The sequence below is a fragment of the Ovis aries genome, chromosome 22 (genome assembly GCF_016772045.2).
Source record: "Ovis aries strain OAR_USU_Benz2616 breed Rambouillet chromosome 22, ARS-UI_Ramb_v3.0, whole genome shotgun sequence".
NCBI lineage: Eukaryota > Metazoa > Chordata > Mammalia > Artiodactyla > Bovidae > Ovis > Ovis aries.
The window spans coordinates 10,444,009-10,588,187 of record NC_056075.1 but is presented as its reverse complement, the minus strand read 5'-3'; the positions used below and the strand labels follow the sequence as shown (position 1 = coordinate 10,588,187).

The 144,179-nt window shown below is 41.6% G+C and overlaps 2 protein-coding genes and 1 long non-coding RNA gene across 3 annotated transcripts; 2 read left to right on the top strand and 1 right to left on the bottom strand.

The window, feature by feature from the left end:
- Window positions 1–47,788: 47,788 nt before the first annotated feature.
- Window positions 47,789–80,698, bottom strand: FAS (Fas cell surface death receptor). The gene is given in 9 exon segments (NM_001123003.1): window positions 47,789–48,349; window positions 49,076–49,100; window positions 50,262–50,323; window positions 52,045–52,125; window positions 52,298–52,353; window positions 55,169–55,277; window positions 56,562–56,699; window positions 65,315–65,477; window positions 80,662–80,698. Coding segments are annotated over 9 exon segments (984 nt in total). The 5' UTR covers window positions 80,692–80,698; the 3' UTR covers window positions 47,789–48,029.
- On the top strand, window positions 80,253–112,178 carry LOC132658442 (uncharacterized). Its single transcript, XR_009598094.1, has 2 exons — window positions 80,253–80,746; window positions 88,544–112,178. It is a non-coding gene; the product is annotated as an uncharacterized LOC132658442 (long non-coding RNA).
- Window positions 112,179–115,867: 3,689 nt separating this feature from the next.
- Window positions 115,868–133,182, top strand: ACTA2 (actin alpha 2, smooth muscle). The gene is made up of 9 exons (XM_004020019.5): window positions 115,868–115,911; window positions 119,291–119,445; window positions 120,801–120,929; window positions 123,889–123,999; window positions 126,268–126,352; window positions 126,734–126,895; window positions 128,629–128,820; window positions 130,100–130,281; window positions 132,889–133,182. Exons 2-9 carry the CDS (start codon window positions 119,317–119,319, stop codon window positions 133,030–133,032), a joined length of 1,134 nt encoding a protein of 377 aa, XP_004020068.3. The 5' UTR covers window positions 115,868–115,911; window positions 119,291–119,316; the 3' UTR covers window positions 133,033–133,182.
- The last annotated feature ends 10,997 nt before the right edge of the window (window positions 133,183–144,179 follow it).

The window sequence follows — 144,179 nt, the reverse complement described above, 5'->3', positions numbered from 1 at the left end:
GATTTCTGAGTTCCTGGTGTTGGTCTGGTTTTTTTTTTTTTTGTTGGGGGTGGGGTGCTAGTTACATGGATGTAATCAGTTTATTAAAATTTTGTCGAGCTATACTCTTAAGAAGGGCTTCCCTGGTGGCTCAGACAATAAAGCGTCTGTCTGCAATGCAGGAGACCCAGGTTCAATCCCTGGGTTGGGAAGATCCCCTGGAGAAGGCAATGGCACCCCACTCCAGTACTCTTGCCTGGAAAATCCCATGGATGGAGGAGCCTGGTAGGCTACTGTCCTTGGGGTAGCAAAGAGTCGGACATGACTTAGCAACTTCACTTTCACTTTCATACTCTTTATGATGTGTACACCTTTCTGTAAGTATGTTATATGTTAGTAGAAGATTAAAAAAAAGAGAAAGGTTATAGGCATGCAGTTTCCCCGCATAGTCTAGTGAATAGTACAGACCATCAGTGTTTCAAGACAGTGAGTGAGTCTGCTCTTCCTCAGAGAATGACTCTTGATTCTGGGAAAAAAGCCTGGCCAAATCCCATCACCCTTTAACCAAACAGAACCAAATAGGCCGAAGTGAATATTTAAAATATAATCAACCTCTTTTTCAGATTTGTAAAATGTTTGGATTAAAGAATAAATAAACAGGGTTTTCAACTAGAAAAACTGTCCCATTTTGACCTTCATATTAATTTTCTAGATAGTTTAACTTGGAATTAAACTTTTATGTGTCCATGGGGACGTGAGGGAATGTGTTTGACTTGCCGTATACTAGTATTCAGGCTTCCCAGGTGGTTCTAGTGGTAAAGAACACAGTGCAGGAGATGTAAAAAATGTGGGTTTGATCCCTAGGCCAGGAAAACCCCCTGGAGGAGGGCATGGCAACCCATTCCAGTATTCCTGCCTGGAGAATCCCATGGACAGAGGAACCTGGTGGGGCTCAGGGTCCACACGTTCTCAAAGAGTCTGACATGACAGAAGCAACTTAGTATACTTGCATGCATACTAGTATTCCTAGCAGCATAACTTGCAGCCCGAGTCTCTTCTGAAAAAATAATATGTGCTTAATTTATTAAAATTCTAGAATATTCAGGCTTTTTCTAACAAATAAAAGAGACATATATTGAGAAATAATTCAAGTTGACGATTCTACAGTTTTGTGAATAACATACAACATTGTGATTAATGTTCAAGATGCATTTCTCTTAGGAATTCAGATTCAACTTGCTTTGCCTAAGGTACCATTCTGGATATTTCATATTCTTCATCTAATTTTGACTGTAGCTATAGATAATGGTTTTGAGTCTTTATTCTCGTGATACAGATAAGAAAACTGAGGCTATTGAAATTGTCTTGTTCAGCAAGAATCCCGACTCCAAATCTAAGCATTTTCCATCATAATAGTGATCCTCAGAGATGATCTTCTAGAGACGGTCACTGCTGAGAGATCCAGGAGACAGGAAGCCTTTTGCTAAGCTAACAAAGGCACCATTCTATACCCATGAATAAGCAGATGTTAGGCTAGAAGATGGAGAAGGCAATGGCACCACTCCAGTACTCTTGCCTGGAAAATGTCATGGATGGAGAAGCCTGGTGGGCTGCGGTCCACGGAGTCACTAAGAGTCGGACACGACTGAGTGACTTCACTTTGACTTTTCACTTTCATGCATTGGAGAAGGCAATGGCAACCCACTCCAGTGTTCTTGCCTGGAGAATCCCAGGGACGGGGGAGCCTGGTGGGTTGCCATCTATGGGGTCACACAGAGTCGGACACGACTGAAGTGACTTAGCAGCAGTAGCAGGGTAGAAGAAGAGAGTACAGAGAAGGAACATGGGTGGACAGAACTTGCCAAACATTTCCATTCCTTTCTATTGAGGGTGAGGTCTAGGTAAACAAAATCCTATCCAAGTTTTTCTGGTTTGTTTTTTTTTCCTGAATCAGACATGATTTTGACTACCTCAATACAGGGGAATTTAACAATCCTTTTTCTTCTGCACCAAATGTTGATAAAAAGGAACAAACCGCAAGGCCCCTTTTGGTCTTATGGTCTTGACCTCGGAATTGCTAAAGAATGTTTTCATATTTCTTTGTCACAAGTTCTGTTGGAACTGAAGAGAGAAGAAATTAAATTCTGTAAACAAAGTTCAGAAAGACGCCCTTTGGTTCCAGGAAAGAATTCACTTCAGCTCTGCATTCAATCTGGTTTGAATTGGCAGCTGCAACATCTTTGGGAAGCCCCTGAGTAGCTTGGAGAACTGATGTTACATAAAAGAGTAATTACTGGCGTTTGAAATAATTAATGTTTGAGTCCTTGGGTGGTATTGTGAGAAGCAAAATATTTATTAAAGACTGGCCTGTATATGTAAGGAAAAACTAAACCCCAGAGATAGGAACAGTAAAAAAAAAAAAGAAAGAAAGAAAGAAAGATAAAAAAGAATAGTGACCTCAACTCTCTTCCTATTACAGAAAGGAGGAAAAAAAGGCTACTGGGATGACAGACATTGTATTCTTTGTGCCTTTTTCTTTAAATCAAAAACTAGGACATGGAATAGCAGGATGACTTAGGTATTTGTTACTTTGTCCTTGTATCTCTCCTTAGCTCTTACAATCTTAGTTCTAACTGCATGTCCACTTCGAAATGTTATTCTGCATGAATTTATTTAACTGTGTGTGTCTAGTGAACTTTTTCTCTATCTTCTGTTTCTTTATCTTGAACGTGAATTGAGCAATGGCTGGACTTTGGTTTGAAAGGTCAGCCTTCAAGAGGCTTTCATTTTCCCTCTAGCCTCCAGGACTAACCCCTAAGTAACTACCATAAAAGCTGATCCCAAAAAGCTTTCCCAAAGAGGGGTCAAAGTTTCTGAATTTTAAGTCCTGGCCTGTCATTTGGCCAAAAGTTTTCCTGGTTTGTGCACTTGCTTATATTTGGTTGTTTGCTTCAGGGTAATTAAATAATTCTAATTGTGTCAAATTGAAGCACATCTGGGGAGCAGCTACCTCAAAACTGCTCGTTGAGTGAATGAATGAATTGGCTTACTTACTTAAACCTCATTTCCATCTCTGGATCTGAGAACTAGTGCTTGAATGGACCCTTCCACGTTTGGTCCAAAACTTGTATGCTGCAGCAGCATGTCTGGTTATTGTCATCTTGGATATTCCTGTGAAATTTCTTTAATACAGGGATGAGTTTAATGAATATGCAACTAGCCCATAACAGGGGTCACAAACTAACAGTTCATTGGCCAAATCCAGACCCAGGCATTTTTTATTTGACTTTCAGAGTCTTTTAAGGTTTTTAATTAAAATGTAGGAGTTGGGGATTTTACCTAAAAAAATAGGTTCTAACTCCGCTTGCAGTAGATCTGTATTTTTCCCACAGCATCATATGGTGGATCAGAATATCAGCTACCTGTTTCAGCAAGTCATGAGCCCTATACTTTGCCCCTATTCATGTCTGCCCTAAGAGGAGCTGCCCTTAATGATTTTATTTGCTGTTACTCTTCAAATTGGAGAAAGCAATGGCACCCCATTCCAGTACTCTTGCCTGGAAAACCCCATGGACGGAGGAGCCTGGTAGGCCGCAGTCCCTGAGGTCGCTAGGAGTCGGACACGACTGAATGACTTCACTTTCACTTTTCACTTTCATGCACTGGAGAGGGAAATGGCCACCCACTCCAGTGTTCTTGCCTGGAGAATCCCAGGGACGCGGGAGCCTGGTGGTCTGCCATCTATGGGGTTGCACAGAGTCAGACACAACTGAAGTGACTTCGCAGCAGCAGCAGCAGCAACTCTTCAAATATATAGTAAATACATATTTCCCTGTACCACAGATTTAGACTATGAGCTTTATAATTTTAGAAAAAATAGAAATAAGTATGTGTTTTTCTTTTAATAGGAAAATAAATTCATTTACAGAAATTTATCATTTTTAATTTGCCTGGCCCATTTGAGTATTTGATTTTACAACTCTTGCCCTAGTGTCTTTTTTCTGTGATAAAGATTCTGTGCTTTTCATTTCTCATAGCTTTACAAAAGCTAGAACCCAGAGAGAGAACTATTGTTTTCTGTAAAATAAATCTTTACTATTTTTATTTTTCCTATCAGTGTTCATCTGAATAGTGATAAATTCAGATTAAAAGCTTATCAGAGGCTGCTGATAGAGTGGTAAAAATCAAGAAGATGGAGTCATAGATAGGACATGAATAAATCCAGTCCATGGAGTGAGGACCTGGGGGTCACATATGGGGCTGAGCGAAGCTGGAGGCAGGCAGGCAGCTGAGAACTGTATCACGAAGATCAGAGAGCAACCAAGTCGAGAATTTACTGGAAGAACGGGATCAGAGTTCAGGAAACTCAAAGAGGAAAACATGTTTGGAACTTGTGTCCCGCCTAGGTTTTAACACTTCAGCACTCATGGAAACTTGAGGCCAGGTTGGTTATCTTTAATCTTTTTCTTAAAAATCATATTCTAATATCTTCCACTATATAACTTAATTACAACATAAAAATGGTTTCTTCAGCAATTTTTCTAACAGTATACATTATATTAAAGTATAACACATACAAGTATGCAGCTTAAGGATTCTTTAAATAAGTGAACATACCAGGTAATCAGCATCCAAGTTAAAAAATAAAACATTGCCAACATCTTCATGGCCTTTCCAGGCATTAGCCTTCTAAGGCTGACCACTATCCTTATATAATACATAGGTGATTTTTCTTGTTTTCTAATTATATATATATATGGAATCATGCAGTATTTATTGGCATTTTTGATTCAGTATTATTTTTGTGAAAATCACGCATTGTTGCATGTAGCAATAATGTTTTGTTTTACTGATATTGTATGAAAACACCATAATTTATATATTCACTCTACTCAATGTATATTTGAGCTATTGTTCTCCTTGTCTTTTTCATTTTAGCCATTCATGTAATTGTGAATTAATGTTTAACTTGTTTTTAATTAGCATTTATCTAATAACCTGTAAAGGTGAGCACCTTTTCTTATGTTGATTGGCCATCTGAATATTTTACTTTGAGAAGCATTTTTTCATGCCTTTTGTCTGTTTTTTCCTGTTGCATGACTTGATTTTTTCTTCCTATAAGTTTTAAAAATATACGTATTCTGTATATAAACCTTATTGTGATACAAGTTTTGCAGATATCTTCTCCCATTCTGAAGCTCTCGTCTTTTCACTAGTGATGTCTTTTGATGAACTGATATCTTAAACTATAACATAATCCAATGTATTTGCTTCTTATGGTTAGTGCTTTCTAATGTATTTTATTTAGGAAATCTTTGCCAAGTCATAAAGATATTCTCCTGTACTTCAGGCTTGAAATTTTATGATGTCATCTGTCATAACATTTGTCTATCTGGAATTAATTTTGTTTATACTGAGAAGTAGAGGTGAAATTTTTTTTCGTATGGATATCTGTTTGATACAGCATTATTTATTAAGACCAATTTTTCCCCAGTGCACTGAGTAATCAAGTGACTGTATGTGGTTTGTTTCCGGACTCTTCTTTCTGTTCCATTGGTCTATTTGTCTGTTCTTGCACCATTCCCCCACTGAAACTGATTAACTGCTCTATAACAATCCCAAAGAAAGGCAATGCCAAAGAATGCTCAGACTACTGCACAATTGCACTCATCTCACATGCTAGCAAAGTAATGCTCAAAATTCTCCAAGCCAGGCTTCAGCAATACGTGAACCATGAACTTCCTATGTTCAAGCTGGTTTTAGAAAAGGCAGAGGAACCAGAGATCAAATTGCCAACACCCTCTGGATCATGGAAAAAGCAAGAGAGTTCCAGAAAACATCTCTTTCTGCTTTATTGACTATGCCAAAGCCTTTGACTGTGTGGATCACAAGAAACTGTGGAAAATTCTGAAAGAGATGGGAATACAGACCACCTGACCTGCCTCTTGAGAAATCTGTATGCAGGTCAGGAAGCAACAGTTAGAACTGGACATGGAACAACAGACTGGTTCCAAATAGGAAAAGGAGTATGTCAAGGCTGTATATTGTCGTCCTGCTTATTTAACTCATAAGCAGAATACATCATGAGAAACGCTGGACTGGAAGAAACACAAGCTGGAATCAAGATTGCTGGGAGAAATATCAATAACCTCGGATATGCAGATGACACCACCCTTATGGCAGAAAGTGAAGAGGAGCTAAAAGCCTCTTGATGAAAGTGAAAGAGGAGAGTGAAAAAGTTGGCTTAAAGCTCAATGTTCAGAAAACAAAGATCACGGCATCTGGTCCCATCAATTCACGGGAAATAGATGGGGAAACAGTGGAAACAGTGTCAGACTTTATTTTGGGGGGCTTCCAAATTACTGCAGATGGTGACTGCAGCCATGAAATTAAAAGATGCTTACTCCTTGGAAAGAAAAGTTATGACCAACATAGATAGCATATTCAAAAGCAGAGATATTACTTTGCTGACTAAGGTCCATCTAGTCTAGGCTGTGGTTTTACCTGTGGTCATGTATGGATGTGAGAGTTGGACTGTGAAGAAGGCTGAGCACCGAAGAATTGATGCTTTTGAACTGCGGTGTTGGAGAAGACTCTTGAGAGTCCCTTGGACTGCAAGGAGATCCAGCCAGTCCATTCTGAAGGAGATCAACCCTGGGATTTCTTTGGAAGGAATGATGCTAAAGCTGAAACTCCAGTACTTTGGCCACCTCATGCGAAGAGTTGACTCATTGGAAAAGACTTTGATGCTGGGAGGGATTGGGGGCAGGAGGAGAAGGGGATGACCGAGGATGAGATAGCTGGATGGCATCACGGACTCGATGGACGTGAATCTGAGTGAACTCTGGGAGTTGGTGATGGACAGGGAGGCCTGGGGTGCTGTGACTCATGGGGTCGCAAAGAGTCGGACACGACTGAGCAACTGAACTGAAATGAACAAGTCTTTGTATCTAATAGTTTAAGACTTTCAGATTTATGTTTCCTCTGCAAAATTAACTTAGTTATTCTTGGATCTTTTCATTTCTCACATAAATAATAGGCAGCTTCCCTGGTGGCTCAGCAGGTAAAGAATCTGCCTGCAGTGTGGGAGATCTGGGTTTGATGCCTGGGTTGGGAAGATCCCCAGAAGGGAATGGCTACGTACTCTGGTATTCTGGCCTGGAGAATTACATGGACTGTGTAGTCCATGGTGTCTCAAAGAGTTGAACCTGACTGAGTGACTTTTCACTTTCACTTAATTTCTACATGGTTGAGCAAACTCTGAGAGCTAGTGAAGGACAGGGAAGCCTGGCATGCTGCAGTCTATGGGGCTGCAAAGAGTTGGACACGACTTAGCGACTGCACAACAATACATGCGTACACACAAACTTGTTTGAATTTGATTGAATTTGTCTAAATTTATAGATCACCTTTGGAAGAAGTGATGTTTTTACAATATTAAGTTGTTTATCCATTACCATGATTTCAATACCTATTTTATTAGGCTTTCAGCTTTCTCTCAAACTTATTTAACATTTCTCAAAAAGAGCACACCATCCTTCTCAGAGATTTTGTTTTTTATTTTTTTTGTTATTAATATGTATATTTTCTGATTGCATGCATAATGATTAGTCAATGTACAAAAATAATTCAACTACAAAAAAAAAAGAGATAAAATAAATCATTAATTCATGATTTCTACCTTCTAGTAAAATCACCGTGAATATCTTTGCATAAGTATCTTTCATATATGCCATAAAATGAGGATTGTACTATATACAGTCTTTTTGGTCTTCCTTTATCTCCTTGTGGCTTCCTTTATGACTCAGCTGGTAAAGAGTCTGCATGCAATATGGGAGACCTGGGTTCAATCCCTGGGTTGAGAAGATCCCCTGGAGAAGGGAAAGGCTATCCACTCCAGTATTCTGGCCTGGGGTATTCTGGCCATGGACTGTATAGTTCATGGGGTCACAAAGAGTCGGACACAACTGAGTGACTTTCACTTTCACTTTTTCACTTATCTCCTAAAGTATTTCAAAGATATTTTCTCACTTGAATAAGTTTCTATTTAAACATGATTTAAAAAATACTTAAATAGTACTGTTCCAACATATTGGCATCAAATAAACTATGTAACAGAACGCTTATTGTTGTTAATTTCAAGTTTCTTTAGATTCTTTTTCTATTCTGAACCATACTGGAACAAAAATTCTTGTAAATAAATATTTGGTTTTGTGCTTGACTGTCAGAATTCTGTGAAATTTTGGGGGCCCTTCTTGCCAGGCATCCTCATGAGAATGAAGTCATCTTTAAACACCACATGACAATCTTTGCTGTACCACCCAATTATCCAGGGAAGACAGCATGACCTGGGATTTCAACTTCTTCCTTATGATCATCTCATTATTGGATGATTATCCAAAATGCTTCATTGTGGGAGAAGAAAATGTGGGCTCTAAGCAGACGGAGCCAAACCACATACTCCTCTATGAGAAGGCTGTGGTGCTGATGGGCAAGAACGCATGACATGGGAGGCCAGTGAGGACATCTGGCAGACAGCCCAACTCCCCCACGTCTCCCATCTTCGCTCAGTCACATGGTAAACCACATTTGGTAAATTTCCTCAGAGATCTCCAACGCATTTTCCCAATGCCTCAGAAGCTCCAGATGTGGAGAAGACAGTGCCCAGATGGAATTTAGAAGACATTCCTCTGGTGTGTTTCTCATATTATAGGCACTTTTCTCCCGACTTACTTTGCAGGAGGGAGGGCAAAGGAAGTGGGAGAACCACAGGGCTGTAGGGCTGGGGGACTTGTCTGCAATGGCAAACATCAACTGTATCGCATTTATCAACTCCTCTTGACTGGTAATGGATAACCGGAGATCTAGATGGAGAAATGGATTCATGGTTTAGAAGAAAAAATGCTAGAATAGTTTATCAGTACTAATTAGGAATGTGTCTGTTGGAGGAAGTATATTTCTGATTCTGAGTCTATATTCTCAGTGCTTAGAATGCTAGATTAGGAAGTCATTAGAAATGACCATTAGGAAACAAGTGGAGGTAAAATTAGTTGAAAAAATTACGAGTTCCTGGTTGGCACCTTGGATGGATGGGCTTAAATAATGTTCCCTTGAGCCCACCTATTGCTCATCCCCTGCGGGACCTTTCTCCCATCTGTAAATACGTGTCCTTACATTGCTCCTAATTTTTCATAGTTTCATCCTTACTTTCACCTCTACTGTTCTTCTCTATTCTCAGAAATTTTTCTTACTTTCAACAAGTGTGTTTAGTGGGAGGGATGGCAAATAATAATAACTGAATTCAATTCAATCTACTGAATCTTCAGTTCAGTTGAGGCAAAAGAATTCTTCTAATGATAATTGTTTTCTCTGTAAACTTTCACTGCATCACGTGAGGTACACATACAAGCAGAAACACCAGAACGGTCACTTTCTCCCAGTGAAACCTTCACAGTATACACTGATTATTTTAACACTGGATATGAATAATACTATGGTAAAAGCAGTTAACTGGAAGGCCACTTACGGAGAACCGTGATGGATCAGAGCTTTTACCCTCCTTGCAAGCTAACAAGTTAGCCTAACATAATTTCATGGAAGCTGAGAGAAGCCATCAGTCATACTTCTGGATCGAAGACAAAGAATTCTATTACTCATGACACAAACACGGACTTCATGTTTGTGTCACTTCTCTTGCCCAGCAATTCCCACAAAGATGATTTGAAGAGATCCATCCGGATGTTTGCGTCACAGCTGAGGTTGCCTTGAGTTTAGGGAACCTGAATCTTTGATTCTATACAGTATGAAAGCGCTACTCTTTCCTCTTCAGAGAGAGAGACACTCTGTCTATCTTCCAAGACTGCTGGCTGTTTAAACACCCTTAAAAAGACAGCCAGAAACAAATGGACACTTCATACCTCACTCATAAGACATGCAAAATCACAGGAGCCCCATGGAGAATTTGCTCTGCCTGGAAATAAAGGAGGAATTCTTAGAGGCATTGTCTAACTTTAATAATAAATATGAGGTTACCAGGCAGAGAAGTAAAACACACCCTAGAGAGTGGAAATTGAGTGAGCAAAGACGTGGATAAAGGATGAGGAAAGTACTAGGACTATTCCCAATGACTAGAGACTAAAGTATTGTTCTCAGCTTCAACGATTTAATAACATTTTGATCATTACTGAAATTTAATTTTTGCTGTACATTGATGTCATCATGATCCCAGGGATATATGTGAGACAAACCTTGGCACTGAATATAGATCAGGATACAATCTGCAGGGAGAAATATGTTTTGCCTTCTGGGGCCACACACAGTCATTGCTTCTCACCCCCAATTATGATGGCCGTGCTACAGCTATCTGAAGATAGCCCCTATCCCAATGCCTTCAGAGTCCTTGGGTCTTTTACCCGCTTAGCATATGTCATGGTTTTTAAATGTTTCCCCAATTTTCTCTTTTTCTGGACATAACCCCAGTAAAAGTGCATCCTCTGGAACTGGGCAGAATTTCTGGGTCTTGAATTCATCTTTTAAACTGCTGAGGATCTAAGTGACTAACTCCAATGATTGCTTTTGGTCCCATTAGGGTTAATGTTGCAGAGCAACCAACTGAGCCATAAAGGTATCATCCTACCAACCCAATTAGTATTATAGAGGGTGGGACTAACCTGGCCCTGCCAAGGAAGATGCTGACCAATCTGGAGAAGAGAATTATTGGTAGGGGCAGAGGACCACCTGCATCAGTATAATGGGGAGAAGGAGAGTTGAGACTAATACATGCAGATTCTTGTGCACTACCCCCTAACAAATTAGTTTACCAGCAGCATTTTTAACAAACTCCTTTGGTGATTTTTTATGCACTTAAATATTTTTATGCACTCAAATATTAGAAAACCCTGCTTAAGAAGGTCCTTTGGAAATGAGTCCTTTTGTCCTGAAGGAGTTAATAGACATTACTCAGGGGCCAATGAGCTTCCCAGCATGGGGGAGGAATTTCCCACCTATTCCTGCCAGTGTGTCTCCAACACCCCTCAGAGGAAAGGATAATTTATCCTTCTTATCTCATTATTAGGGTCTGAGTGGGAAGGAGATTGTTTCTTTTTGTCCTGAAGGTGACTCACACAAGTGACAGAGTGTCGCCTGTGCTATGTAGCTCAGACTCCATAACCCACAGAAAAAGATTCACGTGGGTTGTCAGGCTTGGTGTAAAGCACACATAGATCATGGAGGTGAACAATACACGGGGTTTATTGGATGCGTGGATGTCTAGAGAAATATACTGACCATAAGGTGATGGGCACGCCAAAAAATATACATCGTAATAAGTGCTGTGAATGAAATAAGTGGTAGTGAATGAAGGCATGAAAAGTGAACTGGGTTTATTACCCTTCAAAGGAAAAGAAAAAATGTAAAAAAAGTCTATGGAAAACTAAAAGACAGGCAAATGCCAATGATATGTCCTGAAATAAATGTTTTCTATTTAATATATGGTTACATTTAACACATTATCTCATTTAATTCTTACAATAATTCCTCCAGGTTAGATCCAGTTGCACATGTTTAATAGATGAAAAAACTGAGAGTTGGAGGGTTTGAATTATTAAAGTTATTCCACATACATTTATGGAGCATCCTCCATGCATGGCATCATATAACCTCAATGACTAAGTCCTATAACCAGTCAGTGGATGGCCTCTGACTTCAAGATGCACACTTGCTGTCATCTCTGGTCAAATTGCCCATAGCATGGTTCAGTTCAGTTCAGTTCAGTCACTCAGTCGTGTCCAGCTCTTTGCGACCCCAGGAATCGCAGCACGCCAGGCTTCTATGTCCATCACCAACTCCCGGAGTTCACTCAGTCTCACGTCCATCGAGTCCGTGATGTCATCCAGCCATCTCATCCTCTGTCGTCCCCTTCTCCTCCTGCCCCAATCCTTCCCAGCATCAGAGTCTTTTCCAAGGAGTGAACTTCGCATGAGGTGGCCAAAGTACTGGAGTTTCAGCTTTAGCATCATTCCTTCCAAAGAAATCCCAGGGCTGATCTCCTTCAGAATGGACTGGTTGGATCTCCTTGCAGTCCAAGGGATTCTCAAGAGTCTTCTCCAACACCACACTTCAAAAGCATCAATTCTTCAGTGCTCAGCCTTCTTCACAGTCTGACTCTCACATCCATACATGACCCACAGGAAAAACCATAGCCTTGACTAGATGGACCTTAGTCGGCAAAGTAATGTCTCTGCTTTTGAATATACTATCTATGTTGGTCATAACTTTCCTTCCAAGGAGTAAGCATCTTTTAATTTCATGGCTGCAGTCACCATCTGCAGTGATTTTGGAGCCCAAAAAAATAAAGTCTGACACTGTTTCCACTGTTTCCTCATCTATTTCCCATGAAGTGATGGGACCAGATGCCATGATCTTCATTTTCTGAATGTTGAACTTTAAGCCAACATTTTCATTCTCCTCTTTCACTTTTATCAAGGGGATTTTTAGTTCCTCTTCAGTTTCTGCCATAAGGGTGGTGTCATCTGCATATCCGAGGTTATTGATATTTCTCCCGGCAATCTTGAGTCCAGCTTGTGTTTCTTCCAGTCCAGGGCTTCTCATGATGTACTCTGCATAGAAGTTAAATAAGCAGGGTGACAATATACAGCCTTGATGTACTCCTTTTCCTATTTGGAACCAGTCTGTTGTTCCATGTCCAGTTCTAACTGTTGCTTCCTGACCTGCATATAGGTTTCTCAAGAGGCAGATCAGGTGGTCTGGTATTCCCATCTCTTGAAGAATTTTCCACAGTTGATTGTGATCCACACAGTCAAAGGCTTTGGCATAGTCAATAAAGCAGAAATAGATGTTTTTCTGGAACTCTCTTGCTTTTTCCGTGATCCAGCGGATGTTGGCAATTTGATCTCTGGTTCCTCTGCCTTTTCTAAAACCATCTTGAACATCTGGAAGTTCACGGTTCACATATTGCTGAAGCCTGGCTTGAAGAATTTTGAGCATTACTGTACTAGTGTGTGAGATGAGTGCAATTGTGCAGTAGTCTGAGCATTCTTTGGCATTGCTTTTCTTTGGGATTCGAATGAAAACTGACCTTTTGCTGTCCTGTGGCCACTGCTGAGTTTTCCAAATTTGCTGGCATATTGAGTGCAGCACTTTCACAGCACCATCTTTCAGGATTTGAAATAGCTCCACTGGAATTCCATCACTTCCACTAGCTTTGTTCATAGTGGTGCTTTCTAAGGCCCACTTGATTTCACATTCCAGGATGTCAGGCTGAGTGATCATACCATCATGATTATCTTGGTCATGAAGATCTTTTTTGTACAGTTCTTCTGTGTATTTTTGCCACCTCTTCTTAATATCTTCTGCTTCTGTTAGGTCCGTGCCATGTCTCTCCTTTATTGAGCCCAACTTTGCATGATATGTTCCTACCAAATATATAAAAGTAAGTTACAGCATAACTTAAATGTAAATATAGTGTATCATATAAACTAAAACATAAGAGTTATAAGCCTATAAGAACTATGTGGATTAAAAATGACATTTGGTGCACCTGAAAAGGCTTCTTGCAGAACTATGGACTTGATCTGGGCTTTTAAATGTTAACCTAATTTAGTGATGGTATCAGGAATAGAGGGCATTTACAAACATGCAAAAAACCACTAATTAAATGCAATAAAAATACTAGTTAAACCTGTGTTTATTGAAGATTTACAAGATGCACAACTCTTTGAGTCACTAAGCTCTGGGACTTCAAAATCATAGCACCAATCTTTTATGAAAGAATTTGGGGAGACAAGATATAAAATTATAAAACAATTAGTGATAAGAACTAACAGCACTATGTAATGTAATGTATTAGGTTATGTAATGTAAAATAATGTACTAGGTTGTAATGGATCACTCAACTCTCTAAGTCAAGGGCTAGAATAATAAATGATATGGCAACGGCTGTTTAGACAGTAAGAGGCAAAAAAATTAGAACTGAAATAAATTTGACCTCTAAATGACTTTGGAAGTTCCAGAAAGAAAAACCTGGAGGCAAATTAGCATGTTTGTGTGTGTGTGTGTGTGTGTGTGTGTATGTGTATAGGATTGTATTTTTCCAGGAAAGATAGACTCAAGGTTGTGTTTTAGTCTGTCTGTATCCTTTTTTCCCCTGTTCTGTATCCTTTTTGAAGTAAATTACTTACTGACACTATGGGAGGAAACACATGTGATGTTTTCTGCTTCCTCTTAAGAGTACAGATTTCTATTAATTTCCTGTTTCTCAAAGCTTTGTACTATACTTTTCATTGTTCTTTTGCCAAGGCTATCGTTCTTAACTTTCTACTAGATTCAAAGTACAATAATGAATTCTTGGAATGGAAATTCTGTGTATATTTAGTGTTTTTCCAGGACATATATTTTAATGATTTTTTTCTTTTATTAAAATATTTGAAACATTTATGACAACTGCTGATATTTGTGACACTTTTGTTGAGAGTACATGAATGTCTCACTATTGTATCAAGTACATATATATCTTATTCGATAACATTTAAATTTTTCAAAATAGAAACTTTTTACGAACTTATAATATTCCCAAATTCTTGGCACTACAAATATAGCTCACAGCTACAATCCAACATCCATCATTAACAAATGAGGCAAACCCCAGGTTTACTTATATCCGACACAGCAAGTAGGAGGAAAGTGAAAAAGATTAGCTCAGGATGACAGTTACAAAACTGTTCTATTATAAAAAGGAAGGAAAATCTCTAACTTAAGTTTAACAGAATCAAATTGTGATAGAAGTCAAATGTTCCACCCAGAAAACAAGAAGAAGAAATGGTATAATTCCTTATTTTTCATTATTCCTCTTCTCTACACATCCTTCCAAGGCTTCCAAACACATAAGGCATTTAACATCTCTAGCTCAGAAAAGTCTTTACGAACTCAAGAAATGAAATGACTGGCTTATTTCCTAATAGTTTAGGGGTATAGCCTTCCTTCCTGGGGTGTTGTTTAGTTGCTAAGTCATGTCTTGCTCTTGAGACCCCATGGACTGTAGCCTGCCAGTCACTCTCAAACCACAGCACACACGCTCTCTAGTTGGACCTGGACTTCCATCAGAATAGTTGATGCAAGTGTTTCCATTTTTGCAACTTTTGTATTTGAAAGACAATGAATTTTTTTTAACTGAACCTTGTTTTCCAGAACAAATTTAGAGATTTACAAAAAAGTGAGACGATAATATACTTGGTTTCCCCTACTCTTTATTGAGGTTACATTGGTTTATAACATAATGTACATTTGACATGTACAACATGATATTTCAACTTCTGTACAAATTTTCCACTCCTCCCCTTACAGTCAACTCCCTTTACTAATTTTGCTTTTGCCCTCCCACCCTGGTAACCACTGCTCTGTTCTCTGTGTCTATGTGTCTGTTTTTGTTTGTTAAATTATTTATTTGTCTTATAGTTCACATGTGAGTGAAGTCACATGCTTTTTGTCTTTCTCCCTCTGATTTGTTTCAGTTTGCATAATATTCTCAAGGTCTATTCGTGTTTTTGCCAATGGCAACATTTTATCTTTTTAATGAAGAGTTGACTCATTGGAGAAGACTCTGATGGTGGGAAGGATTGGAGGCAGGAGGAAAAGGGGATGACAGAGGATGAGATGGGATCACCGACTCGATGGACGTGAGTTTGAGTGAACTCCGGGAGTTGGTGATGGACAGGGAGGCCTGGCGTGCTGCGATTCATGGGGTCGCAAAGAGTCGGACACGACTGAGCTATTGAACTGAACTAAATGATATCTTTGAATGAGTGTGTGTGTGTGAGTGTGTGTGTGTGTGTGTGAGTGTGTGTGTGTGTGTGTGTGCGTGTGTGTATACCAACCACATCTTCTATATTCTTTTATCCTTGGACTCTTAGGCTGTCTCCATCTCTTGGTTATTGTTAACAGTGTTGCAATGAACATAGAGACGCCTATATTGTTTTGAGCTAGTGTTTTTGTTCATTTCAGATAAATACCCAGAGGTGGATATTAATTGGCTGGATCATAAGATAGTTCTATTCTTAATTTTTTGAGGATCTTCATACTGTTTTCCACAGTGACTTCACCAATTTACGACCCCAGCAACAGTATGTAAGTGTTCTTTTTCTCTACCTTCTCTCCAACATTTGTTATTTCTATCCTTTTTGATAATAGCTTTATAATTCCAATTATAGTTCAGATTTGCAGTTCCCTAGTACAGCAATGTTTAGCATCTTTTCATTTACCTGTTTCCCATCTGTGTGTCTTCTTTACAGAAACGTCTATTGAGATCTTCTGCCCATTTTTAGTTGGGTTGTTTGGGGGGTTTTGTTGTTAAGTTGTTTGAATTCTTTCCATATTTGAATATTAATCCCCTAATGGATATCAAATATCTTCTCCCATTCAGTAGACTGTCTTTTCAACTTTATTGATAGTTTCCTTGGCTATGCAGGAGCTTTTTAGTTTGATGTAATTCCATTTGCTTATTTTTGCTTTCATTTCCCTTGCATGAGAAGACAGCTCCCCCCAAAAAAGGATATTTCTCCTTTATATCCAATGATAACTTTGCTGGATAGAGTATTCTTGGCAGACAGTTTCAGTATTCTAAGTATGTCAAGTATTTTAGTATGTAAGATTATTTTTGGTATTATCTTTCAGTATTGTAACAATGTCGTTCCATTGTCTCCTGGCCTTGTAGAGTTTCTGCTGAGAAATCTGCTGATTGTCTATTGTGCTTTCCTTCATAGGTTGCTGCTTTTTTTCCCTGAGGGCCTTCAACATTCTTTCTCTGTCTTCAACTTTTGACAATTCTACTATAATGTGTTTTGGAGAGTCTTTTTGTGTTGAGGTAACTGGGCGTTCTCTAGCTTCATAGGCTTGTATATGTTTCTTCCCCAGATTTGGAAAGTTCTCAGTTACTGTTTCTTTAAATAAACTCTCTGCTTCCTGCTCCCTCTCTTTTCTTTCTGGGATACCCATTATCCTTATGTTTCCCTTCCTCATAGAGTCAGACAGTCTTCATAGAATTTCTTCATAGTTTAGTTTCTAATTTTTTTTAGATTTTTTTGGATGTGGATCATTTTTTAAGTCTTTATTGACTTTGTTACAATATTGCTTCTGTTGTTTATGTTCTGATTTTTTGGCCCTGAGGCATGTGGGATCTTAGCTCCCTGACCAGGAATCAAACCTGCACTCCCTGCATTAGAAGGCAAAGTCTTAACCATTGGACTGCCAGGAAAGTCCCATTGGTTTAGATCTTAGCTGTTTCTTCTCTTCTACTTGTATCACTTCTAAATTTCTATCTTCCAGCTCACTAATTCTTTCTTCCATATGGTCTGCTCTATTTCCAATACTTTCCAATATTTCTTTGTCTCGTTTATTAAATACTTTAGCTCCATAATTTCTATTTGGTTCTGTTTTAGAGTTTCAGTCTCTTTGGTAAAGTATTCTATCTGTTTATTAATTTTACTTCTGAGTTCATTGAACTGCCTCTAAGTTTTCTTATAGCTCATTAGTTTCTTCATAGGGGCCATTTTGAATCCTCTATCAGTTCTATCACAATATTCCATAACTTTAAGTATGGCTTCTGGAGAACTATTATTTTCTTTCTGTGATACTGTGTCCCATGGTTTTATATGGTACTTGATGATTTGTTCCTCTGCTGGTGCATATGAAGTGGCAAAGCTTTCATCTTTAGGTAGAGCTATTATTTCACTTGATTCTAAACATTCAGGTTTAGTAATTAGAGACCTTTCTTTTGTTTTTCAGTAGCTGGCACTAGAGCACATGTTTCTGGTTTCTCTTACCCGAGCTACCTCTGAGATACAGGCATACCTCTGAGATATAGCAGATTCAGTGCTAGACCACCATGATAAAACAGATATTGCAGTAAAGCAAGTCACATGAACTTTTTGGTTTCCCAGTGCATACAGAAGTTATGTTTATACTATACTTTAGTCAGTTAAGCTTGTAATAGCATTACGTCTAAAAATCATTGTCACATACCTTATTTTTAAAAATATTTTATTTCTAAAAAATGCTAATCATCATTTGACAATGCAGGGTTACCACAAACCTTCCATTTATGAAAACAAAAAACAAAACAAAAAAACACCCACACACAAAAAAGCAAAGCACAATAAACAAGGTATATTGTTATTTGAGAATCGGCACTTTCCACCGTCCAGGACTGTTGTAAATTTTACTTAAAAAATGGTAAAGAATTCCAACCAATTAATGGAATGAAGAATTTGGTGCCAAATTCTTCAGTATTGAGAAGAAAGTAGAAATAGAAGAGAATCTTCTTAACACTGCTAGTCTTACACTTTAGCTATTTATCCAACTTGAGAAAGTTTAATCGAGTAACGTGTGATGTTACCTTGAATCCAGTTGTAATAGTTAATTTATAAAGCCAAAATTTAGAAATTGAATTTTCTTTGTCTTTATATATCTTTTGTCAATCTTATATATTTACCAATTGAGTACATGTTATGTAAAACAAGAACTATTATTTCCAGGAGAGGCTTTGATTAATATTTGATGATCTCTTTTCAAACATATCAAATTATTTACAAGCTTAAATTAAATTATGTAGTTATTTAAATATTTAACTGCATTTATAATTTTTATATTCAATTTTCTTGTTAAATACATTAAAATTTGCAACAAGTTTCAGTCTCTGGGTTGACAACTGATAACTTTAATGCAATTGTGAACCCGTATAAAAAACTGGAAGATACATAATTCTAAGTTGAATCTTCTTGAGCCCTAGATAGAAGCACTAATACCCTCCCCCACATCCCCTACACGCACATTCTTTTTGAGTTTTTATGATGACAGTGGGAGATTCCAAGTTAATACTCATTTTATGAGATTAGATTTAAAATCTTGACCTCTGAGTTCTTTCACCTTTGTCTCATGACATGGTTAGATGACATTCTGTATCCTTTCCAGCTGCTGCTGCTGCTGCTGCTGCTGCTGCTAAGTCGCTTCAGTCATGTCCGACTCTGTGCAACCCCAGAGACAGCAGCCCACCAGGCTCCCCCGTCCCTGGGATTCTCCAGGCAAGAACACTGGAGTGGGTTGCCATTGCCTTCTCCAGTGCATGAAAGTGAAAAGTGAAAGTGAAGTCGCTCAATGGTGTCCAACTCTTAGCCATCCCATGGACTGCAGCCCACCAGGCTCCTCTGCCCATGGGATTTTCCAGGCAACAGTACTGGAGTGGGGTGCCATTGCCTTCTCTGAATCCTTTCCTAGGTTGTTTTATTAATTAGACTAAACCTATAAATCTATTTAATGTTTGAGCCTATTAACCACAACTCTAAAGTCATTTTAATGATAAATGCTTACCATCTTTTCCTTTTAACTCTCAAATCACATTTTTACCTCTACATTCTGAGAAAATTTTTCCTTTGCTATTAAATTGATTTGATTTTTTTTTTTTTTACTGGGTAATTGGAATATCTTAAGTTGAATGTACTTTCTTTACCTCCTTTGTCCCATTTGCCTTATGAAAGTGTTTTTGTAAAATAGCCACTTTTCACTAGTGTCCATGAATGGATAGTGTTACCATCGTATCACAAAGAGAACTGATTATCTCTCACGTGGTTAGAGCTATGTTTCTCCTGGGGAATTTGCAACTTCTGATTTAAATCTGAAAGAATTCTTCTCTGGACCATAGACTCAAAACTGCAATGTAGATTCCTGCCTACCTGCACTGCAGATTGCAAACCTGCCAGCCCCATGTCTGTGTGAGCCAGTCCCTTAAAACTCTCTCTCTTGCTGCTACTGCTAAGTTGCATCAGTTGTGTCCGACTCTGTACGACCCTGTAGATGGAAGCCCACCAGGCTCCTCTGTCCCTGGGATTCTCCAGGCAAGAATACTGGAGTGGGTTGCCTCACCATACAGATCACCATGTAGGCTCTGTTTCTCTGGAGAACTCTAATGCAATTTTTTTTTTGCTTTTTTTTTTTTTTTTGTTTAGGATATGGGGTGTGTAGTATAGATGTAGAAGTGATTCTGTGATTGCTAAGACTAGGTTTCAAAAATGATGGCGCTTTTGCTTCCTTCTTTTGGATTGCTTGCTGGTGAGAGCCAGCGATCACTCTGGGAGGAAGGGGAATGAAAAAACTGCATGTTGGTGTTCTGACTACAGCCCAGCTCAGATCCCAGATGGCAGCCAGCCTTAACCACCAGACACATGAAGGAGGAAAGGAGGGAGGGAGGGAGCCATCTTGTGGTCCAGCCCTCAGCCACTGAACTGCACTAGTTTATTCTGCAGGGAACAGAAAGATGCTACCTTCAGCTCTCCCCAATCCCAGCTCTGCCTAAATTGCAGGTTTGTAAGCAAACAAAATGATCATTGCCGTTTTAAGCCACTAGTTTTAGGGTGGATTGTAAACAACAATCAATACCTGAAACCCCTTGTAAGTAAACATATGGATCAGCTTAGACTAGGTTTAATTACAATAGCTATCAACCCGCCAAATCTCAGAGACTTGATAACATCAAAAGTTTTTTCCTTGCTCCTATCACTTGCCCATTGTGGGTCAGCTGCAGTTCAGATAATCTTTGTTTTGGACCCAGAGTGAAAGGGCAGCCTCAATCTGCAGCTTAGTGATGTCACAGTAAAGGGTCAAAAGGAAATGAGGTAATTACACTTTGGCCCTTAAAGCCTCTACTTGGAAGAGTCATACGTTTCTACTCACCCTTCATTAGACAAATCATATGGCCAAGATGATGACATTTCAAAAGGGGCAGGAAAGGATGGCCTCCTGCAAGAAACAGCAGAAGTTGGACTTCCCTGGTGGTTCAGTGGATAAGAATCTGCCTGCCAATGCAGAGGACAGGAGTTCAATCCCTGGTCCAGGAAGATTCCTCATGCCACGGAGCAACTAAAGCCTGCGTGCCTCAACTACTGAGCTTGTGCTCTAGAGACCATGAGCTGTAACTACTGAAGCTCATGAGCCTAGAGACTCTGTTCTGCAACAAGGGAAGCCACCACAATGAGAAGCCTGCACATCTTCACTCACCGAACTGGAGAAAGCCCCCCCAAAGCAACAGAGACCCAGCACAGCCGTAAATAAAATAAAGGAGCAGAAGCAACATGAGCAGCCACACTGGGACATGCGTGCATCACCCTCTCACGGGGAGGAGTGGGGAACTTGCTGGACAATGTTGTGATCTGCCGGAGGGGACATCCTTATGTAGGAGAAAGGACAGGAAAGAGTCAATGGTTTGGACCCTTTCTAAATCTAGTTCCTGAAAAAAAACATTGCTCAAATATCAGTGCCTCTTGTAAAACACTGCTCTCTCCTCCTGTCCCCTGTTCTCATAGTACTTAGCATTTCCCTCCTCTGTATTTGTCATACTCTTGTAACAATGGAGTGGGTTGCCATTTCCTTCTCCAGGGATCTTCCCGACCCAGGGATCCAACCCAGGTCTCCCACATTCCAGGCAGACGCTTTAACCTCTGAGCCACCAGGGAAGCCCTGTAATACGTCATGAGTGAGTTAGTGAGTGAGTGAAGTCGCTCATTCATGTCTGACTCTCTGCGACCCAGTGGACTGTAGCCCACCAGGCTCCTCCGTCCATGGGATTCTCCAGGCAAGAATACTGGAGTGGGTTGCCATTTCCTTCTAGTGGGCAAATGAATTTAACCTGAATGCTATCTCTAAAAGACAATAAGGGGTTATTGAGGATTTGTGAGTAGAACGGCAAAGCAATCTACCTTATATTTTAGAAAGACTGATCCAGTAGCAGTTTGGAAAATGGGTTCAGATAGGATGAAACTGGAGACCAGTTAACCAGCAATGCAGCATTTTGTCTAGAATTGTAGTGACTAGGGTCTGAATAAGTTCATAATGGGACGAAGGCCAAGGACATGGTTTAAAATTGTTGATAAATTTCATTGACTAGCATGAGTGATAAATAGAATATGGGAAGTGAGAGAGAAAGAGATGGGGATGCTTGAGTTTTCCAGTTTAAATAATTTCTCATTAAGATTGAACAACTGGCATGTTTCCTTTCTTATGTTATCATTTCTAACTTTCCAGAGAAGAGAGACTAATTTGAAAAAAAAAAAAAAAAAACAAACCTTCCAGGAACACAGGACTTTTGTTTAAGACAGGAGTGTTCTACTAGTTTATCAATGTTTGTGTCACAGGTCTTAGATACTTCTTACCCAAAATCTACATGAAAACTTTTCTTAGACCAAGAAAAAAATAATGGCAATAAAATTTAAACTTGAACTCTGAAATGTGTGTCTGGGATTTCTGGGCAAGGAAGGATGTGAAACCATCAGAAATGATGCTGCCTGCTGCTGCATGACAAGTCATAAAGAGACACAGCGGGTTGCTCAGCACAGCAGTTATCTATCTACTTGGAAGCTCTCCAACTGAATGGCAAAGAGAGACTATCTTTTGAGGAAAGAGGAGGGAGAGAAGATTTATCTGCCCAGATTCCTCCCAGTGGATGTTTTGCCATATTCAAAATTTTTTTCCCACAAGGAGAAAATGCTCCTGGGTTGTGTCATCCAGTCTTTTCAGTAACCTCATGGGATGCTTGACCCCAAACCCTGATACATGGTGTTCTGTCTAAATCTAGAAATGATGACCAGAACTGGAAACACCAACAGGGCCGGTAGTCAAGTTTGAGTCAACACACTCAGCGTGCATTACTGGATGGCTTAGACAGCAGAGCGACAGGGAAAAGCAGAGTTTAGGGGACTGTACTTGACAAAGTGGAGTAGTAGCTGGGGTCCTGGGAGACCTGTCGAGTTGAAGGAAGCCGAGAGGGTTTGTATAAGACGTGTGCCCCATACATAACCTCTTCTTCTTCACTATGTCACTGCTGCACACCAGATGCTCTGTTCAGATCATCTAATCATTATAACCTTGTAGACATTTTACATGTGAGGAAATTAATATCCAGAGAGGTTCATGTGTTGGCCAAGTCCTCACTGCTAGAAATGCAGAACAATTTGAAAGGGATTTCTTGGCCACAATACTAAATTGGCAGACTTGGAGGAAAGTCTCCTGCCCTTGACCATCGACATCATGAAGTTGAGACCCTGGTTGTCTTATTGCCACAGAAGGTATGCATTCCATTAGCACTGCTTGAATGAATTTAATAAACAAGACACTCCATTACTTCAAAAAAATATTTTATATGCATTCTTTCTCCTTAACCTTCCTGTTGTGTAATTTTTCAAAATCATAGGACTCTGGGTCCCTTTGGAATGCTGAAAAATATAGTTTAGAAGAAAAAAAAAAAGAGTCTCAATGATGTACAATATGAATTCTCATTGGTGGACATACTTTTCTCACTATGATATATTTATTTATGAAAAAGTGCTCCCTGAAAGCAGAATGCAATCCCCATCTCATCATTCAGAAACAAATCATTAAAATTTAACAATAAATCTGCTGTTTTTAATCTCAAATGTTAGACTTTAAGCATGTAAGCCTAACTGCTAGCTATATAATAATCAGTCATCAACAATATGAACGCCTTTGAAGCACAACACTTTGTAAATTATTAAGCTCCCATAGCTTTGAAAGACCATAATACAGATATTTTGTTTTTCCTTCTCTGACAGCCATAATTAGATTTATGTTTGATGACAGTCTGGTTAAAAATGAATATGGAAACATTATTCAATAACACAGCATATTGAATAGCATATATGTCTACCAATAACATATGCATTCTGAGTTTAACATATATCAAGAAAGAAGAGGAAGATGAAGTATAAAATGTGGCTTGCTGTTACATGGATTTTTTTTTCACAAATGTTCAAAACTGATCCTAAAATGTATATGGAAATGCAAGAGACCTCAAAAGCCAAAGCAATATTTGCTTTGGCAAAAAGAATAAAGCAAGAGCACTCATATTTTTCCTGTTTCAAAACATACTGTAATCAAGACAGTGTGGTACTGGATAAGGATAGATATATAGATTGACAGAATAGAATTAAGAGTTCGTAAATAAACGCTTACATTTATTGTCAATTGATTTTTGACAAGAGTGCCAAGGTGCCTCAATGGGGAAAGAACAACAAATGGTTCTGGGACAACTGGGCATATCCACATACCGATAAATCAAGCTGGGCTCCTATCACACACCATATAACAAAATTATCTCAAAATAGACATAAACCTAAAGGTACAAAACTATGAAATCATTAGTGGAAAACATAAGAATAAATCTTTGTAACCTTGGGTTAAACCAGGGGTTCTTAGATATAATACCAAAAGCACAAGTGACAAGAAAATAGATAAAGTGGACTGTATTAATATTAAAAAGTTTTGGACTGCAAATGATAAGAAAGCCCAAAGAATAGGAGAAATATTGCAAATCATGTATCTGATAAGTGACTGAAGTCTAGAATTTATAAAGAACATTAATAATTCAATAATAAAAAGACAAGTCAAAAGTGGATAATTGATATGAATAGTCATATCTCCATAGTTGTACAAATAACCAATAGGCTCTAAATTTTGATAGACATCATTAGTCATTATGGAGTTGAAAATCAAAAGTACAATGCAATAATATTTCACATCCTATAAGATGAATATCATCAAAAAGACAGTAACAAGTATTAGGAGAATGTGGAGAAACTGGAACCCACATTGCTTGCTACTGGAAATGTAAAGTGGTGTAGTCACTTCCCAGAAAAGTTGGACAGTTCATCAAAATGTAAACCCTAGAGTTAACATAGGATCCAGCAAGGTATATACCTATTTCTAGGTATATACCCAAGAGAAATGAAAACATATGTCCACACAAAAACTAGTACATGAATGTGCAAAACAGCATTATTTGTAACAGCCAAGAAGTGTAAGCCACCCAAATATCCATCAACTGATACATGAAATGTGATACATCTATACAATGTAATTGTACTCAGTGTTTATCCACAAAAAGGAATGAAGTACTGTACATGGTATAACATGGATCAAACTTGAAAATATTATGCTAAGCGGAAAAAAGCCAATCACAAAAGGCAACATATTGCATGACTACATTGATATCCAATGTCCAGGATATAGGGATAGAAAGTAGATTAGTGCCTACCTAGGGCTGGACATCGGAGAAGGCAATGGCACCCCACTCCAGTACTCTTGCCTGGAAAATCCCATGGACAGAGGAGCCTGGTGGGCTGCAGTCCATGGGGTCACTAAGAGTCGGGCACGACTGAGTGACCTCATTTTCACTTTTCACTTTCATGCATTGGAAAAGGAAATGGCAACCCACTCCAGTATTCTTGGCCTGGAGAATCACAGGGACGGGGAGCCTGATGGGCTGCCGTCTGTGGGGTCGCACAGAGTCGGACACGACTGAAGCAACTTAGCAGTAGCAGCAGGGTTAGACATGGGGACTCATTGCTAATGAGTATGAGTTTTTTGGTGAGGTGATGAAAATGTTATAAATTTAGATTATAGTGATGGCTTCACAATTCCTTGAATATACCAAAAACCATTGAACTGTACGCTTAATTTTTTAAATTAATTACTTTTTGGCTATGCTGGTTCTTCATTGCTGCATGGGCGTTTCTCTAGTTGCGGAGGGGAGGACTACTCTCTAGTTCAGGCGTGCAGACTTCTCACTTCCGGGGCTTCTCTTATTGCAGAGCATGGGGCTTCTCTTACTGCACGGCTTCAGTAGTTGATGTTCCCTGGATCTAGAGCACAGGCTCAGTAGTTGCGATGCATGAGCTTGGTTGCTCTGGGGCATGTGAGATCTTCCTGGCTCAGCGATGGAACCTGTGTGCCCTGCATTGGCAGGCAGATTCTTTACCATTGAGCCACCAGGGAAGTCTCCTGAACTGTACACTTTAAATAGATGAATTCATTCAGGGCTGGTGAAGCGGCAGGAGGAGGGACTATTTAACTTCTCTGAGCTTCAGTTTCATCATTTGTAAATTACATAGTTCACAGGCTTTTGTGAAAATGAAGTGTCCAATGAGCACCTAGCCCTTAAGAAGCACATGTCAATCAATACTCTTCAAGGAGGTGATTTGTAATTCATTTCCAACCTGGATTTTAGAAAAGCTGATGAGAAGGATGGGCTGTTTCCTAGAAAAATTTACATGCAAGCTCAATTTAATACATAATTCCAGAGGACTCAAGGCTCCTGGAAGCACATCTACAGGTTCTCTAGGTCTGTATCTCTCAGGGGATCATCACCAGAATTCACTCATGGAGAACCATGTTAGGAATTCAGCTGTTACCCGTGTGCATTAGAATCTGCATATGAGAACATCCTCTACGCTTTAAACTTACCCCACAAGGTGATTCATGTGCACTCACTACCACAGAGGTTAAATGGCCGCAGTCATGTCCTGCCTGAGTTCTGGGTTATTCGCAGGAGTAAGAGGATGCAGCCGAAGTATACTCAGAAAGTGCTTTTACATGCTTGGCTTGCCTTTCCCTCAAGACAGCATGGAAACTGCCCAGGAGCCTCCTTGACATACTCATCCAGCAAAGGTGCTCTGACCTGAGTGAGCACATCACAAAGGAGGTTCTCTGCCTGGTGTTACAGAAAGACTAGCCTCGTGGGATGGCTTCCATTAGGGTTCAGCAGACACTGTCATTATTTAAGTTTGTAATAGGTATTTTGCAATCCAATTCTTGGAAAAACAAAACATCTGAGAGTTCCTAAGTGCCTCTATGGATATCAAATAGCTCCTTATTTAGTAAAAATCGCAGAGTCAAGGATAAAAAATCAGCAGAGATTATCTGTTTTTCATTTGATTGTTTTTAAATCTAACTTTCAATAAATGTGTATGTACTTTACATAGGAAATGTCTTAAAATAACTTGTTTCATATATGTGTGTGTGTGTGTTGAAAATAATTATTCTATATAATTCCAATGCCCACTGTTTGAAGATAATTACATTTTAATTTTTCATGAATATCTGTTCATATCTATTAGAGATACATTTAGATAAGGAAGAATACAGTTTGATATCATGTGCTTGAGAAGCTCTTCCCTCATCCCAGTCTAGAATAGTCTTCTACCCTCATCCCAGTCTAGAATAGTCTCCCCTGTTAAACAGGTTCATATCACCTGTACTTTTTCTTGATATTCCTTATTAGAGAAGAAATTATTTAGCTAATTACTGGAGATGTTTTCTGCTATATAATTCCACTATGAAATAAGTTCTTACTAGCGAAGTAAGAACAATGTCTGTCTCATTCATTGCTATATCCCCAGCATTAAAATGAGTGCTAAGTATATAACATATGTTTCTTGAATTAATAAAGTTTAACATTAAAAGGCTGTGTGTGTGTTGTAAGGTCAGTTAGCTGCCATTTCAAACATTTTGTCAAGCGCAGTCTTGAAAGCATCCTATAGAAACAAAAATGCTACTATAGCTCTCATTAGGAACTGATACATTTTGTGGACTTGAAACAGAACAGGGTTGATGACCAAGAGAAGTAAGGGATGAGAGGGGCAGGGATGCTTAAGAAGGAGGGATATATATATATATATATATATATACACACACACACATATATATGTATATATGTATATGTTTGTTTATTTAGGGCTGATTCACTTTGTTTGTGGCAGATGCCAACATAACACTGTAAAGCAATTATCCTCCAATTAAAAAAAAACAAAACAAAACACAGAATAGGGAACCCACATACACATACGCAGAGTTTGTGAGGAGCAGTATGAGGCATGGAGGATACTGGCAAAGTCTGCGCCTGCTCTGGTCATCTTTATTGAGTGTCAACTGAGAGTCTTCTCAAGGGGAGAGCAGGCACCTCTTCATCCAACTCTAAGTCTCATGTCAGACCCATGCTGGTTTTCCATGAAAGTTCATTAGGCTTCCAGTGAGATGTAGGTATGACTAAGAGTTCCTGCAAATGACACTGCTCATTATTTTAGAACTTTCTCTAGAATGTGAAAACTCAGTCTGAGTTGTCAGCTGAAAGATGTATAAATATGTAGAAAGCTTTATCTTCTTAAAGCCTTGGTTTCTTCATCCTTAAAACGGGGATAATAATACCTACCTCAAAGTCTGGGAATAAAATGCATTGATGGAATTAAAATTTAAAAGGATTCTTGAGTGAACCAGTAATCAGTCAGTCAGTTCAGTCGCTCAGTCATGTCTGACTCTTTGGAACCCCATGGACTGGAGCACGCCAGGCCTCCCTGTCCATTGCTAACTCCAGGAGCTTGCTCAGACTCATGGCCATCAAGTCAGTGATGCCATCCAACCACCTTGTCCTCTGTCGTCCCCTTCTCCTCCTGACTTCAGTCTTTCCCAGCATCAGGGTCTTTTCCAATGAGTCAGTTCTTTGCATCAGGTGGCCAAAGTACTGGAGCCTCAGCATTAGTCCTTCCAATGAATACTCAGGACCAGAACTATTTCTCTATAATGAAAAAAGTAAGACTACCTCAAACAAATCTCTCACATCTGAGACCCTCCAGCTTCACATCTTACAGGAAACAATCTCACTAAACCTCTATTGAAATGTTTGCTTTTATTAACAATAAGGGCAGAAACTGAGGAAAGACTATGCAAGGACCTATCAAAGCTATTATTGTTGCCACGTGTATTCTGGATCTTTTTTTTTGTTTGTTTTTATTGGAGTATAGTTGATTTACAATGCTGTGTTAAGTTTCAGGTGTTATTATGTATCTTTACCCAAAGAAAACTTGCCCCAGGAAATACAAATCTGACAAGCACTGTATGTGTCACCTGAAGCTGAAGACATCAGAAAAATCTTTGATTATAACTATCAGATAAGAACTGGCAGGTATTGCATTTCCTTTTTTTCACTGCAGAATTAAAATCTGCCACTTCACTTGAATATTCTTAGACATACAGTTCCATGAGAGAAAGCAGACACAAAAGACCACATATTATGTGATTTCATTTATATGAAACGTCCAGAAGAGTTAAACCCTTAGAGACAGAAAGCAAATTGGTGGTTTCCAGGGGCTGGAGTTGGGGAGGGGGAGAAATGACCCCTACATGGATACTGGGTTTTCTTTAGGAATGATGGAAATGTTTTGGAACTGGAGAGAGATGGCGATTGCACAACTTTGTGAATATACTAAATGCCACTGAACTGTACACTTTCAAGTGGATAATCTTATGTGAATTTCATCTCAGTTGAAAACAAAAAAAGAGGGGTGCAGAAAGGGACTTTCCAAATTTGATGTTCTTAAGAAAGTCCTTTCTCAGTGAAAAGATGACTAAGGTGTGAGGCATAGGTCATCCCTAGAAAATGTAGTGGAGTCAGGAAAATGCCCAAAGGCAGAGTGTGCTTTGCACAAGAAGGACTTGGCAGAATGGGGTGCAAAAAGTGCTGCATTAATGAGTCACATTTTAGGTCAAGCAAAAAACAGTATCACATTCCTTTATTTGCTATGCTACATTTATATCAGATTTACAGTTCTTCCATGATCCTCACATTTCTGTATTCAATCTTTTTTCCTAAGCAACTGCTAAGAGCAAGAGCTGGATGAGTAAAACCACCGAAATAAAAGAAGGAAGTGCTGCATTGAGATCACCTCTCATTTACTGATTCAGGTTTCCACCAATTCAACAAATGGTCTTTACAAAGATCAACTGCAATCAAATCCATTTATCATGTAGTATGTCTCCTGCTGCTAGAATCTTAGCTCCACAAATCGTAGTCTTTGGATATTTTATTAACATTTTAGTGAAAGGTTTAAAATGGTGCCTGGCTCAAAAAGAATAGTTCAACAGGGATTTTCTCAGACTAAAAATTCTGTGATTCCACTTAAGCACCTTCCTTGCCATCTTAGTGTGAAGTCTGAACATAGTCCCAGCAAAGCAAGTTTCTGCAGCCCCTTTGGGAAGCTTTGTTGTCTCCTGTTGCCTAAGATGAGAGTAGAAATACTAACGTCCAGGTGCTGGGGTTGTCACATCGAGCTATTCTACTCCAGCCCCACTCCGCAGGGGCCAGACTGCATAACGCTTGTGCACACTTTGAACTGGACCTTCTCTGCTGGGGCAACAACGCAGTGGAGGAGCACCCTCTGAAGAGTAAGGGGGCCGAATCTTTGCTTTGATATTGTGAAAATCCTGCCAGTACTGGTCGGAAAGTCCTGGAGGTCTGTGATAGCCACAGTGACGGAGAACTTAAGGAGATTCCTGAAACTTCATTGCTAAACTTCATTGCACATCTACCTCTTTCTGCAGGGTGAAGCCATTATCAGAAGGCACTGGGTCACTTAATCGTAAGCAAAGAGCAGCCCATGGGAGTCCAGGGGCAGAGCTCAAGATGATTCTGTTGAGTCTGCCAAGCCCTGTTATCCTAATATACCCGTAAATGAGGTGAAACCTTCAAGGATGCTTTATAGATTGTCCTAGATCTGATCGCATGTGTGCTAAGTCACTTCAGTTATGTCTGACTCTTTGCGACCCTGTGAACTGTAGCCTGCCAGGCTCCTTTGTCCATGGAATTATCCAGGCAAGAATACTGGAGTGGGTTGTCATGCCCTCTTCCAGGGGATCTTCCCCCCTTCCCCAGATCTGATTACCACACAGTAAATATTTCTAAATATTTGCTGTGAACACCAAAGGATGAACAAAATACAATTCTCTGATGCTGGGAGGGATTGGGGGCAGGAGGAGAAGGGGACGACAGAGGATGAGATGGCTGGATGGCATCACTGACTCGATGGACGTGAGTCTGAGTGAACTCTGGGAGTTGGTGATGGACAGGGAGGCCTGGCGTGCTGAGACAAAGACATGACTGAGCAACTGAACTGATGAGTAAAGGAGATTTTGTAAAACTTTTATTCAAAACAGAAAATAATTAGTGTTATTACAAACGAAGTTAATAACTTCTGTGCCTTAAGCTCTCTTTCTATTGGTATATATTTGCATAACGCAGTTTCTTAAATTGTGGTCCAAGAGCCTTCAGCATTGTGACTATTTATCAAAGATGCTTGGTAATATGCACCTTTCCAGGCACAGCCCTGTACTTACTGAATATCTCTGGGAGAAAGACCTGGGGAATATGCATTTAAAGAATTTTCTCAGGTGATTCTATGCACATTAATGGTTAAGAACCTGTTCCACAGTGCATTATAATTGATTACACTTGCCCATGTATTTTCTTCTTGTTCTTCTCCATCATAAGAAGGGCAAGCCAGATGTGTCTGTCATTTCATAGGTGAGGAAACAGAAACTTGGAGATGTTAAATTCAAGATTGTAAGTTAGTTAGTGGCAGAACTAGAATCTGAACTTGGATTTATCTGATTTCAGATTGAGTCCTTGACCTACTACTCCAATCTGTGCTGTGCCTGTACACAGGGACACTAGGAAAATTTAAAAAAAAAAAAAAAAAAAAAGAATTAAAACACAAAATGACTGCTTTGTTTCAGTAGGCATGTCTTTTATACAAGCCGGGCAGTTAGTACTAGGAGAAACACTGCCATCTTCTGGCCGCCTGAAAGCAAAGTGTAACCTTGCTTTTTACTGATCATTTTCTCTTGCAGACCTTGATGCTCCTTTCAATGATGGATATGTTCTGAGCCATCCTCACTCACCATAGATGCATTTGAAGGACCAGTGCACCAGTCCTTCGATCTTTAATTTTGTAGTTGAGATTTTTTTTCCCTGGTAGCTGAAGTTAGCTTACTCGTCTAGGAGGGCAGATACCACAAGATTATTAACGCCATATACACAGTAAGGTGCACTGATGAAAATGCTTTCTGGGGCTAACATATCCTGAATCTCTAGACTCTTAGTCTTTGTTTTTAATTAAAAAATATTTTTTGTTGTGGTTACACAACTTTCCTGATGAATCCAATGTGAAAGTGAGAGAAGTGAAGGGAAAAAACACAGCAAAAGCGTGAGATGGAGGGAAAGAAGAAGGATGGGGAGGAGGGAGGGACGAGAGAGGTGCCTTCAAGTTGTTGCTAGAGAAGAAGGGGAAGAGGAGAAAGCTGAGAAAATGAGGTCAGAGGAGGGAAAGGAAAGGCTCTCCCTTCTTGGTTCGGTGCCCACTGGTGGTGCCCAGTCTCTGTGTTTCTGGGTTTGTGTTTCCAGTAGGAGCTGATGGTTGATGACTGCAGATGTCTCACAAGGCGGTTAATGTTACCACTAGATTAGTCCCCTCTCATTAAAAAAATTTTTTAAAAAAGATTACTGTTGGTGTCAGAAAGCTAACCCCTCTCTTTAAGCATTTTTTAAACACTATTTAAACACTAAACATTTATTTGACAGTGCCAGGTCTTGAGTTGTGGCATGTGGGGTCTTCAGTTTTCATTGCAGCATGCAAACTCTTCACGTGGAATGTGGGATCTAACTCCCTGACCAGGGGTTGAACCTGGGCTCCCTACATTGGGAGCACAGACTCTCAACCACTGGACCACCAGGAAAGTCCCCTTCAAACATGCTCATGGAAGAGGATAAGACAGAGCTTCTCTCTGCTCTGCTTAGTCTCTCAGACGTGTCCCACTCTTTAGCTTGATCCTATCTTTATCAGTGCAAGCGTTACCAGACAGATGCTTGCAATGGTGGCTAGAAATTAAATGTAGGACTTTTAAGCAAAACTTGCAAGTCTCCTGACATTCACTGGGTTTCATAGTAGACTGATCTCTTCTACTTAAGAAGCTTTATATTACTCCCCCCACCCCACAGTAATATAAAGCTGCCAGCAGTTTAACAGTTGGCTTACAAAATTCCTGAGTATTGAACAATTAATGCTTGTGAGCTGGTCCATAGACTTGGATAACTGTGATATTGAACGGTTTGCCTTGGAGACGAACAGAGATCATTCTGTCGTTTTTGAGATTGCATCCAAGTACTGCATTTCGAACTCTTTTGTTGACCATGATGGCTACTCCATCTCTTCTGACGGATTCCTGCCCACAGTAGTAGATATAATGGTCATCTGAGTTAAATTCACCCATTCCAGTCCATTTTAGTGCACTGATTCCTAAAATATCAACATTCACCCTTGCCATCTCTTGTTTGACCACTTCCAATTTGCCTTGATTCATGGACCTGACATTCCAGGTTCCTATGCAATATTGCTCTTTACAGCATCGGATCTTGCTTCCATCACCAGTCACATCCACAGCTGGGTATTGTTTTTGCTTTGGCTCCTTTCCTTCATTCTTTCTGGAGTTATTTCTCCACTGATCTCCAGTAGCATATTGGGCACCTAATGACCTGGGGAGTTCCTCTTTGGTATCCTATCATTTTGCCTTTTCATACTGTTCATGGGGTTCTTAAGGCAAGAATACTGAAGTGGCTTGCCATTCCCTTCTCCAGTGGGCCACATTCTGTCAGGCTTCTCCACCATGACCCGCCCGTCTTGGGTTGCCCTGCAGGCATGGCTTGGTTTCATTGAGTTAGACAAGGCTGTTGTCCTAGTGTGATAAGATTGACTAGTTTTCTGTGAGTATGGTTTCAGTGTGTCTGCCCTCTGATGCCCTCTTGCAACACCTACCATCTTACTTAGGTTTCTCTTACCTTGGCGTGGGGTATCTCTTCATGGCGGCTCCAGCAAAGCACAGCTGCTGCTCCTTACCTTGGACGAGGGGTATCTCCTCACAGCCACCGTTCCTGACCTTCAATGTGGGATAGCTCCTCTAGGCCCTCCTGTGCTGCGCAGCCACTGCTCCTCGGGTTGCTCCTCCCGGCCACTGGCCCTGGCCTCGGGTGTGGGTGGCTCCTCCCAGCTGCCGCCCCTGGCCTCGGGCTCGGGGTGGATTCTCCTGGCCGCCCCTGACCTAAGATGCGGGGTGTCTCTTCCCGGCCGCCGCCACTGACCTCGGATGCAGGGTAGCTCCTCTCGGCCGTTCCTGCACTGTCTCAGGCTGGCACTCTAGGCCGCTGCCCCTGACCTCAGACATGGGGTGGCTCCTCTCAGCAGCGCTTAGTGAGCTGGCTCGCAGCTGCTCGCACTTATTGAATGGTTTTATGAAGACCTACAAGATCTTTTAGAACTAACACCCAAAAAAGATGTCCTTTTCATTATAGGGGACTGGAATGCAAAAGTAGGAAGTCAAGAAACATCTGGAGTAACAGGCAAATTTGGCCTTGGAATGCGGAATGAAGCAGGGCAAAGACTAACAGAGTTTTGCCAAGAAAATGCACTGCTCATAGCAAACACCCTCTTCCAACAACACAAGAGAAGACTCTACACATGGACATCACCAGATGGTCAACACCGAAATCAGATTGATTATTTTCTTTGCAGCCAAAGATGGAGAAGATCTATACAGCCTTGACTAGATGGACCTTAGTCGGCAAAGTAATGTCCCTGCTTTTGAATATCCTATCTAGGTTGGTTATAACTTTTCTTCCAAGGAGTAAGCGTCTTTTAATTTCATGGCTGCAGTCACCATCTGCAGTGATTTTGGAGTCCCAAAAAATAAAGTCTGACACTGTTTCTACTGTTTCCCATCTATTTCCCATGAAGTGATGGGACCAGATGCCATGATCTTCGTTTTCTGAATGTTGAGCTTTAAGCCAACTTTTTCACTCTTCTCTTTCACTTTCATCAAGAGGCTTTTTAGCTCCTCTTCACCTTCTGCCATAAGGGTGGTGTCATCTGCATATCTGAGGTTATTGATATTTCTCCCGGCAATCTTGATTCCAGCTTGTGTTTCTTCCAGTCCAGCGTTTCTCATGATGTACTCTGCATAGAAGTTAAATAAGCAGGGTGACAATATACAGCCTTGACGTACTCCTTTTCCTATTTGGAACCAGTCTGTTGTTCCATGTCCAGATCTAACTGTTGCTTCCTGACCTGCATACAGATTTCTCAAGAGGCAGGTTAGGTGATCTGGTATTCCCATCTCTTGAAGAATTTTCCACAGTTTATTGTGATCCACACAGTCAAAGGCTTTGGTATAATCAATAAAGCAGAAATAGATGTTTTTCTGGAACTCTCTTGCTTTTTCCATGATCCAGTGGATGTTGGCAATTTGATCTCTGGTTCCTCTGCCTTTTCTAAAACCAGCTTGAACATCAGGAAATGCACGGTTCACGTATTGCTGAAGCCTGGCTTGGAGAATTTTGAGCATTACTTTACTAGCATGTGAGATGAGTGCAACTGTGTGGTAGTCTAAGCATTCTTTGGCATTGCCTTTCTTTGGGATTGGAATGAAAACTGACCTTTTCCAGTCCTGTGGCCACTGCTGAGTTTTCCAAACTTGCTGACATATTGAGTGCAGCACTTTCACAGCATCATCTTTCAGGATTTGAAACAGCTCAACTGGAATTCCATCACCTCCACTAGTTTTGTTCATAGTGATGCTTTCTAAGGCCCACTTGACTTCACATTCCAAGATGTCTGGCTCTAGATTAGTGAGCACATCATCATGATTATCTGGGTCATGAAGATCTTTTTTGTACAGTTCTTCCATGTATTCTTGCCACCTCTTCTTAATATCTTCTACTTCTGTTAGGTCCAGACCATTTCTGTCCTTTATCGAGCCCATCTTTGCATGAAAAGTTCCCTTGGTATCTCTAATTTTCTTGAAGAGATCTCTAGTCTTTCCCATTCTGTTGTTTTCCTCTACTTCTTTGCATTGATCACTGAGGAAGGCTTTCTTATCTCTTCTTACTATTCTTTGGAACTCTGCATTCAGATGCTTATATCTTTCCTTTTCACATCTCTTCTTTTCACAGCTATTTGTAAGGCCTCCCCAGACAGCCATTTTTCTTTTTTCATTTCTTTTCCATGGGATGGTCTTGATCCCTGTCTCCTGTACAATGTCACGAACCTCATTCCATAGTTCATCAGGCTCTGTCTATCAGATCTAGACCCTTAAATCTATTTCTCACTTCCACTGTATAATCATAAGGGATTTGATTTAGGTCATACCTGAATGCTCTAGTGGTTTTCCCTACTTTCTTCAATTTAAGTCTGAATTTGGCAATAAGGAGTTCATGATCTGAGCCACAGTCAGCTCCCGGTCTTGTTTTTGTTGACTGTATAGGCTATGGTTTTTCCTGTGGTCATGTATGGATGTGAGAGTTGGACTGTGAAGAAGGCTGAGCGCCGAAGAATTGATGCGTTTGAATTGTGGTGTTGGAGAAGACTGTTGAGAGTCCCTTGGATTGCAAGGAGATCCAACCAGTCCATTCTGAAGGAGATCAACCCTGGGATTTCTTTGGAAGGAATGATGCTGAAGCCGAAGCTCCAGTACTTTGGACACCTCATGCGAAGAGTTGACTTATTGGAAAGGACTCTGATGCTGGGAGGGATTGGGGGCAGGAGGAGAAGGGCACAACCGAGGATGAGATAGCTGGATGGCATCACGGACTCGATGGACATGAGTCTGAGTGAACTCCGGGAGCTGGTGATGGACAGGGAGGCCTGTTGTGCTGCGATTCATGGGCTCACAAAGAGTCGGACACGACTGAGAGACTGAACTGAACTGAGCTGGTCCAAGCAGTCTTCATGGTATCACTGAGTCATGCCTTTGGACTGTCTGTCCTGTAATGTATTGGGCTGGCCAGAAAGTTCGTAGCATTTTATGGAAAACCCAAATGAGCTTTTTGGCCAACCTGATACTGTATTTTTCTGTTTTCAGTTTGAGGTGGGTACCCAAAACATCCTAGCACTCCTACTGAGAACCCCCCTTTTACCCTCTTAGCAAGGGTCCTCCTCCCAACTACATCTTTGTCAATTCAGGGAAACCTGATCCTACCCCAGGCTCAAGATTGCACCACATGGATTTAGCCAACCAGAACGTCTTGCCCCCTTACATAACTGTTGTCCTTCCTGGATGTTGTGATACACAGATAGGTCCAAGGAGCTTGTTGCTCTCAGTCTGACAAATAGATCGATATGAAGATGGTAAAGCCAAGAGAATCGTGGGAAATCATGACTGGAGGCACTGGAATAGATTAGTGCTTAATGGGACCAGTTGCTCAGTCATGTCCGACTCTTTTCAACCCCATGGACTGTAGCCTACCAGGCTCCTCCCTCCATGGGATTCTCCAGGCAAGAGTACGGGCGTGGGTTGCCATTTCCTTCTCCAGGGGATCTTCACGACCCAGGGATCGAACCCGGGTCTCCCGCATTCCAGGCAGACGCTTTAACCGCTAAACCCACCCTATCTCTGAACTGCTAGTAAAATATGCCAGTCAATTTACATTTTGCTTATGCATCTCAGTTGGATTTTTTTTTTTTATTACTATCTGCCAAGGTATAGAGTCAGGCACCATGGCATATACTTCATACATGTTTAATTTATTCATCATAAAACTCCAAAATACTGAAACAATTTTCCCATTTTACAGATGAGGAAACTAAGTCTCAAAGACATTAAAATATGCATTTCTGCCCTTATGGAGAAAATAAACATTTAATCCCAGATCTGTAGGTCTCTAGATGTATCACAATAATAAAACTCAGGTCCACTTGGGAAATCCTATAGTCCCTGTTCTTCTATTCTTATCAAAGGACTCTATGTAACTGAAAACAACTTGAGTGTTAGTTGTAGCTTAAAAATGTAAAACAAAACATTGTTTCTGATCACCTAATGCCAAAATTGGGGCCTTAGGGTTAAACTAGAATTGTAAGCAGCTTCTGGAGGGCCACGCCCTCCCAATCTGAACAAATAGCAATGATCCACAACACACTTTAAAAGGAAAACGAAAAGGCACAGCCAGGCTAAAGAATAAGAAACCCTTCCTTGCTAGAAGAATGGAAAACAGCTGCAAGATAATTAATGACCTGGACACAAGCCAAAGCCTTGTGAGATCAATGCCTGGAAAGAAAGTAGGGTTTGTTCATGGGTTTAGTCAACAATAAATATGCCCCACTTGAGGCTGAGGACAAAAGCCAGCCTCTCTTCTTAAAATCCAGGAATGAGGCAGAGCTTTCTGACTGGTGAAAGAAAGCTAAACAGAACTTCTGCCAAACATGGCCCGGGACTATGGCTTCTATGCAGTTGTGGAGTTTGAGAGCTAGGAAGTCCTAGGTACAATAGCTACATGACATGGAACTGAGCCAAGCTGCCCCTAGACGCGTGACTGAGAACTGTTGTTGTTCAATTGCTAAGCTGTGTCCGACTCTTTGTGACCCCATGGACTGCTGCACACCAGGCTCCTCTGAAAATGTGACGCTCTAATGTCACCAAGGACTGTGAGTTGCATAACACATCTATAAATCCAGTCTCAGAACTGAGGACTCCGGAAGCCCTGATAAAAGAAGCCACGAAACTACTAGACAAACGAGACTGCCGAGAAAAGGGCGGCGGGGGGCGGGGGGCGGGGTGGGGTGGGGCGTATCCATTACGGAGCTCAAAAATACGAAAAGAAAATCCTTCCAGAAGAGCCACACTTCAAAATCAGTATGAAATTGCTTCAGTGAAAGTTAACAAAGCAATTCTAAACAAGACTTTAAAATAACTATAAGATCCTCTTCTCTAGAAGGAGATCGATGGTGGAATAAAATCTATTAAACTCTAATACATTGCCAATGAAGAACAAGCATAAATGAGATAAGTACAAGAGAAAATGCGAAAGAAGCACTTAGAAATGTTAAGAATGAAAAATGTAGAGAATAAAATACATACCTAAGTAGATAGAATACTCCAACCTGATTAGTAAGAAAAAAATAAAGAGAATGATGAGGAATTTCCCCCAACTGCAACATCTAGAGACAAATATATTAAAAATAAAAGAGTAAAAATTAGATATGCAAAAAAGTTCACCAGATAATACTAAGAGTTTCAAAAGAAACTCTTGTGAAGGAGAAAATAGCTGAGAATTTTCCAGACAGAACAAAAACTACAGCCCTATCTTTCTGATAAAAATTCTATGCTTATTACATAGGTTAAGTAAAAATAAATCTTCACTGAAGCTCATTATAGTGAAATAGCAGAATACCAAGGAAAAGGTAGGGAAAAGTTTAAAACTTATCAGAGTTAAAAAATAAATATTATCTTTGAAGGAATGATATTTAGACCAACAGTAGACATTCCTTCAGCAGCAATAAATGTAAGAAGACAATAGATTAACATTTTCAAAGAAATGAGGGAAAATTGCAAGTATCCTAACATAAAATTCTGTGCTCAGATAAAATACCTTTCAGGAGTAAGTATGGAAAAAATTTTAAACTGTATTGGTGCTATAACTTATCTAGACAGCTGTGCAGAAACTGATTCGATCGCTAAAAATTTCTGATCAAATCAGAGTTAGGAGCGCTCTGTGTGCATGCCAATGAGAAAGACCAAGCTGTTTGTGTAAGCAAGTCTCACTGCTTCTCTAAATGACCTTTTCCTTCCAGCTCACAGGTGATGCTCTTCCCCATGATGTCTGCCACCAAGACCAGATCATGCTCACCACAGTAAGGGTGATCTGGGACCAGCGGCCACCTCAGACTCTGGAACACGGTTATAACTATTAGGAACAGTCACACTCAAGTGAAACTATGAGGGAAAGAGCCATGCCACCAAGTCCAAAGATCTTCTCAACTTCCCTCGTCCTCCCAAAGGAACCTGAAATTCTTGGATTGGAGCTCGCCAGAGAGGGTACAGGGTATTCTATGACTCAAGTTCACCTTGCAAAGTACAAGGCATACCTCAGAGATATTGTGGACTCTGTTTTAGATTACTGCAATAAAGCAAATATTGCAAAAAAATAAAGGCAAGTTGCACCAATTATGGAGTCATCCGGTGCATGTAAAAGTTATGTTTATACTATACTTTAGTCTACTTTGTCTGCATTAGCCTTATGTCTAAAAAATTTACAGACACTAATTTTAAAATGTATTATTGCTAAAAAATGCTAACCATCGACAGGAAGTGGGACTGATGGAAAACAGGATGTGTTCTTTGGGGTATCAGTCTGTGAGAAGAACCACTTCAGGAAGCTGTGTTGCTGATTTTGCCCAGCACCTGAGCACCATCGGCAGGAAGGCCATGGCGAGCAGGATGACAAGCCATGCTTATGAAACCTCTGTTCATGCAAGCAACCATCATCTGAACCTTCAGCAAGTTGTATATATATATGGGCAGCAGATGGCTCAGATGGTAAAGAATCGGCTTGCAGTGCAGGAGTGGTAGCGGTTTAGTTGCTAAGTCATGTCTGACTTTTGCAAACCCATGAACTGTAGCCTGCTAGGCTCCTTTGTCCATGGGATCCTCCAGGCAAGAATGCTGGAGTGGGTTGCAATTTCCTTCTCCAGAGGATCTTCCTGACCCAGGAATCGGACCCAGGTCTCCTGCATTTCAGGCAGATTCTTTACTAACTGAGCTATCAGGGAAGACCTGCAATGCAGGAGACCCAAGTTCAATCCCTGAGTCAGGAAGATCCCCTGGAAAAGGGAATGGCAACATATTCTGTAGTATTCTTGCCTGGAAAATTCCATGGACAAAGAAGCCTGGCAGGCTTTACAGTCTATGGGGTCGTAAAGAGTTGGATATGACTGAGCAACTAACCCTTTCACTTTCACTCTTCACGACATCAGAGATCACTGATCACAGTTCAGTTCAGTTCACATGCTCAGTCGTGTCCGACTCTTTGTGACCCCATGGACTGCAGCACACCAGGCCTCCCTGTCCCTCACCAACTCCTGGAGTTTACTCAAACTCATGTCTATTGAGTCAGTGATGCCATCCAACCATCTCATCCTCTGTCGTCCCCTTCTTCTCCTGCCTTCAATCTTTCCCAGCATCAGGATCTTTTTAAATGAGTCAGTTCTTCACATGAGGTGGCCTAAGAATTCGAGTTTCAGCTTCAGCATCAGTCCTTCCAATGAATATTCAGACCTGATTTCCTTTAGGATGGACTGGTTGGATCTCCTTGCTGTCCAAGGGACTCTCAAGAGTCTTCTCCAGCACCACACTTCAAAAGCATCAATTCTTCGGTGCTCAGCTTTCTTTATAGTCCAACTCTCGCAACCATACATGACTACTGGAAAAACCATAGCTTTGACTAGACAGACCTTTGTTGGCAAAGTAATGTCTCTGCTTTTTAATAAGCTGTCTAGGTAGGTCTAACTTTTCTACCAAGGTGCAAGCATTTTTTAATTTCATGCTGTCACCATCTGTAGTGATTCTGGAGCCCCAAAGAATAAAGTTGATCACAGTTTTCCCATCTATTTGCCATGAAGTGATGGGACCAGATGCCATGATCTTCGTTTTCTGAATGCTGAGTTTTGAGCCAAATTTTTCACTCTCCTCTTTCACTTTCATCAAGAAGCTCTTTGGTTCTTCTTCGCTTCCTGCCATAAAGTGTCATCTGCATAACTGAGGTTATTGATATTCTCCTGGCAGTCTTGATTCCAGGTTGTGCTTCATCCAGTCCAGCCTTTCTCATGATGTACTCTGCATATGAGTTAAATAAGCAGGGTGACAATATACAGCCTTGACGTACTCCTTTCCCTATTTGGAACCAGTCTGTTGCTCCATGTCCAGTTCTAACTGTTGCTTCCTGACCTGCACACCGATTTCTCAAGAGGTAGGTCAGGTGGTCTGGTATTCCCATCTCTTTCAGAATTTTCCACAGTTTATTGTGATTCACACAGTCAAAGGCTTTGGCATAGTCAATAAAGCAGAAAGAGATGTTTTTCTGGAACTCTCTTGCTTTTCCGTGATCCAGCAGATGTTGGCAATTTGATCTCTGGTTCCTCTGCCTTTTCTAAAACCAGCTTGAACAACTGGAAGTTCACAGTTCAAGTACTGTTGAAGCCTGGCTTGGAGAATTTTGAGCATTTCTTTGCTAGTGTGTGAGATGAGTGCAATTGTGCGGTAGTTTGAGCATTATTTGGCATTGCCTTTCTTTGGGATTGGAATGAAAACTGTCCTTTTCCAGTCCTGTGGCCTCTGATGAGTCTTCCATATTTGCTGGCATCTTGAGTGCAGCACTTTCACAGCATCATCTTTCAGGATTTGAAATAGCTCCACTGGAATTCCATCACCTCCACTAGCTTTGTTCATTATGATGCTTCCTAAGGCCCACTTGACTTTGCATTCCAGGATGTCTGGCTCTAGGTGAGTGATCACACCATCGTGATTATCTGGGTTGTGAAGTTCTTTTTTGTACAGTTCTTCCGTGTATTCTTGCCACCTCTTCTTAATATCTTCTCCTTCTGTTAGGTCCATACCATTTCTGTCCTTTCTGTGCTCATCTTTGCATGAAAAGTTCCCTTGGTATCTCTCATTTTCTTGAAGAGATCTCTAGTCTTTCCCATTCTATTGCTTTCCTCTATTTCTTTGCATTTATCACCAAGGAAGGCTTTCTTATCTCTTCTTGCAATTCTTTGGAACTCTGCATTCAGATGCTTATATCTTTCCTTTTCTCCCTTGTCTTTGTCTTCTCTTTTTTTCATAGCTGTTTGTAAGGCCTCCTCTGACAACCATTTGCCTTTTTGCATTTCTTTTTCTTGGGGATGTTCTTGATCACTGCCTCCTATACAATGTCACAAACCTCCATCCATAGCTCTTCAGGCACTCTGTCTATCAGATCTAATCCCTTAAATCTATTTCTCACTTCCACTGTATAGTCGTAATGGATTTGATTTAGATCATACCTGAAAGGTCTATTGGTTTTCCCTACTTTCTTTAATTTAAGTCTGAATTTGGCAATAAGGAGTTCATGATCTGAGCCACAATCAGCTCCTGGTCTTGTTTTTGCTGACTGTATAGAGCTTCTCCATCTTTGGCTGCAAACAGTATAATCAATCTGATTTTGGTATTGACCATCTGGCGATCTCCATGTGTAGAGTCTTCTCTTGTGTTGTTGGAAGAGGGTGCTTGCTATGACCAGTGTGTTCTCTTGGCAAAATGCTATTCATCTTTGCCCTGCTTCATTCGGTACTCCAAGGCCAAATTTGCCTGTTACTCCATGTGTTTCTTGACTTCCTATTTTTGCATTCCAGTCCCCTATAATGAAAAGGACATCTCTTTTGGGTGTTAGTTCTAGAAGGTCTTGTAAGTCTTCATAGAACGATTCAACTTCAACTTCTTCAGCATTACTGGTCAGGGCATAGTCTTGGATTACTGTGATATTGAATGGTTTGCCTTGTAAATGAACAGAGATCATTCTGTCATTTTTGTGATTGCATCCAAGTACTGCATTTTGGACTTTTTTGTTGACTATGATGGCTACTCCATTTCTCCCAAGGGATTCTTGCCCACGGTAGTAGACATAATGGTCCTCTGAGTTAAATTCATCCATTCCAGTCCATTTTAGTTAGCTGCTTCCTAGAATATCGACTTTCACTCTTGCCATCTCCAATTTGACCACTTCCAATTTGCCTTGATTCATGGACCTAACATTCCAGGTTCCCATGTAGTATTTTTCTTTACAGCATCGGACTTTACTTGCATCACCAGTCACATCCACAACTCTGATTTTTTTGCTTTGGCTCCATCTCTTCATTCTTTCTGTGGTTAGTTCTCCACTGATCTCCAGTAGCATATTGGGTACCTACTGACCTGGGGAGTTATCTTTCAGTGTCCTATCTTTTGCCTTTTCATACTGTTCATGTGGTTCTCAAGGCAAGAATGCTGAAGTGGTTTGCCATTCCCTTCTCCAGTGGACCACGTTTTGTCAGAACTCTCCACCGTGACCCGTCCATCTTGGATGGCCCTACATGGCATTGTTCATAGTTTCATTGAGTTAGACAAGGCTGTGGTCCATGTGATCAGATTGCTTAGTATTCTTGGATTGTGGTTTTCAGTCTGTCTGCCCTCTGATGGAGAAGGATAAATGGCTTATGGGAGCTTCCTGATGGGAGAGACTGACTGAGGGGGAAAGGGTCTTGCTCCAATGGGTGGGGCCATGCTCAGTAAATCTTTAATCCAATTTTTTGTTGAAGGGTGGGGCTGTGTTCCCTCCCTGTTATTTGACCTGAGGCCAAACTATGGTGGAGGTAATGAAGATAATGGTGACCTCCTTCAAAAGATCCCATGCACACACTGCTACACTCAGTGTCCCTGACTCTGCAGTAGGCCACTGCTGACCCACACTTCTGCCAGAGACACATGGACACTCATGGGCAAGTCTGGGTCAGTCTCTCGTGGGGTCACTGCTCCTTTCTCCTGGGTCCTGATGCGCACAAGGTTCTCTTTGTGCCCTCCCAGAGTCTGTTTCCCCAGTCCGGTCTAAGTTCTCTTGGCTCTGTGGTGGGGTTAATCGTGACCTCCTCCATGAGGGCTTATGCCGTACCCAGGTCTACTGTGCCCAGAGCCCCTGCCCCTGCGGCAGGCCACTGCTGACCCGTACCTCCTCAGGAGGCACCCCAAAACAGTTCAGTCTCAGTCTCTGTGGGGTCTCTGGGTCCTGGTGCACACAAGGTTTGTTTGAGCCCTCTGAGCATCTCTGGTTGGTATGGGATTTGATTCTAATCACAGATCACCATAGTAAATATAATCATCATGAGAAAGTCCAAGATATTGATACTGCAAGAATTACCAAAATAAGCACAAAGTGAGCAAATGCTGTTAGAAAAATATGATGCCAATAGTCTTGCTCAATGCAGGGTTGCCACAAAACCTGTTGGGAAAAATCACAACATCTGTAAAATGCAATAAAGTGAAGCACAATATACTGAGATGTGGCCACAGGACTTCTGCTTCTGGCCAGGAAGATGAACTAGTTGCCCCACTGCTGTCTAGAACTAGAAAACCAGATAATAGAGAGAACAGATTGTCCCTTAGAGGATAAAAACTAATGAGGTGACCCCTATGATCATTCAGACCTTCTGCCCATAGGCTCTTTTCAGACCCTGGTACAGGAGGAACTCTAAGCAGAGAATAGTCTTCTTATCAAGTTGAAGGGCAGAGGGTAGTATTTAGGAGGCTGAGGCTGCCAGACTTTTCAGAACAGAGTACTGAAAAGAAGGAAGTTACACCGAAAAAGAGTTCCAGAAATCTGTGCAGAGACTCTTTGGAATCTTTGGCTGTTACTATGTGCAGAGATAAGACTCTGAGAGCCAGCAAAGAACAGCGATGGGTGCTGCAAGCAGAACAATTCCCAGCAGTGACATGGGGGTGGGCGATGTTGACACTCCAACCAACCAGAGTGAAGAGAACCCCCTGCAAGTACTGGACTTTAGTAGTAGCCATAGAGTTAAATTTGCAGACCTGCCCTAATAAAGATAGAGACCTGAACTATCAATACCATAGCCATTAGCCACCAGCTGTTGAATCTTTGAAATGCAGCCAGTCTAAACTGAGATGTGCTTAAAACTGTAACTAAAATACAAACCAGATTTTGAAGGCTTTACTAGGAAAAAAAGAAAGAATGCAAATGATCTCATTAATAGTTTTTACATTGCTTAGATGTTGAAATGATAACACTTGGGAAATAATGGGCTAACCAAAATGTATTATTAAAATTACATTTTAAAAAAGAGAGATAGTCCAGTGGTCATTACGGAGCCAGAAATAAAAAGTATGCAGGAAGGAATATTTCAAAATCCCCATTTAGCTTTCTTACCAATAAAACCAATCCTTTTTGAACTACTTACTTTTTTCTTTTTCTTATGTATTTCCAGTTATACATATTTTAAAGAAATTTTATTATTGAAATATGATTGTTTTACAGTGTTGCGTTAGTTTCTTCTATATAACAAAGTAAATCAGTTTAACATACACATATATCCCCTCCCTCGTGAGCCTCCTTCCCACCCATCTAGGTCATCTCAGAGCACTCAGCTGAGCTACCTGTGCCATAGAGCAGGCTCCCACCGGCTATCTGTTTTACACATGGTACTGTAATATAGGATACTCCTCAGGTAGTGCTAGTGGTAAAGAACCTGCCTGTCAGTGCAAGAGACGTAAGAGATGCAGCTTCGCTCCCTGGATTGGGAAGATCCCCTGGAGGAGGAAATGGCAACCCACTCCAGTATTCTTGCCTGAAGAATTCATGGACAGAGGAGCCTGAAAGGCTAGAGTCCACAGGGTTGCAAAGAGTCGGACGAGACTGAAGGGACGCAGCATGCATGCACCGTATACATATCAATGCTACTCTCCGATTTGTCTCACCCTCCTTTCCCTGCCTCTGTCTACATGTCTGTCCTCTACGTCTGCGTCTCTATTCCTGCTCTGCAAATGCGTTCATCTGCACCATTTTTCTAGATTTCATCTACACGGGTCAGTATACAACATTTCTAGTGCCTAATATATAATCCTGTCATGATAAGTCCTCACATAATGAGTAATTATGTGTTGTTTAGGAGATATATTCTTAGAGTAGCAGACTATGGAGGAAGTGATTTAACCACTAAAAGCCTTTAAAAAGGAAATACCTCCTGAGAGATCAGAGAATGGATGAAAGATTAATGAACAGGTTACAGCTAGTAATAAACAGAAAAAAGGAAAATAAAAAGCAAGGTCCCACCAAAAAAGAGATAACCAGAAATATCAAAAACATGATTTTAATAAAATATTTTTGCTTATATTTTCTATAAGGGAAAACATCTGCCATCAATGGACGCTCTTTAGGTAGTTCTGAGCATCTGTTTCAGCTTAAAATTTTCTTCTAATTACAACTATATAAATATAAATAATATTTATTAACATTCACAGTTAATACAAACTTTCAAAAGTGTTTAAATGTAAAAGCAAGGAAGTGGTAGTGGGGAGAGGGGCTTGTCTAAGAAGCTACAGAAAACAACAGAAGCAATTCTTAACACCTAGTACGATTTCTGGAGAAGGCAATGGCACCCCACTCCAGTATTCTTGCCTGGAAAATCCCATGGACGGAGGAGCCCTGCAGTCCATAGGATCACCAAGTTGGACACGACTGAGCAACTTTACTTTCACTTTTCACTTTCATGCCTTGGAGAAGGAAATGGCAACCCGCTCCAGTGTTCTTGCCTGGAGAATCCCAGGGATGGGGGAGCCTGGTGGGCTGTAGTCCATGGGGTCGCACAGAGTCGGACATGACTGAAGCGACTTAGCAGCAGCAGCAGCAGCAGCAGCAGTATGATTTCACTTCTGCTGTGTATAAGCTGACTTTACACCAACAGAGAAAACATGGCAAGTTACTGAGCACTTTGTGGGGGATGGAACAAAATAAGAATCTATCTTATCAGCTTTGGTGATAGACATGGGTTCACGATATGCCACAAAGCTACCTTCCATAAGAGCAGCTGATCTCTCCAAACCAAGCTAGATGTTTCTAAGGGCAGCCCCAGTTTTTCATGAATCATTCAGTGTTTCTTAGAAAGTCCTTTCAAGTCTGGGCATACACAGTCTACCAAGATGCACATCAAGGAAGGCGAAAATAGAGAGATGACAGTGATCTAGTAATTCTTTCCTGATCAAAATGTTTGACACCTGAGAAAAAAGTGGGTTATTTGATCCAAAGCGACAAATATAAAATAGTCAAGCATTATAATTGAGTCTGCATTTTCTATGTGAATCCAAAATGGAAATATTTCACTATGAAAGGCCAATAATTTGTGCAAAGATCTTTGAGGTAGAACCTTATTAAATTTTACATTCAGAGGATATGTGCAAGTTTTCCCTGAATATACTCCTCTCAAAGGTGTAAACAAAATTTATAAATATGGCAAAATCTCTAGAATTATCAGTGGAGCTGGGGAAGTAATTTAGAGGCAGTTGATTGTCACATGGCAACAATGATCACATCTACTAATTCGTGGAATGGGGTCAACCTGTGGATAGGCATTTGTGTTCACATACATTAATTACATTCACACTGACAGAATCATATGTTACACACTTGAGCATGATCTCAATCTTTGAATGCACGCTTTTTTACACACTTTTTAAGATGCTTTTTAACACACTTAACAGGCAAGAAGATAAACATGGGTATTTACTCTCACCAGCATTCATCTCCCCAACTAGACTTTAAAAACCCTTGAAGGCAGAATCACGAAATGCTCAGTTATTAGCCCTACAAATAGCTTTGAGCAAATATATTAGCTCTACAAATCTAATAAATGAAAAAAAGAAAACACATCCAGTAAAAAGCCAAGCCAAGCAATATCTGCAGCTACTCAGAACTTATTTGAACATTTAGAATATTTAGTATATTCTCAGAACTGAGTTAATTATTTTTCACTTTAAACCAGGTTTTCACTTTCATTTTGCAAGTTTGCATTTTCACGTTCATTAGTAATGTCCTTCAGGACTATGTCACAAATCTTCTCTGCAAGAGCTTTTGGGAGATTTTTAGTCAATGTACAATATGCATTTTTCTTCCCGTGACTTTGGTACCACTTGCGGAGCAGTTGGACCTTCTGTTCAGCTGTTTCATGGAGATTGTCATGCATGATATCATCTATTTTGGCTTCCTCCATACCATTCTTCCGAACAAATTCTTTAACTTCAGTTATTTTCATTAGTTCAGCAATACTAGGGATATATTTACCCAAGTCAACATCTAAAAAATAGAGAACAGTCTCTGAAAATTTGTTTTTCTAAACAAAATTCCCACTTTTGAAAAACCACAGTTATTTCTCTTCTTACTGTACTTAAGAATATGGGTAAGTCCTAGATATCTACAGAGCCAATTGGGGAAAAATAAAAACAGAAACAACCTTGAGTTCTTATCCCAGCTCCTCCTATGTCCCCAGTAATTTGCTCTATACCCTGGGCGAGATACAGAACATCTCTGCGTCTTCTTTTCTCATCTATATAATAACAGGGCTGGAAAAGCTCATTTCTAATGCCATCATGGGTCTGATGATCAATGATCCACAAATCTAAAAGGCAGGCCAAGGGTTTACGACCCTTAAGTCAGTCATCTTATCACTGACTCACTGGAACTAGGATACACCAAGAGTAAGTATACAACTGAGTCTACAATTCAGATTACCTAGGGGTTTAGGCAGAGTTCTTCTATACTATACCCAACTGCTTGTGAAGGAAAACAAAGCTTTAAGAATATAGCATCTTATGTTACCTGACTTATTTTTAATAATGAGCATTAGTTATACATTTAAACACACTGCCTAATAAACCCTTGTGAGCAGGAAGAAACGCAGCCTCAAAGAACAGCAAGACCGCATAATGTGTCACTGAAATTCACAACATTATTTTAACTGCAAAATTAGCCTGTTACTCCCAAGGAAGCCATCTCTAGCAAACAAAATGATAAAAATCTTACCTGTTAAATTCAGTTGCCTCCCTTCCTGGGGAGAAAAAAAAAAAACAACAACAGAGGGAAGGAGAGAGGGAAATAAAAATATATTTAGAATACTCCAAATGCAATCTTCTAATTCTTCCTTAATACTCAAGGAAGTACACTTACTTGATGTATAAAATTAGACTAAATGACTAAGGAGGATTCTTTCACCATTCAAATTTTTATTCTGAAACGTTCCAGCCTAACCAGAAACGAAGGGAATATTGGTTCATTTTTTACAGAGGCAAGAAACCTAAGGGATTTGTGAAATGTGCTGAGATTATTCTTTGTACAGGCACATGAAAATAAACATAGTAAACATCATTCTAACATTTTCTTTACTGTAATGATTTGAATTTTTGATACAAGAACATAGTTTAAGTTGAAATGATTTTGTACTATAGTGATTTAAAGAACCCTAAATCCCACTGGCCTCAAGTGAGAAAAATCAATATTCATCAGATGAGCTGGTTACTCTCCCCAGTGTACCTTTGGCTGTTTTTTTTTTTTTTTTTTTTCTCCTTTGAGCATGGCTTGCAGGATCTCAGTTCCCTGACAGGGACTGAACCCAGGCTACGGCATTGAAAGCCACTAGGCCACCAGGGAACTCCTTTTTTTAGCGATGTGACAGGCTTTTATTCTATGTTAGAAAAAGATATGGTGACCGATAAGGTAACAAGTGACTGGAGAGAGATGAGTTGTGCCTTTAGTGTGGGCTTTCAGAGTAATCTCTTTGCTTGGGCATGTTGAATCCATGCTCTGGTAAAGGATATCTCTCTGCATTTCTGTTCATGAATAATACCACCATGGAGGCTTGGCCACATCCTTTTGTCAGCTACCTTTGTGTAAGTGAGAACTTATTAATAAGAATTTATTTGTATGCTATTTGTATAGAAGTTTCTTATAAACTGGGCACCATGTCTTAATTCATTTTTGATGCCCCTCTAATCCATGCACACACAAGCACCATAAAGGTTTGCTTTTTAAAAAGTAACAAGTAGGGGGACACATGTACACCCACGGCTGATTCAGGTCAATGTATGGCAAAAACCACCACAATATTGTAATTAGCCTCCAATTAAAATAAATTAATTAATCTTTTAAAAGTAATAAGTAAAAAACTGAATGACTATTTTTTTAGGATAGCTGTCCACATTTCAACACTTACATCATTTGAGGCTGCAGAGACGCAATTACCATTCTTTTTATTCCTGCGTCGACGTCTCACCACTGAAAGATCCAAGAAATATCTATCAGACTCAGGTCTCAGCCTTGTAGGAAGCATGACAGAACAGTTTCATACTAAGAGAAGCATGAGAATAAAGGAGAAATTCATTCACTAAAATTTATAGCAACCAAGCACCAAAAGAGGCAGATTTGTCCTGATTTTGAAAATTCCATCCCATTGAGTCAAGTGGTACAGAGACATGCCACATCTTTCTTTAAAATTAAAAAAAAATTTTTTTCTATGTGGACCATTTTTAAAGTCTTTTATTGAGTTTGTTAATGCTTCCCTGGTGGCTCAGATGGTAAAGAACCTGCCTGCATTGAGGGATACTGGCTTCGATCCCTGGGTCAGGAAGATCCCCTGGAGAAGAGAATGGCAACCCACTCCAGTATTCTTGCCTGGAGAACCCCATGGACAGAGGAGCCTGGTGGGCTACAGTACATGGGGTCACAAAGATTTGGACACGACTGAGCAACTAACGCACGCACTGAATTTGCTGCAGCATTGCTTCTGTTTTATGTTTGGTTTTCTGGCCATAAGGCATGTAGGATCTTAGCTCCCCAACCAGGGATCGAACCTACACCCCCAGCACCCGAAGGACCGTCAGGAATGTCCTGCTATGCCACATCTTAATGGAGCCATCCAGGTACCACACACTAGCCTGAAGCTGGCTTTTGACTTACTCTGTGGCCATCAACACTGTCTTGCTGGCTTGAAGCTGGGTGGCATGGCTACAGCAGGGCACAGAAGCCATAGATTACAGAAAGTTGACTTCAGTTTGCTGTGAAGTGGCATTTAAAGCAGATTTAAAGTGTTTAAACCTTGAGTTTATATTTTCAGCTAAACCTCTCAAGGCTCTTTTATCTTCAGCTGACCTGGAGAAACAGCGATTTGTTCCAACGGAAAGGAAAAATTGGATGCATCAGTGTTATCAAAAGTTGGCCCTGCCATGTGTTGTATGAATGATCTAATGGGAGTTTTCTAGAATAATTATTGTTGTTGCTTTAGTTGCTAAGCTGTGTCTGACTCTTTTGTGACCCCATGGACTGTAGCCCACCAGGCTCCTCTGTCTTTGGGGTTTCCCAGGCAAGAATATCGGAGCGGGTTGCCATTTCCTTCTCCAGGGAATCTTCCTGACCCAGGGATCAAACCCGTGTCTTCTGCATTGGCAAACAAATTCTTTACCACTGAGCCGCCTGGGAAGCCCAGGGTATTCCAAATTTTGGTTTACCTGATGATTTTACTAAGTAACTCTTGCATAAAAGGTATGCCATAGTCTTTAAAGTGGACAAATAATCAAAAACCATGGGGTCTGGACAAGGGAGAAGAGACCCAGAGAGGGATGAATTTATCAAGTGTCTGCTGCAGTCCCTTTGCTCTTGGCCTTCTCTTTGTGCAGGGGATGACCTCAATGTAGAGTGAAGGACCACTTCCAATTCTTGGCCAACTTGGCTGCTGTGTAAATGAAAATACCCTTGTTCATGGGGAGGATGGGAATACCGAATGAGTGCCCCAGAATGGTTGCTCAAAAACAGTAGCTGAAGGATAATATCATCTATTCTTATCAGCACTCAGGGGTGCATTTAGAAGTAGGAATTTAACTCTATACCAGAGTTGCTACCTGGTAGGAGCTTTCTTACAAGTAGAAGACAGAAGGGAATTCTTGTGAACAATGACTTCCCAAGTCACTTCAACCTGCCATTTGAATGAAGTAAGAGCTTACCTTTGTATATTATTAGAAATATTAGGATGAGGAGGAGGAGGATCAGGAGGGCCCATAAACTGTTTGCGTGAGATCTGGATCCTGTAGATAGGAACATTGTACATGGCATATGAAAGTACATAATTCTTAATATTATTTAAAAAAAAAAAGATGGAAACAAAGTACTCATAGAGTCAAAATGGATTGCCTTTTCTTCATATTTTACAGTGAGTTTGGGAGAAAGGAGAATATAATCATAAAAAGAAATAATAACCTTTGCATTTGGTGTTGCTAGTTGGTGTGCATTTCTCAATGATTCCATGTTCACACCTAGAAAAAAATTCAGAAGGAATTCAAAAATTCTGATGGACTGATTCCTTGATCATTTTCAATAGCAAACTATAAATCCAGGGACATTTTATCCATTTTTGCATCTCTGGCAAACATATTCCCTCACATATTTCTAGATCAGCATTTTGTGTTGTTGCATAGTCATCCAGTTGTGTCTGACTCTTTGCGATCCCATAGACTGCAGCACGCTAGGCTTCCCTGTCCTTCACCATCTCCCAGAGTTTGCTCAAACTCATGTCCATTGAGTCGGTGATACCAACCAACCATCTAATCCTCTGTCATCCCTGTCTCCTCCTGCAATCAATCTTTCCCAGCATCAGGGTCTTTTGGAATGAGGTGGCGCTTCACATCAGGTGGCCGAAGTATCAGAGCTTCAGCTACAGCATCAGTCCTTCCAATGAATATTCAGGGTTGATTTCCTTTAGGATTGACTGGTTTGGTCTCCTTGCTGTCTAAGGGGCTCTCAAGAGTCTTCTCCAATACCACAGTTCGAAAGCATCTATTCTTCGGCACTCAGCCTTCTTTATGGTCCAACTCTCATATCCATACATAACTAATGGAAAAACCATAGCTTTGACTATATGGTCCTTTATCAGTAATGTCTCTATTTTTTAATACACTGTCTAGGTTTGTCATAGCTTTTTTTCCTAAGGAGCAAGCATCTTTTAATTTCATGGCTGCAATCACCATCCACAGTGATTTTTGGAGTCTGAGAAAATAAAGTCTGTCACTGTTTCCATTTTTTCCCCATCTATTTGCCATGAAGTGATAGGACCAGATTGGAGAAGGAAATGGCAACCCAATCTAGTATTCTTGCCTGGAGAATCCCATGGACAGAGAAGCCTGGTGGGCTACAGTCCATAGGGTCGCAAAGAGACAGACAAGACTGAGCAACTAAGCACGCATGCCTAATGGGATCGGATAACATGATCTTAGTGTTTTTTAGCATCTACTAGGTGCAAATTCATGACATAATTTGGATGTTTGGATGAAAAATATCCTAAAGAATGACTATGGGTTAAAAATACCTCGAAGTTAAAAAAAATAGGCATTAAAATATCAACATATGAGCAAAAAATGGAATAGACATAAAAATAAAGTTTAATTAGCAAATAAACTTAAAATCATAAATTGCCAAAAGCAATTTCAAAACAGTCATGGAGCAATTAAATGGTCAGACAATAGCCCACTGCCCAGGCTGTTGCTTATGGAGTCTACGTAGCTAGCCCCTAAAGGCCTCCTCTTTTATATCAACTAGTGATTAGGACACTCAAGAAGTCCCTGTAGGATTTTCTTCAGACAGCCAAATACTGACAAACTGTCTGAATTATAACCTGGTTCTGCCCATTCCCTAACAAGGTGAGCTTGGACAAATTTTTACAGCACATACTACCCAATCTGATTGTCACAGAAATGATGTTGATAAGACAAGTGAGTATTATTTGCATCCACATTCAGAAAACTAAGATCATGGCATCCAGTCGCATCACTTCATGGCAAATAGATGGGGAAAAAAATGGAAAGTAACAGACTTTATTTCCTTGGGCCCCAAAATCACTGTGGATGGTGACTGCAGCCATGAAATTAAAAGACACCTGCTCCTTGGAAGAAAAGCTATGACAAACCTAGACAATATATTAAGAAGCAGAGACAATACTTTGCTGACAAAGGACCATATAGTCAAAGCTATGGATTTTCCATTAGTTATGTATGGATGTGAGATTTGGACCATAAAGAAGGATGAGTGCTGAAGAATTGATGCTTTTGAGCTCTGGTGCTGGATAAGACTCTTGAGAGTCCCTTGGACAGCAAGGAGATCAAACCAGTCAATCCTAAAGGAAATCAACCCTGAATATTCATTGGAAGGACTGATAGTGAAAATGAAGCTCCAACAGTTTGGCCACCTGATACAAACAGCCAAGTCATTGGAAAGGACCGTGATGCTGGGAAAGATTGAGGGCAGGAGGAGAAAAGGGCGACAGAGGATGAGATGGTTAGAATGGACATGAGTTTGAACAAGCTCTGGGAGATAGTAAAGGACAGGGAAGCCTGGCATGCTGCAGTCCATGGGGTCGCAAACAGTCGGACACAACTTAGCGACTGAACAACAACAAAATGAGTGAGGAAACCAAAGTGCAGAGAGGTTAAGTGATCTTTCAAAATCACCCGATTAATCGGAAGAAAAGGGAAACCTACAATCAGGTGTCCTATCTTTGGGTTGAAATCAAGCACTTTAGCATGAAAGACAGGTCCTTCATGATCTGACCTGGTTCCTTCTCAGTCTTTCCTAAACTCCAGCCAGGTCCTTTGTTCTCCAGAGCTTCCTTTTGCCTGCTGCAGTTGCTGTTCCCCTGCCTGAAATGTCCTTTCTATCTGTTTACACCTTTTTTCAAGACTCAAGCCATGTGTCATATCTTTACCCATCCCCCAGAATTGAAAGGTCTTCCTATATAACTCAAAATCTGGAACACAAGTCTTACCATATGGTCTGGACATAATAACCATCATCTTTCTTGACACTCTCTGCCTCTAGCCTTAGATCTTCAAGACCAGGCATGTGTCTGCATACATCAATGGCTTGAGCAGCCAGCACGGAATCAAGCACGCAGGAAGTGTTCAATAAATGTTTAGACACAGGATGTTTGGGTGAAAAAAATGGTTGTTTAGTTTCTTGGAGTCAAAGCAAGATTAAAACCCAAATTCTTCACTCTCAGCCAGTGTTGCTTCCCTTTCAGGAAATCATTTTCTCTCAAGATTTATCTACTGTTTTAACCAGAGAAAGAGTAAAACTTACGTGGTGCAAGGGTTACAGTGTTCGCATGGAGAACTGTTACAAAAAAAATTCGATTTGCATCTGCACTTGGTATTCTGGGTCCGAGTACAGTTGTGTTCCACTTCTAGCCCTAGAACACCAATTTGATGAATGAACAATGAAAAGGATGGGCAGGAACAGCATGGGTTTTTGAGATCCAGCGCTGACATCAGCAGTCAAACCATCAAACCTTTAGTAACATAACTAGTGCTTAAATGCCAAATAGATAACCCCAGGCTGAAAGAGCTGAAATCATCTAGCAGTGTTATAAGCAGACAGACAATCCAGCAACCTACACAATCGGACTTGTACTTAAACGGCTCCCCTGCTCTCGTCTAGAGCCTGGCTACTCAAAGTGTGGCTTATAGATCAGCAACATCAGCCTCACCCAGGAGCTTGTTAGAAATGCAGAATGTCAGGCCCTGCCCCAGACCTACTCAATCAGACCAATGCCAAAACCCTCACTTAGAGATTCTGATTTAATCGCTCTGAGATGGGACCTGAGTGAGAGAGTGAGTCAAAGTCATTCAGTGGTGTCCAGCTCTTTGTGACCCCATGGACTGTAGCCTGCCAGGCTCCTTTGTCCAAGGAATTCTCCAGGCAAGAATACTGGAGTGGGTAACCATTCTTTTCTCCAGGGAATATTCTTGGCCCAGGGATCAAAGCGGAGTCTCCTGCATTGCAGGCAAATTCTTTATCATCTGAGCCACTAGGAAGCCCTTGAAATTGGACCTAAATGTTGGCAATTTTCATAGCTTACTGTTTGATTCTACTATACAGTCAGGGTTGAGAAACATTGCTTTAGAGCCTGCACAGGGGCAAGAAAAGCTTTATGTCCAGAGAGTTCTTGATGTTCTTCTTAACAAAACTGGGAGTATTTCTGCTTTATTTTAATCTGAACCCTCAAGATAGACTGGAATATCCATGAAAATTCAGGTCCTCAACAGTAATTATCAGGACAAGCCAGATTCTCAGAGAAAGGGGGAGCAGTCCACCCACCTCTTGGCTTTATCTGTCCTTGTATCTGCAGGCTTCTGAGATCTTTTTGGCTAAGAACAAAAGCCATTTTACAAGCATAAATCAAGACAGGAAAAAAAGTCCCTTCAATTCTGGTTAGAGCTGATGGGTCCTGTTCAGCACGCTTGCATTCAGTCATTCTCTTACATTGGGAAGAACTGCCTAGACTTGACCCATAAATGTCTAGACCAGTCATTCCCTCAGTGCCTGATCCTGCTTCATCCCCATCAGCCCCACCCTCTCCCTCCTGGATGCTGACATAGCACCAGCGTAGGTCCCAGTTTCTGACTGTATTATACATGATGCTACATGCAATACCATGATTTGTCCCTTTTGAATGTTTTTTTAAGACACTTACCATGTTCTTCATCACAGACACTACATCTTATGCATTTGTCAGAATGATGGCTCTTGTCTGTGTACTCGTTCCCCTCCGAGCAGAGCACACATTCTGGCATATCTCCGTCGCGTTTGCAATCACCGTTTTTACGTTTGCCTGCCCATGGGGAGAAAATGGAGCAAGTGTTTAAACACAAGGTGGTCATGCAACAGCAAGTGAAGTCTGCAGGGGTGATAATAAAACACTGCTGAAACGGGAGTGGAAGGGCTAAGCTAATGAAATATAAATATAGTAGTGGAGAAGGTTGTTGAAAAATCATTATCAAGAGACAGAATTTCTCCCAAGACAAAAGCTAAAAGAGTTACGGAGAGCCAGAGATCAAACTGCCAACATCCGCTGGATCATGGAAAAAGCAAGAGAGTTCCAGAAAAACATCTCTTTCTGCTTTATTGACTATGCCAAAGCCTTTGACTGTGTGGATCACAATCAACTGTGGAAAATTCTGAAAGAGATGGGAATACCAGACCACCTGACCTGCCTCTTGAGAAACCTATATGCAGGTCAGGAAGCAACAGTTGGAATTGGACATGGAACAACAGACTGGTTCCAAATAGGAAAAGGAGTACATCAAGGCTGTATATTATCACTCTGCTTATTTAACTTCTATGCAGAGTTCATCATGAGAAATGGTGGGCTGGAAGAAGCACAAGCTGGAATCAAGATTGCCGGAAGAAAGATCAATAACCTCAGATATGCAGATGACACCACCCTTATGGCAGAAAGTGTAGAGGAACTAAAAAGCCTCTTGAAGAAAGTGAGAGAGGAGAGTGAAAAAGTTGGCTTAAAGCTCAACATTCAGAAAATGAAGATCATGGCATCTGGTCCCATCACTTCATGGGAAATAGATGGGGAAACAGTGGAAACAGTGTCAGACTTTATTTTTTTGGCTCCAAAATCACTGCAAATGGTGACTGCAGCCATGAAATTAAGACGCTTACTCCTTGGAAAGAAAGTTATGACCAACCTAGATAGCATATTCAAAAGCAGAGACATTACTTTGCCAACAAAGGCCCATCTAGTCAAGGCTATGGTTTTTCCAGTGGTCATGTATGGATGTGAGAGTTGGACTGTGAAGAACGCTGAATGCCGAAGAATTGATGCTTTTGAACTGTGGTGTTGAAGAAGACTCTTGAGAATCCCTTGGACTGCAAGGAGATCCAACCAGTCCATCCTAAAGATCAGTCCTGGGTGTTCACTGGAAGGACTGATGTTAAAGCTGAAACTCCAGTACTTTGGCCACCTGATGTGAAGAGTTGACTCATTGGAAAAGACTCTGATGCTGGGAGGGATTGGGGGCAGGAGGAGAAGGGGATGACAGAGGATGAGATGGCTGGATGGCATCACCGACTTGATGGACATGAGTTTGAGTGAACTCTGGGAGTTGGATGGACAGGGAAGCCTGGTGTGCTGAGATTCACGGGGTCGCAAAGAGCTGGACGTGACTGAGTGACTGAACTGAACTGAACTGAACTGATGCCTACTTCATTTTAAAAAAAACATTGATTGATTGATTGATTGACTTTTGGCTGTGCTGGATCTTCGCTGCTGCACGTGGGCTCTCTCTGGCTGCAGGGAGGAGGTGCTGCTCTTGGTCTGTGGCATGCAGGCCTCTCACCGCGGTGGCTTCTCCTGTGGTAGTGCACAGGCTCTAGGGCACTCAGGCTTCAGTAGTTGTGGCACAGGGCCTTAGCTGCCCAACAGCTTGCGGAATCTTCCTGGACCAGGGATCGAACTCACGTTCCTTGCATTGGCAGGCACATTTCTAACCACTGGCCCACCAGGGAAGTTTCTATGCCTACTTCTATAGGATGATTAGCAATAGGAACATATGAAAAAGAGGTCAGAATGACCAAAAGCACTGGAAGAGATGCCTTTACCAGCTTTGGGGGAGGAGGGAAGAAGGTTGCTAAGTATATATTCATATTAAGAGATGACTGCCACTGGCCACTGAGATGACCCAATTCTTGCTCTGACTTCTCATTTCACTTTCCAAAGTCCACAAATCCTGGTAAGAATAGTATTGTTTAATGAAAAGAACATTTGAAGTTCTAAAGACTCTGGCTACATTTTTAAAAATAATATCAATAATATCTTTAACAAGATGCTTAATCTCTCTGAGCCGAATTTCTTCATGCATGCGATGGAGATCATCACACTTCATTTGCACAGCTAAAAGAACTGCAAGGGGCCTGCCCAGTAAGTGCTCACAGTTTCCTTTTCACTCCTCTTTCTTTCTATTCCTTTGCCACCGAGTGACAGAGTATGTTATGATGTGTAGGCATGAACTTTATTACCAGGCTTGCTGTCTTAATACACAAAATTTTAAATCATATTCATGCTTGCTTTCCTTTACTTTAAAAATAAAATGAATCATTGGATTGCTATTAGTAAGTATTATATAACAATGGCCTTCCCTGATAGCTTAGTTGGTAAAGAATCTGCCTGCAATGCAGGAGACCCTGGTTCAATTCCTGGGTCGGGAAGATCCCCTGGAGAACGGAAAGGCTATCCACTCCAGTATTCTGGCCTGGAGAATTCCATGGACTGTATAGTCCATGGGGTTGCAAAGAATCGGACATGACTGAGAGACTTTTACTTTCTTTTTCATACAACACTGTCTTCTGGAAAATTCATTTCCTTAAGAAGTGTTTATTAATACCTGTTGTGTGCCAGGCACTTTCTAGGAGCTGGAGATACCCTTGAAAGACAAGTCCTTGGTCTCCAAAGACTTCACATTTTCAAAGTAGAAGCAGGCCATGCACAAACAAATACAGGATGGCAAGTGGTGATAATTGCTGTGGGGGAAGCTAAGTTATAGCAAAGGAACAGAGAAAGAAGAGAAAATATAAAGGGAACAGCAAGGGAACAGAGAAAGATGAAAGAGAAAGTATAAAGGGAAGTTTAAGAGAAAGGCCTAAGTAGTAACTAAACTTGTTATCACTAAATAAAAAGAATAGGCAAAATCTAATCTGCCCCCCTCGTATGAACAGCAAACATAATTTATTCTGTTTTTCTCAGGTATATGACTTTCTTAATAACTTCATAACATTCTTTTTTTTTTTTGTCTTTTTCTTAGTTTTTTAAAAAATCTATTATTGGAGTATAATAGCTTTACAATGTTGTGTTAGTTGCTTCTGTACAACAAAGCGATTCAGCTTTATGTATACATAAGAATCCGCCTGCCAGTGCAGGAGATGTAAGAGACACAGGTTCCATCCCCGGCTCAGGAAGATCCCCTGGAGGAGAAAACGGCAACCCACTCCAGTATTATTGCCTGGAGAATCCCATGGACAGAAGAGCCTGGTGGGCTAGTCCATGGGGTTGCAAAGAGTCGTACACCATTGGGCGACTTTCATTCACTCTCTCACTCAGGTCCCATCTCAAAGCAATTAAATCAGAATTTCTAAGTGAGGGTTTTGGCATTGGTCTGATTGAGTAGGTCTAGGGCAGGGCCTGACACTCTGCATTCCTAACAAACTCCTGGCTAACGCGGATTTTGCTGGCTTATAAACCACACTTGGTGTAGACAGGCTCTAGATGAGAACAGGGGAGCCATTTTAAGTAAAGGTGGGATTGTCCTGGTTGCTGGCTTATCTGTCTACTTAAAATTCCACTAGGTGATTTCAGCTCTTTCAACCTAGGACCCAGAACCAGGGTGTATATATGACAATGCTACTCTAATTTATTCTAACATTTCAGACAATTACTTTACATGACTGTTCAGAAAATATTCTCATTTTGGATTCCATGGCAGCAACAACAAAAGATTAGTGGATTAGTATACAGAGAAAGTGAGAGAAGGAACATTTGAGATTTATGTTAAATTTTACAAGAAAATTCCTCAGTTACAGTAGCTCATTGTCCTTCATGAGAAATATGTTAGAAGACCATCACAAATTCTCAGTTTCACTTATTCCAATATAGCACGGAGTTCCATCCAGAAGCATGCAGGTAAAATGCATATGAACTCATCAGATCCATTCAAATGAACCACCCATTCAAATGTATATGAACCTGTTATACTTCTTACAGTGGTAACAATAAATGATAATAGTAACACTTACTGAGCCAAGCACTCTGCTACACACTATTAACACATTATTGTTCACAATAATCACAAAAGGTCAGAACATTACTACTTCCATTTCACAGTTAAAGAACCAGACTCAAAGAAATCAAGTATCTTGCCCAAGGACATGAAGCTTGTAAATAGCTAGGAGGACCAATCATCCCTGTTTGCCCAGGATGTGAGACTTTTAGTGCTAAAATTGGGGAAGTCTCGGGCAAACCAGAATACGGTGGTCATCCTGTAAGTGTCAGATGGAGGATCTGAAAGCAGTGTCTGATGCCAGAACTTAAACTATGAAACACAATTCAATATCTGCTTGGTAAAGATTTCAGCTATCATATTACAAACTATTAACACAACAAAACTTTTCAGGGGCTCTGATAAAACAGGTCAGGGGCTCTGTCCTATTTCTCTGCCTTCATCTCAGTCCCAGTGGCTTATCTGCTGCACCGGAGAATGTGTGTACCAGAGCATGATTCTTCACTTGCTTTCCCTTTCCTTTTTAACAATGCCCCATAATTCTCTCTCAGAAGTCAGTTTGCCTTCCTGGGATCGCTTTACTGGGGAGCTATTTACTTGGTATGCCCACTATGGTGCCAAAAACCTAACTGCAAATGGTGATTACTACACAGTTTAACACATTACAATATCTTTACATTTTTCTTAATTTAGAACTTTGTAAAAGATCAGTCAATGTTGCAGAGATCCCTGATTCACCTAATATCCATTTTTCCTTCTCTCATAAGAAGAGAATATTTACTAGGAGACATGGCTGCCCTGAGTCAAGACTACATCTCCCAGCATCCTTTGCATGGGTATGTAATTAAATTTTGGCCAATGGGATGTTAGCAAAGTGTCCAGTAATATCTTCCAGGATGTTTCCTGAAGAGAGCTGGTATGCACTTTAAAGTTTAATCTGCCCTATTCACATGAACAGCAAAAATTATGTATACTATCTTTCCTAGGAACATGACTTTCTTAATAATTTCTTTTCACAGCATTCCTTTTGATAAAACAAAATACTACTCAATACATAAACAAGTCATGAAATTTAAACATATACAATACTTTAGTAAACAAAGGCAATGATATGTCAATATAAAACATAAACAAATCGTGGAAACTCAGAACCAAATTTAAATACAGGGCATCAGGGTTCTATATCATTGCAGCAGTATGTTTAAGAAAACCAAGTCAAAGTACAACTTTAATTGCTTGCCAGTAGAATAATACTGCTTTCTAAATGGACTGACCTCTTTAATGAATGACCTTGCAGAATGCCTATGGCATGACAGAGACATAATATCACAAGTTCTTTCTTTCTTCCAATGTATAAAACCTAAATTTATCAAAATATTAAAAAAGAAGTTGTTTTCTTGAAAATAATATTTTAAAATATATTTGTTTCTGAGTATACTACTACATATGCTCATTGTATAAATTTTAGGAAAGTGTAAAAAGCATCTATATATCAACCACTCTGAGATATTATTTTGGTGCATTCCTACACATATAAATACACATATATACCTGTGAGTATATATATGCATACATACCTATGTGTATATGTATGTGTGTGTGCATATATATATATATATAAACATATATATATGCAATGTATGCAGTGTACCATAGAATCCTTCTTATTGAATATGGTGATGTGATAAGGACTTTTTTGATTAAAAAAATGTCAATTCACATAGGGGATCACAGAAAAATTACTATAAATAATTCAGTTTATAAAGTATAACTGTATAATTATTTGCCACTCTTGTGATATAGAAACAAGTTATTAGAATTCCAGCTTCTTTCTCATTTAAGTCACATCCAAAATGTATCACTCACAATTTCTTTTTTCTTTTTCCTTCTTCCTTTCTTTTTGATGGAAAGTAAAGTTAAAGACTTCAATAATCTGTATGAAAGGCTTTCATAGTTTCATTATTTTTCCCATGTATTTTGCCTCCACCTAGTTCATTAATAATTTTTTTAGTAACTCGACTTTACTGAAATTCTTCAAAGAATTAAAAATAATTTTAATAGAAATTAAATGTTTTTTATGTGTATTTGTTTACTGGTTTATGTAATGTTAAATTATATATTACCATCACAAAAATGTTTGGGAGCAATTTGGATATTGATAAGCTTCAATTTTTTTTCAAAAAGGAATAGAAGTGGGAAGATGTTTAGTACATATTGGATACCATCCAGGATGTTTTAGAGATGGAGCAGAGAGAATCAGTTAATCCAGCCAGCAGATCAGTTAGAAATCTCTTAAGGAAATTTATATACATTGAGGTTTATATCAAGAATATATCAGAAAACATGATTTTGATTGATACATAGTATTCCAGTCTTTGAATACTTTGAAATTTACTTAATCTCACATCATTGGATATCACAGTGAAATGTTATGCATATATTTCTTTTATTTTTTACTATTTTCTTCAGACATTTTTCTACAAATCTATTATAGTATCAGTAGATTTTCAATTTTCTGACCCACATATCCGAATTTCTTTCTTAAAATGTTTTAACAATCGACATTCTGAGAGTGACATAGGAGAGTTTGCTTATCTCATAAGCAAACTCACTATGACTGAGATCACTTTGAAAATGAAAATAAAAGAAAGCAAAACAAAAAAAGCAAACCAACGAAAGTCCTTAACAGCTTGATATGCAAACCATATTATCTTTATTTTAATTTGCATTTTAGGGTTTAAAAATATGAGTAAAAATCTCAATTCATAAGACAAATAGATGGTGTTTGTGAGTGAGCATGAAGTCGCTCAGTCATGTCTAACTCTTTGCAACCCCATGGACTGTAGTCTACCAGGCTCCTCTGTCCATGGGATTTTCCAGGGAAGAGTACTGGAGTAGGGTGCCATTGCCTTCTCCTCTCCAGGGGATCTTTCCAACACAGGGATCAAACCCAGGTATCCCGCACTGCAGGCGGATTCTTTACCAACAGATTACAAAAAGCCAGGAAGCCATTCTTTATTCTCATTTGGAGAAGACTAAATATAAACAGGCTTAAATATAAATGGGTTGGATTACGACAGATTTTCCATAAGGGTTGTTAAAACCTGGAGAGAAGGCCAAGTAAGACTGTTAGAATCTTTTCATAAACAGGACCCACATCTGTTTAGCAGCTTAAGTATTGGAGGCCTGGAAAGCCAAACATGAAACCTACTACCATCCTTTACGGTTCTATTAATCTACTATATATGCCCATGTGCTGTTTTCCTTTATCTTCCTGTCTTCCTTCATGATGCAGCTGGGAAATGCTTATCTGTATAACATAGTAGTCAACTCTACTCCATGTTGATAATAAAAGTCTGCACAATTGCATTTTGCTTAGCTTTTAATTGGCTAGTGTTCAGAGGATTTCCGTTTTGAAATTGGTTTTCAATACTGATTTTAAAAAATGGTTGGTTTTTATCCGTTGCTTTTCTAGCTCATCTAGTTATTCGGTTGCAAAATGCAAATATATTTTTCAGGCTTCAGTGCTAGGACAAACATTTTTCTTAGAGACTTTCTGGTTGAAGGGAAGTGTTGACACATATCTCTTAAGGGTAGAAGTTTCTTGCTTTTAGAGCTCCACAGTTATTATGATACATTCTAACCAGTTCTGATGTGGTAAGTTTTAATATCTACAAATTAGTCTCTTTTGGCTATTGAAAAATGGAGCTAAACAAATAAATCCTCTCACTTCTGAGGTACATGTTATTTACAAATTTTATTTACTCACGCTCACATCAAACCAGTGTGATAAAGATAAAATAAGCTAGTCTTGGAGGAATGAAACCACCATATGTCGCAGCAGTCCCACTCCTAGGCATATACCCTGCGGAAACCAGAGTTGAAAAAGACACATGTACTCCAGCGTTCACTGCAGCACTATTTGCCATAGCTAGAACATGGAAGCAACGTAGATGTCCATCCACAGATGAGTGAATTAAGAAGTTGTGGTACATATACACAATGCAATATTACTCAGCCATAAAAGGAACACATTTGAGTCAGTTCTAATGAAGTGGATGAACCTAGAGCCTATTATACAGAGTGAAGTAAGTCAAAAAGAGAAAGATAAATAACGTATACTAATGCATATATTTGGAATCTAGAAAGATGGTACTGATGAATTTATTAGCAAGACAGCAATGGAGAAACAGACATAGAGAACAGATTTACAGACATGGGGGGAGTGGGGGAGAAGGTGAGATGTATGGAGAGAGTAACGTGGAAACTTACATTCCCGTGTAAAATGGACAGCCAACAGGAATTCGCTGTGTGTCTCAGGGAACTCAACCAGGGGCTCTGTGACAACCTAGAGGGGTGGGATGGGGAGGAGATTCAAGAGGGAGGGGACATATGTACACCTCTGGCTGATTCGTGTTGATGTTTGGCAGAAAACAATAAAATTCTGTAAAGCAATTATCCTTCAATTGAAAAGTAAATACATTTAAAAATTAAGCTAGTCTTGGGAAAATAATGTCATAGTTTTTTTTTTTCTTTTCAGTCATGCCATAATGCAGGAGTGAATGCTATAAAAACACTCTCTTCCTTATGACCACATGCTACTCCTCACCCTGATTTTCACTCTGATTACTGGATTGCTTTTGTTTGCATGTGTATAACATACCAGGAGGACAAGGCTGACAGCAAAACAGGTGCTCACGATATAGGCCTTCTTGGCAGGAACTTGCTCCAGTAATATTCTTATTCAATCTCAGCCCCTCAGAGTTGATACCAGCCACGTGGGCATTTTCACCTTTAGACAATGGTCCAGAAACAGAGATAAATATCTGTAAAAGAAAAGCATGAACAGAATTTTACTGACTTCTGAACTAAGCAACTTGGAGAAAAGGTGTTACCTCACCCCAAACGACTGTGTTTTATTTGCTGCACACAGATCGACGTAGGCTCCATCCTTCCACTGACCCATCTCCAAAAAAGGAGCAGGTCAACCGCATAACAGTCCAAACCTCGGGTTCTCCAAACCACCTGAGACACAGCATCACAGATGGTAGCTCAAGGGACAACACAGAAGACTGGGAAAAAAACATGAAATTTCAAAACAACTGTGGTTTGAATCCTAGCTCTGCTATCGACACTGACTTTAGGCAAGTTAGATAACCTCGGTGATCCTCAAGGTCCTGATCTGTAAGTGACAACAGTACTTTCCGCTTTGAAGCGCTGTGAGGATAAAAAATGGTAATTTCTCCCAAACCCGGTACTTAGCTTACAGCATGTTCTGTTTCTTCCTTTTTTATATATAGTGACAGAATCTTCAGTGCTGATGAAATCCTTCCTGGTTAACCAGCACTAACAGGTGCCTCAGACAGTAAATTATCTGCCCAACAGTGCAGAAGACTCAAGTTCAATCCCCAGGTGGGGAAGATCTGCTGGAGAAGGAAACGGCAACCCACTTCAGTATTCTTGCCTGGAGAATCATGGACAGAAAAGCCTGGTGGCTTTCACAATAAATCCAACAGGATGTTTTTCACTTTTATTCAGGAAAAATGAACTTCTTTCAATATTGGTTCCTTTGTTTGGGAGACAAAATCCATAAGGGACACTGTCAAATTTATCTTAGTCAGTTGTAGGCTTGAGTTCCTCAGAAAAATAAGCTCCTAAAATGTATAGAAACATTTGGGGTTAATGTCTGTTTGATCCCTTTCTCAGGTTTTCTAAACATTTATTGTTTGTCTTTCTAAACACAAATTTAAATAATCTTTCATTCTGTGTGGAATACGTAAATTCATTGCTAAGCATCAAAATTTTTTAAACTACTAGTTCTGAGGGTTTTTTCCCTCAAGGTCATTTATCACATTTTTCATGGCATACGTTATTTTTTCTACTTCATGACATCTTCTGGGTTAAGGGAACTAAATATTCTTTGTGTATACATCACTGTCACAGGAGTCCCCAAATCTTCCCTTTTAGCCCTTCCCCCTTTGTCACCAAAGCCTGCATTCCCCTCTAAGTCACAAGATACCATGGGACCTCCAAGGAAGGACGGATGAAGGAGGTTGCCATCTTTTCCTTCTGAGATGGCTGATTTAAAAATGCATTTCCAGGGACTTCCCTGGTAGTCCAGTGCTTAAGAATCCACCTTGCAATGCAGAAGACACGGATTCGATCCCTGGTTGGAGAAACTAAGATCCCATGGAGCAACTAAGCCCGTGTACAACTACTGAAGCCCACAAGCTCTGGAGCCCACGTGCTAAGACTAGAGAGAGAGTCTGTGTGCAGCAACAAAGACTCACATGCTGCAAGTAAGACCCAGCCCAGTCAAAGAAAGAAAGGCAGAAAAGCATTTTAAAAATAAATAAGAAAACAAAAATCCATTACTAACACCCAGACTCCAGGAGAAAAAGTCACACCAAAATATCAAGAAAATACCTGACTTATCCAGGGTCACTCATGAGCAAAAGGCAGAGAGCTAGGTCTTGTCCAAGTCACCTTCCTCATATTACAGTGTTTTTCCTGCTACACCCAATTCACCATAAAATGTAGCTTACTTTTTCTATGTCAACGATTCTATTTAAAGAATAACTGGAGCTGGTAAACGGATCAGAGGAATTATGCCTCAGTGTGCTGGCTTCACTATCAAACCACTGCCTTTTCAACCCAACAGACATTTCTTTAGCACCTACTCTGTGCCAGGTCCTGTGAATACAGAGATGCCTAACACTGATTATAATCGAAGATGAATTTTAAGTTTCCAAAAGCAGGCTTGCACAGGGGCGTGTCATTTGTAATATATTTATCATTTGGGAATTTTTTAACATTATATTTGCCTGACTTTTACTTTTTAAAACACATTTGAATTTATGGTCTTTTTCTAAAGCAGCTCTGAACTAAAGATATTTGTCAGTATCAATTTCTCTTTTCAAGATGACAGTTCCCCAATCAATTCTTACTTTCTCTACAGAAGATCAATCTGTTAATATTAGTCCCTCTTCTGAATCATAGAATCAATAGCTAATGAACAGTAACTGAACTGGACATTTTAGGAAATAATGTGATTGAAATCACACCAAAGCATTCACTGTTAAGATGGGAAGGGCTTTCAAATGAAAATCACCCATGTTTTAGGATCCTTATTCTATCACAAACTTTGCTCAATGTGACAGTCAGGAATTAAATATACTAACCATATAACATTCCAGACATTGCCAGCACATAGAAATTCTTGCACAAATGTACAAGTCTCTGCTAGAAGAAATCAGTCAGCCCCTTCTACAACAGATAATGGGAAACTGAATCGAAGCAACCCAACTGAGTAGGAGCAATTTCTTTCTGTTGTCAGCCACCTCAAGGCCTGGAAAGAGGGAATTAACAGAGAGATACTACTTGCTCTCCTCTTTCAATTCTGGTTTCTCATCTCACCAGAAACTGAACAAAATGCCCCACATTTAAACTCAAAGAGATTTGAGTCAAAATTGGACTAGTCAAAACTGACAACTCAAAGGTGCTCAAGGTTGATACACAGCAGTGTGTGTGTGTGTGTGTGTGTGTGTGTGTGTGTGTACCCTACAGCTATAGGGCCCATCTTCCTTGGTATGCTAATTTCATTCAGTAATCATGTGACAATATTATGAGCAGGTCCACAATTCCTGGTTTAAATGATCGAGTGCTGAGAGGGGCAGCACATTGTATATTTATGAATTGTTATATTAGTGTTATTTCTAAAAACACTGTGCCTATACTCAACTTTCTGGAACTGTCTGAAAGAAATGTACTTGCTAATACATTTCGTTTTAGTGTTGAAGTTTTTGACTGGAAATCAAAAGTCACTGTCCAAAATATATTCAGAATTTGAGAAATGTGAATCTTGGAGTAAACAGTGAAAGACATAAATATCATTGGCCATGAAGCAGACACCGGCACCGAACTCACCTCATATTTGATCACACCAGCTTTAGAGAGCTCAGTTTCTGGAAACATTTCCTACTTACTTCAGCATCAAAGAATTATGTCAAGTATTAAAAAAAGAAAGATGGGTCTAAAGAGCATATTCTAACTGTTACATGATACGATGTAAGCAGTTTCCACACAGCTTGCATTTTTTAAAGTTTTTATATTAGCTCAAGTTTGCAGTATGCAAAGATTTAACCTAAACTTTCCTGGCAGAAACTGGGGTGTTTTTAATTGTGACAAGGCAGGAAACCCACAAAGAACTAAATGATCAGAATGCTCAAAAATTGTTTTTCAAAAAAGCTGAAAAGGCCAGAAAATTAGTTAAAGATTTGAAAAGCAGATATTCTAAGGAAAATGATAACCAAATGGGGAAAAAAGGAATAAAATTAACCATCATAACAAAGATTAAAAAGTCAAAAGGACCTCAGTTTTAGATTCTGCTGGGAATAATCTTAGCTGATACATTAATTATTTAAATGAGCAAACACTTTGCTGAGTACCTTTGTTGCTGTTTAGTCACTCAGCCATGTCCAATTGTTTGTGACCTCATGGACTGTAGCCTACCAGGATCCTCTGTCCATGGGATTTCCCAGGCAAAAATACTGGAGTGGGCTGCCATTTCCTTCTCCAGCTGAGTGCCTGCTTTGCGCCAGACAGACTCTGGGAACAGAGCAGTGTACAGATAAAGACTCAGCTCTTATAGCATTTATATGTAAATGAAGTTATTAGTCAGGCTTCTCAAGAAAAACAGGCCCAGTACTGAGTGCGAGTGAGTGAGTGTGTGTGTATGTGTATGAAGAAAGAGAGACTGATTGATTTTCAGGGATGGGCTCACACAACTGTAAAGGCTTGGCAAGTCCAGATTCTGCTGATGGGGTAGGTCAGTATGTTGGAGAGTCAGAGGAGAGTAGCAGCTGAAGTTCAAAGGCAGTCTGGCAGAATTCTTTCTTCCTTAGGGGGTCTCAGTCTTCCTTCTACTAAGGCCTTCAACTGATTGAATGAGACCCACACACATTACAGAAGGTATCTAATTTACTCAAAGTTGAGCACTTTAAATGTTCAGCTCGTACAAAGCAAACAAAACCTTCACAGAAATATCCAGAGTAGTGTTTGAACAAATATCTGGGTGCCATGGGCCAGTCAGGTAGACAAATAATATTAGGCATCACATGGAGGGAAATGATGAAGAAACAGAGCAATAGGCAACATAACCAGGAGGAATGAGGACTATTCAAAGGAATAAGGCAAGCTTAGGGGGCATGGAGAATTTGAGGTGCGAGGCAGTGCTCTTTCAGGAAGAGCTGTCTGTGAAGGCCACTGAATAAGAAAACTGACTTGTTGCAAGCAGATGATTAGCTGAAAAGGGCTTTCCAGGCAAGTCACCCCCAGAGGAGCTTGGCTTAGCCCAAATGGGGACATACCTGCGGTCCTCAGCAAAAATATTATTAACAGTTAGCTATTAACAGAGATGAGGATCAATGTCTACTGAACCACACAGGTAATTAACATGTTGGCTATTAAAGACACAGTGCAGTGGAATCATACAGCCAGTCACGACCACAGATGCTGCAATCTTGTAGAATCCTGAAACATCACAGCAGAAAGGGACCATGTAACCACCTGCTCAACTTCCACATAGATTTAAAAAGTGGATCTTCTTGAGTCCTTCCTTATTTACAAGGTTTTAATATTTTCTGCAAATCAGAAAATTTCTTATGAAATGATGAAGAAAGGTAAGATTTGTTATTTAGCATGCCCAGTAGATGCTTTAACGGCATAAGGTGAAATTCATTTTGAGAAATGGCACGTAAAAATATTACAGTCTCTTAAATTCAGAATCTTGAGAGTTCTGACAATGAAGCGGCAATTCATATCTAGCATCCTAAGTGAGGAGACTATTATGACCAACATGTCATTAGGTCGAATGGGTAGAGTCCCTCTGAATCATTCATGAAAGTGTTGTCAGGAAACCAAACCCTAGAGTTATTTACCTATTCTTCCTTGACATTTGCCTGGCGTTTTACAAAGTTCATTTATATATATATCACCTCATGGTCGCCACAATAAACCTAGACATGAGGAATTATTACTTTCTTATTTTATAGCTGAGGAAGCTGAACAGAGTATGTGAAATGACTCATTGGATAACCCCCGTTAGGATGGGCTAAGGGAAGACTCGGCACCTCTGGCGCAAATCTGGACTCTGGTTCTGGTTTATAAATCAGTTTCCTAATTGCTTTCTCCGTTTATGCGTGCAAACAATGCAGTCTGTTTCCAGACAATTGTGGGCAAGATGCCTGAGTGTTAATTTTACAATGAACCTTCAAAGCAAATGTGTGTTGAGGGTAGAGGAAGTTAGCAGGAACTTTCTGAAAACCAGAAGTCCATCCCAAGCCCTCTAGTTTGGGAAAACTGTGGCAGGGCTATCCAGGCTGGGATTCTGGCTGGCAGGGAAGGGGAAACTTCCTAGCCCTGATCTGCATCTTGAAAAGAAGAGGAGTTTGGGTTTCCCTTCCTCCCATCTGGGTGATGAGTTTCTGAGCACAGCCATCAAAGGCCCTGTGAGTCCCTTGTAGGGGCGGGGATTTGCAGTGAATAGCTAGGAACCAGAAGTCCTCCTAGCCTACCATTGATCTTTGCATTTGCTCCCTTTGAAACTCTCAAAAACAGGCTGACATGAGAGTCTGTCCCTTGTATCAGATGACGGTTGACTTTATATTAATTAATTGCATCATATGATGGATCACTTTTCATAGCCAACTCCGTTACTACATAGAGGAAACAAAGCAGGGAGGGCAAGATCCAGAAATCGATGACCACCCTTGAAGCATATCACTCCCCTTTGACAAGCTCACCATGCTTTCCCAGGAATTGTAAACACTCAGGATCTAACATGGCAATTACAAATAGAGTAGCCTCACAGTGACTGAATTAAACAAACTACTAGAAGAAACTGAGAATCCCGTTAGGGTTACTTCAAAGAATCAGTGTGGCAATTAGCCCTAAGAGATGAGCCAGGGTTTGAAAAGGAAGTTTAAAAAAAAAAAAATCACCTTTTTTTCTGTTCTCAGTGAAGTTCAAAACAACAGGAAAAGAATTTTTAAAAGTAGAGGAGAAAAAAAAAGGTGTCTGAAGGTGAAAAATGGCAGTCCTTCAAGAATAAGAATAAGAAGACAGATGCTTAGAATGGTCAGCGAGAATTTTTGATACTGAGCACATACTTCAGACAGACTACAAGCTCTCCAGTAATCATTGGGAAGAGTTTTAGAACCCAAGCCCTTCATCCGTTAGAAGAAGCTATGCCCCAAACTGGCGGTCGGGTGCCTGGACCATGTCATACAGCTGGATCAAGAGAGTCAGACTCTTATGGGCCGAGTGGTCTCTCCCTCACCTCCAAATTCTTCTACTGAAGACTTAACCCCAGTAACCCAGAATGTCAGCATATTTAGAGACAGAGTCTTTAAAGAGGAAATTAAAATGAGGTCATTGGGTGCACCCTAATCCAATACGACTGGTGTCCCTCTCAGAGGAGGAAATTTGGGCGCAGACAGGGACAAGGGGAAGAGGATAAGAGGAGACAGGGGGAAGGGCATTCACAAGCCAAGGAGAGGAGCACAGGACAGATCGTCACCTCACGGTCTTCAGAAGGAGCCGAACTTGGCGACATCTTGATCTCAGACGTCTAGCCTCCAGAACTGAGAGAAAATACATTTCTGTTGTTTAAGCCACCAGTTACCGCAGCCACAGGAAATGAGTACCTATCGGCCCACACCACTGTCTCTTGATTCCCTCAGAGTCTGGATTTGAGGGAGGTCCATGGTGAACACACATTTGGGCATCCCTTGCAGCTAAGCATTAGGATTTCCCATCTTCAACCATCACTGTGCTAAACAGACGAGAGGCCGAAAACGGTCTTGAGAACTGCAATCTTCCGGGGCCAGGAGGAACCTGAACTTCCCAGTCTTACAGACCTCTGCTAGGAAGTTGAAATCTCACTGGCCCCTACTGTCCAGGACACAACTGTAACACCAGACGAGTACTGGTCATTCCCTTTTCAGACTTTTAGTTACTGATCACCACTTTAGGAAAAAGAACTTCTAAAACACCATTAATAGTCCAACATGTCTGACTGTTCAATGCATCTCTAATATATTTGTATAGAAAGTGAGATAATATTAATAGTGATGGTATTTTGTAGTAGGTGCATTATTGAAAAAGTGAAATAAAAACAAGTATTCTAAATTTTCTAAACACAGAAACTTTTCAGTATTAAAGAGATAAGCGAAGATTTCATTTGCTCTTATTTTTTGTGTGTAAATAAAAACACACAGGTAATCTTATTCCAGTAAGGTCTTCATTCTTTCTTAAGGCTGGTTTCTGGGAAGACCAGGAGAGAGATAGTAGTCAGTAGAATAAGTGGAAGTGAGAAATAGATTTAAGGGCCTAGATCTGATAGACAGAGTGCCTGATGAACTATGGAATGAAGTTCGTGACATTGTACAGGAGACAGGGATCAAGACCATCCCCATGGAAAAGAAATGCAAAAAAGCAAAATGGCTGTCTGGGGAGGCCTTACAAATAGCTGTGAAGAGAAGGGAGGCGAAAAGCAAAGGAGAAAAGGAAAGATATAGGCATCTAAATGCAGAGTTCCAAAGAATAGCAAGAAAAGATAAGAAAGCCTTCTTCAGCGATCAATGCAAAGAAATAGAGGAAAACAACAGAATGGGAAAGACTAGAGATCTCTTCAAGAAAATTAGAGATACCAAGGGAACATTTCATGCAAAGATGGGCTCGATAAAGGACAGAAATGGTCTGGACCTAACAGAAGCAGAAGATATTAAGAAGAGGTGGCAAGAATACATGGAAGAACTGTACAAAAAAGATCTTCACGACCCAGATAATCATGATGATGTGATCACTAATCTAGAGCCAGACATCCTGGAATGTGAAGTCAAGTGGGCCTTAGAAAGCATCACTACGAACAAAACTAGTGGAGGTGATGGAATTCCAGTTGAGCTGTTTCAAATCCTGAAGGATGATGCTGTGAAAGTGCTGCACTCAATATGCCAGCAAATTTGGAAAACTCAGCAGTGGCCACAGGACTGGAAAAGGTCAGTTTTCATTCCAATCCCAAAGAAAGGCAATGCCAAAGGATGTTCAAACTACCGCACAATTGCACTCATCTCACATGCTAGTTAAAAATAATGCTCAAAATTCTCCAAGCCAGGCTTCAGCAATATGTGAACCATGAACTCCTTGACGTTCAAGCTGGTTTTAGAAAAGGCAGAGGAACCAGAGATCAAATTGCCAACATCCGCTGGATCATGGAAAAAGCAAGAGAGTTCCAGAAAAACATCTATTTCTGCTTTATTGACTATGCCAAAGCCTTTGACTGTGTGGATCACAATAAACTGTGGAAAATTCTTCAAGAGATGGGAATACAGACCACCTGACCTGCCTCTTGAGAAATCTGAATGCAGGTCAGGAAGCAACAGTTAGAACTGGACATGGAACAACAGACTGGTTCCAAATAGGAAAAGGAGTACGTCAAGGCTGTATATTGTCACCCTGCTTATTTAACTTCTATGCAGAGTACATCATGAGATACTCTGGGCTGGAAGAAGCACAAGCTGGAATCAAGATTCCCGGGAGAAATATCAATAACCTGATATGCAGATGACACCACCCTTATGGCAGAAAGTGAAGAGGAGCTAAGAAGCCTCTTGATGAAAGTGAAAGAGGAGAGCGAAAAAGTTGACCTAAAGCTCAACATTCAGAAAATGAAGATCATGGCATCTGGTCCCATCACTTCATGGGAAATAGATGGGAAACAGTGGAAACAGTGTCAGACTTTATTTTTGGGGGCTCCAGAATCACTGCAGATGGTGACTGCAGCCATGAAATTAAAAGACGCTTACTCCTTGGAAGAAAAGTTATGACCAACCTAGATAGCATATTCAAAAGCAGAGACATTACTTTGCCGACTAAGGTCAGTCTAGTCAAGGCTATGGTTTTACTAGTGGTCATGTATGGATGTGAGAGTTGGACTGTGAAGAAGGCTGAGCGCCGAAGAATTCATGCTTTTGAACTATGGTGTTGGAGAAGACTCTTGAGGGTCCCTTGGAGTGCAAGGAGATCCAACGCGTCCATTCTGAAGGAGATCAGCCCTGGGATTTCTTTGGAAGGAATGATGCTAAAGCTGAAACTCCAGTACTTTGGCCACATCATGAGAAGAGTTGACTCATTGGAAAAGACTCTGATGCTGGGAGGGATTGGGGGCAGGAGGAGAAGGGGACGACAGAGGATGAGATGGCTGGATGGCATCACAGACTCGATGGACATGAGTCTGAGTGAACTCCGGGAGTTGGTGATGGACAGGGAGGCCTGGCGTGCTGCAATTCATGGGGTCACAAAGATTCGGACATGACTGAGCGACTAAACTGAACTGAACCGAACTGAGACTAAGTGATTGGTTAGACTAATGACTGAATCAAGTCATAAATAAAATGAGGAAACCTAGAGAATTCCATTTGGGATTAGATTTGGGGTTTTGTGCTAGAGTTAGAAAAACTATCCTCAAAACCCTGAAAAACATTATAATCATGTAGTGATGGTTTCCCCAACGGCTCAGCGGGTAAAGAATCCGCCTGAACTGCAGGAGACACAGAGATGCGTGTTCGATCCCTGGGTCAGGAAGATCACCTGTAGAAGGATAAGGCAACCCACTCCAGTATTCTTGCCTGGGAAATCCCAAGGACAGAGGAGCTGGGTGGGCTACAGTCCCTGGGGTCACAAAGAGTTGGACAAAACTGGGCACACACATACACAGTGATACATTAAAAATAAGAAATGCTTCGGTCCCAACACAGACCTACAGAATCAGGATCTCGGAGAATGGGGCCTCCTCATGATTATGCTCACCCTTGTCATTTAGTATCTAATAACCCTGGTTATTTTGCTGCTCCTCCCAGCTGAAGACCTGGGAAGGTCTTCAGGGCTGGAGGAAGCGAAATCTGAGGTTAGCAGATGAGTACATTTACATGTGAGAAGAGTATTATAGACCAACAGCCTCTGCGCTCTGCACTTGCCAATCAGAATTTGACTTTTCATGGAGACATAATGACCCTTCTAAAAATAAGCCTGAAAGGAAGAGAAGTCATCTTTGGTGGAGGAAATGGGAGGATACCGAGTCCTAAACTAGAGCTCAAGAATTCTCAAATGCCCAGAGGGGTCACAGGGGTAAAGCATCCAGGTGGAACAGACAACATAGTGTAGGCAGGGCTGTCAAAACGGAGGCACACCTGGACCCAAGGGGCAGCCTTCTGATCCAGGAGGGTGGGGACCAGGTGGCATGTGGCTCCAGACCTTTCATTTTCCAAGAGAAACCAAAATCCTCCAACATTTAAATGGGGCAACTAATATGAAAAATACATCCCTGCCTATATATATTCTGTATGTGTCAAGACAGTGCAGCATAGACATAATACAGTCGGGGTGGTGACTTCCCTTGTGGTCCAGTGGCTAAGACTCCATGCTCCCAATGCAAGGGGCCTGGGTTGGATCCTCGGTTCGATCCTTGGTCAGGGAACTAGATCCCACATGCTCCAAATAAAGACCTTGCATGCTGCAGCTAAGACCCAGTGCAGCCAAATAAATAAACAATAAAAAACAAAAACATAGTCTGGGGCAATGTAAGCCCAATTTTTGAAATCACGCCTAAGACAGACATTCATATGAAAAAGAACAGTCCATTAGGGACAAGGATCCTTTTGTGAAGATGGCTAAAAACCAAAGCTCAAGCCTCAGCAAGGGGTGGGAACCTTATGCCACATGTTCTGAGTTCATTTTCCCTGTCTCTCTCTATCTCTCTCTCTTTTTTCCAAGATCTCTGATCTCAGAAATCAAAAGTACTGATGCTTCTCACAGGTTATATTTTTATGGTGTCCCAGAATACGGAAGTGACTATATCTACAATGCAGCGTCACTCGACTATAGGACAGCCTGACATTAATGACTTCAAAAAAAGTTTATCTTAATTTCCCAAGTTTATCCCAATTTCCCAAGTTTATCCCAGTTCACAGCTTCACAATACCTACATATAGTAGTTTTGCTTGCTTTGCTGGGCTGAGTACATCTGCTGAAAGAGTTTGTAGTCAGACTGCTAATTTATAAGACTAGCCTTAATCAAAAGGCATTATTTCATACAAAAGTTACTATCATCCCCCACTTAGTGGGTCTCTAGCCAGGTGTCCAACAGAGCAATGGCTGCTGTTTCTAACTGGTCCATAGATGGGGATGGCTCAGCTGCACAAAGCTCATTCCAAATCAAGAAGGGAACTGTGATCAAAGAGGAGAACCAGCCCATTTCCTTCTGAGGAAGGTGAAGTTAACAGTCTTACAATAATTAACTTTCTAATTTGAGTCTTACTACTCATACTCTCACATCAAAGAAAATAAAAGTAGGCAAGTACATTTGAATTATTTGTTCCTGTTTAAGACTGAATGGAAGATACTCAATTGGTGTTAGGGATCCAATTACATACAAAGCAAAGATACACTACTTTATTTCATTTTTGTTTATTTATTTACTCATTTTATCTGTTTCATTTAAAAGCAAAGGTCTTCCGGGAAATGAAAGGACTTATTAAGTATTAAATGCAATTTTCCCACTTTTGTAAATAGATACACAGACATAGCAAAAAGAATACACTACTGTCCATTAAGGTACTTATAATGATTCTGCAAATAATTTTTTGGTAACAAGCTATACATGTTATTACCTTTATATTATTACTTTTCATCATAAGTCAATAAGTCTTTAGTACCTATTACAAAACATGTGCTCATTTAAGGGACTTTTGGAACCCAAGATAATTTACCAAAATGTACTTAACTCATTAGGGGTTTTCAAGTGGGGGATTTCCTTTTTCAGGTTTTTGATCATCTCTTAGAAAGTGATTACTCCTTAGCAGTTGTGGTATAGTGCTAGTAGCCTTCAGAGAGGTTCCTTTGAAATGCTGACACTTCCACTCTTAGGAACTATTTAGAAGTAAATTACTTGTTTAGTATTCCAAAAAAACTTACTTAGAGACAACAACAAAAACTTGAGTCCTCTTTGCCTCTATCTCACTTTTCTCCTTCTATAAACTCAGTGCAGGAAGAAAAACTGCTTTCTCTAAATTAAACTCTAGTTTTGCCACTAAGGGTGGTAACTGTATTATGGAGATAGACAATAGAAGAGTTTTCATTCATCTAATTGAAGCTAGCGGTGAGGGCCCTGAGAATCTTCACATATCAATTTCATTTTTGCCTCCCAATCTTGGCATCGTTTACCAATGTGTGTTTTTACATGCTGGTTGTTAATGTTTTAAATTACATTTCATAATATTTTATTCAAAAGAATTTTCAAGTCCACCATGAGATAAGGAAAATCTGCTAAAAACAACAATAAATAGAAACACACTACAACCTATTTCTTGCTTCTTAGCCTGGCTTATGGAAAAATTATTAAATTACAAATTAAACAACTTTATTTCCTTTATTTCTCCTCAAAGCTCTCCTGCATGATTACTTTAAATACACCGGTTTCTTTTTCAGCTGCCCTCTCCTTTCCCTTGCCCATAATTTCGAAAACTCCAAGAAATAAAGGACAGGAAAATGGCTATCTAGTAATTGCCTAACCATAGACCTAAATAGCATAAAACAAAAGCTATCAGAGCTATGTGCTATTAAAAGAAGCAGCAGCAGTGCTCACAGCTATTTCTCACACAAATTTCTAAAGTAACTGCCTTTTCTTCTGTATCCGAACGACACCCAGAAACTGAGAGAAAACTAACTTCAAGAGGGAAGAAAGAAGGAAAGAGGTAAAGGATGGGATATTTGCTGATGATAGATCACACTAGAGATGAGAGGACTAGAGAAGAAAGAGGGAAAAAGCAAGCATGGCCGCTCCCTCCCATCCCTTTCCAGTCCACTGACACGACTGAACCAAATTTGCTTGTGTTCCATGTAGTTAGCACTCACGCCCTGGTTTAATTCATTTGCGACTAGTAAGTAAGGCCCACTAAGTGCTCGATCATAAAAGCAAGCATTTTCTGAGACACACAAGGTGACATAATGGTGTGGAAACTTCTTTAAGAATAGAGGTGTGATGCTGGGCCCCTGATGGGGGCAGGGCAGGATTCTGTGTAACCAAACTGAAGAGTCATATTAGAAAAGGGAAATAGAGGATATACTACCAAACGTAAACAGGACTGTCTGTGATGCAGTTATATCAGATTTTTTTTCTTTCTACACATCTATATTAACACATTTTATTCAATAAACATTCACTTCTGAGGTTCTATATCATATAACAATAATAAATGAATGTTTAATATATATCATATATTATAATAGATATTACAATATGCATATACAAATAAATGTAAATCTGTATTTTCACATGTGTGTGTATGAATACGTATGCATTCTTTCAGAAAAGCAGTTTCCTTGGTGTTTTAAACAGGCACCCCTGGTAGAGACGCTATAGTATCATAAAAGTAAAGTGTAGCTCTGGGCTTTGATAATTTTGCTATACGAGTTAGAATTGTAGTTCCTAGAACTAAGAGATTGTCAAAGCAACCAAGACTGCAATAAGGCAGTGGTTCATGATAAGGAAGAATGTGATTTGAGGTTGTATAAATGGTTTCCCAACTTTGAATCTCAAATTTTCTCAAAGAAAAGTTCTAAAGGAGCCCAAATATCATACATTACTTCCAAAAGGACCAGGGGGAATTTTTTTTTTTTCCAACCACAAGACAGTTCCAGACATCGATTTTTTTTTCTTTTCCACTCTTGGTGTCATCTGGATATAGGTGTGGTCGACACCCCCACTCCCACCCCCCAGGCTTTGGAATGGGATCTAAATTGGATTTAAATTCAGTCCTGCCTCTTACTGTTTGGACTCGACTTAGGTAAGCTGTCTGAACCCCATTTTGCCATCTGTAAGATGGAGATACTGCGCAGCTCTGCGAGAATTGACGGAGATCATACTCATAAACATTCCTATCACACTGCCTGGCACATTGATGAGGCCCAGCAAACAAGAATCCACTGGTTTTCAGAGAGTTCGGAGCTCAAATGAACCCCTTGAGGCCAAGGTCTTCGATCAGCCATCACCAAGCCGGGATATCTGAGGTAGGGACTCTCCAAAAGAGGTGGATGCGGCTTACGCTTCTAAGCCGAGTTCAGGCTGCTCAGCGCGTGCGCGGTGGCAGCAGGTACCACCGCCTGAGCAATGGGGCCAGGGTTACCTCCCGCCCCCGAGTCCGGCAAGCCTTGAAAGATTAAAAAAAAAAAAAAAAAAAAAGGAAGAGAGAGAGAGGGAAAAAAAGGGGCGGGGGGCAAACCTGAGATAGTGACTCACTCTCAAGGAGAGGGATTCCCGGAAGGGAAACAAAACAGTTTCTTTTTCTGTGTAGCAGTAAAAAGGTAAACAAGTCTCTTTAAGGCGCATTCAGTCCCAAGATAACGTTTTCAAGAAAGAAACGGTGCGCTCCCAAAGCCTCTGGTGTAACCACTGCCTCGAGGCTGATTTATTCCCTAAAGTTGGGAAGTGTTGGAAAAACTTGTATTATCCATTTCGAGACTGCAAGTTCTCACCGCCCCGAGGCGCACACGTTCACAGCACAGCCTTAGCGAGACAAGCAAGGACTTGTCCAGAAGACCCTTTCCTGCCCCAGACGGGGCTCTCCCTGCAGCGACCCCCAAACATCCTCGGCGCCGGCCAGCCCCCCGCGCCCACCCCCTCGGCGCCGCAAACCGCGTTCCCAGGGGGCACCCAGAGATGTTCCTCCGGCCTCGAAGGCTCGCAGCTTCGCATCGAGCCCCAAGAAAAAAGAGTAGCCTGGTTTCCTAAGACCTCGCCTCAAGAGAAGTCCTAGCAGTCAAGCGGAGCTAGCGGGGCAAAGGCCGGCCAAGGCCGCCGCCCACGCGCTCGTCCCCCGGCCGCCCGCAGAGCGCGTCCCGCGCCAGCCCAGGGCCGAGCTGGGAGAGGCCCTCGCCGAGGCAGAGGCGACTCACCAGTGACAAGTGAACCCAGATCCCGGACATGGCTGTGGAGCAATCTCCGAAGTGAAGGAGCCTTTCCAACTGGCACCAAGGCGAGGTACGCACCCGGGGAGTAGTGAGCCCCGATTAGCCCCTCCCCGAGCTCCAGCCGGCCTGGGAGAGTGCTCCCCTCCCGGGCCCGCCCCGGGCGCTCACGCACAGTTACTCTCCGGACGCTTTCCTCTTTCTCCGGCAGCGTGTCTGAACACCTGTTGGTAGCTCTTTTGAAAAGACCAAAAGTAACGTCGCCGGGGCCAGGGGGTGGGGGCTGGAGGAGGAAGCTTAGCTGGGGAACGCCCGGGTAGGGGAGGGCGCCTTTGATTCTGCAACCCTGCGCCTGGAGTTGGGGGTGGGGTGGTGGAAGGGGTGTTGAGTGGGGAGCGGGGAAAGAGCCAGCGTTTGTTGCACAAACGGGCATTTCCCGTTGGGAGCGTTTCCGCAGTCTACTGGCATGCTCGGGTTCAGGGAGGACTAAGGTGCAGAGCGCACGCGTCTTGCTCGGAGCAGGAGCCTCGGCTGACTGCTGCGATTCCCAGAGCAGACCCAGCCTTGGCTCAGCTCCGTGTGCCGCGGTGGCCACGTTAGAGGCTCACAGGAACCCCGGACTAGTGCCTGTAGTGGCAGTGCTGTGGGGATTCCGAAGAGGGAGGACCCTCTGTATTTTATTCTCACGAGGAGTACAAAGCTAACTCCTAAGACGAATCACACAGCTCCAGCTACATGATTAAAAGCTTACAATTACTTCTCCTCCTTTATTACTCATTATTTCCTGGGCAATTTTCTTTATTAAAAAAAAAAAGTATACTTTAGTGCTTTGGTTAACAGCTCGAAGTCATTATTGTTTTGGAAAAGTTGATCCGTCCGGTTAGCCAGTTTGCAACAGTTTTACAGGAGGTTCGTATAATGACATCCTTCATGAGCGTGAATCTGAAAGTAGTTGGTGAGCGGGGAACCGCATCCTCCGCGAAGCTCTGCACCTGCGCTCTGTTGCCCATCTTCCCTGTTGGCTGTATCCCATTAGGAACACTCTCCTTTCCCTCCCTTTGCCTGCCTCATTCCTCATCCATGCGGATCCTTCTCTGAAGACGTTTTCAAGACATTTTCGTTTGGGAGATCTTCCTGGCTCCCAACGCAAGGTTAGCAGCTAAATGCTTTCCTCCTAACTGCTTTCACTCTCCGTTTGCTGCTCTGCCCTCGTGGCCCTGTCTTACAGCTGTGGACTTACCTGTCCCCTGCTTCACTGCCCAGCAGATTATTAGTGCCATGAAGAAGATCCTAGCTGGCCAGTCCTGCTCCTACAGTTCCCAACCCAAAACGGACACAAAGAGAGGTGGATGGCGGGGAGGTTGGGGAGAGGGGTGTAGACGGGCTGGCGTATGGAGACTCTGTATTATCTTTGCAACTTTTCTGTAAGTCTAAAACTATTCTGAAATTAGAAGTTTATTGAAATTTAAAAAAAATCATAACAAGGAAGGGAGGAGAGCAAGACAGCTGACAAAATCAGCATCTCTTGGATTTCCCAGGTGGCTCAGACTGTAAAGCGTGTGTCTACAATGTGGGAGCCCTGGGTTTGATCCCTGGGTCAGGAAGATTCCCTAGAGAAAAAAACGGCAAGCCACTCCAGTACTCTTGCCTAGAAAATCCCATGGATGGAGGAGCTTGGTACAGGCTACTGTCCATGGGGTCGCAAAGAGTCGGGCCCTTCTCCCTAATATTTGCCATTTTAGCCCAGTGAGGTAGCTAATTATTATATTTATTTATAAAAAATTGTAGCTGAAAAAGTTTAAGCAATACTGACAGTTTGATTAGTTAGTAAGTAGTAGATTCAGGAGTTAAACTTCGATATTCTTGCTCCTAAGTCCTTGTTCTTTCTCAGTTCAGTTCAGTTCAGTCGCTCAGATGTGTCCGACTCTTTCGACCCCATGAATCACAGCACGCCAGGCCTCCCTGTCCATGACCAACTCCCGGAATTCATTCAGACTCGCGTCATCAAGTCAGTGATGCCATCCAGCCATCTCATCCTGGGTCGTCCCCTTCTCCTCCTGCCCCCAATCCCTCCCAGCATCAAAGTCTTTTCCAATGAGTCAACTCTTTGCATGAAGTGGCCAAAGTACTGGAGTTTCAGCTTTAGCATCACTCCTTCCAAAAGAAATCCCAGGGTTGATCTCCTTCAGAATGGACTGGTGGATCTCCTTGCACTCCATGGGACCCTCAAGAGTCTTCTCCAACACCACAGTTCAAAAGCATGAATTCTTCGGCGCTCAGCCTTCTTCACAGTCCAACTGTCACATCCATACATGACCACTGGAAAAACCATAGCCTTGACTAGACAGACCTTAGTCGGCAAAGTAATGTCTCTGCTTTTTAATATGCTATCTAGGTTGGTCATAACTTTTCTTCCAAGGAGTAAGCATCTTTTAATTTCCTGGCTGCAGTCACCATCTGCAGTGATTTTGGAGCCCAAAAAAATAAAGTCTGACACTGTTTCCACTGTTTCCCCATCTATTTCCCATGAAGTGATGGGACTGCTCTTTCTAACTCCCCTCAAACCTCCCTCACTCCGCACACACACCTAACCCTGAAGTTTAATGAAATAGTAATAGGTACTTTGTGGGAAGAAATGTGTTACATGATCAAATGATTTTAGAAAATTCCGGGTTAATTTGAACAGGTCTTAAGAGTTCTCTGAGCCCTCAGTATGCTAATACACATTCTGACTAAGATGGGACTGTGATCTATACTGTTCCCTACTCCTCTTTGTCCTTATGGAGTTCTTTGAAGAACACCTACTGAATATCACCTTATGAATGCTGGTGTTCTGGAAGAAACAGTTCAGACGTCTTTAACAGTTAATTTTAAGAACACGTTTTTACAGGCCTTCAAGGGCAAAGAAATACAATTTTAATAATAGAGTTTCAGGCACTCTACCAGATGTGGGAGATGCTTCGGACAACCATCCTGATTTTACTCAAACTGCACCATGTAAGTGAAAGCCTGCTGCTTCTACTCTAAAGAAATCCTTGCCATGGAACATTTCATTCTGAACAACATTTAAACACATATCTACTTATTTTAAAAAGCTGGGAGGAAGAAAACCCCCGATACCCTTTTACCACCGAGATTTTTTATTTCTTATCCCCTAATGGTTAAAAATTTTTGTCAACAAAATTTCTGTTACTAAATAGCAGCAAATTGATTTTAATAATCCCCATCTGTAGTGCATACTCATGACTGTTTTTGCTACATCTTCTCCCCTTCTTCCTGGTAACATCTTCCAAGTTGCCTTTGTCCCTCTTCTGTCTTCTTGGCTATTGACGTAGTTGCGTTAGTTAGGATTCTCTAGAAAAACAAAGCCAATAGGATACATACAGATTAGCCATAGATACCAAGATTTATATATAGCTATTTTTTTGGGCTCCAGAATCACTGCTGATGGTGACCGCAGCCATGAAATTAAAAGACGCTTACTCCTTGGAAGAAAAGTTATGACCAACCTAGATAGCATATTCAAAAGCAGAGACATTACTTTGAAGAAAGCTGAGCACCGGAGAATTGATGCTTTTGAACTGTGGTGTTGGAGAAGACTCTTGAGGGTCCCTTGGACTGCAAGGAGATCCAACCAGTCCACTCTGAAGGAGATCAGCCCTGGGATTTCTTTGGAAGAAATGATGCTGAAGATGAAACTCCAGTACTTTAGCCACCTCATGCGAAGAGTTGACTCATTGGAAAAGACTTTGATGCTGGGAGGGATTGGGGGCAGGAGAAGAAGGGAACGACAGAGGATGAGATGGCTGGATGGCATCACGGACTCGATGGACGTGAGTCTGAGTGAACTCCGGGAGTTGGTGATGGACAGGGAGGCCTGGCATGCTGTGATTCATGGGGTCGCAAAGAGTCGGACACGACTGAGCGACTGAACTTAACTTAACTGAACTGATATCTATTTAGACCTATATATAAACAGAGAGAGAGAGAGAGATGTATTGTAAGGGATTGTTTTATGTGATTATGTAGGCTGACAAGTCCAAAATGTACCAGGAAGGCTGGCAAGCTGGAGACCCAAGGAAGAATTGCAAAGGCCATCTGCTGGCAAAATTCCCTGTCTTTCAAGAGAGGTCAGTCCTTTTCTTACGGCCTTCAACTGGTGGGATGAGGCCCACCCATCCTATGGAAGGCAACTGCTTTACTCAAAGTCTCCTGATTTAAATATCAATCCCATCTAAGAAATACACCTAGAAACACCAAGTCTTTGGATCCTGTGGCCTAGTCAAGGTGACACATAAGATTAATCACTACAGCTGCAGAGACACCAATCCCAGAGTCTGTGTGTGTATGTAAAGCAGGGGAGAGGAGGACAAGGAACCCCACGTGGTTAATGCAACCAGCTCATCACTTTCTGTCGTGAGCTTTCCAGGAAACAGTGGGACGCAAGCTCTTCTTTTTCTTTTTTCCACTGTATTTGAAGTGGAAATATTTGCGGTAGAGAACTGATAAGGTTGCTTCTGCCAGAGCTGAAGGCAGAGTCAGCCCATGATGAGAAGAAACCACACTGAAGGGCCAAGCCTGATAGTGTCGCCTGAGTCTGGAATCAACTTAGTGCTGAAATCGGAAGTTAGGCTACCCACAGTTACCCAGCTCAATACAGTCTCAATGTTTGCTTAAGCCACAGTCTTACAGCTAAAAAGAGCCTTAACAAGTAGGTCATCAGAGCTTATAATCAGCATAAGAAATTCTCTGTTATCAAAATTAGTTGTTACGAATAGACTGTTAGAGTTTCAGTAAGGATGATGGTCTTAAACAAGCCTGTAGAGATGGCTGAAGATTAGGAACATCACTTCTACCAAAGAATCTTTCTGTCACTAGAGGGTGCCAGATACCACATCAGCCAAACGATGAGGCAGCTTGAACAAGGTTTAGACTCATGAATAAAAATATATTTGGGTTCTTGGGAAATGGAAGAAAGAGAGAGAGAATCTAGACATTTTCATCTATATGAGAACATTCTTCCAGGATTAAAGACACAATGTATACAAAGCACCTAGCACATTCAATAAATACTACTTTATCATCACTCTTCCTAAATGAGGTGTGTTCACAGGACAGGTTGCTAATTGGGGTCACAGTTCAGGTGGAAAGAAAGACAACTTGAGTAGCTTACAACCGCTTTCCTGTGCTACATCCTGTATGACTGTGATTGTGACCTGGAGGTACAGCCCAAGGGAAATACGTGGAGCCTGGCAGACACAGGCTGGAAAGCTTGGCCACTGGGATATGGAGCAAGCTCCTCAATCTCCCAATGTCTTCTGCCTTGAAACCTGATGTATCAGCCTACCTCTTGAGCAAGAACTTGTAAAAGACAATGGATTAAAGCACATTCATTTGTTTAATGTTTATTGACTGATTTGATAGAGCCAGGTCTTCAGTTGCGGCCCACAGGATCTTTGTTGCAGCGTGCAGGCTTCTCCAGTTGCGGCACACGGACTCCAGAGAGTGCTGAGTAGTTGCGGCATGCAGGCTCAGTACCCCTAAAGCGTGTAGGTTCCCTGTGTGCATGCTCAGTCGCTCAGCTGTGTCTGACTCTTTGTGACCCTGTGGACTATAGCCCACCAGGTTCCTCTGTCCATGGGATTTCCTAGGCAAGAATACTGGAGTGGGATGCCATTTCTTTCTCCAGGGGATCTTCCTGACCCAGGGATTTAACGCTCATCTCCTGCATTGGCAGATGGATTCTTAACCACTGACTCAACAGGGAAGTCCCTAAAGACTGTCGTGGTTAAGATGCGGAGTGCACTCTGAGCAGCAAGTAGTTGAAGAAAATGGTTCTTCTGTAGGTCCTGGTTTTGTAATCCAGTTGGACACTCCTTCCCTGAGTGCCCTGAAAGCACAGATTTTCTATGAATCCACACACCAGAAATGGGCCCATCCACGGTGTTCCAAACCACACATGAAAAGATAGGGGCCACTTTTCAAGAAGAGCTAATCTGGGGCAGATGAGATTTAAGGCTTATCTTGAGGCAATATTTCTTAAGCCTCAGTCTACCTTTTGCTATTTCTGTGGTCCACTTGTACTTTCATTTAACTAATATATATATAATATATGCTTCCCTAGTGGCTCAGAGGTTAAAGCGTCTGCCCACAATGCGGGAGACCTGGGTTCGATCCCTGGGCTGGGAAGATCCCCTGGAGAAGGAAATGGCAACCCACTCCAGGATTCTTGCCTGGAGAATCCCATGGACGGAGGAGCCTGGTGGGCTACAGTCCACGGTGTCGCAAAGAGTCGGACACGACTTCACGTTCACTTTCACTTTCTATATAATATATAACCAGGGTCAGCGGAGCCTGGTGGCCTGCTGTCTGTGGGGTCGCACAGAGTTGGACACGACTGAAGCAACTTAGCAGCAGCATATAATATCTAACTTAGTTATATATCAGTTATATAATATACAACGAACATATATATAATATAAAGTCAACCTGCATTATTCTTAAGTAATTTATTTTAAAAATAACATAGTATATTGTATTCCTGCCCTGCAGATAGACTCATCAGTACCAATTTTTCTACCTGCCGTATATACATGTCAATACATGGTATTCGTTTTTGTCTTTCCGACTGACTTCTCTCTGTACAAAGACTATGGAGAGAATGGATTTCTGGACGCAGCGAGGGTGTGTATGTGTGTGTGATGAATTAGGAGATCGGGACTGACATATATATGCTACCATGTGTAAAGCAGACAGCTACTGGGAAGTTGCTGTGTAGCACAGGGAGCTAAGTTGGGTGCTCCAAGATGGGTGGGATGGGGCTGGGGTGGGAGGAATACTCAAGAAGGAGGGGATTTATGTGTGCACAGAGCTGATTCATGTTGTTGTACAGCAGAAACGAACACAACATTGCAAAGCAATTATACTCCAATTAAAAAATAAGTTTAAAAAGATGTTATAGAAATAGAAAAAAGAAAAGCGCATTACATTGTAACCATAAATGGAAAATCCGCATTCATTACCAAAGATAGAAGGTATCTGTAAAAATAACCATTGAAACAAAATAGTTGCCTTCATACCACTAAAAATGTTTCCCAAACCACCAGTGGTAAGGGTACTGAAAAGGTTGACATAAGGCATGAAAGTCTTTCTGCTTTAGCCCTCCTCTCTGCCTCCAAAATGACCACCAGAAAAAAGAGCAGCAAACCTGGGTAATATCAACGTCAAGAGATGTCAGAGCAGCATGGAGTTAGGGGCAGCCATTGCCTCTTAAGCCCCACCTAGTGCTGAAGGGATGAGATTGGGGGAAACCCTGTGCCAAGGCCCAAGCCTTTCCCGTTAGAACAGGCTGAGTGACAGCTCAAGGGAGATGACGGGTGAGAGATAAAGGAGGGTTACAGAGAGTCTCGTAAAGCTAGAGATAGAATGCAGAGTAAGGTATTAGAAAAGAGAGGATAGGGGAACCGTAGGCTAATCTAGAGCACAGACCACACGAAGAGAAGGACGAAGATGGTTTTCTGCTGAAGATGGCCTTCGTCAGCTAATACAGAAGAGTGGGGAGAATAGGCTCGTGAATTTAAATCCTAGTTCAGTTCCTTCACTAGCTGTGGGAAGCTTTGCATAATATTTCACCTCTTTCAGCCTCAATTTTCTCACCTGGTAAACCTAAGCACTTTCAGCATAATGCTTTGCTTGGAAGCCAGTCTTGTATTTTGCAACTTTATTTTTTTTTTGCAGTGTGCAAATGTCCTCTCAAAACCTCTTGGACTGCCAGCACCTTTTAATGGGTGACAACATACATGGGCTGGTCCCGAAGTTATCACTATCAGTGTCCCTTTACTTACCTGCGCCGCTTTTCCTTCTTCACTAGGTTGGAGAGCATAAGCATGGCCTGCAGCCCCTCACCTTGGCTTCTCCACAAAGGAAGGTATATTTTAAACTTTCTGGAAAAGAACTAAAAAGAAGTCCTTGTCTCAGATTTTTTGATCCCGTGATCATCTGTTGTTGGCTCTGATCAGATCTCTTCATATGTGACTTGACTACTTAGGCTGGCCCAAAGGTTTCATTAAGAACCAAATGCAAATTATATGCCCAGTTCGTGCCATGTCCATAGTTCATTTGCTGGTTCAAGTCTATCAAATGGGTATTGATAAAAAACAAAGATCTTAGTAACTTGCTTTGTGTGTGCTTCAGTGATTATGATCAAGTTGTTCAAACCCATAATGAGACATACCCCAAAAGGGAGAATGTCATAGGTAAACTATTTAAAATAGTTTTAAATTTCTAAGCATCCTGTCCTCCTATACACACACCACCCTCTGGGAAGGATAGTTCTTTAGAAGAGTCTTTCCTGTGTTGTAGTGGTTATGAGTCTGCTGGGGTTTGGAGAGGCTGGGACTGAGCAAAGACTCAAAGCAGGCATCTTCTACTCACCTGCCTGTGAAGTCTTGGAAATTCCAAGTCATCCAAGGGGCTTATCAGTACTCTTTTAAGATTTTTCTTCAAATTTATTTTTATTTAAACCATGGAAATATGTTGGGAAGAATTGTTTAAAGTGAAGGAAGCTGTGAAATCCAACAAACCTAAGGCATTATTCATAATAATATCTAACAATATTAAAATGTCTAATGCTTAATAATAACTAATCTTGGCACAGTCATTTGTGTGTTCTTTGCACACACAAACTAACTCTTTAAGCCTCGTAACTTAAAGTAGATCCTGTAGGTTCATGAAATAGGTTCTGTTAGCATCTTATTTCAGATATAAGAAACTTGTTGCAGCAACTTACCCAAAGTCACCTGGTTATAAAGTGGCTGAGGCAAAGCTCTAAAGTCCAGGCTGAATCTACTCTAAGGAAGTTTTTGTGGTTCTGTTGAGCACGTGGTTTCCGGTTGATTATTGTCATACTTTCATCATTTTAGTTGCTTAAATTTCAGGTTTATTTCCTAAGATTTCATGAGCTAAGGGAACTCTTTATTGCACCGAGCAAATCTATCAAGTATGAAATGTTGCTGTTTATATCCACTCACTCCTGATTATCATAGCTCTTGTCCATGTTAACTGAAGTGATGACTGTAACGATTAAGATTATGTGGCCATAACTCCACACTCTCAGTGCTTTCCAAATCTTAATATAGAGATAAATCACCTGGTGATTCTGTTGAAATTCAGGGTTTGATGCAGTAGGTCTGAAGAGAAGCATGAGACTCTGCATTTCTCATATGCACATCCCTGTTGTGGACAGCACATCTGAAGAGGAGCCTTGGGTTGTCAAGGTAACCAGCTCAGAGAAACTAGCCGTTGATCGAGCTCATACAGATACAGACAAACTGACCCCACTTTTAACAGTTTGACCAACTGTATTGTTATTTGAGAATTTCTTTCATGGTATTAGGTAGGGAATGTAGGGATATCAACAAATTAAATAATGTCATAATAAACATATTTTTATCCAGTTTCCATTTAGCTTATTATTATACTCCCTAGGCCAAATTTTCACTTAGCAGAAACAAGCCTTCTCTGACTACATAAATAAATCCTTCCTATCAAGAAAAATAAGGGGGAATAAACTTAGTTCATTTTCAAACACACTGAACTTTTATTTCCGTGAACGGAAAGAAAACTGGCCAGAAGCCTGCTGATCCCCTCAGCCAATCAGAATAATGTGACCATAAATGTCCATGAATTCCCCCCTCAGTGAATCTCTGCCTTCTTTATTTCTGTCGTGGGGACATGTATCTTACAGTTCTGTGCACATACTCTGCCTTTTATGTCTTACTTTCCCCTTCTCCAAAATAAATAAATAAATAAATAACCCACAGTGGATCTCTCATGTAGAAATTTTTTTAATGTTAAATTTAGTGCATGTACAGCTTTTGATTATGTTTCAATGATAATATCTAACACGTTTATTTAGAGCACTTAATATGAGACAGGTACTATGCTAAGGGCTATAAATATCATGTCATTTAATGCCCATAAAAATCCTGAGAGATAGATCTTCTTATACCCATTATATAGATGTAATAAGGTGAGGACCCAAGTGGTTAAAAATCTTACTCTAGTCACACAACAAATAAATTGTAGGGCTGGGATGTGAACCAAACAATTGTTTCTTGCATTTAACCATGTGCTGCCTTCTTCCTGAACCAGCACAGATTAGTTAATTGAGCATTCATTATGTACTAGATCCTTTTACATATACTATCTTATTTAATTCTCCTACCTGCATCTATGAGGAAAGGCTAACTTCTTATTCACGTAAACAGGTACCTTGGTCAAGTTCCTGAGGTAAGTAAGGAACTCACGTCTGTTGTTGTTCAATTGCTAAATCATGTCTGACTCTGTGATCCCCTGGATTGCAGCATGCTAAGCTTCCTTGTCCTCCACTATCTCCTGGAGTTTGCTCAAGTTCATGTCCACTGAACTCAGGTTTGTCTGACTCTAAAGTCTGTGCTCTGTCTTTGCCCAGTATCTTGATATCTCCTACCTTTTTTAGTGAATGAGAGTTTGTCTCTTGCTTTCTTTTGATACAGCACCAATCTGAAACCTTGTCATATACCAGAGCATAGACTAGGATGTATATTCTCTGGCTCTGGAGCTCTTTCTGGAAGGGTCTGAAATACCTGGCCTAACTTTTCCTTAGTCTTTTCCCCACCTCACCTTTCCTTTCTCCTAGTCCCCTCTTCCTGTGACCTCATGTTTGCCACCCCGATCTATCTCCTTTGTGGTCTTACTAACAATGGCGACATTAGATGGGAACTGGAAAATGTCCCTCCCTTACCCTCCCTTGGGGCTTTCCCACGCCCTAGGATTGCATCTCTTCATTTTTCTTTCTTTTCTTTAGATACTATTCTAGCCCTCGTTCAAAACAGAATTTCCTATCTACTTTTCATGTTGTGAATATAGCGAAAATTCATAAACCACAATGACGAAGGGTAAAGCATTGGCCAATTTCTTCAGAAAAAGTATTTCCTCTCTCAGGCCAATGACTGACACATTACTAAGCTTTAGCCAAGAGTTTAACTGCACTGTAAAAGTGGAAGTTGCTCAGTTATGTCTGACTCTGCGACCCCATGGACTACACAACCCATGGAATTCTCCAGGCCAGAATACTGGAGTGGGTAGCCTCTCTTTTCTCCAGGGGATCTTCCCAACCCAGGGATCAAACTCAGGTCTCCAGCATTACAGGTGCATTCTTTACCAGCTGAGCCACCAGGAAGCCCACTAGGAAGTACTTTTTGCACAATCTCTTGTGATCCTAACATGATCTCATTATGTAAGATTGTCCTCAGTTTACAAATTAAGAACCTTTGGCTTGGTGAATTTAGGTTATTTGCCTGAGTTACACACGCCAGTATATGGTAGATCTAGGTTAGAACACAGGTCTCAGGTCTCCTAAGTTATCCCTTTGTCAACTAACCCCACTCCCTCTTTAATGATGTATTGCCTTTGCCCTTTGCTAACACTGACTTCCTGGCAGTCAGCCTCCCCATGTCCTGTCCCCAACCTCTCATCCCAACTGCCTATCTGGAAGAACCCTGTTCCTCCACTTTGACCCTCCAAATCCCACTTCTCACAGAAGGCAGAACTTAAAACTCTAGCCTTTTCTGACTTTCTTTACTCATTGTGACCTTTCAGAACATAGAAAATTTTCACCACTTTTGAAGAGTGAATGATAGAGTTTCATATTTGGAATCTGTGAAAATCATCTTTAAAAAAAATAAAACCACATTTCAGATAAATCTATATCAACGTAGAACTGAACTACCCCACCCTGCTTCACCTTTGCCTTAAAAATGGGCTTGACTTTATTTAGCACCAGATACATTGCTAAATCAGAAAACAAATTGAGAGAGAGGCATCCTTTACTACTCTTTGAATGGAGGCTTTGAACTTAAGTCTGTCTGGATCCCAACAATCTCCTTAATTAGATGAGTATCTATGAATATCTGCTTTGTGGCATGGGCTGTACTAAGTCCTGGGAATAGCAGTGAGTTGAACAGGTGTGGTCCCTGCCTTAACAGATTTTACAAAATGACGGTAACTGTCAACCTTGACTCACCTTGCCTGAGAAACACTTATCTCCTTCAGTTCACCAGACACCTACCTGTCTTCTGGGTCCCCTCCTGCCCTGCCATCTTCACCCTGGTTATGCTTGACCTCCTGCTACTCTCCTCAGCATTTTTTCCCATCTTTCTCCAAGATGCCCTGAGCTTTGACCATCCCCTCTTTCCAGATGACTTTCGGATCTCTCCCTCTTTCTCCCGCTTAGGTTTACCTTCCCATTGCACTATTTTAATTCCTTCTCATTTTCCACTTATCACCTCAAACTGTTCATTTGTCTAAACCTGAGCTCTTTGATTTTCATCCAGACCACAAGGGTGAGGAAATTGAAAGCAGTGAACAAAATAAAAAAGTCAAATTTCAAGTGGAAACAAGCCCACGATTAGTCTTTGGGCCCATCTGGCCATGCTCAGAGCCCACAGACTTTGCAGCTGTGTTTTGCTGCTTCTGTCTGTTAATTTCCTTAATTAGATTGGAAGCTTCTTAAAAGTAGAAGGTACAACTTTTACTATTCCATCTTGTCAGGGTCTACCCTTGAAGTCACAACACAATTCAAGTGATAGATTCTTTACCTGTCATTAAGCCAGTTCTAATGGGCTGCACTGGTGTGTGTGCAGGGGGAGGGGTGCAGAGAGAGGGAGATGAGGCACTTTCTACTGTTTGAGGAGGTATGTGGTGAAGATGCAGACACTGGAAATGGCTTTGGCTGTTTCTATACAGACTCACCTGTCACTTGATTGTGGAGTCAGGACCAGGTGGCTAGCAAATTATAAGGCCAAACACCTATAATCTTTTCTGATTGAATGAAGTTTTAATTTTGCCCTGATTTTTAATAAAATGATCAAAAGAATTATATCCATGCTGTCCTTCAACAAAGTTCAGGGCTTTGAGACATGTTAAGATAAACAGCAATGTCATCATCCACGAAAGAAAAGCAGGAGGACAGCAGATGCCTCAGCTTGAGGCCATTAAGTTCTCTTTCCCGTTCTTTGCTAGGGTGATGACTGCTACACAAACCAGAGTTTAGTATTACCTCTAGATGAGTAGCATACATTTTCAGGGGTCATGACAATTACTTGGCCAGACTTGCCTTCCTCCTAGATGCTGGCATCTTCTCCTCCTGAACATCTCTCTTTGAAGTCAGCAGGAATCTGGTCTGTGATGAATCACAAGGCCTGGCTTCCTTAGGAGCCAGAGCTGCCAAACCTCCCTGCTGCAGAGCCTGGAAACTCACTGACCCGATTTTTTTTTCTTTCTTCCCTTTATTCTCAGCTCTCATCTCCCTCTCTCTGCACCCCTCCCCCTGCACACACACCAGTGCAGCCCATTAAAACTGGCTTAATAACAGCTAAAGCATCTATCACTTGAATTGTGTTTGTTTTTCTCTGTTTTCCAGGGTTTTAGACAGCGGACCATGTTCCCAAACATAAAATAGTGTGTGTGTGTGTGTGTGTGTGTGTGTTTTTTCCTCACCAGTGCCCATTTTTGGATACACATTTTATTCTTCTCTTTACTCCGCCTCTGGTCATCCTGCTTTTTCTCCATTAAGCGGAGGAGGCATAAGGACAGCTGGATTAGTGTCGATGTACATCAGGACAGGGAAAATACTGTATCCTCAGTTCTGTTCTGGGAGACTGTCAGATGCCATCACGTTCTCAGGACTGAGCCTTTTGTCCATAGAAACCACATTTCCCCATACTAACTACTTACAGAGGCTCACTTGTATTAAAGAAATTTCTCTACTGTTGTCTTACGGAAGATGGTAGAATTCTGGGTGTATTCAATGGGGTGGCCGAGTGAAAATAGATTTGGTTTATTAAACAGGGTGAGGGAGAAGAGGAACTTTCTAGGTTACCCTGACAATCAACCGTGGCTTGACTTTCACTTGGTTTATAATTCTGAAGGCATAGGGAGGAAACCTTTTTACCTTCAATTCTGTTCTCAATTACTTCACATTGCTACATGATCCTTTCATGTCCCTCAGTGAGGACGTCATAACAAGCCAGCCTGTTCCCCCGCCCAGAGTGAAACCAAAGACCAATTCACTTCTGGGTTTTAATTCCAAACCTATGTATTGACATTTGGGCAAGTCTCTATCTTTGCAGCAGCAAGAGAAAAGGAAGACTTAGGATGTAAAGATGGATAGCATATGGGTCCTGTCCCCGAGAGAACCTAGGCAGTCAATATAATCTATGGGGTCATAGCATGGATTCTGGGAGTTAAATTGTGGCTCCGCAACCATTAAGTAGCTGGGCATGTAGCTGTTACTTAGTTTCTCCGAACTTTTAGTTTGATCTGTAAAAAGATGTTAACAACAGAATGTACCTTCTATGCTTGTTATGAAGGTACAGGTAATTCATGGAAGGGGCGTGTTACACAGAATCTGACACATAGTCATTTCCTGATGAGTGTTAGTTCCTAATAGTGTTATTATTAGTATAAGGAAGTCAAATTGCCAAGAGATCCAAATGGAGGAAGGGTTGCTTCTAGCTTCCGGGACCATAGAAGACTTTGGAGAAGCTGCTGCTGTGAGGGGTGGCCCAATTTACCATGTGTTAGTGGCAGAGAAAAAGTGAAAGTGTTAGTCACTCAGTCATGTCCGACTCTTTGTGACCCATGGACTATAGCTCACCAGGCCATGGAATTCTCCAGGCAAGAATACTTGAGTGGGTGGCCATTTCCTCCTCCAGGGGATCTTCCCAACCCAAAGATCAAGCCCTGGTCTCCTGCATTGCAGGCAGATTCTTTGCCAAGACACCAAACACGCCCTAGTGGGAGAGAAGATCCACTTGAATAAAAGTCCCTTCCCGGAGTGGTCCCTGAACACCTGGAGGCTTCTAGTTCCTTGGCAGTAGGGTGAGCTGGCGCTTTAGTGTGAAAGGACTGATGACCAGACCAGCTGTCAGCACGAGCCTGGTGGCTTTCATTTCTTCCTTCTCTTGCAGTTGGTTCCAACAGAGCAGTCTTTTTCCTCTCCTTCCACTTGCTGACAGGTCAGAGAAGGTATGCGGAAGCTCTCTCAGTGTGCACAGAAAGCAGGCTCGTTCAGGTTTGTGGAGTTCTGATAGTTACGTTCTCTCAGCCTCACCTATTTCTGTGAAATGGAGATAGAGACTTCTTTTAGCCTTTTAGTAATTCAGTCCTCAAAAATATTAATTCATTCAATGCTGAAGAGGCCAGGAATAAGTTTCTCCTTTGGGATTCAGAGTAAAATATTTTGCTGTTTATTCAAAGGAAACTGGGGGGGCGTAGGCAAAACTCCCTAAACCAGAGTCAAGCATCTCAAACAATGTGAACATCTTTTACAAACATTAGTGTTGATTTAAGCCTTTAAGAGGGTCTAATAATGTTTGATAAAATAAATGATTATTTAATTTTCAAACCTCAACTCTACCCAAGTGCCTGAGCATTTATGTTTTGAGTAATTTAATGAGACATTTTCAAAGAATTCTATTCAACATTTTCTTCCTAACATAATTCTTTAATTATAGATATGCATTTTAAAGTGTCAAGAGAACACAATTGTATTAACTTAAAATTGCAATCGGTCAGAATGCTTAACATACATTTTAAAATAATACAATGTCACTGAATTGCAATGAATTCAGCATTTGTTACAGTTAGTCCTTTTCAAATCGCCAAAGAGGAAGTGTTTTTTAACTATAAAATTACAGACTTTGAGAACCAAAATCTTAATTAGATCAGGACAATGGAAAGGTTACTTGAAAGTAATCAATGTACTTGTCTTTTGCACGACTATCAAAATAAACCAGTATATTGTCAACCCTATCAACCACTTTGAGAATAAATACTTTCCTATCATCTTTACTCTGGCTTTTGTGATAATATAGTTAATTAATATTCAATTATATATCATCTATTCAGATCATAAAATTAATAATAATGATAATCCATGACAATATCAATGTTCTATAATAGAGTCCTAATCTACAAAGGACATAGGAATCAAGCTTGAGAAGGATCTCAGATTTTGACAGCAATTAATTTGAGAATTTAAAGAAGAATCAAATGATGTCACAAATACTGGTTTTAAATTAAATTCACTGAATTACAACTGTATAGTGCTCTGGCATCACACTATAGTGTTGTACTACCCTTTGTGTTATCGTATAGTATCCACATGTATTAACACTACACGTGAACACTCTGCAACTACTACGTATTCATTATGTGTGTCTGTGTGCTAAGTCCTACTCTTTGCGACCCTATGGACCGTCACCTGCCAGGCTTTTCTGTCAATGGGATTCTCCAGACGAGAATACTGGAGTGGGTTGCCATGCCCTCCTTCAAAGGGTCTTCATGACCCAGGGATCGAACTCACATCTCTCATGTCTAACCTGCATTGGCAGGAGGGGTCTTTACCACTAGCGCCACCTGGGGAGCCCACACACACACTAAACATGTACACTAATCCTGCTACATTCCCCACATCTACGGAGAGAAGACAGGTTTCTACTACCTTAACCATCCGGTCCCACCACTTCACGGGAAATAGATGGGGAAACTGTGGAAACAGTGGCAGACTTTATTTTGGGGGACTCCAAAATCACTGCAGATGGTGATTGCAGCCATGAAATTAAAAGACACTTACTCCTTGGAAGGAACGTTATGACCAACGTAGACAGCATATTCAAAAGCAGAGGCATTACTTTGCCAACAAAGGTCCATCTAGTCAAGGCTATGGTTTTTTCAGTGGTCATGTATGGCTGTGAGAGTTGGACTGTGAAGAAAGCTGAGCGCTGAAGAATTGATGCTTTTGAACTGTGGTGTTGGAGAAGACTCTTGAGAGTCCCTTGGACTGCAAGGAGATCCAACCAGTCCATTCTAAAGGAGATCAGCCCTGGGATTTCTTTGGAAGGAATGATGCTAAAGCTGAAACTCCAGTACTTTGGCCACCTGATGTGAGGAGTTGACTCATTGGAAAAGACTCTGATGCTGGGAGGGATTGAGGGCAGGAGAAGAAGGGGATGACAGAGAATGAGATGGCTGGATGGCATCACCGACTCAATGGACATGAGTTTGAGTGAACTCCGGGAGTTGGTGATGGACAGGGAAGCCTGGTGTGCTGCAATTCATGGGGTCACAAAGAGTTGGACACGACTGAGCAACTGAACTGAACTGAATCCTTTAGTATCTTCCACTTTCTCTCCTTGCTTTTATTCTAGAATACTTATTCAGAGCCCACTATGTGCTTGGCACTGGGTTGTGTCCTGGAGATGCAGCAGTGAACAAAACTGAAGAAAATTTCCTACCCTTTGGAGTTTACAGTTCAGGTGCAAAGCACATGTGGCCCCACGAAAGCGAGCCCAGAACCCACAGATTTATTTCCCCAAGGCTCTGTTCTTGCCCTTTCCATGCTGCTTCCTGTATTCTTCTTGCCTTTCCGCCTGAGATTCTTGCCTTAGAGCGTTGGGAAGCCAGAAACAACAGGAAAACTTTTGTTATGTCTACTCTGGAACAAACAAAACACTTTTGGTGTTTTTCATTTCCTTAAAAAAGAATCACAAATTTATCTTTTTTTCCATTGGTTTCCTTCCATGGAGCTAGGCTTCCCTGATGGCTCAGTGGGTAAAGAATCTGCCTGCAATTCAGGAGACACAGGAGATGAGGGTTCGATCCCTGGGTCAGGAAGAGCCCTTGGAGTAGGAAACAGCAACCCACTCCAGTATTCTTGTCAGGAGAACCCATGGAACAGAGGAGCCTGGTGGGCCGCAGTCCATGGGGTCACAAGGAGTTGGATGCGACTAAGCACGCACAAAATACCTGCAGGGCTAGTATGTCACTGAAGCACAGATGCTGACCTGCGGGGGTCCTCTCTGTCTCAGATTTATCATCTTTCTTTTTATAAATTCAGCAGTCTTCTTCAGAAGGCTTAAAATACCCTCATGTTCAGAGATTTAGAAAACATAGAAGCAGTATCATTGCTCCTGCTTGAAGGTCATCTTCTTTTCTTTTTAATCAATGACTTAAGACACTGTTTCACTTTGACTTTAGTTGGCAATTTAATGTGATACTAATAGCGAAAGGCCCTGAGCACCTATTGCATGCTAGACATTGCACTAAGCAATGTGCATTACTTCATTCACTGTCAGAATAACTGTATCGTTTTCCCCCACTTTAAAGATGAAGTTTGGAGACCACCAACATTTAATAAGTTGCATGATTTGGCAATTGCTTTTTCCATATTTTCAAATTAATTGAGTGGAGCTTTAGCCTCAATCTCTCTTTTAATACATAAATCATCCAATTTCAAGTACAGATTCTGTGGACACCTATTAGGTGAAAAACATAAAGAACAGTTTTCTGTTTGCTGTTGGTTTCTTAAATCAGGGTCTTGAGAGCCTCGTTTCTTTGCTGAAGATTCAAGCCAAATTCAATATGGCTTAAATCAGGTTACATTTACAATGCACCTTAATGCCTGTCTTAGGCCCAGCTGTAAAATTTAATAAACTTTGTAGCTCTGAAGGTACGTGCTTATGTAATTATGCAAAGCACACAGGTAATTATGCTGGTACATGTATATATACTTGTTTATATTTGGCCTGACCAACACTAGATTGCCTGGTGACTTTGGTTCAGTTGCAAAAATGAATATAGTTTCATCTGAATGTCTGTAATTGAATGAGAGCCATTTGAGGTTAGTTCATTTTAAGCGCTTTGTCTCTGAAGAAAGAATGGCCCGTTAAAGAGCTTTGGGGGCACTTTGCACTCTAAGTGGGGCCTGCAGGCACTTTGTCTTACATCCATGAATACTTGATGGAATGATGAATCAGGATGAAGCAATACATTTTCCTTTAGAAAGGGGTAGTCTCTGGGACTGCATCTCCCTCTCCCCATCAAGACATTTCACTTCATCTCTCTCTTAAAGCTGCTGTTCAGATGGGGATGATAACCTCGAGGTCCCTAAGGGTGGGATCTCATAAGAGTCAGACCGCATCTCCAGGGTCAATTTCCTGGGGTCTGTCTCCAAAGTTGTACCTGAAATTATCCAAAGAAGGAGTTTCTGACTCCATGGGTCACACAGAGGAAAGAAGGGGGATGGTCAGTGGAAGAGAAGCAAAGCAAAAATAGAAAAATGGAATCCTGAAGTTAAATTTTATTTTTGGAAAGACCAAGGCCTTACTAAGTTGGATTTTAAAATAAAACAACCGCAAACACCGTATGGGTTCATTCTTCTTTCGTCTCCGGCAATGGCTCTTTTCCAAAGCTTAGCCCTTAACAAACACAGGGACACAGAAACACAATCTTTGGGTCAGTCATCTCAAACACAAGAAGCAACACAAAATTGCCTTTAGGACTCTCAGCTCAAATACATATTGGAGACACAGTCTAGAGACAGAGCAAAAGATAAACGAGGTGCTCACTGTGACAGTGCACATGCTCACCTAGAAATAAAGCAGAGTGTATTAAAGCAAAAATTATACGATTGTATGGGGTTTATAATAGGCATTGTAACAGGATGAGAGGATAAAAGTACTTATAAGGTTTCAACTTTTTCCATGAAGTGAAACAGTATTAACTCTATGTGGATTGTGACTATTTAAGGAGGCACATTGTAGTCTCTAGAGCAACTGCTTAAAAATAGTACCGAGAAGATACAGCTAAAAAGAAATGAAGTGTTAGTCACTCAGTCGTGTCTAATTCTGTGATCCCATGGACTGTAGCCTGTCAGGCGCCTCTGTCCGTGGAATTCTCCAGACAAGAATACTGGCTGCCACTGCTAAGTCGCTTCAGTCGTGTCCAACTCTGTGCAACCCCATAGACGGGAGCCCACCAGGCTCCCCCGTCCCTGGGATTCTCCAGGCAAGAACACTGGAGTGGGTTGCCATTTTCTTCTCCAATGCATGAAAGTGAAAAGTGAAAGGGAAGTCGCTCAGTCAAGTGGGTAGCCATTCCCGTCTCCAGGGGATCTTCCTGACCCAGGGATCAAACCCAGGTCTCCTGCATTGTGGGCAGATTCTTCACCATCTGAATCACCACGGAGACCCAAAAAGAAAATAGATACATTAAAATGATGTTTAGAAAATAGTACAACAGAAGTCAAGAAAGGAGAAAGAGTAAAACATCAATCACTATCAAAAATAAGAGTCCCTTATTTTCCTGCTGCCTGAAGACCAGCCAATGGCTGAATTTAAGCCCCTCTCCTCTTGTTAGCTGATGACTTTGTTTCATTTCACTAGAAACGTATAACCAATAAGTAGTTCCACTGAACAACCGCCTGCTAGTTCTCCAGGAACTGTAAATCTGGCTTGAATAAATAAGGAACTATTGGAGAAGGTACAGATCTGTATGTTAACTCATCATCAGAGTACTACCCTCCAGACACTTATTCTTGGCTATTTCTAGGGAAAAAATACGCAGCAAGGTTAACAAGAGGGGTATTGCACCAATTGTTAAGCCCCTACATGCTGTAAATCCTGTCTTCATTATACAAAGGTCCTATTGGTAAAAACAAAAAACAAATGACAACACCTACAACAAAAATCTCTTCAAGTGATTAGCACTGTTGCTTCGACTTCTGATAAACCCATCAGAAAATAAATAAAACCTAACGGTCTGAAATGAAAGAGTCAAGTGACGAAATTTGGGTCTTAACCATTTAGCAGATGTGATATAAGGAAATATAACTTCTATTCATTCTTACCTTATTCTATTTACCCAAACACTCACATACTAACAAAAAATTTCAGGGGCCGTGTTGACAATGATTGAGAGAGAATCCTATGTCTCCATGCCATTGATACCTTTTACAAAACATAGTACATGGGGTTTGCCCATTTTATGTCTGTATTTGTCCTTAACTGTACTTGTTTCATCATATTAACAATTGAGGATAAAAAACAAATGTATCATCTGTTATTTTACACACTTGGAAGTGAGATATTCATTTAAGCAGTTGAAGTTTTAAACTCTAGGTAAGTGAAAATAAGAAAAACACCTGCCTTCTCCAGCTTTGTTGTTCAGTCAGTCAGTCATGTCCAAATCTTTGTGACCCCATGGACTGCAGCACACCAGGCTTCCCAGTCCATCACCAACTCCGGAGTTTGCTCAAACTCATGTCCATCAAGTTGTTGATGCCATCCAACCATCTCATCCTCTGTTGTTCCCTTATCCTCCTGCCTTCAATCTTTCCCAACATCAGGGTCTTTTCTGAGTCAGCGCTTCGCATCAGGTGGCTAAAGTATGGGAGCTTCAGCTTCAGCCTCAGTCCTTCTAGTGAATATTCAGGACTGATTTCCTTTAGGATTGACTGGGTTGATTTCCTTGCAGTTCAAGGGACTCTCAAGAATCTTCTCCAACACCATAGTTCAAAAGCATCAGTTCTTCAGCGCTCAGCTTTCTTTATGATCCATCCAACTCTCACATCCATACATGACCACTGGAAAAACCATAGCTTTGACTAGACCTTTGTTGGCAAGGTAATGTCTCTCCTTTTTAATAAGCTGTCTAGGTTGGTCATAACTTTTCTTGCAAGGAGCAAGCGTCTTTTAATTTCATGGCTGCAATCACCATCTGCAGGGATTTTGGAGCCCAAGAAAATAAAATCTGTCATGGTTTCCACTGTTTCCCCATCTATTTGCCATGAAGTGATGGGACCAGATGCCATGATCATCGTTTTTTGAATGTTGAGCTTTAAGCCAGCTTTTTCACTCTCCACTTTCACTTTCATCAAAAGGCTCTTCAGTTCCTCTTCACTTTCTGCCGTAAGGGTGGTGTCATCTGCATATCTGAAGTTATTGATATTTCTCCTGGCAATCTTGATTCCAGTTTGTGCTTCATCCAGCCCAGCATTTTACATGATGTACTCTGCATATAAGTTAAATAAGCAGGGTGACAGCCTCGGTGTTCTAAAAACCCTTTCTTGCCCCATTCCTAATTGTATGAGAAGTACTGAAAGATAAGGCTTAATCACTAAGGAAGATGTCTACTATTTATCCCTTTGATGGATAAGAGTAAGCCAAGGACAAAGTTTATCATTACATTTTATTGTCTTTTGGTGGTAAAATCCCAATGTCAGACACAAATTCAGGCATATGTCTTTGTCAGATTTTTGGATTCATAAATATCAAGTGGAAAATTCTAGAGCTGTGCAAACTAATTTTAGGACTACCCAATGCAATATTAATATTTTAGTGTGTGTCCTTTCTACCCTCTAGGACTCACTGCTGGGCTGAGTTGTTTTTAGCTAGAACCAGCTCTATTCAGATGGTCCCTGAATTCCTAACTGGATGCTATTTCTCAGGAGCAGGGACCTGAGCTCCAAGGAAACCTTGGAATAAAAGTGGTGACGGAGGACTTGGCCAGGTAGGCTAATGGTTAAGATTCTTCACTGCCAAAGCAGGGGACACAGGTTCAACCCCTGGTCAGGAAACTAAGATCCCACGTGCCTTGTGGCAGAGCCAAAAGATTAAAAAAAAATTTTTTTTTAAGTGGTGATGGAAGTTGGCGAACACTCGGCAATTTTCTGGGTTAGAAGGGAACTCAGAGGAGAGGAGAGGAGAGTCAGGTGAACATGACTTTGCTAGGATTTCAGCATGTTTCTGGAGAGTGGAGTTAAGAGGTGGAGGCTGGAGGAATGCTTTTTGGACAAACAGATCTGCTTGAATGGAGTAATGACATTGCCTCTGAGTGGAGAAAGAACTGGTGAGCTCCAGGTACACAAAAGTAAAAATTTTTCTTAAGCGGTGTATCCTGCATTTTAACACTAAATGTAAGGGATTTATGGATTGCCTGAATATTGAAAACACTTTTCTCTCACTAAAATTGCATCTAAATTCATCTTTCTTTCATTACCAGTGCAGTCCACTATCAGCATATTTTGCAAGGAGTGCCTGCTTCTTGAAGGATTAGAGGCATTCACTCATCATCACTGGTTAGATAGCATCACCAACTCAATGGACATGAGTTTGAGCAAAACTCTTCTCATGTTTGAGAGGAGACAGTGAAGGACAGGGAAGCCTACTGTGCAGTCCATGGGATCTCAAAGAGTCAGACAACATAGAAACAACAGCAATGACAATTCATCATCAAGGCCCGGGTGGAGTCGGTCCTTTGCAAACACCCACGTGAGAGACATTTACTGAGCACCTGCTATGCCCGTGTCTTTTAAAAGACACCGGAGATACTGTGGTGAACAGTCAGGTCCCTACCCAGGTCTAATGAGAAAGGTGGGTATCACAAAATAATCACACACTATTACAAACACCAAAAAGTACTATGAGAAGAAGGTTGAGTGCTCTTAAAGAACATAATATCTAGTTGGGAGGGAGTGTGGTGGTCAGGGAAGGCTTCCAAGAAGCTGACCATCTCAGAGATCTGAAAAATCTGAGTGGAAATAAGAAAGCCATAAAAGGATGACGAGAGATGAAGCTGAAGGCTCTGAAAGTCTCCTCTGCATGACAGAAAATCTGTTATTCTGGGTGGGTCGTGTCCTTTCAGATAGAGATATCCAAGGTATATCAAGGCAGAGTGACAGTTCAGGTTACAGCATAGACTTAGGCACAGTTGATGCCCCAAATACACCAGAATGTGGAAATGTTTGTATCTTTTTTTTTTTTTAAAGATGGAATATTGACACTAAAGTCAAGAAAGTTTTTTGGGAGATGAGAAAAGTGGCAAAGCAAACAGCATGTTGGAAAATCCATTTTAATATTATGGAGACAATGTGTTCCAACTTCCCCTACTCCCATCACTTAAGATTATACTTACTGGTTCAATAATCAAGATCCTACATATAAAATTGCCTTGAGTACCATTCAATGTGAGGGAAAAAACCCCCAATGCAACGCAGATAATAATGTTCCAAACCCTTAAATCTTTCTGTTTTCTGGGATGTTTCTTCTTATTCAGAAGAATCTTCTACCCAGACAGATTTTCCATCTGTATGTCATCTGGGAAAAAAGCTTTTTTAATGTAGTGTGTTATCCCAAATGCCAGACCTATATAAAGTTCTGACGGACAGAAACTTTTCCTTCTTTAAGCCTGAGAAATGTTCCATCCACGTCCACTTTCCAAGAGGAAGACTTTAAAAGGGGTGAGTGAGGTGTAGGGATCTGTAGAATTTCCACAACACATACACAGTCTGTTACTAGAAAAGAGGACAGAAATTCCTAAATCAACAGTTGCCTGAAACATTTTTAGCAGAGCCTCATTCCAGGCCAGCCAGTAAGAGAGAATTAAGCAGGAAAAGACTTTCTGTGACTCAGAAGCTGCCTTCCCTTATAAAGTCAAGGTTCTCCCCGGTGGTATTTTGACTACTTTTGGAGGAGGGGTTGCTTGCATCCAGCTCTCTGAAGAAGCCAGAATTTTCTGTTCCTCTCTACCAAAAAAGTACTCTGTCGACAAATATGTGCACAAGACACAAACCCTGCTCACATTCTTTCAGGCCAGTGGAGTGCCCGTGTTACCAGCATCTACAGCTGGTTTTTGGATAAAGTCTTCGTTGTCATGGGCTCAGTAAAACAAACATGTTTTATTGTTCTGTGATGAATTTTAAACCCAAGGTGACCGAAGATCCTGCCTGCAGACTCCCTGGGTTCCTGTGTCTGTCAAGATGATTATATAGGTAACCATGTCTATCACATGTAAGAAAATTGTTGCACAATAAGGAAGTCTATTAATGCATAGATGTGATCACATGGGAACATAATTAAATACTGTGATTAGTCAGATACTCTGCATGAATGAGAGTTGCTAAATCTAACAGATCTGAGTTAGAAGTTTGCAAAGACTTACATACAGATTTAATATACAGCATATAAATTGTACATAAATAATTATATATACAACCCCACTGAATTGAATACTTCTAACGGAATGCTAGAATCATGCCACACTTGCAGGTCACAACTGGAAAATCTCAATTATTGTTATAAGCTACAGCAAAAAAGCAATCGTTATATGGATGATACAGCTTAAATTCTGGAGGAAATGTAAGCTTGCAGGATGATAATAATACCAACAAAATCTTGAGATTCATTTTAAAAACTCAAATTTATATTTATTCCTATTAGAGACCCAATGTAGGGGTTTGAGGGAAGACTTATCAACCAGCAATGGCAACTCACTCCAGTACTCTTGCCTGGAAAATCCCATGGACGGAGGAGCCTGGTAGGCTGCAGTCCATGGGGTCACTAAGAGTTGGACACGACTGAGCGACTTCACTTTCACTTTTCACTTTCATGCATTGGAGAAGGAAATGGCAACCCACTCCAGTGTTCTTGCCTGGAGAATCCCAGGGACAGCGGAGCCTGGTGGGCTGTCATCTATGGGGTCGCACAGAGTCAGACACGACTGAAGCGACTTAGCAGCAGCAGCAGCAAAATGGGTTAAGGGTATAATCTTTAAAAATTGTGAATCACTGTGTTGTACATCTGTAACTTATTTAACATTGTACATCATCTATACTCAATAAGAGAAAAAGGATAAATGCATAAGGCAATCAGGTATATTACCAGAAAAAGAGAATAAACTGGGTTTGGGGATGTGAAGCCTCATGGCTTCTGGACTAGTTGAAGTAATTCACAGAGATTCATCCTGCTTGTCTTTTACTGGCCTTAACAAGATACTGCCCATGGCAAGAAAGTTATGAAACCATTTGTCCTACATTATATGTTAATCTTTCATCTTGGAAAGTTTAAGAAACAAGCGTTCTTAGGCTTCTTTTTGTTTGTATTTGAAGGGTGCCAGGGTGTTCTGTGTTTGCAGTTTGGGTTCAGGCAACATAGCTATAATCAAATGCATGTAGGAATGGAGCACTGCTGAGGAAAATTCTATTGAAAGTCACCAGAATTCAGTATTCCACTGTGTTCTCCCATCAGTCCTTATAGCAATATTACAATATTCCCATTTTACAGACAAGAAAACTGAGATGCTCAGATGTTAGATGATTTGCCCAATGAGTCAAATTAGGTTGTTGGAAAAAAAAAAAAAAACCTAGCCTTTGAATCCAACTTGATTCCAAAGCCCATATGTTTTCTCCTACTTTGTGAAACTTTTCTTCACAGTGAGAATCTCAGCCTGATCCAGCTATCTCAAATTCCAATCAGGTTTTAAAGAAGTGAGAGTTCATCAGCCTGAAATTACCCTATAGGGTCTCAATTTTGTTGGAAAAGGAAATGAATGCCTCAAATTCCAAACTGCAGCTTTTAAAATTCTTGAAGCATCCAAAGTTATCTCGTGGGGTCCTTCCTGTTCACTTTCTTTTCTGGGGGCTAAAAGTATGTCTGATGCTAAAATGAGAGTGTTTGTGTAAACTCGCAGCCGATCTTGGCCCTCAGCCTGTGCTGCCTCGGCTTGGATCAGGCCACTTTGCTTTCTATGGACTCTTCCCACTTAAACCTCTGGACCATCTAATGTCACCCTACATTCCCAGGGCTTCCCACGACACTCCGGACAACAGCATTGAAGTATCTCCTGCTGCTCCGTTGAGTCAATCCTCATTTTGGTGACAACTCATAATATGCTCCCTTGATTGGCTTTTTAAAGCTTTCAAAGTACTCTAGCATTTTAAGTCTTTTTATAAAATTTATCAGCTCAGGAACCTTGTGCAGTGAATAAGCCGGTGTTATTGTCATTTTGCAAATGAGAAAACAGGTGAAGGTCACACCCACAGCCAGTGAACAATAAAGTGCCAGTTCTTGGGGCAAAATTTCAGCCTGTATTTTTCATAACTTACCTTCTGTGGAAACTATCAACATTTTCAGCCTATTACCTCATAGATGGTGTTGTAGAAGACTTTTTAGAGTCCCCTGGACGGCAAGGAGATCCAACCAGTCCATCCTAAAGGAAAGCATTCCAGAATATTCATTGGAAGGACTGATCCTGAAGCTGAAACTCCAATACTTTGGCCACCTCATGTGAAGAGCTGACTATTTGAAAAGACCCTGATGCTAGGAAAGATTGAAGGCGGGAGGAGAAGGGAACAACAGAGGATGAGATGATTGGATGGCATCACCGACTCAATGGGCATGAGTTTGGGTAAACTGCAGGAGTTGGTGATGGACAGGGAGGCCTGGCGTGCTGCAGTCCTTAGGGTAACAACTGAGTAACTGAATTGAACTGAACTTCACAGATGCCCTCAGGCCAGTTTATACTTTGTATTTTCAGACAATATTTCAATCAGAGATGAGTGGACATAAAAAGGACATTGAAATATATAGGCCCACACACTTAAAGTTATGAATGACAAAACCAGGGCCACAGGGCTTAGTGAACCATACAAAGCCACACAGACAATTAGCGACAGAGCCTAAAATAGAATGAAGTCTTCTGGTCTTGCTCAGTTGCCTTCCCCTGTCTGTGCTGCTCTCTGAGGACACATGCCTGGCACCTGTCATCTCAAGAGAGAGGATGATGTTAATAATGACCCAACCTACACTATCTTCCTATATTTTTGAGAGTCGCATTATCCCCCTACGCTCTGTGCTAGAGCTTCTAGGTAGCTCTTGTTTAAATGCACATCTTCAGGCTCTGCGCCAGAGAATCTGGCTCAAGTACACCCCAGAAATGTACATTTTGATAAACTAACAGGTAATTCCAATGGCTAAGGTTCTATAAGTTTAAGCCATGCTTTAAGAAAGAAACTGTTCTAACTCAGTATTTCCAAGGACTGGGATGGGAAATGCACTGATTAACTACATTTAAGGGTCAACTTTTGTAAAGCTGTCCCAGAAACCAGTTATCATGCAATCATCAATAATCGGTTAGCAGCAAGTCAACCCAAACCAGTGGCATCTCATAAAATAAAGACTCCTCGAAGGAGTCTGATGTTCCTTTAGTAAAAGGCTCCTCTGCTCAGCAATCTTGGGAAAATCTGTCCCTTGCAGAAGTGCAAAGAGAAGCCTGATGGCTACCCCTGCCTGCCTTGCCAAATGACCTGGACTATGGATGGTCCAGCCTGCTCGGCCCAGGGCTCTCTTATGGGCGTTGGTTTTCAGCAGGGGAAGGGGACTGATAGAGCTGGTGGGCCTGACCTCCTAAGGCTGAGATACTAGACAGCCGCACTGTTGAAGGAAGAGAGGGCAATGCCAGCATGTTTCCATCACCCTGAAATGCGCTAAAGAAAGCCTAAAGCCAGAGTGCTTCCTTATCATATGCATCTTATCTGTTCTTTTCTTAAAATACATTAGGAAATTTTTCTGAAAATAACAATGTCTGAGATGGTCACTGCAGCTCTTTTAAGGCTTGAGGAAAGTAGGAAGTTGCTTAACTGCATTCCTGAGTTCCCACTCTGTGCCCTCTGGGAATAACCAAACCGCAGCCTGCCTGTTAAAGTTTGCAACCTAATGCTGAGTGCAGGGCGCACATGAGAAAATGTAAGAGCTTTTAACAAGGAAATGTTATAACCCACTCAACTTTCTCCTGGGTGCAGCAGCTTTGTTACTGTTCAAGGCTTCCATTAGGAAAAAATTAGTTTCTGAATTTCGTTTTACACCATAAGCTCTCTCAACAGTTCACATGCCAGAATTCTTGCTAATGGCTCCATCTTCAGCTTGCCTTCCTTGCATCGTTTCTCTGAAGTCAGCAACTTTCACAAAGCTGCTTAATTTTTCCTCCTTCCGGAGTAGAAACGTGGTTGCTTCTCACCTCTTGTATGTTTACTTCATCCCTTGGATAACTTTGGGAATGTCTCCTTTCTCTAAGAAAACAGCTGACCTAATCTTTTGTTTTAACCTCATATCCAAAGTCATACAGACCTGAGTTTGAATCCTAAGCCCATCACACAGTAATGATGTCACCTTGGGTGAGTTACTTAAACTCAGTTGCAGTCCCTGATTTAAGGAATGGGTATATTAATAGTACAGTTGATGCTTGATATATGCAAATAGCTTAATAAATGTTTGTTGCTGTTGTTAATGCTACTGTGGCTCTGAAGTGCCCTTTACTGCTCATGTGCCATGTGACCCTCTTCACATGGCCTTTTATACCGTAGGATTCTGGGCTCCCCCTTGACAACGTTCCTCTAGTTGGCACGGCTGATACTTTCTCCTCTTTAGCTGATCCCTCAGTGGTGTGTATGACTCCAGTCCTAAACACTGTATATATATTCTCCTTGGTATGGCTTTTTTCTCCTCCAATATGCGGGGTTCCAATTCCAAAACACTCCATGGTGGTAATATCAACAGTTCTATATTTATCCACTGTTTTGTGTCTAGAGGATCCGAGACTTGGTTTCTAGACTAAATAAGTGACTATCAGTCTCCACGGAAGTCCAGCAAATCCATCCATTCACCATGTCATCCACACTCAGGCAATCAGCAAGTCCTCAAGTTGGAAGAAAACCCAGAACATCACGTGATTCTGCCCTTCGGACCAGTGATTCCCAGGTTTCGGTATGGATAGGGGTCTTTTGGGATCCTATCAAAATTAGATTTCATGCTGGATAAGCGTTATGTAGGTTCTCTGCCTTCAAGAAGATGGAGGGTAGCTCCCCATTATTTAAGTCTGGGCTATAGTGACTTCATTCCACACAATACAGTAGGGAAGGGACTGAGAGAAGAGAAATTTTACAGTGCAGAAAACTGACAAGCTTCAACCAGGGGATTAAGATTAATATCAGCTATAATAAGTCACCTTGGTAGCATGTACTTTGACAAGAAGCAATGAAAATGATGGTACTTTACCTCTGGGCCTTCCTCCCCAAAATTATAACCTCCCAGTCTAGTCATGAGAAAATCATCCAATAATTCCCAACTGAGGGTCATTTTACAAAATACCTAACCAGTATTGCTCAGCACAGTCAAGGTCTGTAAGGAAAGCCTAACAAATTGTCACAGCCGAGAGGAACTTGAAGAACTAACTATCATGTGATGTCCTGGGTGGGACTCTGGAACAAAAAGAGAGGCATTAGGTAAAAACTAAGGAAATGTCAATAAAGTATGTGTGTGCAGTTGCTCAGCTGTGATCACCTCAGGGTGCGGGTCAGGGCAGGAGGTGATGGGGAGGCTTACTGGGGATTAGTGACCTAGCTGAGTTGAGGACGATGAGTGGAACACGATGGAAGAAGCACTGGATTTGGAGGAGGAATTGGAGAGGCAAATGGGGAAAGACTGTTCCAGGCAGAGGAACAGTGAGAGCGAAGGTCCTAACCTGTGAGCTAGTCTGGTTTGTTAGTGGAAAAGTCCAGGATTAGTATGGCAATGTGGGAGCATAGTACTTCTGAGTGGACGTCGATAGTGTGGCAGGTACAGGCAAAATGTAAGTGCTGTTAAAAAAGGGACAGTACATATAATGTCTTTCTCGTCCAGAAATTCACCTCAGCTAGTAGAAGTCTCTACTCTTTATGATCAAACCTAATTTCCCAAGCTGTCTTTTGGTGATAGTGAGAATATTGAAAGTTGTTCTGCCTCCCAAATCTAACAGAGTGCTCTCCTGCAATTCAACATACATTTTACAAATGAAGCACTTGAACACATCATGAAATTCGTTACATATTCTAGACAGCCTGACAAGCTTAAAGAAGTGAACAAGCTAATTCTGCGTTTCCAGTTGGCTTTTATGGCATTGTGGACAGATGGTTTTATGGTTTTCTGATCCCTTTCCTAACACAGGACTTGGGCATTATCTCTTAAACGTCTATTAGATGTTAGTTAGTATATCTGATGTCAACACTATTGGTGGAAATATTTTTTTAACTGAGAAGCTGTTACAAATGCCTTGATATGCAACAAACAGGAAATGCATCTCTGTGTGTCTGGATATGGTGTGCAGAATAATGGCCTCCCAACACGTCTGCACCCTAATGCCCTAAACTTGTGAATCTGCAGATGTGATTAAGTTAATCTTCTTAGAATATGAAGATAATCCTGGGTTATCCATCAGGGTCTGATGTAATCACAAGGGTCATTCTAACTAAGAGGGAGGCAGGATGGTCAGAGTCAGAAAGACAGATTTGAAGATGCTACAGAACTGGCTTTGAAGATGGAAGAAGGGGCCATAAATCAAGGAATGCAGTAGCCTCTAGAAACTGGAAGAGACAGGTAAACACGTTCTCCCTCAGAGCTTCCAGAAGAAAGATAATTATCTTGATTTTAATCCAGTGAAACCTGGACTTCTGACCTGAAGAACTATAATAAAATAAAGTTTTGTTGTTTGTAGAAAGTTTGTTTTAATTTGGTGAAGCAGAAACAGGAAACTAACACTCTGTCACATTCTACTGGTTAAGAGGTTATGGAGAGAGTAACATGGAAACATACATTACCATATGTAAAACAGATGTCCAATAGGAATCTGCTGTATGGAGCACAGAACTCAAACCAGGGCTCTGTAGTAACCTAGAAGTGTGGGATGGGGAGGGAGGTTCAAGATGGAGGGGACATATGTATACCTATGGTGGATTCATGTTGATGTTTGGCAGAAACCAACACAATATTGTAAAGCAATTATCCTTCAATTAAAAATGAAGAAATTAAAAAAAAGTTTAAGTCTGCAATTCTTTTTTTTTTTTTTTGCGTGAGAAAGTATCTCTCTCTCACCTCTAGATCTAAATTTCCCTCATAGGACAATGGATAATAATAATAACTAATGATTCCACAGTGTTCTCCATAGGCAAGGCAGCATGCCAGGCACTTCTCATTTGTTAACTCTTTGCATCTCACTACCACCTTGTGATAAGATATGATTATTAACCCTATTTTTCATATAAGAAATCTAAGGGCCAAAGAGATAACACAGAGCTAATGGTGGCTCTAGAACTTAAACTCGGAATCAAAATCCCTTCTGTATTGCTCTAAATTTTTGCACAAAGACAAGGACTGAGGGCTGATTTTCACTGCATTCCCTCCTTATGCTGCACATTTACTGTGCCAAGTGTCTTCTCTTATAGGAAATTCCTTTAAATCTCTCAGATTTTTCAAATAAATGAGAACACTGTGAAAATAAATACCATCTTCTCAGTATTAGCATATCCCCAGAATATCAGCCTACCTTCCCATGTACCTGTGTGCATGCCCAATTGCTTCAATCGTGTCCAGCTCTTTGGGACGCTCTGGACTGTAGCCTGCCAGACTCCTCTGTCCATAGGGATTCTCCAGGCAAGAATACTGGAGTGGGTTACCATGCCCTCCTCCAGCAGATCTTCCCAACGCAGGGATTGAATCCACAGCTCCTGTATCTCCTGCACTGCAGGCAGATTCTTTACCCACTAAACCACCTGGGAAGCCCTTACCATCCCATCAGTTCCGTCAGTTCAGTCACTCAGTCATGTCCGACTCTGCAACCCCATGAATCGCAGCACGCCAGGCCTCCCTGTCCATCACCAACTCCCGGAGTTCACTCAGATTCACGTTCATCAAGTCAGTGATGCCATCCAGCCGTCTCGTCCTCTGTTGTTCCCTTCTCCTCCTGCCCTCAATCCCTCCCAGCATCAGAGTCTTTTCCAATGAGTCAACTCTTCGCATGAGGTGTCCAAAGTACTGGAGTTTCAGCTTTAGCATCATTCCCTCCAAGGAAATCCCAAGGCTGATCTTCAGAATGGACTGGTTGGATCTCCTTGCAGTCCAAGGGACTCTCAAGAGTCTTCTCCAACACCACCATCCCATAGTAGGTATCAAATCAAATTTGCCATAAAAATTTTGATTTTGCTCAAGCAAAGAAGAGAACAGGGTCAGGCACACCCATGCAAATGTGGTTAGAATGGCTTTTGTGCCAGTGTGGGCTGGATGAGTTTGCTTGGGCTCCTGGGAGGACTCAAGCTTTGGTTCTGAGAATTCCAGAACTCAAATCCAAGAATGAGAGATAGAAAAGATAGCTTGCTCTCATTGAATCTTCTCAGAAAAATGAATTCTATGAGCTGAACAAAATAGCTAATGAGCGTGATGAGTCTAGAGAAAACAATTTCAACAAATATTCAGCAGCAGCAGAAAATCATTTTCTTTGCCAGACATCCATCTTATGTGGCTGTGTGCCAGCATGGACACAGCCAATTGAAATCTACATGGTACTGGAGATAAAGATTAATCAAGAAATCATTAGGCAATTATTGAACACTCACTGCTTACTCAGCTCTGGACTAGGCCCCAAAGAGGATTAAAATTGCCCCAGCTCTCAATGAATTTATAGTAAATCATCATTGGATTATGTTACCAAGATGGGGTGTGCTGTTTATAGAGTAACACATCTGGAGATGATTCTTGACTGTGCTTATAGCCTGGAATTTATTTTATAGTTTTCCTGAACAGCAACCAAGTCATCAGACACTACTGTTTTCCTAATGGCTCTGTAGCTCCTTGGATACATGGCTGAAAGCCCCAGAAAAGATCTGGCCACTTGACTGGGGATTTCTCTGTACACACATCCGTGCTCACCCAGTGCTGCTTTCTCTCACTGAGGAGGCTTGGATGGGGTAAACCTCAGACCCAGACAATGAGACCATTTAATTGCTGAGTCAAACATTTATTTTCAGTTGCAGGTGCTCCCTCATTAGTGTTATAAATTGGGGGAAAGAAGAAAGAAAGGAAAGAAGGAAGGAAGGCAAGCTTGTAAGAAAAGCTAAACCTTGAGTCATCGTCTTGAAGTCTGTTTATGTCATTATATTCTGACTGCTATCAGGTCTGTGAATATACACTACCAGGATCGAGGGAGAAAATGAAGAATCATAAAAGTGAGCATCAAAACTTACTCATTTCATAAAGCTATCAGGGACTACACAGACACTGCTTGAGACAGAAGTGAGAGGAGGGAGGGTCCTATTGCTACTCAAATTGCCCTCCCAATGAGGAAAATATGAAATTTTTGCTTCACATACTCCCTGTGATTTAAAAAAAAAACCCACTGGATATCCCAAATGCCCGATTTTATGTTGGATTGCAGAGTCTTCAAGTTTGACATTCAGACGACTGTATTTTCTGGTTGCCAGAAACTAGAAACAGTTGACAAATGCTTGAAAATACAGAGATATCTGTAGTTTAGTTATGTAGTCTTAAGCTACAGAAAATTACATAATAGTCAATAGTGTACTTTGTCAAAGATTAATGTGAGTTTTTGTCTGTACCATAAATCAAGTAAGTCAGATAGAGTAACATGAGTGAAGAGCTGGCCACAGCTGTAAAACAGAGACATTCACCTTGGGATTTTTCTCACATGTCAGCAAAAATGCTTATGGTATCCATTAAAACATTTTTTTCCTATCATGAATTTAGTCAGAACCTTGGCTTGGTGGAGGGGAGTAGGAAAACGCAAAACCATTGAAGTTACCCATTGCCACCTGGGCATACGCGCGTAAGGCCAGAGGCGTGTCCATTCACTACCTTCCTTGGAGAAATGCCTGGGTCACCCCATCCGTCGGTCACCTATCAGTGGGTCATCAGGGCAAGAGGAGGCTCTCGAAGTGCGTGAGAGCCTTCCCTTAAACACATGCTTTGCTCTTGGACTGCCTGTGTGACAGGGGCCTGCGTGGACTCTGCTGGAAGGATGGCCCTCAACATGCTGCTACATGGGTCAGGACAAAATAGCAGACACCGCCAATGAACCAGGGACCAAAATGGTTAAGACTGTGCAGACTTTGAAGCGCCTCTGAAACACGGGCCCTCCAGCCTGTCTCCTCTGCAATTCCTGCTTCCTTTAATACCCCCCACAGACTCGACTCACAAACCCAGTGCTGATGACCGCAGAGTCCTCACACCATCTCTATACTTCTGAACACCGAAGCATCTCGTTCTTCCTTGCAGGCCCCATTTGTGGGAGAACTTTTTAAAGTCCCTACTCCTCAGAGGCTGCTTCTTTCTGTGCTCAGTTCATGAGGAAATGCCCCGAAACGCTAGCCTGACAGCCGGTTGGCATCCCCTGAGGAATGTGTGAGCCGTGCCTGCATATGCCCCCCGAGGCTTGCTCAGTATCTCTGGGCATTTCAGCAGTTGTTCTGGAGGCTGGGGGTGTTTATCTCCCACAGGCAGCTGAGCTGCCTCCCATTTCATGAGCAGAACAGTGGAATGCGGTGGAAGAGACCCAGGCCTCCGGCCACCCAGATTAGAGAGTTTTGTGCTGAGGTCCCTATATGGTTGTGTTAGACTCCACAGAGGGCTTGAGTCTGTCTTTGTTCCTTGTTTGGGAAGCCAGTGGGTGGGGAACAGGCCAAGGGGCTATATAACCCTCCAGCCTTCAGCTTTCCAGAACACCACCCAGAGCGGAGAAGCCCAGCCGAGCACTTTCAGGGTAAGTGGCACCGGCCCAGAGATGTGGCTTAGATTCCAGCAGCTCTGACATTTCCCAGTATAATCAGATGTCATCTATGGAGATTTTAGCCAGACTCACACTCAGAAATGTTTGAATGAAGACTGTACTACTAACACGATTGTAGCCTTTCGCTATAATTATCTAACCTCAAAAACAAAGCTAAGATGCAGCCTGTGTCGGGGAGGAAGGGGTGAGGAAGATGGAATGAAATCTATCAGTGTCACCTGCAAAATTTGTTTTTATTAAACCAGCAGCCCCGGTCTTGCAGTGCATCTCAGAGGTGCAGTCTAGCTGTCTGCAGTCAGCTACATAATGATGTATATTTAGACACTGGAAACTCCAGTATCTGCTTGTGGTTCAGATTAGGTGTGGGGATTTTTCACTGGACTGTATTTTGGTGCAACTACGGTGTCTGACAGTGGATTTTAGAACTGAACAGTGGTTAGCTGCCTAGCCTTTGATATCGGCTCTTTGTGTATTTGCATCTGGGTTCCTCTGGCTCTCATTGGTGGTGTCTTCTCTGGGAAAGTCTCTTGAGTGTAACTGTGAGCTTGCAGTTCAGGGTATATGCGTCTCCCTTGGTTGGTTTGCAGCAGAGCATAGCAGGAACTCAACTGAATCTTGGTGAATAAAGAGGGAGGGAGCTGGCGTGCAGCTGACAGCTGTTTGCATTTCAGCCTATGGGATGGTTTGCATTTCTCAGCCAGGCGGGACCACGGAGCCAACCTCGCCACCCCAGGCTGATCTTCACTGTGAATCAGGGTTTGGCAGCTCCGGCCCCGACTGGGGTTTTCACGCTAAGATTTTTCCTTCCATTTTGTGATTCATGACTAAATATGGTTTGTGTTTCAAGACCGTGGAGCTGGGAACTGGAGTGTTCCCCTCCCACTAACTCCTCATTTTTGGCACGAGATGCACTCCAGTCAGTTGGAGCAAACCCCCCTGACCTGGGTGCCGTTCCAAGAGCAGACATTCTAGTGGGTTTTACCTAATTAGGAAATGCTTTGCTCCAAACCCAGCTGCTCATCAGGTTAGATAAGAGTTGTAAACCATTGAGCCAGCTTCTTTCTGGGGCATACAGATTTCTCTAACGACAGTGCTTGGCTTAGAGATTTTAAGATTCTTCCTAGACTTTTTTTTTGGGGGGGGGGGGTCAAATAAAAGCACATTTACTAAATTTTGAGATTTTTTTTTTTTTCCCTGCATGTTGAGGGTCCAATCTATTTCTTCTGCAGTGCATTCTAACACTCCACCAAACCTTTCTTGCCCAAGGAAAGGGTTACTAAAGACGTGTATTCCTGGTGTCCATACCATCACATTTTCAAAGTCTCCTAATCCTGAATATTTTATCCTGTTTTCAGCTCTTCCTTTTGGTTTGGAAAGTCTGCTTAGCGCATCCAGAGAGGGTACTGGTCTGGTGCTGGCCACCTCTGACACTTGCCGTGGACTGCTTTTTCTGCCTCATCTCCCTTAAATTTCTCACCTCTCTTCTTACTTCTTGATCTGCTAGCAAGGAAGCCAAGTCACATGACTGCCAAGCACAATCCAGTGTCTGGAAAGGGAAGGGAAGGGTGGGAAAGGAAAGAGTCACCCACTTGTAAGTTACATTTTCTATTCTTACAAGTAGAATCTGCAAGTGGAAGATCTCTGTCCTAAGCCTGGAAGTAGTGTAGAAAGGAAGCCAAGACTAGAAATAAAAAGATCTGGATAATGATAATAATCACACAGTAATTATAATTTAAATTAATAATTTAAAAATACTATTTACTGATAATTCATAATGTATATGCCACCATCAATTATTTTAAATACTTTAAAATATCTAATCCCCAAAAGACTCTATGTACTACACATGGATATTATTGTTCTTTCATAGATGGATAAAGAGACTGATTCAGAGATATTAAATAACTTACTAAATCACATAGCTTCTAAGTTTCGCCACTGAGATCCAGGCAGTGAGACTCCAGAGTCCAAGACCATAATCACTGGGTGCTATAATCTTTGCTGTCCCAACTTTACCACTTTTGAGATCTGGACAAGTCACTTCAACTCCTTGAGTCTTGATTTCCTTGTTAGCCTGGATTTTAAGTTATGTTCATGTTTCTAGATATGCTATAAATTGAAATTTTTTTTTCCATGAAAGTAGATTTTGAGGAATGAGCAGCATGTGAAATTTTGGAAATACTGAAACATTTCATGTAAAAAATGTTTAAAAGAATATTCTCTTTTGGATCCTGGGGACTTTAATTTTACATGTTTTTTGGCAAATCACTTTCCCTGAGTTTTCTCATTTGTAGAAATGAGGGTATTAAAAGAAAATGTTCTCTAATAAGCCTTCAATTTCCCAAATCTTTAAGGTGTCACTTTTGCTCCCACCTTCCAAATTTTGTCATGCGATTCAAGCTTAAACGTGGGATATTTAAAATACTGTTCTCTTACTGAAAGAATATATGCTCAATCTATTTACAAAACATCACAGAACCCAGGGTTTCATGTAAAACACCTAGAATATCCACCACTTCAAAAATAACCCCCATCAACATCTTGGTAAATATGATTGATCTTTTTTTCTAGTGCATAACAACACATTTTTAATGGGCTCATACAATGCATACCTCTAGCCTAGTATTGCATAAGAATGACCTGTAACTTATCCTATTATTTATGTTTCTTAAGGACAATAGAACATTCTACTGCAGGATATGCAATTTTTTGGACTCACTCTGCCTTGTTGGACTTAGAGGTTAATGGAGTGACTATGACCCCTAAAATTTTAAGCACCTCCTTAAGACACTTTGATTGGTTCCTCAGGGCTTTAATTTTACCCTTGTGTCCCCAGGATCCAATAGAGAATATTCTTTTAAACATTTTTTACATGAAATGTTTCAGTATTTCCAAAATTTCACATGCTGCTCATTCCTCAAAATCTACTTTTTTGGAAAAAAATTTTAATTTATAGCATATCTAGAAAAATATGAGTATGGGTGTATACAGACAGCAAATTTTAGGTAATTCATAACAAGTGACTGGCGACTTGTCCCTGTGAGATCAGATCTCATGGACCGATATTCCATCTGTGCTCTGCAGTAGTTCATCCCTTCACTTGCTTAGTCAATCTTTAAAGCGCTTATGAGCACACGTGATGTTCCTGTGCTGAAGACCTACTGTAGGAATGGAGAAGTCTGAGTTTAAGATTACAGTCTAATGAAAGTGCTTTGAGATAAATGGTGTGCTAGATAAGAATCAGCAGAGGGCGCTCTAGGAGTACAGAGGAGGAGTCAACTCCGGCTGGAAGGCGGGAGTGGTCAGGTAAGCCGCATCACGCCTGCGTCGGCTTCCTCCCTGATCCCTTTAGGACCCTGTGAAGCAGCTCCAGCCGGGATGTGCGAGGAGGAGGACAGCACCGCCTTGGTGTGTGACAATGGCTCTGGGCTCTGTAAGGCCGGCTTTGCGGGGGATGATGCTCCCCGGGCCGTTTTCCCGTCTATCGTGGGACGTCCTCGACATCAGGTGAGCAAAATTCTCTCTGAAGCAGAGAGAAACAAAGCCATATAGATTTGGTCCCTCTATGTCTCTGTGTCCAAGGATATTCATAGACTGTTGCTCTCTGCCTAGAAATTATGTAACTTTGTTAGAAATGTACCTCTGATGACTGATGTCCAGAGATAAGTGCCAATTTCATATACATTGTTGACCGATTACCTGGTGGGAGACTTTTTTTTTTTTTCATAAATACAAAAAGTATGACTTTTCCCCCCCATAAATCCTTTCTGTCTAAATGTAACCATGGTCATCAGCATCAAAAATATCTATGAGTTATCTGATGTATTCCATAGCTACTCTATGGAAAGAAACTACAGTAAAAGGTCAGGTTGCTCATTCTCAAAGAACCTAATGGGAAATGAAAGTAAGCATTGTAATTTTACATCTGTTAGATGTCAACAAAATACATGTGGATAGACATATGACAATTTTACATAACATTATATAGAAAGTAAATATGGATGGCAGCCACAGGGTGAAAGGTGAGAGCTTCATCCCAGAAATTCCCCTTTTACATCAGAAATGTATTTTGCACATTGAGCCTATCTGATTGATATTTAGACTTTTGATTTGGCATCAATTCACAAGAAGACATAATAGAAGCCTTCCCCAGTGAAAGAACTCTGTCTCTTTGTTGAACTTTTACAACCAAGATATTTTACAAAAATCACTTCTTAAGGAATGATAGGAGCCCCACCTGTTTTGCAGTTCTGTCACTCCAATGCAATTTTAAATTTCAGTCATGAGGATTCTTTTTTTTTCCTAAAGATTCACATTAATGACTAAAAAAATGCATCCCACTAGTTTAGGCAGATAGCGTAATATTGATTGGTATGATTTTATCTATTAGAAACCAAGTACTGAGTGGTCATTTGTAGAAATAATGCTTTTGCTTATAATGGTTAGATATACTCTTGAGTAGGTGACAGTTCCAAACGTATAGTTTAAAGGATTCATGACAGGCAAAATGCCATTTAATCCATTCAACAAATAATGATTGAGTGTCAGATACATGCCAGGCAATTTGTCTTAGTGGCAAATAAGACAGATACAATCTTTGCCCTAAGAGAGCTTATGAAGGAACACAGAAGATAAATGACAAAGTCGCCTTACCCTCAAGGTTCTCTGCTATTTGTAGGCCTGTTCAGGCCTGTTTCAAATCACCTAAGGGGTGTTTCCTAAGAGCTCAATGACTATAGGATCAGCAGGTCATTGCTGGTACTGGAAGGACTTTCATTGCAATGAGTTAACCCTTTGTGTTGGACAGTAATCGGTTCACAAGCTCTGAGAGAGGCTGACTTGTACTGTGTTGAAATTTTCAGGGAGTGATGGTGGGAATGGGACAGAAAGACAGCTACGTGGGTGATGAAGCACAAAGCAAAAGAGGGATTCTGACCCTGAAGTACCCGATAGAACACGGCATCATCACCAACTGGGATGACATGGAAAAGGTACTGGGAGAGGCCCGGATCGCAAACGTCTGGCTACTGCTGGGGAAACAACAGGCTCGCCTTGCCTGGTTGTGCTTCTCCTTGTTGGTGTTCCTTCTGGATTATTACCAACTGAATTTTTAAAAATCTGAACTTTATTTATTTATTTTAAAAAGCAAATTCCTTGACTAAGGGGGTTTAATAAAGCAATTAGAGGCAGACTGGCTGCCCAGGTGGCGCTAGTGGTGAAGAATCCGCCTGCCAGTGCAGGAGATGCAAGAGATGTGGGTTCGATCCCTGGGTGGGGAAGATGCCCTGGAGGAGGAAATGGCAACCCACTCCAGCATTCTTGCCTGGAGAATCCCACGGACAGAGAAGCCTGGTGGGCTACAGTCCACGGGGTTGAAGAGAGTCGGACACAACGGAGCGACTAAGCATAGCACAGAGGGAGCGAGCTCTAAAAATGGGAACAGTAGTCCTTTGACAGTGGTGGGGTTTATAGTCTATTGCTCAGACAACTGGCTTGGCCTCTAAGGACAAGCACTGTATGGGCTGCAAACAGGGTACCAAGGGATGGAAGAGTGGGGAAGAGCCTTCACCCACCCACTCCTGAAAGTTTTTCATTAATTTACCCTGAACATAAAAAAAAAAACAAACTGGTTGTTCTTTTTTTTTTTGCTTTTAGTTTTCTCTATAGAAAAGGGGCTGTGACATTGTAGCTTTGGTACATTCCTAAAATGTCCCTCAACATATTGAAGCACAAGCAACCAACACAAATTTTTAAATAAACAGTTCAAAAAATATCTCCCTGAGTGGCATTAAGTGAAGTCTTTCTCTCCTAGACCCCTATAGAAGAGCTAATGAGAAGAGTTAAATCTGAGGATTTTGATGTTTGCTCTTAAGCATCATGGAAACAAAGCGATCAAAGAAAAAGCAGAAGAGATAATGAGAAAGTGACCTAAATTTTTTAAATGTGGCAAATATGTTAGAACCAGAAAATCTGGACTTTTATAGATCTGTCAGCTCCACACACGCAGGTGCACACACATACTCTCTCTCACGATTTTAAAAGAAAGTAGTCTTTAAAAGAAAATAATGTTGCTAGAATTTATCAGTGATAATGCTGAAACCTCTGCTGCTCTACAAAAAAAAAATGTGTTTCATTCGGTTTGCTGAGTCTAAGAGTTTGGATTTGGGTAAGACTGCAGTAGACACTGAGGAGGAGATAATAATAGTGATGAGAAAATTCTCTTTTAAGACTTTCTCCATGGAGCTGGCAGCATCACAGAAGGGATACACCTGGAGAAAAACAAAGGAAGCATACTGTCATTTCTAAGATGTAAAGTGTCTTCTGGAGAGAGAGAGAGGAAGAAGGGAGACAGAGTGGGGAGAGAGATTGGTTGGTTTCTAATGATGTTTCAGACTATCAACAGTATTCAATAAGATTGGCCGCATTTCTTTTCTTTCTTTTTTTTTTTTTTTTTAAATTTCTTGAGCACTGTGTTACTTTTACTCCATCAAAGGAGTAGAACTTTCAGGAGTCTCATTTCCTTTCTAGAAACCACAAATTCAAAACCAAAGAAACTGCAACAAGATAAAGAATCTTTAAAGTCAATCCAGCTTTTGTTAATGTACAAACTTTCACTAGCAGTTCTTGTTTTTATTTTGTTTTAATTCTGAATGAATTTAATATATTTCAGGCACGAGTGGAGAATTTTTGGGGCTTTCAAAAATAATCAACTGAACTCTTTTCACAATAGTTTGTTCTTTATGGCATCCAGGGTTAAAAAGGATGCTTACAGAGAACTCTACTCAATATTCTACAGTAACCTATATAGGAAAAGAATTTGAAAAAGACTTTTCAGTATAACTGAATCACTTATCGGTACACCTGAAACTAATATAATATTGTAAATTGACTATACTCCAATATAAAATAAAAATTAAATTACAAGAAGAAGCAGCTCAAAAAATAAAAATAAAGCGCATGCTTAAGCATGAAGCAGATGCAAGCATGTTCAAAGTACATCACGCTAGAAACAGGCACTGGCTTTTTGGGGAAACACCTGAAGGCCAAGGTCTGTCCATGAATGAAAGGTCCAGTGTGTGCCAAGCAGGGTAGGCGTCTTTCAACCCTGGGGAGCAAAAAGAGGAATGGAGGGGTGGGAAAATTCCCTTAAATATTAAAAATAACCATTGGGTTTTCAGATCTGCTTCATTCATCCATTCATATATCATTCATTTGTCCCTTTACTTGCTACACTAAGTCATTTGCCCACGAATATTAAAGTGGGGGCTTCCCTGGTGGCTCAGCAGTAAAGCTTCCGCTTGCAATGCAGGAGACACAAGAGACATGGGTTTGATCCCTGGCTCAGGCTGGTCCCCTGGAGGAGGAAATGGAAACCCACTCCAGTATTCTTGCCAGGAAAATCCTGTGGATAGGGGAGCCTGGTGGGCTACAGTCCATGGGCTTGCAAAGGGTTGGACACGACTTAGTGAGCACCAGTGGGTGAAGAAGATATAGTTGAATAATGGCGACATTTGCTCCGGGCCAGGCACTGGGCTGAATAGTAACTCTAGGGTTCCCTGATTTTAGTCTCACAAAGATATGAATTATTTTTATATTCCCCATGAAGAGATTGTTTCAGAGAAGGGTTAAAATTTGCCTACACTCATATAACCAAGAAGTGCTTAAGCCAGGATTTGAACCCAGGTTTCACTCCAGAGCCTATGTCCTTAACCACTACCCTATCCTGCCTCATAGACCTGGGTTTGGGTTTTTGCTCATTCACTTACCAGGTGTGAGTTTTCAGGTAAGTTCCTTGTAGTCTTTAAGCTTGAGTCTCTGCACCTGTGAGAAGGTGGGCGCATAATGAGCGCTTGTATTTGGACCTGGCTCCACGTGCTCATTCCGGTCCCTTTTCGAGGACTGCCGCGCCTCTGCCGCGCCTCATTGCTGTGCTTTTCCTCGGCCCCCTAGATCTGGCACCACTCTTTCTACAACGAGCTTCGTGTTGCTCCTGAAGAGCATCCAACCCTTCTCACCGAGGCGCCCCTGAACCCCAAGGCCAACCGGGAGAAAATGACCCAGGTAAATACCACTCTAGGACCCAGCACTTTGGGGCTTGGAGGACATCCTTGAAGGGGGTTGCACAGAAGAGCAGATAAAAGGCCCGTCCAACAGTCCACTCGCAGGCTGACAACTTTCCTGGATTCCCAAGGCCATAGGCATAAGACATCCTTACTGCAGGAATGGCCCCTTGGCTCAAAGAGCAATAGGAAATTGTCCAGATTTAACTGAAAAGGCCACATGTTTAGGTTTAAAACTTCTCAGGAGAAATCATTTCAAAATGCAGGACAACATACAATGGAGAATTTTGGTCCTGGAGTCAGATCCCAGTTTGAAGATTCAATCTGTCACTTATCAGACGTGTGACTTTAAAATATCCACTTAGTTTTCATAGACTCAGGTTCCTTATCCGTATGTTGAGAATAATATTAGTACTATTATTTTTCAAACCATTCAAAGATTAATGAGACAAATGCTAAATGTGTTTCATGGTACCTGGTATGATAAACGCTAAACAGGTATTTCTTTATTGTGACTTTCTGAAGCTCAGAGATTTTGGAACAGGAGACTCTCTATTCCATCATCCAGACAAAGTTTCCAGTTTGGATGAGCTGCTTAATAAACACACCTAGTGTCAACTTCATGCTTGTTATGGTTAAGCACTTGGCTAAGCATTTTATACAGACTGTCTCTTTAAATCTTAACTTAAAGCATGAGCTATTAGTATCCTAATAATATAAATGAAGGCTTCCCTGATGGCTCAGTCTGTAAAGAATCTTGCCTGCAATTCAGGAGACCCAAGTTCTATTCCTGGGTCAGGAAGATCCCCTGGAGAAGGAAATAGTAACCCACTCCAGTATTCTTGCCTGGAAAATCCCGTGGACAAAGGAGCCTGGTGGGCTATATACTCCATGGGGTTGTAAGAGTCAGACTTAGCAACTAAACCACCACCAATATAAATGAAGAATCTGAGACTTAAGTACATGAGGTGATGGTCCCAAGGTCACACAGCTAGAAGTGCCAGAGCTTGGATCTGGCCCACAATCTTTTGACCTCAGAGAATAATAAACATCAATACTGCAGAGCCTTTTTCTTGGAAGAGCTCTGGATGCCTCATCAACACACTAGCAGCTGTTCTCTGCAGGGGAACATCTGTGTGTCTGGAAAGGACTCATGACCCAAGAGATGCTGTTTCTTAAGGGAGCTTTTTTCCCAGTGAATGGTAAAAACAAATAGTTGGGAATTATGGCCGTCTAGCAAACTATGCTCGGAGAAGGCAATGGCACCCCACTCCAGCTCTCTTGCCTGGAAAATCCCATGGATGGAGGAGCCTGGTAGGTTGTTGAGTTGGGCACAACTGAGTGACTTCTCTTTTACTTTTCACTTTCATGCGTTGGAGAAGGAAATGGCAACCCACTCCAGTGTTCTTGCCTGGAGAATCCCAGGGACAGGGGAGCCTTGTGGGCTGCCGTCTATGGGGTCGCACAGAGTCGGACACGACTGAAGCGACTTGGCAGCAGCAGCAAACTATGCTAGATGTTTACTCTGGTGAATAGACCGGAGAGGGTTTTGCAGATGGAGATATGGAGGCCTATGGGCATCTCCGTGGGCACACATTTCTAACACGTGACCTGGAGGGGCTCTGGTGCTGACTGTGCTCTGGACGGCATGAACTGCCGCATCAACACTCATATTTGGTTCTCTGTTACCAGCGGGCAGTTCTTTTCTTCTAGCAATCAGGACTCCTTCACTGCAGCTAGATTGGCCTCAGACTCGAGGGCTGACACTGACCCAGCAACTGCAGAAAAAAGTTGAACAGATTAAATGGAATCTCAGACAGATCACGGAATGAGGTTCCTCTCAACCAGTCTGAGCTTCAGTAGTTTAGGCTCCATTCTTTCACTGTTCAGGGCCTGGGTTCGATCCCTGGTTGGGGAACAAAGATCCCGCAGGCCGCCCACATTAGTCAGTTGTTAGTTTGGTGAGTTCTTCAGGTCACGTTCAAGTCAGGGCCAGGACCAGAAGCTAGACCCTCCTTATATCCGGCTGGTCATGTGTGCACACTGTCCCTTCTACCCCCAGATACCAGGTCACCGGTATAGTGGTCTCTCCATTTCCACCTTCCTTTCTCCTCGACCAGTAACCAAGGCTTCTCTGACCCTCCTTTACCCTAGTTTCCTCTACCCAGAACCAGGCGGGCCCACCTGCAGTCATCAACAAGATGCTCTCTTGTGCATTCTTGGTGATACTGGCAGCATCATTAACTCATCTCTTTGGCTTGCTTTGCAGATTATGTTCGAGACTTTCAATGTCCCAGCCATGTATGTGGCTATTCAGGCGGTGCTGTCCCTCTACGCCTCTGGACGTACAACTGGTAGGTGGCTGAGCAGGGGGAAAGCCCTGGTTGGGTACACCATCAGTTACAGGATGGAATGGTTCCTAAACATGTGTGTTGTGATGGACTGGGGGTTATTGAGAATTGACAGTTAATTCCACCCCTTGAGGGCTTCTTCTCACCTTTGAAAAAAAGCCCTTTAACTTGTATTTCCAGGAGGACTTCTATTGTTTCCTCTTCCTGTTCTTTTTTTTCCCCTTTCTTTTCTTTACCTAGCCCTGCCTCAACTCTCTTTTCCTATCAAATGCCTTCCTTCCTTTCAAATAAAAGGTTTAGAAATTCCCCTTCTACTAGACCAGTAAGTGATCATACACCAGGTCATTCCCCTGGTGACTATTGTCGTGCACAACTGTCCCCCAGGCATTGTGCTGGACTCTGGAGATGGTGTCACCCACAACGTGCCCATCTATGAGGGCTACGCCCTGCCCCACGCCATCATGCGTCTGGACCTGGCTGGCCGAGATCTCACCGACTACCTCATGAAGATCCTGACCGAGCGAGGCTATTCCTTCGTGACCACCGGTGAGGCCTGAGGGACATAAAGGGAGGGGTCATCGGGGCGGGGTGTTCTTCCCTGACCTGGTGGCTATCCAAGGGAACAATGGGAGGGAGCCTTGCAGACAGCGAGACCTGACACTAATTCGCAGGGTGAAGCTCTGAGTATTTTGCTATGTGTGATCGCAAAACAATCACACCATTTCCTTGAGAAGAATAGTTTCAACCATCAGGTCTTCTGAGCTCGTCAGAGTTGCATTCTTTGATCGTTTTTTAATCCCTTCCACTCACACACAAGGAGACTGAAAATAGGGGAGGAATTGGGGGATTGGGATCGACATATATACTCTCCTGATACTATGTGGGAAGTAGATAACTAATGAGACCCTGCTGCATAGCACTGGGAACTCTGCTCGATGCTCCACCATGACCTGAAAAGGAAGGAAATCCAGAGGAAAAGAGCGCATTATATGTGTACGTATAGCTGAATCACTTTGCTGTGCAATAGAAACTAATATAACATTGTAAAGCAACTATACTCCAAAAAAAATTAATTTGAAAAGAGCCTGGAAATAGTATGGCATGGTGATTGGCAGTCTTTGGAAACATCTTGACAGGGCTTAGGTCCCAGTTCTGCCACTCACTAACTGTGTGACCTTGGACAAGATGCCCAAGTCCGCTAAGCCACAGGCTGTCTGTAAAATGAGAATAATCATTTACTCTTTCTCACAAGGATGTTGGGAGTAGTCAATGAGATCATGCACGTGGAATTCCTGGTCCTGAGGAAGCTTGAGATACTTACTTGTTAGTGATTAGTAATACAAACCCAGCAGGCAATGACATGTTTGTCTTCCAACTAAACTGGTACCCTTGGTCTCTCTCTATGAGAGGCAGAGGCAGGCAGTCCTAGAGACATCAGGACAACCTCAGTGCCCTTGATCCTGGCTGCCTGCCCTTCCCTCACCAATTTACTCTTGTCCAAATGTTCAGGTTTTTGGACATGCCCGAGACTTATCCTAGACTCCAAACTTGAGCCCTGACAATTTAAAAATCTCTTTCTGGGATAGAGAGTTGAATGAATTCTGACCCTTCTCTGCCCCCTCTGAGGAATTCCAAGATGCCTCCAAAAAGTTCCTAGAGGCCTGGGTAAAACCGATAGTTTAGAACTTTAGAAGACAGGAGTCGGAAAGGGGTCTGCCCACCCACTTCTTCCATGCACCACTGGGACCTTCTCTGCTGGGACTGATCCTGAGCCTCTTTCTGGAAGGTGATGAGTTTTCCAAGGACTTGAGTTGGAATTCACCTGGGTCAGACAACATGGGTCTTCAGAGCTTTTTAAAACTGTAGCTGCTTCTAAGGGACTCTTTCGGCATGAATCTTCCTGGTCAGCTGAAAATCCAACATAACAAACTGTTATATAGCACGTATAACAGAGAGTCGTTAATTAATCATGCAAAAAAGTTAATGTCCAAAAGGATTCCTGCTCTTCGTCTGTTGCTAGCCAGCTCATTTTCATCCTATCATGCGCTGTCTGGACCTTGTCTGCTTAGAAGTTTCTCTGTGTGAAGCACTTTGCTGGGAACAGAAGTGGTTCCCTAATGGACCTATAATTTAATTGTCCTCATGGATCTGGGGTTGCAGAATAGAATACACACTTTCAGGGAGAAACCTGTATTGTAAGACAGTGCTGTAGGGCAGACGGATTTTTACTACCCGTGCAAATCTCAAGGTTGGCCACCATGTTTGTATCTCATTGACAGCTGAGCGTGAGATTGTCCGGGACATCAAGGAGAAACTGTGCTACGTAGCCCTGGACTTTGAGAACGAGATGGCCACCGCCGCATCCTCCTCCTCCCTGGAGAAGAGCTATGAGCTGCCTGATGGGCAGGTGATCACCATCGGGAATGAGCGTTTCCGCTGCCCGGAGACCCTGTTCCAGCCCTCGTTCATCGGTAGGCAGCACGCCCGGGGAGAGCACCCTGCTCTCCTTCCACCAGCCGGTCTCAGCCCCCAGCGCCCTTCTGCGTGTGGCAACGTGTGACAGGGGCCAAAACACCAAGGGCACCTCTGAGCCAGGGCAAGGGGAAGAATGTCACATTTTTAAAGTGAGAAGCCATAAGCCATGAAAGGAGTTTTCTTTTTAAGAAAACATTATCTAGGTTGTAGTCTAGCTGAAGCATTCTTGGTGTTATGGTTTATGGTGAAAGAATCAGATACTGTCCATGCTTAGGAGACAGCGGAGCCACCGGAAGGACGGGTTGAATGCTGAGTCTGGAAATAACAGGGGAAGAGAAAAATGGAAATGTCCGTTCCTACACTAGCATTGACCTTGGGAGACAGGTTAGCATAGTTGTTTATAGAGAGGTGAGCCTGGGGGTGAATCTCAGTTCTCCTTTCATAATTCTGCCTCCTGGAGCCTCATCTGTAAAATGTCTTCATTTGTAAAAAGTATCGTCATCTTTAAAATGAGATGTGTGTGGGGGCGGGGACACTGATTGCACTCAATGCTGATTAGATGTTCAGTTCAGTTGCTCAGTCGTGTCCGACTCCATGAGACCCCATGGACTGCAGCACACCAGGCCTCCCTGTCCATCACCAACTCCCGGAGTTTACCCAAACTCATACTGGCAGTAATCAATTACTAAGCATGATTAGTAGTACATCATAAAGCTGTAAAAGATGAAGAGCCATCTGGAGGTTCTTTTCAAAAAGACCCACGTCAGAAATTAACAAGAAATTCAGACAAAAAAATATTATCAAGGTTGAAGAAAAACGAGTCTTTGTGCAAATAAAATGAAACGTGTTTCGAATGTTCCAACACCACTTAGCTTTGAGGGGTGAGAACAAGACAGCAGTCAAGGAGAGATTTAGGAGTTCTGAGCAACAGCTGTGGCATTAGCTCAGCCTGGGACCTTCACAAGGCTTTGGGAATTTGAAGGCTTTGCTTTTTATTTGAATCCTTTATAGTAGTGAGTCTATTAAGACTTAGGACTGTGATATTGTAGCCTCTCACCCTTCCAGAGACGCCAAAGCAGGGCTTCCTCCCTAGACAAATGGTAGGAGGACCTGGGACATTTCAAGGGTCTTTCGGTCCTGAGATTGTGGCTGCTAGAGTGTTGTGCCTGCCAAGCTGTGGTCCAGAGTGAGATCGTCCAGTTGCTCATATGGTCTTCCATGTCAGCCTGGGTCTTCTCTATCACCCAAGGACCGTAACCGGTGTCTCTTTTCCAGGGATGGAGTCTGCTGGCATCCATGAGACCACGTACAACAGCATCATGAAGTGTGACATTGACATCAGGAAGGACCTCTATGCTAACAACGTCCTCTCCGGGGGCACCACCATGTACCCCGGCATTGCTGACCGCATGCAGAAAGAGATCACGGCCCTGGCGCCCAGCACCATGAAGATCAAGGTAGAAGCTCTGCGACAGGCCCTTATATGCTGCTGGCAGTGCCCAGCTTACAACCAGAAGTGAGGGATTCTTCAGAGGCTACGTCTTGGTTGCATACACTTATGGGTCCTGGAGCTAGGCAGTGGGTAAACGGCCTCAAGTATCATACTTTTAAGGGTCTAAGTCAGTTCCATTCATAGAGGAGTTGAATTATCTTGTACAAAGTTTAATCAACACTTATCCATGTCAGTCAGCTATCAGCGGATGCAGGAAAAGGTCAATAGAGCCGCTTGTGTGCCCATATCTCACTGAAATACACAATACGTTGTTTTTCCTCATCATGAAAGTAGTGCATCTCATGTATAGAACATTATAAACATTACAGGTGAGCCTGACCTTTCTAAACAGGTATAAATCCTGTACCTTCAGTAGTATACTCTTCTTGCAGTACTAAATGTGATTCCATCTCAGCAGCCAGGAATTGGAACTTTATCTTCATCTCTCTTTCTGATGCACCTTTTGAAACAAGTGCTCCAAAGTGCAGCATGACCCCAGGATAGCCAAACTCACTCCCTGAGCCAGCAGGACCCCTACACTGTGTTCGTTTTGAGTCAGTCAGAGGAACTCAGATTAAAAGGCTATCATTCTTTGGAGGTACGCTAACATGTGGCTGGTGACTTCGCAAAGGCTGCTGTTACTCTGAAATCAGGAGGCCAGGCTGGGACCTTCTGATCCATGTCCCAGGGAGCGGGAGAAAGGGCACTCGTGGTGCAGTTCATACACACGAGAGGTATTCAGACCAGTTCTCTGTTATTTGCGCTCCCGTCTCTTTTTGTAAGAAAAGAGTCTGCAGCTAACATAACAGGGTGTGCTAGACTGAAGCACACTCTCCACATTACAGGCGAGGAGGTACTGTGGGGTGAGAGGAGAGAGGCTGTTTTCTGAGGATTTGTGTTCCTCGGATGATAGACACCCAGCCAGAGCTGGGTAGTTTCTAGTTCTCCAATCTGGAGTCTTGAATAGAAATGAGTGTAGAATTTTGAGCTCCAGTGTGGTGAGAGCAAACCATTGAAAACCTGGGACAGTAAGATGATGACATCATGGGAAACTGAAACTGAATGGGGTTGGGGGTGGTCTGTAGGGATTCTGTATGTCTGTACCACTTGTATGTAAATCTTAAAGTATCTAAAACTGAAAGGTATTTCTAAAACAGAAAAAACACCTGGGAGAGGTCCTGGTTTGCATATTGGGTCTGACATGTACCAGTCAGTGTGACCAAGGTCAATTACTTAAACCTCGCTCAGTCTGTTTCCTCATTAGAATATGGGACAGATTCAGTCCTTACTCTTCAAGGTGGTTATGAAGATTAAATGAGATAGTGCATGTAAAATACTGGACAAAGTGCTTGGCAGATAGTAAGTGGTCAGTAAACATCAGCTACTTGTATTAAAAATAAATGTTCAACCAGAGCTCAAGGAATAAAGAGAAATTAAACCCGTTCACCACAGTTGCAGAAATATCTTATTTATTGGCCAAGTGTCAATATTTATTTCTACCTAAGTATCCAAGTCTGATGTGGAATTTAGACTTACTCAACTCTAGCTATTTTTAGACCCAGAGAGCAGAGATCAAGGTAGATGTACCCTTGTTCTGAATCACTGCTCTCTGGGCCTAAACCATTCATTGATTTAAGAAACATCAGCACGTCCTTGCGTGCCAGGCCGGTTTATGCTGGTAGGGCCAGCCAGTGCAAGCTTAGCTGAGACTTATCCCAGGGGAATCTTCATCCCAGCAATGGATCCTTCAGTGTTAAACAGTGCATCTTGGTAGACTTAATCAGGTCTCACAGTAAGTTCTTATATGGTCAGAAGTTCTGACACAGTTAAAATTCCCCTGGAAGTGGCGGGTGTTTGTGTCCACAGAGTGTATGTGTTGTGCTGAGCTCTGAAGAACAGCTGATAGGAATCAGGGACAATGTCAGGGCTTAAGTGGAGGTTGTGTAGAATTGGGGGCCAGCTTTCCGTTTGTCTGATAGTAGGCATCACTGACTTGATGGACATGAGTTTGGGTGAACTCTGGGAGTTGGTGATGGATAGGGAGGCCTGGCATGCTGTGATTCATGGGGTCGCAAGGAGTCAGACTCGACTGAGCGACTGAACTGAACTGAACTGAACTGAACTGAAGCTGAAGTGTCAGAGAAGTTTTGGAGTAGATTGTTTAACAGCAGTCCCCAACCTTTTTGGCATCAGGGGCCGGTTTCGTGGAAGACAGTTTTTCCCACGGACTGGGGGTTAGGGGATGGTTTTGGGCTGATTCCAGTGCATTCCATTTATTGTGCGCAGTATTTCTGCTGTTGTTACATCAGCTCCACCTCAGATCATCAGGCATTAGATCCCAAGGGTTAGTGACCCCTGGTATAAAAGGAAGCCGGGAAACCAAAGGTGCTCATTGAAGAATCTATAAATCCACAACTATTCACACCCCGTGAGTTAGGGTTCAATTTCAGCATCTAACAGCCAAGACTGTCCCCAGGGCCCACGCAACTTCGGCCGGGGCCACATGTCCTGACCATGCTGGAATCCCCAGTCCCCCCAGTGCGCTAATGGCCTTTCTCATCCTGACCAACAGATCATCGCCCCTCCCGAGCGCAAATACTCTGTCTGGATTGGCGGCTCCATCCTGGCCTCTCTGTCCACCTTCCAGCAGATGTGGATCAGCAAACAGGAGTACGACGAGGCCGGGCCGTCCATCGTCCACCGCAAATGTTTCTGAGACACTGCCCTGCTCTCTTGTCTGTCTCTCGTACACACTGTGAATGTTCTGTGGAATAGTGCCTTCAATTCTTTTTCAAATCATTCCTAGCCCAAGCTCTGACTCGCTACCTATGTGTTTTTTAATAAATCTGAGATATGTTACCTGTAATCTGTAGCCTTGGCTTCAGATCAGCGTCAGGCTGATCACGTTGTTTTTGTTAGACTGACCTCACCTGTTATGGATTTCCCTGGTGGCTCAGACAGTAAAGCGTCTGCCTATAATGCGGGAGACCCAGGTTTGATCCCTGGGTTGAGAAGATCCTCTGGAGAAGGAAATGGCAACCCACTCCAGTACTCTTGCCTGGAAAATCCCATGGACAGAGGAGCGTGGTAGGCCCATGGGGTTGCAAAGAGTTGGACACGACTGAGCAACTTCACTCACCCGTTATGGAGTGGCTCCCTCTAGTGGTGCTTCTATGGACATGACAACCCGGATGTGTAAGTTTCCCAGGAAAGGCTGCAATTACATTAAGGTGAGACGTGCCAACTAATGCTGTACCGGGAAAAATTTGCAGATACACAGGAGATAAACATAAACATGGATTAAAGTGTATCAATAGGATAGTGCATATTGACTGCACAACCTGATGAGTCATTATATAACTTTGCTCTCTATAACTGCCTGATAGCCTGTGTACACATACGTACATATATTATACATATATATGACTTTTTCTATATGAAATATTAAACTTGGATATATATATTTTAAAGTGTGACTTTTAAGTTTACCAGAGGAAATACAGATTTTTAAAAAACAGAAACACTGCTAAAATCTTACTATACATCTAAAGCATCTGTTTCCCTTCTGATCAATACCTGTCTCTGAAATGATACTACAGATACATTCAGGCTGGAAGAGATGGGAAAAATAACACTATTTTGCAAGCACTACCGGTGTCAATCATCACACTAAGGGGTTTACACATATCTCCACGCATTTGTTCTTCAGAACGCTCTGGGCCCATTTTATTTTATTTTGACATTAATTTTTTACTGAAGTATATTTGATTTACAATGTGTTAGTTTCAGATGTACATCAAAGTGATCCCGTTGTGCACACAGATGTATCTATTCTTTTTCAGATTCCCTTCCCTTATAGGTTATTAAAAATACTGAGTATGGTTTCCTGTGCTACACAGTAGGTCCTTGCTAATTATCCATTTTATATGTAGCAGTGTGTGTGTGTGAATCCTAAACATCTTATAGAGAGAAAAACAGCAGTTGTTCCCTTAATATCAAATTATATAGGAGAGCTGCCAACTTCTCTTCTACTCCTCTGGCCCAAGAGGTACAAAGATGTATAAAAGTATTTCCCCTGCCCTTAAGCATTTTTTCTCAAAGCGCTTTTCCTCCCAGGCTGCTTAACATCCTTGAAGCGCCCAGGTACAATGCCACTTGTCTTCCTGGGGACAGCTGCCCCTCGTTGACTTTGGGAATGAGAGAGTGGGTTTCCATCCATGGCAGTGTCTCACTACAGAGAGCTCAGAGCCAAAGACTGAACGCCTTTTTGATCCAGAAAATCCCCTGGTCTTCTCCGCCCTATGCTGCTGCTAAGTCGCTTCAGTCGTGCCCGACTCTGTGCAACCCCATAGACAGCAGCCCACCAGGCTACCCCATCCCTGGGATTCTCCAGGCAAGAACACTGGAGTGGGTTGCCATTTCCTTCTCCAATGCATGAAAGTGAAAAGTGAAAGGGAAGTCGCTCATAGTTTGACCTAATTAAATCAATACTACACATAATAAGAGCTGGCATGTACTGGGTCCCTGCCATGACCAGATCCTGCCAAGCCCTTTAAATTAGGGTCTCGTTTTACCCTGCGACAGATCTATGGAGTAAATATTCTCATTGCCTTCTTACGGATGGGACAATCCAATGTCATACTACCGGCAGAGACGGGACTTGGGTTTGGTTCCAAATCCGTACTGTTAGTATTTAAGCCAGCATTTCTCAAAGTACAGCTCACACAGGTCGACCTCGTCAGAGGCTCGTCTTTTAAAGGATAACTAACTATGCACTTATCTTTGGCTGTCCTGGGTCTCTGTGGCTGATGGGCTTTTCTCCAGCTGAAGCAAGTGGGCTTCTCATCGCAGTGGCTTCTCTTGTGCCAATCCTAACTCTGAAATTGGCAGACAGATTCTTTACCACTGAGCCACCAGGGAATCCCCCCGGGGCTCATTTTAAATGGGCCTATTTCTGGGAAACCCAAAGCCTGCCGAACAAGGACGTCTGGAGCTGTGGTTGAGAACTGGAGCTTTAATCAGATTTCTCTGGTGATTCTTTCGCACATCAAAACTTGAGAACCACTGTAAAATACTAGGATTGAAATAGTCCAGTTGTAAATTTATGCTTACCAGGCAAGGCACTTAATACCCACTAAACTGAAACTTAATGATTAATATGCTAATATTTGGAAACAGATCACAGTCATAATTGAGGTAAAAATCACCTACCATTTCATAGTCTTTACAGGGTTCAGATGAAAGTGAAAGTGAAGTCGCTCAGTCGTGTCCGACTCTTTGCGAGACCGTGGACTGTAGCCTACCAGGCTCTGAGGAGCCTCTCAGTCCATGGAATTTTCAGGTAAAGTGAACCAAGCTGACTGCGCTGGTGTACTTCATACTCACCACCAGAGGGCGTGAAGTCTCTGGTAAAAGCAAGGGCGTCTAGAACAAGGTATCTAGAAACTGGTGGTGGTGCTGCTGCTAAGTCGCTTCAGTCGTGCCCGACTCTGTGCGACCCCATAGATGGCAGCCCATCAGGCTCCCTCGTCCCTGGGATTCTCCAGGCAAGAACACTGGAGTGGGCTGCCATTTCCGTCTCCAATGCAGGAAAGTGAAAAGTGAAGGTGAAGTTGCTCAGTCGTGTCCGACTCTTAGCAACCTCATGGACAGTGGCCAGAGGTAAAAATCAGGAAAACCAGAACGACCCGCTGAATGTGCATTCGTGAAATGTTCTTTCTATATGAGCACACAGAGGCAGTGCCTAAGCACTTTCTTCCTGTCACAGATCAGTAATTCCTCCCTTTGATTCTGCAGATGCTAATGACGCGAAGGGCTGGACAGGTGAGAGTCTCTTGTTGAGCCTCACATGAATCTCCAGAGGAGGGAAACCCAGCAACAGACAGGCTCGGCTGCTTCCTGAGTCCTCTTCTCTCCCCAAACTCTAACACTCCTTCTGTGACCACAAACTTTCCCGCAACAGGCTTACATAACCCTTGAGGATGACCTGGACTTTTAATAACATTTATTCATATCACGCAAGCTTTGCTGTGAGCATATGAGCAAGAGAAAACATTATTTTTGAAAAACAAATAATTCTGTTATTGCTGAAGCATCATTTGTGTAGTCAGGCTGAACTTGAGTATTTTTTAACAGGATTTCAAACAAAGAACATTCTGGAAGAGATGTGATTACTGCACTGGAGGGGGCTGTCTGGGCTAACACACTCTGTCTGCAGCTAAGCTTATTCAAAAAGATAGGACAAAAAAGGAGAGAGAGAAAAGGGGATGGGAAAGCTGGGGAGATGGTTCTTCTGCATCAGAATATGAAAATCAGATGGATATTTCATTCCTAGGAGGGCCAAGTCTATTCAGGTAGTGCTTGAAGGGCGCACGCTAGAGATACAAAGAGCAAGTTTCTGCCTGGATGGAGTTTACAATTTATGGAGAAAATGGACATGAAACAAGTAGCGAAGGTGCGTCGTGAGGATTACAGAAGTGGAAACACATGGGGTATGAGCTCTCATGACTTCAGGAAGGCTTCCTGAAGCTCTTATGACTTCAGGAGGTAGGGCTTCAGCAGAGGCTTAACAGCAAGAGTTAACTAGAATAAAAGCAGAGCGGATGAGAGTGCTGAGGCTGGACAAGAGAAAGTAGAGTGTACAGGGGGTGTTCCAGGCACAGGCAATGCTGCATATGTAGAAAAGAGGAGGCCAAGAACTGAACCTACGTACAGACTTTAGAAGTACACGCTGTGTGCTTAGTCGCTCAGTCGTGTCCGACTCTGCCACCCCATGGACGGAAGCCCGCCAGGCTCCTCTGTCCATGGGATTCTCCAGGCAAGAATACTGGAGAGGGTGGCCATTTCCTTCTCCAGGGATCTTCCAGACACAGGGATCCAACCTGCATCTCCGGCACTGGCAGGTGGATTCTTTTCTTTAGATGAGACTCTGCAATAAAATTTTTACAATACACAGTTCAAGAAAAATGTAACTTTGCTTTAATTTGGTTCTTTTTTTATACATCCACCTGATGGTTATAATCAAAGGACCTAGAGCACAAATAATATCTTAGTGGATCCCAAAATCTAGTGCTGTGTCTTTTAACAATTAATCCCTGACATGGAAGTAGAAGCCACTTGCTCCTTGGAAGAATGTGCTTACGTGCTCAGTCGCTCAGTCCTGTCCGGCTCTTTGTGACCCCATGAACAGTAGCCTGCCAGGCTCCTCTGTCTGAGAATTCTCCAGGCAAGAATACTGGGGTGGGTTGCCATGCCCTCCTCTAGGGGATCTTCCCAATCCAGGGATTGAACTGCAGGCGGATTCTTCACCGTCTGAGCTACCAGGAAGTACAATTTTCCAAAGTAAAGTTCATAACATTTTCTCTATGAAATGTCTGTCTTGAAATTAGACACTGATTATAAGCAATTAAGGCAATGTTGGAGTGAGAGCTTTGGTATCTCTGATTTATTTCCCATTCCTGAGCATTTCCCCTTACAGGTTAATTCAATTCTTCATTTCAATTTCAGAAATGTATCTGGGAAATGAATGCACTAATACCATCACCTCACTCTAATTTGTTCCTGATGACTTTAGCTATTCCAGGCTGTTCTTCTTAGGGTAACTTCATGCCCCTTAAAGACAGAGGGAATAGAAATGATTATCACTTACCTGGTTGTTCTTGGAACATGTTTTCTTCAAGGAAAACAGATGTTGAAACAGGCTCTTCTGTAGGGTAAAGACAGTTTTCAGTGGCCTAATGCTCAGGGATCCTTAGGCAGGTTTTCCATCACTGGAGATAAAGCATTGTTCAGTCACTCAGTCGTATCCGACTCTTTGTGAACCCATGGACTGCAGTACGCCAGGCTTCCCTGTCCTTCACTATCTCCCAGAGTTTGCTCAAACTCATGTCCACTGAGTTGATGAGTCACGCTGTAAAAAAGCATTGCAGTCACACCAAAAGACACCCTTTTCATATTTCATATTCTTCTCAGGTTGTGTCTTCTATTTCTTTCCCTCCACGTGCAGCTTTGAACCTTATTCCTTGGTCCTGTCATTGAATCACTTCTCTCTGCTCCCCTTGACCACTGCTTTCAACTTTGCGTCTGCTACAACAAAACACCTTAAGAAATGGCCTAAAATCATTTACTTCAACCTTCCTTTATGAAGTGGCTTCACCTGCTCAGACCAAAATATATTAAGCAGGTGAATCATATCCTCCAAATTCACAACCAGCCCTCATTCTTAAAAATAGAAGTTATGATTTCAGATGGATGCTCTGATGTAATCTTCTCCCTTGTGAATGTATGTAAAAGTGAAAGCGTTAGTCACTCAGCTGTGTCTGACTCTCTATGACCCCCTGGACTGTAGCCCCCCAGGCTCCTTCTGTCCATGGAATTCTCTAGGCCTGAACACTGGAGTGGGTTGCCATTTCTTTCTCCAGGGGATCTTTCCGACCCAGGGATTGAACCCAGGTCTCCCGCATTGCAGGCAGACTCTTTACCACCTGAGCCACCAGGGAAGCCTGTGAATGTATAAACCAACGCATTTGATGAAAAGCAAAAGTAGTATTTTAGAGCGCTATTACTGTGACTCTAGTTGGTTGCTTGCTCTTATGAAGCCCAGAGTTGACCGTCCTTTATAAAATGAAAATCTGCTTCTGAACTTAGTTCTAGTGAACTCGGTAAGGGCCTGGGACTAGTCACCCACAACAATAAAAGTGTGATAAGAGTGGATTCTAGAAGATTCAGATGCCTTCATCATTACTTCTGCTTTTATTATTAAGTTGACTTTGAAAGAATTAATAGTGTATTGCTCTGTCAAATGGAGAAAGAAATGGTAACACACTCCAGTACTCTTGCCTAGAAAATTCCATGGATGGAGGAGCTACAGTGAGACACCACATCACACCTACTAGGATGGCTATAATAATAAAAAGTTAGGTTGTTGGCAAGGTGAAGAAATTGGAGTCCTTGAACATCGTTGGTGGGAATATAAAATGTTTTAGCTGCTATGGAAAAGGTAAGCATAGAATTACGTGACCCTGCAATTCTACCACTAAATATGTGCCCCAAAGAGTTGAAAACATACACTGAAACAAGTACATACACACACAGGCTCATAGCAGCCCCTGATACCCACAACAGCCAAACAGCAGGAACAGCCCACAAGTCCACTGAGGGATGAATGAAAAGCAATGGGAAGGAATGCATTGCTGTATTGCTGGGAGCCGCCATGGGAGATCCCACCCATGACAGGGTCATGTGGAAGAGAACTGTTAAGCAAGGCTTCAGAACTCAAGGGGCTCCCTAGGCTTTCTCGAGCATCTACCCCAAAACCAGAATCTGTCTGTTTTACTGGTTCATGACTTTCACCAACTCCTCTGACATTAACAGGGGGCTAACCCTGACCACCTTTCTCTGGAAAAAATCAACTTAGGGCTATAGCTAATAAGTCTCCTGGACATGAGAGAAATATTTCAAATCAAACCCCCTCTATTAGCATTCTAGCTTGCTTGGCAGTTTATCCAGACTCTTGCAGCTATGCATACAATTATTTACAGCCTCCCAACTGTGAGAAGCACGGAAAGCCTAAAACATAGAGCCTTTAAAAGAGTTAAAACTTATTAAGAGTAGTGCTAGTGCTGATGTAAGATTTCATTATTGGGCCAATGCTTGTTGCGAAGTTCCCATATCTCTTATCCACTGTGCACCTAGGGAATGTGTGGGGCCCTAAATGGGAAAACTTAAAGATGGGTTAGCTTTGTGGTCGGAAACTAAGATGGTGACTGGCGGAAGAGATAGGGGCATGGTCTATGTTAAAGTTTTTGATTGGCTCTCTTGATTTCCGTGCACGTGGACAGTGCATGATCACCATAGACTCCTGTTATAATGAAGGCACATGACAATTTGACCTTTAACAAGATTGGTGCAGCTATGGCACATGACGATTTGACCTTTAACAAGATTGGTGCAACTATAGAAAGTCCCTCGCAAAACCCCCCTGGTTGCCTATATAAACCAAGAGTTTGTGGCAATAAAGCAGAACTGTTAGATGGAACCCCTGTCACATCTGATTGTCTCTCGCTTGCCGAGGGGCTGGGTTGGCGGACAGCAGGCTCACCTCTCCTCGGGACCCCTTGGCTTTGCTGAGGGAAGTTCCACTACCTCTCTCTTTCTGCGGAGCGCCCCCCCACAGAAACCCATTAGTTAACATAGTGAAAATGCTAGAAAAACAAGAGTAGCCTTGAATTTAACCACATCAGACTTTTGAGCTAATTGGTTCTTTCTTGTAACTCACTGAACCTTTGCTCTGTGAAAAACGTAACTCTGTTTGGCATTTTCTGAGGCTGACATAGATTAAAAATATAAAGAAAAAACACTTTGAGGGAAAATAAGTTTTCTGGTTGAGCAGCCTTTATCAAAAGAGGGTCATAAAATGTTCACTGCCTCCATGGCCAGAAGATACTGTACACAACATCTTTTGTGGAAAAGGTATGCAAAAAAATCATGGTTTCGATAAGGACAATACTGCTGGAATGTTGGGCTGACTCTGTGTGACCTTGCATCTTTCATTTCCCTCTATGTACAAAAAGGTATATAAATACTGTTTAAAAATAAAGCTACTGGATCTCGCTCATTGAAGCAGCTTGGTCTCCTCGTGTCAATCATTTTCCTCTTGCTCTCTCTCTCAGGCTAGTTCCCATCTGGAGCACAGAGGTCCGCCGTGTCTACTTATTTGCCTGGGTTCCTAAGACTTGAACGGGAAGGCGCCCTGCACCTTCACTCCCTCGGGAGACTGGGAGGGCACCTGTGGCCTCACGTAGACGGTGCAAGTCTCTTGTCTTGAGACTTTATTGATTTTCTATATAAACCAAGGAACACCAGCCTCTTTTCTTCTCTCCTCTATTTTCTTATCTACAACATTCTTAACTATCTCTCTCTCTCTAAATCAATTGCAATCGCTGACGCCGTTTCTCCTTTGGGTTTCCCTGGATCCTGTGGGGGCTGGACCCCGGCGCTGTATGTTACAATACAATGGACCTTTAAAATGTTACACTAAGGGAAAGAAGCTGACACAAAAGTTCACATATTGTATGATTTCAATTATATGAAATCACTACAATAGATAAATCCGTAGAATCAGAACGCAAATTGGTGATTGCCAGAGGTTGGGGGAGGGGCATGGGGATAAATGGCTCACTGGGTAAGGAGTTTCACTTTGCAGAGATGCAAATGTTTTGGAACTAGACAGAGATAGATGATGGTTGTACAACTCTGTGAATGTACTGTGACTGACTTGTTCACTTTAAAATGGTTAATTTTGTGTTACGTGGATTTCACCTCAATAAATTTTTTTTAATAAAAAAGAAAAAATAATATATTGAGCTGAAAAAAACAACATTGACAAGTATAAAGTTTTATTGCTGAAAAAAACCTGCAAAATCAGTTAATTCAGACAAGAACACTTGCCTAAAGTCAAGAACAGAGTAAATGTCTTCCAGCTGTTGTTTGTTTTCCTTGTGTGTTAGCTTTCTATTAGGAGGAAACATAATGAAGCTTATCTTTTGCACAACCTATAAATACTTTTTTTCTTGAAAAACTGAAAATTTAAATATCTTCTTCAGATTCAAGAATACAGATTCACTACTCATTGCATTGATACATCTGGAACACACCCATTCAATGACTAATTTGAGTAAACTAGTTTTTCATATCAACTCTTGTTAACGTGATGCAAATGAATAGTTAATCCTCCTTGATAGAAGTGAGACAAGACACAACTAAACTAACTCTCTCCATTTAGTTTTAGAATCTGTTTTGGTCGAGATAATGCCCAAGACGTTCACTTCACACAAATTAAGAAAAGTCGCTCTCCAGTATTCTAATTCCTCTCTCCCCCAGGGTCCTTCTCTGTTTTCCTGGTTTTTCTCTCTCTCATCCTCTGCATTTCCGCAACCCAACTAAACTACTGTTTTTGTCAGCTGCCCCCAAGAAAAATACATTCTTGCCTGGTGAAGAGCCAAGATACTAAAAAAGGAAACAAATTTCTTAAAACAAACCAACAAACAAACCCAGAAGAGTTCTTGGTTGTCTTACCATATCTTAACCAACAATCACATGGTTGTCTTCACAATAAGTAACAAGCTAAAGCCTTCCAAGAATAAGCAGCTAAAAGTTTACCTTTCTTCTATCTTTGCCAAAGACATGGCGTTTCTCACGCATCCTTTTCACAAAAGGCATTTGCTTGCTAGGAAATTCTACAAGACATGCTGGAAGAGAAACATCTGCTTCCCACATTCCTAACAACTGTAGTTGCTTTTGCGACAGAAACTTCTATTTAAATCCAAACATTATAACAAGGCAGTTGCCAGCATGACCAAGTGGCTGCAGCAGGGGATGAATTGGGGAGAAAAGTACTGAGCCAATTCTAGGATGTGGCCATAGATGACATTTTATATAAAAAATAATACCATTTTCCCCACAACCAAATTCTACTAAAAAGAAACCAGAAATAACTTCAGTAGCTGAGAATAATCCATAGGCATCCTGCTTTTCTACTCTATAACTGAAAAGGTCTGTGGAAAAGAGGATGATTTTTGCATGACAACAAAGAAAGTCATTTCTATTCCCTGAGGGGCAGGGGCGGGAACCAACTTCAGTACATATTTTTGGAGTATTGTGCTGATTTGCTAGGGTGGCCATAATAAAATACCAGGACTGGGTGACTTGATTTAAACAACAGAAATTGATTTTCTCACATTTCCGGAGGCTGCAAGTTAGACATCAAGTTGTTGGTGGATTTGCTTTCTTCTGAGGCCGCTCTCCCTGCAGATGGCCATCTTCTCCTTGCCTTCACAGGGTCTTCCCTCTGTGTCTGTGTCCTGAACTCTTCTTTCATAAGGACCCAGCCGCACTGGATGAGGGCTGTGTGCTGTGCTTAGTCACTCAGTTGTGTCTGACTTTTTGCAACCCCATGGACTGTAACCCGCCAGGCTTCTCTGTCTTTGGGGATTCTCCAGGCAAGAATACTGTCATGCCCTTCCCCAGGGGATCTTCCCATCCCAGGGATCAAACCCAGGTCTCCCACTTTGCAGGCGTTTTTTTTTTTTTTTTTTTTTTTTAAGCCAGCTGAGCCACCAGGGAAGCCCCTCTAGTGGCCAAATTTTAACTTAAATTATGGGCTTCTCTGGTGGTTCAGAGGGTAAAGAATCTGCCTGCAAAGAAGGAGACCCAGGTTTGATCCCTGGTCAGGAAGATCCCCTGGAGCAGAAAAAGGCTACCCGCTCCAGTATACTTGCCTGGGAAATTCCATGGACACAGGAACCTGGCAGGCTATGGTCCATGCAGTTGCAAAGAGGTGGACCCTGCTGAATGACCAAGTGCACGTGCATATGGGTGTGCATGGACACACACACACACACACACATGTTGGCTATAGAACATGTGCTGACTATCAGTTCAGTCCAGTCGCTCAGTCATGTCCGACTCTTTCCGACTCCATGAATTGCAGCACGCCAGGCCTCCCTGTCCATCACCAACTCCTGGAGTTCACTCAGACTCACGTCCATCGAGTCAGTGATGCCATCCAGCCATCTCATCCTCTGTCGTCCCCTTCTCCTCCCGCCCCCAGTCCCTCCCAGCATCAGAGTCTTTTCCAATGAGTCAACTCTTCGCATGAGGTGGCCAAAGTATTGGAGTTTCAGCTTTAGCATCAGTCCTTCCAAAGAACACCCAGGACTCATTTCCTTTAGGATGGACTGGTTGGATCTCCTTGCAGTCCAAGGGACTCTCAAGAGTCTTCTCCAACACCACAGTTCAAAAGCATCAATTCTTTGGCTCTCAGCTTTCTTCACAGTCCAACTCTCACATCCATACATGACCACT

What these genes read in the sequence shown, in the direction of transcription:
- ACTA2 (XM_004020019.5), top strand. Translation starts at nt 119,317, where the DNA reads ATGTGCGAGGAGGAGGACAGCACCGCCTTGGTGTGTGACAATGGCTCT. An exon ending in CGCCTCTGGACGTACAACTG is followed by an intron (nt 126,353 to 126,733) that starts GTAGGTGGCTGA and finishes ACTGTCCCCCAG; the next exon opens with GCATTGTGCTGGACTCTGGA. An exon ending in GTTCCAGCCCTCGTTCATCG is followed by an intron (nt 128,821 to 130,099) that starts GTAGGCAGCACG and finishes TCTCTTTTCCAG; the next exon opens with GGATGGAGTCTGCTGGCATC.